At 39.6% G+C, this 124,263-nt stretch overlaps 7 protein-coding genes across 12 annotated transcripts; 2 read left to right on the top strand and 5 right to left on the bottom strand.

Moving 5' to 3' along the window:
- Positions 1-10,078: 10,078 nt before the first annotated feature.
- Positions 10,079-16,747, top strand: LOC306771867 (cerebellar degeneration-related protein 2-like; the record flags this gene model as incomplete). Its single annotated transcript, XM_079261189.1, has 6 exons — positions 10,079-10,160; positions 10,873-10,985; positions 13,064-13,212; positions 13,332-13,505; positions 15,786-16,005; positions 16,160-16,747. The coding sequence occupies 6 exons, from the start codon at positions 10,079-10,081 to the stop codon at positions 16,745-16,747; spliced, it is 1,326 nt and encodes a 441-aa protein (XP_079117315.1).
- A 2,561-nt stretch (positions 16,748-19,308) lies between these two features.
- polr3e (polymerase (RNA) III (DNA directed) polypeptide E) lies at positions 19,309-30,958 on the bottom strand. 2 transcript variants are annotated; one of them, XM_079261372.1, is made up of 21 exons: positions 30,840-30,958; positions 29,964-30,071; positions 28,781-28,831; positions 28,574-28,651; positions 28,359-28,474; positions 28,041-28,123; positions 27,677-27,784; positions 27,165-27,214; positions 26,953-27,072; positions 26,768-26,853; positions 25,224-25,268; positions 25,035-25,126; positions 24,685-24,805; positions 24,520-24,601; positions 24,356-24,415; positions 23,971-24,128; positions 23,782-23,843; positions 23,259-23,683; positions 21,700-21,777; positions 20,440-20,562; positions 19,309-20,366 (listed from the first exon to the last, which is right to left on the bottom strand). In XM_079261372.1, the coding sequence occupies exons 2-21, from the start codon at positions 30,000-30,002 to the stop codon at positions 20,310-20,312; spliced, it is 2,034 nt and encodes a 677-aa protein (XP_079117498.1). In that variant the 5' UTR covers positions 30,003-30,071; positions 30,840-30,958; the 3' UTR covers positions 19,309-20,309. The 2 variants fall into 2 exon arrangements, with proteins under 2 accessions (XP_079117498.1, XP_079117499.1); XM_079261373.1 differs by lacking the exon at positions 29,964-30,071 and having other exon boundaries at positions 30,840-30,925.
- A 1,107-nt stretch (positions 30,959-32,065) lies between these two features.
- Positions 32,066-44,802, bottom strand: eef2k (eukaryotic elongation factor 2 kinase). Of its 5 annotated transcripts, none has more exons than XM_079260741.1 (20): positions 44,567-44,802; positions 43,858-44,120; positions 43,187-43,246; positions 42,111-42,211; positions 39,837-39,897; positions 39,716-39,753; positions 38,728-38,899; positions 38,017-38,166; positions 37,805-37,937; positions 37,591-37,718; positions 37,296-37,509; positions 37,112-37,176; positions 35,601-35,678; positions 35,216-35,272; positions 34,943-35,008; positions 34,271-34,402; positions 33,619-33,807; positions 33,401-33,525; positions 33,066-33,244; positions 32,066-32,590 (listed from the first exon to the last, which is right to left on the bottom strand). In XM_079260741.1, the coding sequence occupies exons 2-20, from the start codon at positions 44,110-44,112 to the stop codon at positions 32,481-32,483; spliced, it is 2,313 nt and encodes a 770-aa protein (XP_079116867.1). In that variant the 5' UTR covers positions 44,113-44,120; positions 44,567-44,802; the 3' UTR covers positions 32,066-32,480. The 5 variants fall into 5 exon arrangements, with proteins under 5 accessions (XP_079116867.1, XP_079116868.1, XP_079116871.1 ...); XM_079260742.1 differs by having other exon boundaries at positions 43,858-44,117; XM_079260745.1 differs by lacking the exon at positions 34,943-35,008.
- A 1,890-nt stretch (positions 44,803-46,692) lies between these two features.
- Positions 46,693-50,752, bottom strand: tha1 (threonine aldolase 1). The gene is made up of 7 exons (XM_079260340.1): positions 50,402-50,752; positions 48,602-48,685; positions 48,426-48,514; positions 48,160-48,345; positions 47,462-47,599; positions 47,179-47,371; positions 46,693-47,112 (listed from the first exon to the last, which is right to left on the bottom strand). Exons 1-7 carry the CDS (start codon positions 50,709-50,711, stop codon positions 46,805-46,807), a joined length of 1,308 nt encoding a protein of 435 aa, XP_079116466.1. The 5' UTR covers positions 50,712-50,752; the 3' UTR covers positions 46,693-46,804.
- A 16,701-nt stretch (positions 50,753-67,453) lies between these two features.
- Positions 67,454-70,382, bottom strand: socs3b (suppressor of cytokine signaling 3b). The gene is made up of 3 exons (XM_079260515.1): positions 70,239-70,382; positions 69,197-69,545; positions 67,454-69,101 (listed from the first exon to the last, which is right to left on the bottom strand). Exons 2-3 carry the CDS (start codon positions 69,326-69,328, stop codon positions 68,562-68,564), a joined length of 672 nt encoding a protein of 223 aa, XP_079116641.1. The 5' UTR covers positions 69,329-69,545; positions 70,239-70,382; the 3' UTR covers positions 67,454-68,561.
- A 3,760-nt stretch (positions 70,383-74,142) lies between these two features.
- Positions 74,143-107,111, top strand: pgs1 (phosphatidylglycerophosphate synthase 1; the record flags this gene model as incomplete). Its single annotated transcript, XM_079261442.1, has 11 exons — positions 74,143-74,258; positions 81,766-81,976; positions 85,175-85,252; positions 93,948-94,047; positions 94,134-94,323; positions 95,560-95,738; positions 98,640-98,839; positions 98,968-99,259; positions 100,746-100,894; positions 100,987-101,117; positions 106,484-107,111. 10 exons carry the CDS (start codon positions 74,143-74,145, stop codon positions 101,104-101,106), a joined length of 1,635 nt encoding a protein of 544 aa, XP_079117568.1. The 3' UTR covers positions 101,107-101,117; positions 106,484-107,111.
- Positions 107,112-109,250: 2,139 nt separating this feature from the next.
- LOC306771602 (cytohesin-1-like) lies at positions 109,251-123,353 on the bottom strand. Its single transcript, XM_079260833.1, has 12 exons — positions 123,216-123,353; positions 118,511-118,593; positions 115,158-115,222; positions 114,711-114,777; positions 113,914-114,032; positions 113,335-113,528; positions 112,944-113,092; positions 111,633-111,744; positions 111,001-111,077; positions 110,825-110,896; positions 110,055-110,209; positions 109,251-109,977 (listed from the first exon to the last, which is right to left on the bottom strand). The coding sequence occupies exons 1-12, from the start codon at positions 123,241-123,243 to the stop codon at positions 109,899-109,901; spliced, it is 1,200 nt and encodes a 399-aa protein (XP_079116959.1). The 5' UTR covers positions 123,244-123,353; the 3' UTR covers positions 109,251-109,898.
- Between the last annotated feature and the right edge of the window lie 910 nt (positions 123,354-124,263).

Genomic DNA, 124,263 nt, shown 5'->3' with positions numbered 1-124,263 from the left:
TGTTGTAACATTTTGTCATACGAAGAGAAGATGAAGAAAATCAGCCACTGCGTTGGAAACACTTGACTGCTGTGGATGTGGACATGTGTGTCACATGGATGTTGGCATCAGACCCTTTGGATCCTGTGAGTTCTCCCTTGATGGATTATGCATGTTTTTATCCCACGTATGCATAACTGGATTAGAATCTGGAGAGTTTGGTGGCTGGATTAACACTTGTGTTCTGTTGTGTTCCTCAGGTTGTTTCTTAGTTCTTTTCATGGTTTGACAGGCTTTGTTGCCCTCATAATGTAGCCATGAGGATATGGGCTTGTGATAAATGGGTATCCATCCAAATGCGTTATTAGATTTAACCAAACAGTTTTGTAAATACATAAAAAGAAAATATAAATGAAAATATAAGTCTTTGGATTTTTCCACTGTTGTTACAAAAGTATTTAACGTTTCAGACATAAGAGGGCTGGGCAGAATTTTAGGACATTTTAGGACTAAAGATGGAAACGAATCAGCTATATTTTCCAGTTAAAATCGCTGTGTTTGCATTCAAAACACGGTTGAATATTTGCTTATTTTTGATGCAGCTCATCTCAGTATATCTGATAAAACACAATCTGCTTTGAGCACTCACTGAAAGCAGGAACTAGCAGTGAAGTGGAATAAACATAGCAAAGATCTGGCTGTTGGTGACACACATGAAGCCGTCTAAAAGATGTACATTTTAATCACTGCTGTTGACAAAATAGCCTAAAAGCGTTGTCTGAATATGCAGCATTTGAAGCTGATCCAGGAAGATGCATTTCACATCGGTCCACATAAAAAGAAGAGATAACTGACAGGATGTTTTATCTTCGTTCAGCAGTCTTCGCTGGGGAGAAGTGGTCAGCTCAGCTTTTTTTTCAGCTTTTCAGTGCCCTTTCTCATCCCTTTCCAAATGTAAAAAAGAAAATGCAAAATGTAGCTGGATGACGGTTGCTAGCCTGTAATTAATACTTAATTTGCGTGAAATTCTAATGTTTTTTTTTTCAACACTAGTGTTGTACGACACTGGTCTCTTTAGTGTTCTTACACCAAACTAAAATGACTAACATGCTGTCACAGAATATATTAGTAAAAAGTAAGCAACACTTACATCAGATAGCATTGTAAATTGCTAACAAGAAAGATTCATGCAAAGCTAATTCCACCTGATGCATTACACATGCTCAGTTTGTACACCAGGCCATATCATATTCTTGCCATCAGGCCGTCTTTTGTCCCTACACACCCTAAACTCTACTTTCACTATAACATTTCTATGCTTAAACTGTAAAATCAGACAAAAAAAATAACATTTTCCTCCATATCTAATCAACATAACAAAATACTAGACAAATTGGTCCACTGCAAGAAAGGAAAAACACATTTTGATCCAAGCATTGCCAAATAAAGTCTAAAGGTACTCTGTGTAAAGATTACTGATACCCAGTGGTAAAGAGGGGTATAGAAATGACTTCAGATGCCAAGCACACTGAATGGATGATGGTACTTATAAAAAGCTCAGAGTTCTCACTTCATACACAAAGATGTTTGTACATTCAGAGAGACAGTAATAAAATGGCGATATAAACATGGCAACTGCCTTGTGTTCAGACCCGCACGGAGTGGGAATAAATGCTTAATTCAAAGAGAATCAGAACAGAAGGTATTTTTGTAAAGTAATTACTAGCAGAAACATATTTTTTAATTGTATATTTAAAAAAACTCTCCAATTTGGCTTTGATTTGGTACATGCTGCCACTTTAATCTTGACAGGTAAGAATAGTTTTATTCAGAGGTAATTGGGAAGCATTCCCTGCAAGACTGTGCTCCTGTCGCACAGCATGATGCAGCTCCACATATCAGAAACTATGACAGTGCCAACAAAACATGCTTCCCCTCACGATAAACACAATGCAGATCGCAACCCAGTAGGTAATCCACTGAGGTAGCTACATGTCAACATGTAATCAACCCTGTCTGCAAAGTGGTGTCCAGGTGGAAGAGTGAAAAATATACTGTATGCATGACGTCCAGCCAAGAATCAGAATCAGAAGCAGACTTATTGTCTGGGAAAGGTTTCATAAACTAGAAGTTTTTCTTGGTGCAGGAACACGGAACATAAGATTTAGTAAAATAAATAAACAATAAGACTTTAAGATAGAAGAAAAATAATCTAACTGAGATTTTTCAAAAAAAGTCTTACTATAAAAACACAACATGCATATAACAGCAAGCAACAGTGTAAGATGGTAAATGTTCATATCTAGCAGCAGGTGGTGTGGAAGGAACCACATAGTGCAAATGGCAGAGGTTAAATGATGTCCATGAGTCCAAAACGGAGGTATTTAGGGCGAAGAAGCTAACACAACACCGTAATAAAAAAGTTATTGTTCTATTCTGGTATTTAACTCATGCTGTGAACGCAGAAAGAACTGTGTTGCCACACCATCACACCCTCCTCCTGCTCCTTTACAAAGATTCTTTGACTTCTCAAACAAAATGATGAGGAAACTCTGACGTGATTCATAAATTCCTTCTGCTGCTTGTAGAGATGGTACGTTTCACACGCCATTGTGGGCTGTTTTTATAAGAAAAATAAACTGATCGTATCAGTTGGAAAACTTGTTGAACAATGTTTCTGCCTTCTGTGAACAGGTACCACATTTCATGAAGATCAATCCCATTTTCTGTTGGTTAGCTCATTAAAACAGTGAAGCATCATTTCAGCTTATAGCTGCAAGGCTTTTCAGAAGCTTTTTGCTTCTTCCATCACACACACACACACACACACACACACACTGTCCATCACAGCGTCTGTCTGTTATTATCAGCCATGTCACTTTTCATCCACAGAACACAGAAAACTTCTCACCAGGAGACATCCGTCAGACAGGTTTTCATTTCAGCCTGTGAATGCAGCTGCCTGTCTTCCTCTCAGGCCACATTTTAGATCCCCATTGAAAACAGACTTGTTTATTTGTTTATTTATTTCTACTTCACAGGCAAACATATTCCTCAAACAGAACCAAGGGTCTGAGATTTCTGTTTCCGGCATGAAACCCTTAGTTCAGGGGTAAATTTGGATCCATGTGCTTCTGTTATCCTCCCCCAAAGCTGTGTGAGGAAGATTAGCTAAATTCATCGACTTCACAGAGTTTTGTTTTACCCATGAGCCCCGGGGTGGGAGATTACTTGTGAAATTAACTTTTTTTTAGTTTCCAGTGCTAATGAAGCCTTTGATGTTGCAGTTCAATGATAACACAAATCCAATTTCTCCTATCATCATAGCCATCTTTCTCTCCCGTGTCATCCATGACACTTTTTGCCTCCTTCTCGTATCACTTTTAATTTTCTGTCTATTGCATTCTTGATGTGTAAACAACATGGATGCACCTGTGCATTGCCAAAGCAATATCTACCGCGCACACACACACATATGGATTTACAGTACACAGTATGTGTGTTCGCTTGCTTGTGTCCATGGAGATGCACACCCAAATGTGATCCTGGATGAGAGTTGGCATCACTCTCTCTTTTTTTTTTTTTTTTGCCAACGTCTGGTTGTCACGGCAACGCAGCAGCTCCTCTCTGGGCGAGTAGATCTCCCATCCTTTGCTGTTTGTGTTCGTGTCCAGAACAAAAGGCAAGAAGAAAGAAAAGGGGGGGGGGGGGGGGGGGGGTAGTCATAGAAAAATAAAAGAGGAAGAATCTGAACAAATGAAAAATGGCTGCAAGCTTTTCTGCTCTCTGCTTTTCACCATCAGCTCCTGAAAAAGGAAAGAGATTCGTTTAAAACAAGCTCTTACACACACATACACACACACAGTCAAAATATGTATTGAGTGTGTGCTGAGATTCTGCCCAGAAGCACTTCCTAAAATCCCATTACACTCCCCCCTCCTACCTCCTCCCACAACACTTAGAGGACCCCATCCCCACAGCCAAGACAGTTGGTATGGAAACGGATCACTAAAGCTCCAAACTCTCTTTTAACGACTCATTTCATTCCTGCTGCACATTAATGTCGCCACTTCCAAGCTGCAGCAGCAAGAAACACTTTTACCAACCGAGATTGCTTCAGGGATTGTCTGTGGGGGGTGAGGGGTGAAAGAAGTGGCGAGCGCTGTAGTAATCACCGTGTTTGCCTGCACACTCGTCTGTAATATTTCAATTTCCTCACTCGGTTTATCTGACTCGAACCCCACCCCCAACCACCCCCCTTCTTGCAAATCCATTATTATGCTGCTTCTCTTCACTGCCACATCAAAAACATGAGTGGAAATCTTATGTCTCAAATCATTTTCTGCCAGGTGGGCTCCAGGAGCACATGGGGTCTGATTTTGTTGTTTTGACATTTCACACCCCATGAAATTCAAAATGGACCTGGAGCACGGCATCAATAAAGAAAAAAAAAAAAAAAAAAAAAAAAAGAGAACGCCATGAGGTGTAAGTGTAGATAGGAGAAGCACAAACAGTGTTGATTCTGCAAGAAAAGATCACAGGAATCCACTCGCTTAGAGTCCCTGCAGAGAGCTCCTGCTTCCTGCTCGGCCTTTTCTCTCATCTCGCTGACAACCACGAAACAGAGATGCAGAAATCAGAAGGATGGTGAGGGATGGGGAGAGAGGAAAGACGCTATGGGTGAGGCAGAAGAAGAAGGGACACAGTGAAGATGAAAGCTAAGAGTCTCTTTAAGGAAAGGCTTGATGTAAAACCTGGCTGAATAATGTGACCTCGGATAGAAGAGGTGTGAAGACCTCTGCAGCTTCACGGCATTTAGCACAATCCATGAAAAACTGTTCATACTTCGGTTCCTGGTTAGAGCTACACTAAATTTTATCCTCTGGACTTTTTTCATGTCTGGTAATGATAAATGACACGCATCACAAGGTTTATAGGTATATGTATTTAAAATGTCAAAAGGCATTAACATCTAGACATGTTTAAAGGGGTGCTATTATGGTATTTGGAGTTTTCTGAGCTTTCTACAGTGTTACAGCGTTGAATCCTCATCAGACATGTGAACGACACTGTTTTTTATCACCTAAACGCATGTTTGAGTTTGAGTTTGAGTCCCAGCACTCTCGCAGTTCGGTTTCCATGGCGACAAAAAACTTGTCATTTTAGAGAATTTTTTTCTACTTGGAAATCCTTGTGACGTCCCGGGGGATAAGGTTCGGTGATTGGTTACCTTCTACTGGTTAACAAGGGCATGTACAAATACATCCTGCTGCATTCGTTAGTGTGGGTTGCTGTTTTCCACTTTGTTTTCAGGGTCTGATTCAGGTTTCAACATGTAGGGCTGTATGCTATGTGTTAACATTGTTTTTTTTTGTTTTTTTTATTGAGTTCATATTAGCCTAATCCTTCTGTTTATGAGACGTTACAATGACGGCGAAAGCAGTTGCAGTGCGCGCTCCAGATGTAGTGTGGTGGCGGGAGGCGGGGCTTAATGCGGAAGAGTCTCGATCCACTCGTTTTGCCCGCAGGCTGATCTGACAGCCTACGGAGAGGGTCTGTCTGAAGTAAATAAAGCGATTTGTGACAATAACTCGATCAATCCCAGCCCTTCTGGGCTCAGAAATAAAAATAAATTAGCCTGAAATGCACATAATAGTTCCACTTAAAGGAAACTTATTTGTATAGTAACGCATTATTCATGGAAAGAGGGGGAAAGCTTATAAGTTTTATTTCTTCTCACTCTTTGAATTAGTATTTGTGTGCATTTCATTTATTATTTTATTTTTCTTTTATTATCATTATTATAATAATTATTATTGTTATTATAAATCATTAATACAATTTCTTCATATTCAAAATAAACTTTAAACTTTAACTTCAATTAGTATTTTACTGGGGCTGCATGGTGGCATAGTGGTTAGCACTGTGGCCTCATAGCAAGAAGGTTGCTGGTTTGATCCTCAGCTGGGCCAAGGCAGTGGCCTTTCTGTATGGAGAGTACATGTTCTCCCCATGTATGTGTGGGTTCTCTCAGGGTACTTCAGCTTCCTCCCACTGTCCAAAGACTTGCATGTTAGGTTAATTGGTTAGTCTAAATTGTTTTGTTTTTTTTTTGTTTCCATGCTCCAACTCACCTGCTCAAATTAATAAGTAGGTCAAAAAGAAGCTGCTGGATCCATTTGATTTGAATCAGCTGTGTTGGTAGAGGGGAAAACTAAGACCTGCTGGATATGAACCCTTGAGGACTCGAGTTTGGCCCAGAGTTATCCTGGACTACGCAGTAAGGATAATGAATTATTCGAATTTCATTGTGACCTCTGTGTGGAAAAGATCTATGACTACATGAACCTCGTGTTCCAAACAAAAATACACAAAATATCTCCAAACCTTTTCAAAGCTATAATTCTAGACAAAGTCTTGATGAAACATCATCACAGCTGAGTTCTGGCATTGCCTCACTTTTGGTGAACATGCTCTGGCCCAGTAAGAGGTGCCAGTTAAGATCTGTAGACCAGTTTAAACTAAAACAAATGAGCACTGACCAAATTCAGATCAAAAGCAGAGTACATGTATGTGAGTACGTGTGTTGTTATGTAAATTTGGACAAAATAAAATATAATATAATAAATACAACAATAAATATAATATATTGAAATAACTAAATATATAAATATAAATAAGATATATTTATTTATAAAATATTTATAAATAAATATAAAAAAATATATAATAATAAAATATTAAATATAGGACTGGCTCATTTCTATTACCCAGACTTGGACCAGTGTGTGTGGGTTCATATTGTGTTTATTTTTTGTTGTATAAAAAAAAAGCAACACGGTGAAGTATTATACTCAATATCGCTTTGTTCTCTGGGTACAGAGTAGAAATATTATTATTTTGATCTGAGATTCCCTCTTACAAGCTACATGAAGTGCTCTATCATCAGACTATAGCTGGTAGGAATGTAGTTTTGCATGAATAAAAGGAAAAGGTGGAATGATTGGAACTTATTACATCCATACCAAACACAGCTGATGAAACATTTGATTAAACCATTAAATAAAACTCATAGAGCCATCAAAGTCAGAGCATCATCCTTTGGGAACCACAAGACCTAATTTCATAGCAGGCAATCTGTTCCGTATTGCTGAAGTATTTCAGTCAGAGCAGACTGACATTCCCATCAATATAAACTCTGTGTAAATGTCGATAGAGACTAGAGATTTCAGGTTCCAGATGAGTAACCACTGGGTCCATCAGGCACACAGCAGCAATATGATGTCTTTGTAATTACGTCTTACAAGAACAGGCTGCTGCACAACATGTCTATATGAACAGAAATATGACTTAAAAGTTAAATCATTTTAATTTAGTGTTACAAGAGGGACAGATAAAGTTAAAGAGTCAAAGGAAGATGAAGAAGATGAAGAAGATGAATCATCGCTCATCCTCTGGCTCCACATCATGTTTCATTATCAAGAAAAAGAGGGAGAAAAAAACACCATAAAAAAATACATTTCATCGTCTGATCTGGAACTTAAATCTGTTTCTGCTAGAAGACGCTTCATTTTATGTAAACTGTGTATCAACTCTCTGTGGTAATGTTGTTAAAGTCTTGTAGTCTGATCAAATGAATAATTTACTCATGATCTCTGTATGTGCATCATGTTTTCTTTGTCTGATTTGAATGAAGTCTTTTATCACGGGTAAGTCCCTGAACAGAGGACTAAGTCCTAATAATGAACCTACACTGCCACCAACTGATAGAAAATATTACTTGCACATGAAAAAGCCAAACTTTCTGGGTTCAGAAAAGTATCAAGACCCAAGAAGTGTTTGTGGGTAGCAGATCTGCCCAAGTATGCTCATACTTTCTTCATTGCTGACAATACAGAAAGCCTGACACACAACAAATGAAAAAAGTCTAATTACAGTCCAGACTTTTTACCAACAGGAAAAATATGGAGCATCATGAGAAAAAAATCTGGCAACAAAAACCTTGAACTGTTGAGCTGCTAGAATCCTGCTTCATATGTTTCTATTCATTGTAAGCAACGGTCTGCAAAAACTGATGTCTTTACAGGCATTTACAGACAGTTGTTAAAATGGTTAACATTACTTTATGACAATTTATTTTTTACATGTGCTGTGGCTGACTAATTAAAAATGAGCTCATATTTTCCATGTAGTGGTAAAATGTCTACTTTCAACATAGAGTATTTATATCCTACTGGGAATGAAATGTAGTTTTATAAGATTAGCAAATAACTGAATTCTGTTTTTATTTCCATTTTTACACAAAGTCCGAACTTTTTGGTGAATTGAGGTTGTACATTTAACCCAAATTTTAAATGAACTATTTTTAAAATGACTATGTTTTGTTTTTTTTTTATTATTATTATTATTATTATTATTTATTCATATGTTTCTATTCATTGTAAGCACGACCAGCCGATTGAATCAACATTTACATTAATAACTAAAATTAATTGAATACTGTGTTTAATTGCCTAAAAGCGTGTGCTTTCCAGTGACGACCTGGCGTCGCTGCAGCGCCCCCGTGTGGTGACAATGACTTTGCGTGCCGCTGTTTCCAGGGAGGAGCAGACGCTGAGCTGCAGGTGTAGAGATGTGAAAACTGACAGCGAAGCAGGTCTGGACCGGAAATTGCTCGTCTATACTTTCAAAACAAATGTAGAATATGATGCAGATAACTAGATAAGTTAACTGTGCATTGAATGAATGAATAAAATAAATTAATAAATGAATAATATTTAAATAATGGTTACCCTTACCTGTCTTTTTGGATCACCATTTTGTACAGAATATGTGTCATACTTTCCATCATGTAGATCAGCTAATGCAACACAGCAGTTTCCACCATGGACTTGACTTGTTTTAGCAGCTTGTCCATGCAGTGTGTCCAGTTCCGGTCCTTTGTGGCCCAAATCCTGCAAGTTTTCTATGTATCCCAGCTTCAAAAGCCCCTGACTCAAACTAATCAGTCATTGTGCAGAGCTTGATTGGCTGTTGGATCCATATAACAGAAGCCAGGTGTTATGGGACATGGATACCTCACAAACCTGCAGGACAGTGGCCCTTGAGGATCGACTTTGGAGACCCCTGGTCCAGTCACTGGCTCTGATATTGTTGCTCAAACAGCATCAGGAAAGAAAAATACATTCTCATACACCATTACAGTCCAAGATACATATCTTCTTAATTAAATGTCAAACATTTAGTAGAAGTAGTAGTAGCTTAGTGTGATAGAAGTAGTTGTTGTACAAGTAGTAGTCATTAGTAGTACTTGTACTATCATTAATTAAATGGTAGATGGGTTTACTAAGTCCTAATCTAACTTTCAAATCAAATTCAATTTAAACTAAATTTGCAATCAAATTCTATTTAAAAAAAAAACCAGATGTATACATCTCTCTCTCTCTCTCTCTCTCTCTCTCTCTCTCTCTCTCTCTCTCTATATATATATATATATATATATATATATATATATATATATATATATATATATATATATATATATATATATATATATATAATTTACATATATTTCATCCCCGCCACCACCATACCGCAAAGGACAAATGCAACTGTTGCTGGACTGTTTTACAATAGTATGGCTGTAACAGTAATGTAACAGCTGTTAAATGTCTGCTGCTACAATTTTGTGAAAATAAGTTTATTATCCTGCAATTTATAGAAATCACGTGTCTGTTTCTTGACTTTTAATCTTCGCACTGTATATATTTCAGACTTATATTTTATTATATTTTAGAACGATCTAAATTAATGCATCAAAAGGCTAGTGTCTTTCTCTCCAGCTCGTTCTGTATCTCTTATTCTGAAAGTCCAAACCGGAAACGCGCCGTAAACGCAGCGCAGCGGAGTTTCATCAGCGGTCCGTGTGTCCGTCCGGTGATGAGCGCGGCACACCGGCACCGGCTGCAGCAGGCTGGAAGGAGACCAAAGCCAACTAGCTATTAAAATCTCTCCTTTCATTCTTTCTTTCTTTCTTTCTTTTCCCCTCGTTTAAAAATGGAAGAAGTTTTCCCTGAACGCGAGTGTTTGTAAGGTGAAGATGCTGACAGACATGATCGTGGAGGAGGAATTTGAGATCAAGGAGGAGGAACCGTGGTACGACAAGCAAGACCTTGAACATGGTACATTTCCTTTCTCTCTTTTGTTTCTCAAGCCTTAAACATAAATAATAAGGATTTTTAGCTTTTAATTTAATTGTCAACATGCAGCTATAGAGAGACTAATGTATTTTTAATATTTAATAAATCCCAGTTAAACACGTATTTATGACCCTGGAGCAAACCTGCATTTGTAGGATTTTCTTTCTTGTTGTCTGAACCTCTGTTATTTAGCTGTGTTTTGACCAGAACTACAAGTTAGAGAGGTTTGGATTGAAAGGTGAATGTTGGATGTGCATGAAAAAAAAAAAAAAAAAAAAAAAGAACGTGCAGGACACTCAGATATGCGGCAGGATAAATGAATAAGCTGTGTGTGAACGTGGCTTTGATCTATGCATTTATGGATGGTCAATATTTGTGTGTGTTTTAAAAAGAAAAAGAGAAAAAACTCTCCCTATGTTTCATGCTATCACATCAGTTTCCATCTTCTTTTTTTTTTTTAAAATACTCTAAAATAAAAGAAAACCCTCATGATGCAAGGTTAATTGTAAAGTAAGCCCATTTCTAAAGGTGGGGGAGGAGAAAAAAAGAAGACAAGAAGTGGGTTACTGGAATTCTGCCAACACAATCACAAAACCCTCACAAAGCTTCTTGTCAGGTCCCTTCACCTCCATCAGTGCTGCTTCCACTATGACTGCTGAAGCCCGTCTGGCTTACCGCTCCCTCTCTCTTGCAGACCTGCAGCTGGCAGCCGAGCTCGGAAAGACTCTTCTGGAGAGGAACAGGGAGCTGGAGCAGGGGCTGCAGCAGATGTATGCAAACAACCAGGAGAAGCTCCAGGAAATTGAGGTAATGTGAGGTTCCTGCTTCCATCATGGTGAAATGAGTCTGACATGGATGGAGATGGCACCATTGACAGTTTCATCCTCTGTCGCTTTTTATTTTGATTATTGAACTTCTGAGGGATCACTGTACCATGGTTTGACATCTCAAAAACAAGCAAGCAAACAAACAAAAGAAACTTAAAATTCTGTGTTTTAGGAAACAGAAGCTGCCTTTCCTTCCTGATGAAGGCTGTTTCCAGCACAGAAAGCTGCAGGCTCACACCCACATTTTTCACTTATTTGAAGTTCTAAAATAAAATGTCTTTTAAAAAAAAAAGCTGATAAATATCTGAACATAACACAGTAAATAAACAAAAATATTATTCTTGTAGAGGATGTTTTGTTTGTTTGGCAAGATGCCTTATTACTGATGTTGGAAGGGATGGAAAAATATCAGGTTTGTTGTAAAGAAAAATAAATAATTCAATCAGAACTAAAAGTTTGATTATGCAATTGGTACAAGTTGTTTTATTAGAAATAACGAGTTTTTGTTGTTGACCACGACTTTGGTGCTGCTTGCTTGTTGTGTCCAATTTCAGCGCTGTGAATCAGGATTTCAAGCACATCTCAGCTTGACTCTTATTTTTGAAAAACGGGTAAGTCTGCGGTGTCTGGGTCTAAATCCCTTCGTGCACATCCCTGCTGATTTGCAGAATTAATCTCTTAAGACTCAAACAGTGAGACGTGTTACTGCTGCCTGGAATAAAAGATGTCTAATAATAAATCAGCAACCCCTTTATAATCATTTGAAGCTCGGGAGTACCTCTGGACTGTTTATGCTGGCTGTTTTTCTGCAGTGTGAAGCTGAGCTGTTTGTCGTCAGAGAGAAGTTGACATTCAGTTTTTCTTGTTGGCATTTTTTTAGTCGACAGATAAGATGTCAAAAGTTACAGTTTATCTTATCCGTGTCCCGCTGATAAGATAATTTGTTCTCAGACGTTGGCACTTCAGTTATACCCTAAAGACGTAATATATTAATGTATTAACTCTGTTTTTAAAAAAAAAAAAAAAAAAAAAAGATCCCCGTTGTATTCATTGTGCAGGAAAAGCAGTAACATTTTGATAAATCAGAAAAGGGGGTTTTGTAGATAATTTCCACTTGGCACTAAGCATTTTTAAATCTCCAATTAACCACAGTAATGGAAGAATTATCATATTTATATACCTATATTTAAATTCATTCATAAATTATTTACATCCTTCTTTTTGTGTGTGTGGCTTTGTAATGATTTAGTCCTAGGTGTGTGTGTGTTTTCGTAAGACTGCAATGAAAGTCATTTTAGACAAAATGAGGAAAGTGTTGCTCAAGCAGAGTAACGTCTCTGTCTTCAGAGGGTCTGTTTCTCTATAAAACGTCACAGCTGAACAAGTGTTTGGTCCTAAAACACGTCATGATGCTTTAAACCTCACCAGTGCAGTCATGCTCTGGTCATGCAGTGGTCATGCTCTGCCCAGTGGCCTCGGGAACTGGAGTTTACTGAACCACAACAAATGCTCTGCAGCAGTTTTTGGTTTTTGGCGGCTGTGGGAGAGGATGTGCTCTCTCAGTTTACATGCCAGAACATGGACTTCATCTGGTTTGGATGCCTCCTGGACGCCTCCCAGTGGGGTGTTTCAGGCGTGTCGCTGCGGGGGTAAACCCCGGGGAAGACCCGGGACACGCTGGAGGGATTATTTCTCTCTGCGGGCCTGGGAATGCCTCGGGACCCCCCTCAGTTAATGTGGCCGGGGAGAGGGAAGCAGGACTGCTGCCACCGCCACCTGACCCCGGATAATATGGATGGACGCTCATCTTCATTTTGATGGATTAAGTAAATCCCTTCAGCAGATTGTTGACTAATTGTCTCCATCTATATCTAAGGTCAAAAGACCCCCTCCTCGCCTTTCCAGTTACAAATTACCAGAGGGTCCGCTCGGTCAACAGGAAACTAACTGACTGAAGTTTTTATTTCAGAGCTCAGAAGACGTCCATGTCACTTTTTACAGAGACGTCGTTCTTCTTGTCTCATGACACCCCCCCCCCCCCCCTCCTCTCTCTTTCAGTACCTGACCAAGCAGGTGGACCTCCTCCGGCAGGTCAATGACCAGCATGCTAAAGTGTACGAGCAGCTTGACGTGTCGGCCCGAGAACTTGAGCAGAGCAACCACAAACTGGTTCAGGACAACAGGACAGCCCAGCAGAAGATCCAGGGGTGAGAAGGGAAATGATGATCTGGAAAAATGACAATTTTCTTAGAAGTATTTCTGTCTAAAGTAAACATATCTTTTTTTTTTTTTTTTAATCTTTTATTAACATTGTTTTTCCGCGCAGGCTGACGGAAACGGTGGACCTGCTGCAGACGCAGGTGGAGGAGCTGCAGCATCAAGTGGAGGAGTTGAAGTTAAATCCATGTCGGCCTCAGAAGAAGCCTCCACACAGAGAGAAGTGGCCTCCGCGTGGCTGCCAGAGTACGTCATGCTTGCAGGAGCTGCAAAACACACTCTGGTGAGCATCTTTGATGTTGTTTGTCATTTATGACAGAAATGTGTCATCACATGTGGGGAATTTACACTTTCCATCTCATATCTTCTAAAAGTTACCTGCAGCATGTGTTGCATAGAAAAATGCTGCCTGTGTGGATCAGGAAGGGTTCAGTTCTTCTCAGATCCACTGAATTAGCTTTGCTTTGTGTTGCTGATAAAATACTCTAAGTTCCATTTATTTGTAATTTTCACACACAGTGAACAAAGTCCAGTACAGCCTCGTTGCAGAGATTAAACATCATTGCAGAAAGTAAACTGCCAAAAGCTAAAATATGTTTTCAGAGCTCGCAGTCGGTGTGTTAATTAATAACCCAACACCAGCATTTAACTCTGACATCTGCCGGGTTAATGTGGGACGTTACGGTTACAGTGGCAGGAAATGACTCGGGTTGTTCTGTTTTGAGAGGAAGGCAGTTTTGAAAGAGCTTTAAGATCCTATTCCTCAGCCTTATAATGTAATCTTAATTGTTCGGTCACAGATCCAGAAACTTTTTGTAAGTCTCAAAAAGGATCAGCAAATCCTCCTAACTTTAGCTAGTATGTGTGCTAATCCTCTTCCTGCTGCCCTCCTCACCGCAGTGAGCCCGTTTCCTGCTGCGGCCACTTCCTCTCCGGCCGTACTGGAAGGCTTCGTCTCAGTTTAGTCTGTGTGTGTCTGAGTAATTCTGTTCACCCCAAACATCCGGGTCAGATGTGTGGAAATCTCAGCGATAACGCCGTGATGGCGTCTGAGGCTAAAGTCCGGGCGCAGAGCGGTGGATATGGTTGGAAGGAAGGAGGTCGAAGTCTGTGCAGGAGGTCACAGACGTGTCTAACTCTCTGAAGCTCATTGATTTTAATCTTTATCAGCGGGGTCTGCTTTCCTGAGCCTCGTGCTGTTTTTGTTTTTCTTTTTTCGTTACAAGAGAGAAAGAAAGCATTTTTTTAAACTTCAAGAGATCTTTCCACGCAGTAAATTTAAAGTCGTTTTTCTTTTTAATTTATTCTTGGCATCACATTAAACATCCCAGTTGCTTTACTGGTGAACTTTGCTCGTAATCTTTGAGCCCTTGAGTCCTTCGTATGCATTTCCTGCTACCTTTCGCTTGATTCGCTCTCATTAAAAAGTGATTTCATGGATTAGGTTAGCGGCCGGTTGGATAATGGACAGGTAGATGAATCAAGATCCTGTTTGAGGAAGTGATGCAACATTACTGTGTTAATCTAAAAAAGAGATTTTTAATTGTTTTCTAGACTTAAAGATGACGATACACTATACAGTTTTGGATTGTAAGCAAAATTTTGGGCTGAAAAGTCACTTGTAAACTGTTTTCATAATTTTGACTCTTTTTTTTTTTTTTTTTTCAAACACATATAGAATACAAAACAAGGATGCACATTTGTGTAACATTATACATTCTTTGAGAAGGAGCAGAAGGAAGCCCAAGGCTTATTTAAATGCTCCTTATTTACAGTCTTGAATTTTCAGTTATATGGCTATATACACAGATTACATACTGAAAGTCATCAGCCAGATTGCAAAATATAAAGCAGCAAAATAAATCATGAATTTTCTTCTTTTTTATATTTATCCCAAAAAGATTCTTGTGCATTTTTTTAAACTGAATAATGTTTTTACATAATTTTAAACCATCCCTCAGTCCATTCCATAAAGTTACTCCATAAATGGAAACACATCTTTTTAGTTCAGTAACACCAACCTCCTTTTATAAAAACCAGTTTCTTCAGTTGTTAAATAAAGGAACTCGTGAAAAGTGGAGTCACAGACACAAAAGTTATAAATGTTTTCGTTTAGCATCATCAGATTGTGTAGTAGAGGCGTATTATGTGTACAACAGAAAGCTACAAGCTTCTCCTCCATGTTCTTGGTTACCATGGTTACCTGCTTTAGATGGTTCTGCTTATATAAAAAATGTTTATTTATTCATTCAGATGAGCAAAAATTGAAATCTGTCCATCTTGTTGTTACAAAACATGTATTTCCTGAAACTTGCAAAGTCGTTTTAATCCACAACGTTACAGAGTGGTTTGCCGAACCCGAACCAATCACAGAGCCTGAGGTCAGCCAGTCGCAGGGTTTTCAAGTTTTCTGTTGTCACGTCAGACCTCAGCTGTGCGGAGACATTTGTGTCCAGTTTGTAACAAAGCTGCTAGTTTATTTAGCTTTGTCTCTTGTTAAAGATGTTTTTATTTCATGGATTACTGCGAGGTCAGGTTTGAACGCTTTTGCATCTCTTTACAGCTACGACTGCGATCCTGATGAATGTTCGGACGACCTCGAGTCTTCTGCAGCAGCTTGGCACGAGGAGGAGCAGGCATCTCTTCAACAGTCCCTCCGTGCTCTCCAAACGCAGTTTGCTACTGAGCGTGCTCGAAGGGAGGAGGCGGAGCGAGAGGCGGAGCTACTGGCAGGAGAAAATGCAGAGCTGGAGCAACAGCTGGCAGCGATGGAGGGATGTCAGGTGTGGCTGACTTCTGTTTATTCCTTATTCAATGTTTATTTGACTTTATTATAGATTCTCATGAGAAATGGGCTTTCCCAAATCAAACAGATGTTTTTTTAAAAAAGATCTTTAATATCATTTAATTTCTAAATGATTATTCTGTGTCCATCAGGCCAGAGTGTCTGAGCTCGAACACGAGGTTGAAGAGCTTCGTCAGCTCTGGAAGTCAGAGTCCTCTTCCAGATCCATCAAGCCAGACGTCATCCACGGCCTGCTGCCACACTCGCTGCTCCTCAACCCGGAGGAAGAGAATGAAGGAGATTCTGCCACGGCTAAAAGCCCTGCGGTCCTAAAGCGCTGTGCCAGCGAACGCTTGATGAAAGCCACGCAGGCACCTCCCGACCACGAGTGCTCCTGCGTTCGCCGGGCCGAGGTCGTGAAATACCGCGGCATTTCCCTTCTCAACGAGGTCGACGCCCAGTACAGTGCCTTGCAGGTGAAGTACGAGGAGCTGCTGAAGCGCTGCCACCTCGGGCTCGAGGAGGAGGACGGGCAGAGCCACAAGTTGGTGCAGACCCCTTCGCCCACCGAGGCTCATCCTACTCTGACAGACACGGAGGACTTTGAAGATGACTTCCACCAGCCAGAATACAAGGAACTTTTCGTAGAAATCTTCTCCCGCATTCAGAAAACCAAAGAAGACCTGAGCGAGAACAGGGGGAGGCTTGCAGACGGCGAAGAAGCGCCTCCGTTTTATTAGTTTCTTCCTTCGTTATTTGCCCAGATATGGTGATCACCACACAAAGGGATGAGGGTGATGCAGGAGCAGCAGGGCTAAACACCGGCTCATGTCACAGATGTGGCTCTCTTTGCACAGAAACATCCGTGCCTAATGTCTCTACTGTACAATCACTCTACCTCACTTTACACAATGAACGCAACCAACTTCCAGTGGAAACCTTTCTGGGGAATAATCCATCTTCTCACAACCTGGCAGTAGTTTATTTTAAGGGTCCAATAGTTTTCTAGAAGGAGAATCACACGTTTATGGTCTTTTTTTTATTTTTTTATTATTATTTCTGATTATTTTGCATCTTTTTTAAGTTAATTTAAAGTAATCTTTGCTTTCACTTGGTAAATATGAGCCCAACTTTCTCTCTTCTAGCTTTATTCTCTCCTCCAGCTTCACCTCTTGCTATAAATGTCCGTTGCCACATAATGTGTGTGAGCAAGTTGTGTACACTGAGCTTCCCACTGAAAACAATGCTGCAAGAGGGAAACAAAGCAATAAAACAGCCTCCAGGCAGCCAAAAAAAAAAAAAAAAAAAAAAAAACAGATATGGGAGCCTGGGGTGATTGATGTGGCATCATTTCAGATTAAATGCAACTAATGATCTCTTTCAGGAAAATGTCTAGAAAATTAAGGGAAGCCTGTAAGATAAATTTCTGCCATTTATCTGCTGTTTGCATATAAATATGAAAGTATATTTCTTGCTGTTAGCTCTGCCTGCGCCTATAAGATCAGCCACTGTATGGTTGACCAAATGTAGTATGCAATGATGTGTTGGTGAAGAAGTTATCACAAGGTGCTTGGATATGTTAGAGATTTTTGTAACTTTTTAACATGTTATTATAAGAAATTACGTTTGATTATTGAATGGAAAGTTTAGCTGGCTGTGAATGTTGAACAAATTACCAGAAAATGAGGGGGGAAAAAAGGTCCAATTAAGGAACGTGTCAGTAGGAGCTTCTCTGCAGCAGTTGTTGCCTTTGTCACCCGTTGTCCTTTTTAAGCGTTAAGATTGTGCACAAGCTGTTTGTTTGTAACATCACATGGAGATACACTTTAAAAATGCAGCAGGTATTTTATTATTATTATTATTGCTGCTCGGACGCGCTAGAAATTTAACGCATGCATGCTCTTTAAATCACGTTGTATATCATAATAATCTGCACTCTGTAGGATGTTTTCACCTTTTGATGTTACTGCTCTGAGCCATAAAACGTAAAGCAAACCGACACTGGGGTTATATTTTGTGGTTTTGATAAGTAAACCATATTTTCAGTCATTTAAAAGTGACTGTCAGAATAAACAGAAATCAGCCTAAAAATGACTGAAAACTAAAGAATTTCTACTCTTACAGAGAAAGGGAGATATGATGAATAAATGTATAAAAGCAGCACAATGATCAGCAACACAGTGACACAATTTAGCAATAATGGAGAAATGAGAGATTTCCAAGAAACATTAGAACTTGTTTTCTTGGTCTCTCATTCTTAACAGGAGAATTAGAGGACTCAGAACTTCTTCTCTGCACGCTGCAAAAAGAAAAGAGGTTTTGTTTGCAGGAACATCATCCTCCTTCATAAAGTTGGCACTAGAATTAAAACAAAAGATCTTATGCTGGATTATTTCTCCTCCTTTAATACCGACTGGTGTTATATTATTTAATACTGGAAATTCAGATCAGTCCCCTTCACAATGAGGAATAACTTGTAAAGATCATGCTTCTGTGGAATGAGTGACAGCTGGGTCAAACCTCCCAAAAAAAAAAGTGCCAAAATCTCCTGCAATACTCTTGTTGGTTTTCACTTCTGTTTTGAGATTCAGGTGTGTATGGATCATAAATCCATAAGACTGAATCCGTAAGACTGATTGGAACTTATCAGATTTATCAGAATGAAATTCTGGAGCCAGTGATGATCCTGTATCTCCAGAAACTGGGACTCCATCCACCACAGAACCAGGATCATCACAGTACCTCTGGCTTGGAAAGACCTGCTGTAAGTCTGTATCTTAAGTTCTGGTGGAATGAGCCTGGATCTGTCCTGTAGTGACCAACACCACCATGCTTGACCACAGCTGATCTTCAGCTCCTTGTTGAGGAGCTAAATGTGACCAGCATTGAGGAGGGGGGAGTACCAAGCTGTTGTGGCTGCTGATGGATTTTCATGCAACCTGAATGTGTAAAATAAAATGTAAAAAGATCAATGTGTGACGTTTCTTCCTTATTGTCATCCAATCCAGCATCCTGGTCATAATCTAAGAATTAATCCAGCGACATAAAAAAGCCCTACATTATCCACATTTAGGTTTACTGAAGTCAGTTCAGCTCATTTCCTGACGCCCTCATCTCCATCTTTTCCTCCAGAGTTTCCTCTGTAATAACACCTCACACATGTTGACACTAGTGTTTATTGCGACATGATAAACCAAATAAATTACAGTTGTCATTTGATGATGTTGAACCTTAATTTAATTGGAAATGTCAAACATTTGATCCACATTTCTACCCTTGGAAATCAAAGCATCGTCTCAACAGGTGGGAGTTTGTCCTGAATGTCTTGTGAGGCAGAGGCACTTAAAATGAAAGCTCAAGACAGCAGCACATGGCAACGCATTGCTGTAACCATAGCAACCATAGCAACAGCAGCCTGCTCTTCATACACTGGTCTTGGGTTTAGTGATTTCTGAGCAGAATATGACAAGATTTTATTTCAAAATGCATCTTTATTAGTTATTTTCTAAATCAGTCACTCCAAGAAAAACCATTTGAAAACTTAGTCGACCAAAAACAAAAAAATCAAACTTCAACTTTTATTTATTCCACTCAGACCTAAATGTTGATATTAATTAGACTTGTACTCATTGAACACTGAACTGACTGCCAAAATAATTAAAAACCATTTTTACAAGTTTAGCATCCTGTTTCCCTTTTGTCTTAATGAATTCAACAAATCTGCCTTCATCTGCTTCACTTCTTCCTCAGAGTGGGAGAAATGCATTAACCTAAATCAGATTTAATAAAACTTTACTAAATAACAGGTGGAATTTTTCCTTTCAACCCATCAGGTCTGAAACAATGTTTTGGGTTTTTTTTAATTGACGAGATAATAAAGTAAAAGACGTTTTATGGCTGAATAAGAAGCAACGTGACAGCTCTTTGAGCCGTGGCTGCTTCCAGCTGTAAACACCATCCGTATCTGGTAAGAAAAATAATCCATCATGAGGTCAAAGATGCAAAAAAAGTTCTGATAAACCGTATATGTATCTCTTGCTCATTTCTTTAAATATTCAGTCTCCTCTCAGACGGTTCAGCAATGTCGGCGTTTCCGTCCTCGCCGTTAAAGTCTGAATCTTTTCTGCTGAAATAAGAAAAGCTTGCTGCTCTGAGCAGAACGAAGTGTCCACTTTGTCCTCCGTCTTTCAGAGCTTTGCTGGAAGCAGTGATCGGCTTCCCCCTCTTAACTGCCCGTCCACTGGAGACACAGGATGGGTTTTAATTGGCTAACGGTGGCCGCAGTGGGACAGGCTCTCAGGGTCAGGACTGTATCGTTCCTTTGAGGTACCACATCCCCGCATGGCTGCTGCAGCACTCCTGAAACAACAAACTGCAGGTTAGATCGGTGGGAAAAGCTAGAGAATAGTGTGATATTCACCCCCCCCCTCACATGAAGCAGTCGGTCAATGTCGGCTTTAGACGCCTCTCCGAGCTCCTGCGCCACCTTGCTTTGAATCATGCTCCTCCTGATGCGGTAGTTCTTTGTGAACAAGTCGTACAGCAGCCGACGGTGCTGCAGAAGCATACCATGTTGATTAGTGAGCTTTCATGAGGCACAACTGGGTAGCAGGATGAGTAAATTCCAAAAAATGTTGGACCAGTCAAATAAATAGTCTGTAGGGTTTTTGTCTATGTTGTTGTTTACCTTTACTCAGTGATTAAAAGCATCATTTGGAGGAATTTCACAGAAGTGTTGTCAATATTTGCAGTGGAAATTTCTCGATTTTAAGATTCATTCTGATGACGTGAAGAATTCTGCATCGACGCAGCGACGGGACATCATCGTATGAAGCTGGCTTTTACAGTAAATATCATCAAAACTTGGCGATTTTCTGGCCTCAGAGGAAAAATAAAGTTGGCCTCATCATCTTTTTTTTTTTTTTTTTTAATGGACATAAAATATCAAAGCAGCTAAAGAAATGTCCATCTCCAAAGTTATGCTTGCTTTAATGTGATGTATTAGAGAATAATGCAAGTTTCAATGCTGGCTCACTTCTGTTTTTTTTTTTTTTTATTTGGTCAAACATGGTGTTTAAAATCTACTATGGTAATTATGAACCAAGTTTGGCATTTTCTCATTTTTGACCAAATAACTACAACCTGAATGAACGCAGGGACCAACGAGATGATTTTATACATTCGGTCCTATGTTGGATGACTCAGACAGGAAGCTTTTTATATTAAAAACATAACAGCCAAATCTTTTAAAGCACCAAATACAGATATTTAGAGTGAATCTTATATTATATTAATGACAATTTAGCTATGTGGAGTCTTATTGTTTGAAAAAGCAACATATTAAGATGGAACAAAATTAATTTATTGACATGAAATAACAATGTTGCAGTTATTAAAAAAACGATTTTGCAAATAATCAGATTATGTATTTCGCTCTAGTCTAATCATTTAAATGGAATAAGAAAAAAAATTAAAGAAAGGGAAATCTTTTATGACAATTTTTATGAACACTGAATCCCAAACAGATGAATCCAAACATTCAGAGGGGAAACAGGGATTCAGAGCTCTCCTCTGGAGCTGAGCATCAAGCCTTGTTTACCATCAGTCTCTAGCTCATGTGAAACTCTGATTGCTGACATGAACCTGTGGTTTGTGATGCATTTTGCTAGCAAACATACAAACAGAGTTTTACCTTATCGAAGTCATCTCTGCTCTCCCACAAGCCAAACACCTTCTGTTCATCAGGGGCTGCTTTGCTCTGAGCAGGAAACTACAAGTTACAAGAAAACATGAAATATACATAAATATAAACCAGTAGGTTGCCAGTTCTTATTTCTAAACCTACTTTTGGTCTTAAAAGGGAACTCATAATTTTTTAAGATAAAGTTTTCGACTGTCCTGCGAGTGTTTCAAGAACAAAGTTCACCAAAACCTGGACTCCTGATCCATTTTCTGAACCAGTTACTCCACCATAGTGATGTTAAATATGCCAAGTCAAAACAAGAACAGTCTGGTTAGCCTGCCTGAGCACAGAAAACCAGGATTATCTCCCTAGACACAACCCACAGTCGCGACACTGATCTATAAACTGCCAGAGGGAAGGGTATCCGATTCAAGATTTCCCCACGTTTACAAACATATCCAACCTGTCTTAACCCCATCCCTGTGCAGGAAAGAGCTTTGCTTTTAAGGCTAATAATCTGTTGCGTAACAAAGATGGCATCGGGCCATTCCCTTCCACTAACAGTGAAATCCTTTACAATCGGATACAAACAGGATAAGACTCAAGACCGGACAGAATCGGCTCTAGCAGCTTAAAAAAGGGGAGCAGAGGATGTGACGCAGACCACGCCACTCCCTTCTCTTTGAGCAAGCACATCAGACTATGCAGACCAGTCTGCTTAAAGCTTACAAGCACCCAAGCCAAAACGCAGAGCAGACCGTACAACTACAAACAGACGGGGTATCAGGTGGCTCTTTGAATTTTAAGTGCAACAAGAGACGCAGGTTTGCTCTGCTCGAGTGCACCTACGTCTTTAAAAAGACCGTTAATGTCGTTATTCTGTAGAAGAAAGCTGATACAAGGTGAAATCGCCCTTTATTCCGCATCCACAGGCAGACTGAGATCAGAGCAGCAGCAGCTCTTATTCCAAGATAAAAAATACAATAATGCAAACACTTCAAAGCCTGATGAGCAGGGAGTTCTGCATGTTTGGCTCTGAGCTCAATTCAAAGTAGGCGTTTTAAATTAAGACAAAGGAAGGTAATTATGCAGCGCTGCAGCGGCCATACAAAGCTGAAAAAACACCAAATATAACCAATTAATTTAATCATTAATCCCTGAATCTGGTTAAGAGTGTTGCTGTTTGGGTTCAGTTTTTCTGCTGAGGTGCAGGACTGAAAGCTCAGAGGAGTGGATGTGGTTTTTACTCTGCTGGTTTGCTTCTTCCTGTTGCTTTGAATATGTGACATGTGACAAAGAAGGCTGTTTATTTCAACATCCTGCTGCAGGGTTAGGGTTAGTACCTTTTAATCTGCTGTAGGCTCATTTTTTCAATGAACTACCAGAAAGTTTTATGCATTTGACTCATCGATAACACATTAAAGCAGTTAAACCCCCTCATGAGTTACAGCATGTATCAAATATGGGTTTTTGGTAACAGGGAATTTCTTAAATAGAGGAGTTTTATATCCGTAAACCTGAAAGACTCTGGAGGTTTTAGGAGATTTTTTTTGCTCTTGAATACTCACAGGCACCATTATCTGTTTGCACTGGCAGAGCAGCACGGCGTCCTGCAGCATGTGGTCAGAGACTGAGTGGAGGATGTTTTGACCCACCGGCATGGACGCCAGGTGGAGGTTAAACAGCCTCTTTAGCTCGTTCAGCGTCAGCACAAAATGCTTCCGGAAAGTCTTTCTCACAAAGTCTTGCAGCTCCGGGGACGGCGTGTTGGCAGGGCTCCCTCCATTAGCGTGATCAAAGCAGGGGGAGGTGGCGCCGGCGTAACCGTTAACAGAACCGTTGGGAATGGCTCCGGAAGAGGTGTCCATCGGCTCCTCGTTCCCGTCACGTTCTGCGCGTCTGGCGTCCAGGTCCCTTTGCAAAGACGGCTGGTTTGCTTGAGCTCGTTCCTGAGCCATCTTCAGGCGCTGCTCCCCGCTGACATGGACAGGCTCTGGAAAGCGACACAACAGATGTCAGCTCGTGTAACAACCGTACCTACGGAGCATCAAATCGTCAAAAAAAAAAAAAAAAAAAAAAACTCCTTCTCACCCGGAACCGAGGAATTCTTTGGCACAAAGTCTTCTTTAGAGAAGTTAAACACCTTTTCCAACCTTCAGGACAAAAAACATGAAAGATTTTTCTTAATAAACAACAATAAAACCTTAAAAGAAAGAAAGGAATAAATATAAACATTAAACAGTGTCATAATTCCCCAGTGCGACTGTTTGTGGCACCTACTTGCTCTGGATACCAAGCCACAGCATTTGCTGCCTGTTGGCAACATCTGGGTGTTTCTTAATGAACTCTAGGTCCGTGGGCAACAGGAACTCCCAGCCCCGGTTTATCCGAGGTGCCGCCACATGCTCAAGGAACTCCTTCACATCCTCTGGCGGAAGCTAACAGACACGGAAAGAACAGTTAGCTACCTTTACCTGAGTCAACAGAACAAGTCAAGCCTGAAAGTGGGAGAAACAAGAGGAAGCAAAGGAGTCAAAGACATCATAAGCATTCAAAAAAAAAAGTGATAAAGAGAAAAACAACCATCCTTCCACATAATAAATACAGTGTAAGTTACTTTAAATGAGTAACCATTGCTAAGTCAGTGGTTAACTCGCATCCTTACTTTGATGATGGATGCGATCTCCTTTCTCATCACGGAGCGCTCCTGAGTGAATCTCCACATCTTAAAAAAAAAAAAAGAAAAGAAATAACTTAAGTGTGACTGCATATGAAACACAGATTTCATTCCACATCATTTAAAGTACACAAACAGAGGCAGCAGCTCACCACAAAGTCTCTGCCACGACAGAGCACTTCAGCGGGGACGCCGCTGTGAGCGCTGCACGTGTTCTTCGGATATAAAACGTCGCTGGACACGGAACAAAAAGCACAAGCGTTAGTTCAACTTAACTGCTCCAGGGCAGTTTGGGAGCCATGAACAGCTGGACTCACCTCTTTACAACCCAGTTTCCCTGAACCAGCAGCGCCACCTGCTGGATGCAGCGCAGCACTGAGGTCTGGTCGGTTCCAGAGGCGAGCAGACCCATCAGGTTAGCGAACGGCATCACCTTCACTGCAGGAAACAGGGATTGTGCAGGAAATAAGAAACAACTGAACAAAAAAGGGAAAGTTAAAACAAGCAGCACTTTGCAAAGCATTCAATGATCCAAACACGCTGCATGTCCATCTTTAGAAGATGCCTTGGTGCCCTCGTGTGCTGCAAACACAAACTGCAGGGTGATAATTCTTCCAAAGCCCTCTGACAGAAACATAATTAGTGTTTTCTACTTGTGTCAGCCTACCGTTCTTCATCAGGGTCTTGACTTGCTCTCCCAGTGGAAGAGTGCGGAGCTGAGCCATGGAGAGCACATTACTGGGACCAACAGGCTTTGCACTGCGATGCAAATGGATAGGAGGTTGAAGATGCATCTTAGTGTCTATAATTTTGTTTCAATCTACAAATATTTGTCATGGAAATGAGGGATGCTTACACTTTCTCCTCAGCAAGAGGGGGCATCAGCATCTCCAGGTACTCCCTGAGAAAAATGAGTAGAAATCTGAGGTAAGCGTGGTTTATTGGAGAAAGCGAGTTATTACGACTGAGAATACAATGAATACAAGTAGGAAATGTTGCTGTCTTTCCAAGTCTGGGAGCGTTGCCTGACGACATCAGCTTCAACTTGTTTTTTCTGTTTATTACTCAGGTCTAAATTAGACTTTGTGTGTTTGGCTTTGTAACTTAGATTTCATTACAGTCATGACAGCAGGTGCTCATCAAAATGGACATTTGGTTGAATATGTTCATGTTAAGGTCTTAGGACAAACAATGAATGTCTAGATCTCATTTTGGTGTTGTTAACCCAGAATAGCAATATCCACCCTCCTTCGGTGCAATTTTTACTGATATTAATTCTTATTTATTACACACTTTTTAGCTTATTCTGCTGTATAGATTCTCGTCTTTACAAATACCTTTTGTATACCGCTAGTTTAGTATAATTTTGTGTAACTTTTAATCTGCTGCTAAACTGTTGTCATTGTTCCTAAAACTTGACATAAAAGATCTAATCTACTCTAAAAGTTTGTTTTTGAGATTGATGCAGGAGATTTCTGTTAGATTCAGCAAAATAACTTTAATTACCTCAAATAATCACTGTTGAGTAAATATGTATGTATGTGTGCTTCTAGGAGCTGTCAAAAGCCATTTCCAAAAAGATTTTGTTCATGTGTGCACTGCTGCTGTTTTTTTGAATAACAATAATAAAACCTATCCCTTCAATAACACAGTTTCTTAAATGGGGGTACTTCATTGCAGCCAAGGGGTTAGGTGAAAATGTTTTTTTTTTTTAAATATACAAAAAAAAAAATTTTTTTTTTTGTATATTTATATTTACACATTTTTTGTATATTTTTTGTACATATCTTTAAAACATCCTCAAATAAAATAAATATATTATATAAATATTTCATATATTTCAATAAATGTAAGTGTACATTCATAAACTGAATTTACATTTAGATTTACATCATTTCATTCCCAAAATCCCACACTCCAGCGTGAATTGAACCCCACGAGCCAAATCATACCCACTGTCGCCTTGACAACGCAAACAATGGAGTCCTGGGTGAAGCGTAGTTGAGATGTGCAAAATTAAAGTTTAATAATGCATGATTAAAGTTTAATAAGCCAAACACATATGACACAGTGCTGTATTTCATGTTTTTTCTTAACCAAAAATACTTTGCAGTTGTTAGGGGTACTTGGCTGAAAAACCATTTTAAAAAGGGGTACAGTGTTGCAAAAAGGTTGAGAACTGCTGCAATAAAAGATCTATTAGTAATTGTGACCATCCGTAATGGTGGCAGCAGATGGTAAGTTGTCACCATTAATAAATGTTCAATTTTACACATCATTTATGATGATTGGCTGGAGACAAGTCAGGTGATCATTTATTCTAAAGATAAAAAACTTCATAAAATTATCTAAACTCCGAGTGAAGCTGAGTGGACTAAAACGCCTTTGGGTCATACTCACTTTGGAGTCTTGACCAGTTCTGTGTTTTCTGAGGGGTCCACTGACTGACAGAACAGGTACTGCCTTTCATGCTCCGAACGCATGTCCTGCATTTAGATCAAACATAAAATGTGTTACAACAACAGCACATGTTAAAAGAAAACCACCTGGTGTCATAACCAAGCATGCAGTCAGCCTCCCTGTACCTTAACGCCGTGGTACTGCAGGTGAATCCAGGGCTCCTCTGCCTGCTTCTTCTGGAGGAACTCGTACGACTGGATCCTCCTCTGTCGGGCCTGCTCCGACTCTGGACGAGCAAACCTAACCTGAAGGGAAACACGTGCAGGAGATATTTATAAATGTTATGTTTGTAGCGACAAGACGGACTTTTAATGCGTATATATACACCAGTCTTTACCGTAATGGCCTTGGCTTCCTCCTCAGCTTCATCTTGGGAAGAATCTCCACCTGAAATGTGTGACTCTCTTAAGATTTTTTTTCTTTTATACCATTTTAGTGAAGCAAACAGCACAAATAAAGCATGTAAAATGCAAAAAAGTAACTTATAAAGTACTTTTATGCCTTATTAATCAGTAGGTTTGTTCATTATTAGATTGAAGAAAAAAATAAACATCCTTCAGATCTTTAGTTTTCATTTCTCTAACGAATAATAAAAATAGTCATATATACATAATAATTGAAATAAACACCATAAGGGTTTAGAAAACTGCTAAAGAAAGATTTGAGCATATATGTGAGAAAATTATTAAAAGTCCATTTTCTTCCTCCTGACTAAACCACTAAAAACAGTTTTTAGAAACATTTTGGTTGTAATAACAGAAACTTAGTTTTTGTTTTACTGCTTATTTATTGAAAATAATAAACAGGAATCAACACCCACTGCCTCATGATAAAATGAGGAAGACTCACCTTCGTTGGCTGCCTCACGCTCTCTAGTTTTATTGTCAGCCTTGTCCAAGTACGAGAAACTGGGTCTCATCTGCAGGATTCCCGTTAGCGGGGTGATGTGAAGCTCTCCTGTTAACATTATTAATACAACGTAAAATTCAACTTTGCAATGTCTGACTGTGGATTTAATTCAATGCAATAAAGATAGTAGTTACATATCAGGTTGTACATATAAAGACAGTTAAACGACAGTTAAATGCTCAACTATGCAAAAAGGACTCTTGAACATGAGTGAACTTTGAGTTTACACCAGCAGGCCAGATAAAGATAGCGTGTGGCGCTGCAGAGGACTGAAAAGGCAGTTTGACCAGTTAATAGGTCAGACCTTTGCGAAACACAGCAGCTGCATATCTGGAGGTGTTTGTAGTGGCCTGAATGGAGGAGAAGGTTTGTTTGTCCATCATTTTTCTGAAGAGGAAAAATAAAAAGGATCGTCAATTAGATCAACAAACTAGCTAGGAAATCCTTCAGCTTTTTTTTTTTTTCTTTAAAAAAATCGCAGAAAATTTCAGATTTAACATTTCCCACAGTCTCTGATAATCATTGTTTTACGCATCTTGTTTTATTGATCTATGACCTTGAGTATCCAGAAAGGCGCCCACAAATAAAAAGTATTGTTTTTATAATTAACAGCAAAACATACACGGAGTAAGTGTTGGTTTCATCATAGGAGGTGCCGTCCACATTTAGAGCGATTTGCTCTCCTTTACTACGACAGTAATTTGGACTCATAGTGTTGATGGCCATTTCCAGCTCCACCTGCGTGATGAGGTGCAGAAAAAGGCAGTCAGATCATCAACAACAACTGTTTAATGTATAAATGAAATAGTGCTTCAAAACAGACGTAAGCATGTTTACCCTCTGCTGTTTAGGTTTGATCTTAGCTGCCAGATGGTTGACGTCATCATAGGTCATAGTGGAAGGTCGGACAGGGTACTACTCAGAAGAGAAAAGAATTAAATAAAAAGACATTTTTAATATTTATCATCCAATCCCCTCCTAATCCATGATAATACAGATAAACTGCTAACAGGACAGAACAGGCACAACAACACAAACACTCACCTGGAATAGATACAGCTTGTCTGCAAGGCTTTTAGCGAGGTACACATCAATCTACAAGAAACAAAAGAGACATTCCTCTGTGATTTAAAAAAAAAAAAAAGAAAAAAATTGTATAATAAGTAGGATCTTTTAAGCTGGGCAGCATCTCTGGCTAAATTCATTGGGGTTGTTTCAGATGGTTTTTAGGAAACTTCCCCTGGCGTATTGTACACTTCTGCTCTACATGTCCTGCAGGACTCATTCCTCTTGCTGAGGAGACCTTTTAAAAAAAAATTATTTAATTTGCCATACTTCAAACTTTTTTGGGGCAGGATCAATGTGATAACACTGCAAAAATGTTAGAATCCAAACAAATAGTGTTCATTACATCTGCGAAGTATCAGCCCTACAAATAACAACTATTAAGCCAGCTGATGCAAGGCTTCATAAACACCCTGAACTCCTCTCACGTTTTCCCCACCAACAAGGAGCAGCTGTGTTTTTCTTCCCTCGTGTTTTTCTAAAATTTCTCTACAACCTCATGCAATTGAAACATGCACTTTAACGCCTACATTTTATTGTAACAGTTTGCACTTCAACTTTTGTTGTCTTTACTTTATGCGTATTGTTGTGACTTGCCAATGGACAATAATACGCGTTTACATTTGTACTTTTGAATATTAATGTGCAATTGTACTTTTTTTTTTTTCTTTCCTTGCCAGTAACAAGTGGCACTGAAAGAGTTTGTACCATTACAATTTCACCAACATGTTTGATGGTGTGCAGTGTTCTTCAGCAGGTATGATTTTCCTTTCTTCCTCTAGAAATAATGAGCAAGATGCAAGACTTGCACGATGGTGGACCGGGACACCTTAATCCCTGTTTAGTTAAGCGTTTCAAAAACAGTGGATTGTTTTGATCTTTCAGCAAGATTTTCCCAGCAAGTTTGGGGACGTTACGCTTCCTGCCGTGCTGGACAGTTGACACAGGGAAATCACACTGGCCTTGTAACTTTTTCTTCCAACTGTGGGCGTGCAGATGGTATTGACAGAGATTTTACAGAAGACTGTAAATCTATCGGAAATATTATGACCAGTGGTGCCCAAAGTCTTGAGCTGTGGAGTGTGTCTAAAAACCTGTTGAGTTGTAAGCTACTACTACTCATATGATTTATTCTGTAGAGATTTGAAAGGCTTTCTCATACCTCCTCTATAATGGGATCGTCATCGTCACCACTGGCCATATTTATGTGATGAGACTGAAGAGCAAAAAAGTGTTACAGGAGAGGAGCAGTAGATCTCAAGGATCCAACCTGATAAGGAAACATATACTGAGTGACACAGATTTAAAAAGAGGCTACACCCAGGCCGGTGACAAAGTAAACACATAAAAGCTCATTGCTACATTAACACGGAAATATTGTGAATATCCTGGTTTAAAAACTTACTATAGTTCTGTCAAGCTATACTACCCTCACGAAAGTAAAGGGTATGCTAGAAATAAATTTTTTTTAAAAATTCAAACGACTATGTCGACTATCAGACCATGATCATGTTTTCTGTTAGATGATGCTTTCACTGAGACAGCCAGGTAACACATGATGCAACTTTAAGAAATCCATATTAAACAACAATGTATAATGCAAAAACCGTGTAATAAGCCTTATGACTGGCAGACACGTCAAACAGCGATTTAAGACGATTATTATACTTCACTGCAGAGTTTTTGGCTGAGTTAGCTTTATTAGCTAGCTAGCTTAAGCCACTTTATCTTCTAGTCTAGGCCCCCCCGCACTAAAATGAATAATTTAACACATACATATAATAATATTAACAACAACATAAGTTGAAACAAGATCAACTTTTCCATATCTTACCAACGTATAAGCCACGATCTCAGCTGTGGAGCTGCTACCCGGTTACAGCTAACCTTGTCAGACTACTGTAGCTTAGCATACAGTAGGTAGTTAGCTCGGTGTGCTAACATGACAAATGCTAGACTAAATAAAGTCCATCTCTGGGCCGGATTTATTATACCTAAAGGTAAACATCACCTAAACTATTAGAGAAAGAAATCTCACCTGCACACTTCACGAAGTTTTTACTACCTCATCCGTTTGAGGGCAGTCCAGAAGTGTGGGTCGCAAAGGAGCACTACTGAAGCAGCTGGAGTCAGCTACTGGAATAGAGGTACCATGTTGACTCTACTCCACACGTGGGGAGGAGCACGTGCCCATAATGAAATGCAAGTCCAAAAGGGAGATAAGACTTTAATATACGTCTACAACTTGCCAGTTTGATTAGCTTTTTGTATCCGTGAAAGGATGTTCATACAAATAGTCAAATTTTACGATATAAAAACATGTTGGCAGCGGTGGGATTCGAACCCACGCCCCCGAAGAGACTGGAGCCTTAATCCAGCGCCTTAGACCGCTCGGCCACGCTACCGTGTTGGTAGTTGTCTAGACGTACACCATATAGATAGGTGCCAACCGTTCTGTAGTTGTTTTTCCTGGTTTTGTATTTCTGTATTCTGATCCGCCGCGGACATTTAGGACATACTTTTTGTATTATAAATCTTAATTTAGTCTACACACACTCGTATATAGATTTAGAACTTGCTGAGTTTGTTTTTTAGTGATTTCTGTGCAATAAAACTATAAATCTATAGATCAATTTATAGATCTAGATGTAAGTATCAGCCATGTTTTTGTCCCATATTTGCATGACAAACTGGCAACAAGTCATTCAGGGAGTACCACCACTTATTTTGTTCCACTTAAAGCACTTATACGCTGTAAAAAATAGTCCTGGTGTGCAAAGGGATAGAATTTAAAACTGGATACCGGCCCACTTAAAGCAGTTATGTTAAATGTCGGAAAACTGTGCATACACAGGAGTAATGCACACTTGGAAACACATATATAATACCTTTTGACCTTTTTCAGATGTGCAACACCTTTGCTTCAGCCGTGGTCGGTGTTGTAACACTTTATAAATATTATGATGATCTGAAGATATGCAAAGGGCTTAATGGAAAAGTTAATGTAAGGGAACTTATTAAATGTTTGCAAGGCCTTTATATATATCAAGTCAGCTTATATAAGCAAATCCAGTGATATTTTTATAACATTTATAGATTTTATCAGAGGTGGAAATAAAGCACTATTGATGAGCTCTGAACTCCAACAATTTTAAAAGGACAAAAATCACAAATCAATTCATCTTTCACTGGTAGCATTATTGTCTTAATTACAGACAGTTTCATTAGAGGCAACAATCAAGAAGGAATGATGACCAATGAAAAGCAATGCAAACTTTATTTTACAATTTTATACTCCTTGTTTTTTTTTTAAATACAGAAATTCTTTCAACATAAGCATATTAACATTTGGGGTGAAAATAAGTCAATAATTTTCTTTGTTCCAACAGTCAATATTTTCTATTTCATATCACCATATTATTAGCTTAAATAAAAAAGCTAAAGGGAGACATGGATTTAAGGAGTCAGAATGATTAGCCTCACATACAGAGACAACAATGGGGAGAGAAAAGCCTGATCCTCGATGGTTCAGTGCACACACACAAACACACACACACACACACACACACACACACACACACACACAAACCCCCAACAGCAAAAATTCTGTAAACTGTAAAATTCTGTAAACTGTAATTATTCAGGCTGTATGCTGAATGCATAAAATACATATCTATAATTACTCGTCGATCAGCGCCCAGGCTTCTTCAGCTTTCATATAGTACTGGTTGGCCAGACGACCTTTCATGGCTGCCATGGCAGCTTCTGCAGCTTCTGTAAACAGATCACCTGCAGGGAGAGAAGCGCAAATTAATTTTATGTTATCTTAAGTCATTCACACATCTTATATTATTCAAGCAATAAATAAGCACTGCTCTAGCGAATAAAACAGTTTCCAACAAATGCAAGATTTACTCCTTTTTTCCATGGAGTTTGCTAAAAACTACATTTTTTATGGGGGGTTTAATACAATTTCTGCAAAGACTTCTTCTCTATTTAAGTCTAAAATTTAAGTAGTAAGGTAATGTTTCAATGGGCTTCGGACTTTAAGGGTTTTTGTTGTTTTTTTGTGGGATTCATTCACATTAGAACAGTTTCTAAGTGTATTTTCAGTAGACGATGACCATATTAATTACAGAACATATAAGTATCCATGTAAGTAAAATATACAGACTCCAGCTTTATCCTATAAATTCTATCAGTATTACTTGATGTTCTTCTATCATTTTAATTAGTATAGATTTTAGTGAGAGAGTATTCGAACCTGCTTTTTGTGGGTCTGCGGTGAGGTTGTGACCTCCCTCTTGGTACATCTCCGCCTCTCTGGCGAGCAGTAGGTAGCGAGGCTCGTCCTGCGTGCCGTCAAACTCTCCACCCTCATCATAGTCTGTCATGTTCAATGCACTGTCATACCAGTGAATTGCTTCCTCCCAGTCCTGCTTTCTGTGGAACAGAAACGTAAAAAAAGCCACAAATCTGAAGAAGTAGTTTACATTTTCAAAGAGCCACTAGGTGGCAGTATCGCACCACAGATGTAACAGGACTCTTCCTTCTGCGTAATGAAGCAGGTTTGTCTGCTTTACATGAATCTTGACTGACCTGTCAGCTGACAGATTGATTCCAGTATCAAATGCTCTGGCCACTATGATCATAGAGGATCTGTCACCAGCCTCTGCAGCCTGGAGCAGATACTTGAAACCTTTCATCTTGTTTCCTGCATTATCCTGCCAGAAGCAAATACATGTCAGAATGGACATATGCCAAACTCCAGTCAAATCAGCTGAACAATAAAAGACAATAGACTCAGTATGTTTTACCTCCAGCTCAACATCTGGCAGTATGTGATGAGGCAGCTGCATGCAGCACTGTCCCAAAGCTACGATGGCCTCCAGCTCTCCACACAGAGCTGCTCTCTCCAGATGGAACATGGCTGCATCTTGATCCCACTGCTCATCCTTCTCACAGAAACGACCTGCTTCATGGTAGCGGACCATGGCCAGGTGCACCTGGGCATAAGATCCAGACATGCACAACATGAAACAACTCAAACAGGGGCAAAAAAATGGCTGAGAAAATATGAAGTACTGATACTAAAGACTGTTGCAGATTAATTAGATTAGCAAGCCAAAAGTTCAGTTACATGATTGGGTATTAAACAATCACCTTAGAGGGACAGAGTCTCTCAGATGTAAGGAGGGATTCAGTCATAAATACTATTTTTTCTGTTTTTATTTAGTTAATTAAAAATGTATTTTAGAAAAAGCAAAATAGGATTTTTTTTTTCTTTTACCATCAGCTGCTCAGCCTTTTTCTAAACGTGTCTATTTCTTGCATCTCCGCAAACTCAAAAGCTCTGGATGCACATGCCTCAATAAATGTTGATCAAATTTAGAAAAAAAATATGCTGATGCACAAAGCGTGATATCTGCATAATCCTGATTTATGCTTGCAACAGTTATGTCCTTTTACCTTTCCGAGGATTGACTGGCCGATCTTCTTCTGCAGCAGTGAGTTGAGACGCTCCACCTCGGTGGCCACACAGGAAGGTCGATGGACATGAGCACGAGATGAATGGTAGAAGCTCCACTTCTCCTCTGTCAGCTGAGCAGAAACACTCATTGTTGGTGCAAGAAGACATGAGAAAATAAAAAGAGAAAACATCCCTACCTGCTTCCTGAAACAGAAGCAGGCAGTGAAGCAAGTGTAGTGTGTTCTCTGAAACAGAGAACACACTACACTCTCAGGGGTGTACCCATCCAGAAAACAGTTTTAATAGACATGTGACACAAGATCTGAGCAGAGAGCCGGAGGAGTATACCCCTGCTCACACAGTTACTGCAAAATGGCATGAAGCATGAGAAAAGGAAAACACACACACAGCTAATATGGCCAGACTCATTAGTAAAGATGGAAGAGTTGGTGAATTAGAGGTAGATGGTGTTTCAGTTCCAAAGATACTTTTTCATTTATCCACATACGTTTCTTTATTATTCTTGGACTGCATGTCTTAAATCAGATAGAAATAGCAAGAGAAAAAGTAATAGAAGCGGGAATACATCATCAGCAAAGATAAGCGCTTTGAAGCAGAAAGACTGCACAAAGCTGCACAGCTGGCTTGTAAGCTTCCATGCAAATAATCACCGCTTCGTTGTCGGGACTGTTTGAATTTAAGTTTGCAGAGACTCTTGGAGGAGCAACCACCTTCCTCTAGTGAGAGGAAACAAAGAGTTAAATTAAAAGAAAGGTGAGAGGTGCTGAGGCTTTCATTGTTAAATAAGAGATGAGAAGGTTAAGGAGAAAATGAAGAAAGATGACGATGAGGAAAACTAAAGTAAGGTTATTTGATTAGAGGGATGATGACTGTGATTGAGGGGATAATGGCATCTACACACAGCTGTTTTAATATTTGTTTACCCTTCTGACACTGTCCTCATCCGACTCAGAATAAGGCCTGTGGTAGCGATGATGGACCTATGTGATGATACAACACGCTTTATAATATAACATGATACATACAGTCAGTTAAATGTAAAGATGAGTGCTAACTGAAGAGTAAAAAACCAAGTCTAACATGTCAGTGTTAAGTAGCTGTTGGATATGTTGTTTTCTGAAATTAGAGAGACTATCTTTTGGGGTTTCTTCTGTACATTTCATTTGGACATTTTGTCCATGTCAGACGTGTAAATGCAGTTTAACAACATCTAAATGTTTCCGGAGACAAATTTTCTCTGCATATTTTGCAAATAGAGCCTGAAAGTTCTCAGACTGATCAATTTAAAGCTCCAAAAGAAGTCTTTACCCCATCTACGTGGTCATTTGGATCTCCTTCACTCCTCCTCTCACTGGGGTAGCCACTGTCTCCACCACTCTCTGATTCCTGCAGACAGAAAAAAAAAAAAAGACTTTTCAGTTTTAAGGTTTTGTTTTCATTTTTCAGACATGATATCTTTTGAATTCAGTCACTAGCTGAGCTGGTAAAACAGGGTTGTCCTAAGAACTCCTGCATGCTGATGTAATTGTGCTACCTGCAGTAGCTGTACACTGCTACTAGGGGGCAATGTAACCCTAACCTCTGCATATCAGCCAAAACACTCGACCACTCCCAGTTAACACGAATAAGACTCATCATCTTGCTGGACCATCTTCTGTTGGGAAACTTGAGTCCTGCTGATAATGTGGATTTTGCTTTAACGTCACATTCTCTTCTAAAAAAAGATTGAGCATGCCTCCCTCCTGGCAGCAACACACCCCAACAACACCAACCTCTGTCAAAATCTGGTCCGCTAAACTGCAAAAAAACATAACTAGCAACACCCAACGCAGTTTCTAAAGAAGGCATATCTGTAGTCCTCACTGGACCAAATAATTTTTAAAAAATCCAGCTATCAGACAGCAAAGAAGACCCCCTCAAGTCCCATAGTCGTACTGGTCAGTGTTTTAGCGCCAGGAGACCCCAACTCTCTCCTGTGTTTTCCAGCGGAACAGACAAAGGTCACAGCGCACAAAGAGATGCTTTTTGGTGGAAAAGTTGGTTTCATTGTTCAGGCTGTTGTTACTGACTGGTCTGCTTTCACAGTCTGCAGCAGTCACTAGCGGGGCTTATAAACACATGCATTGTTGCACTGAGTTCAGCTGTGGAGTGTGTGTTCATCCTTTCAACTCTACAGCTTTGGACCTACGCTTGGCGCCATCATTTAGGGACAAACAGCCGTTTGCTCGCTGGAATACTGCAAACAAACCAATATCTGTTGGCTCAGCATTTGCTGAATTCCCATAATCCTTGTCTAAATGTGGGAAAAGCTAAAGATACAAACAGCAATTGTAAACCTCATGAAACCAGTTTGAGTTGGTAAACACTTTTCACATGACACTTTTGACACAACCAAAAACAGAAACACACTCAGTGGTGTGGGAACATGCGCTAACAATTTTGGTTTATTCCAATTTTTACAATCTGTGGGAACTCGTTCTTTCCCTTTTTAATTCAACTTTATTTATATAGCATCAAATCACGGCAATGCCATCTCAAGACGCTTTACAGACAGGAAAAAGAAAACATAATGAAAGCCAATTCATAACAGCCTATATAAGGAAACCAACAGATTGAGTTGGAAGGTCCAACTCAATCTCCCATCCTGATTAAACACACCGGCGACAATGGGAAGGAAAAAACTTGTTTTCTGTGTGTGGTTGTGTCTCAGCAGGTTTTCTTGCACGGCGTATACTGATAAGTGTTTCGTCCTCTTCGTGTGCAGTTGCAGATCATGTTTCTGTGCTATTTACAGCCACTTTCACAAAATCATTCCTCACCTTGTGTTCAGCTGAGTTGTTATTGTTGAATCTGTCGTGCTCGTACATTCCAGTAAAAGACGAGCCTGCAAAAATGATGTAAAAAAAAAAGCACAAACCATTCACAACCAGCAGCTTCTCAGTATGGATGCTAGTGCTCAACGGACTGATCTTTATATCTGCTCCTGCTCTAAAATGAATGTACCTGAAGATGACCTGCCCAAAGATCCACCTGCCACTAGAGGAGAGCAGGGAAGGATGAGAGGGGAGCAGGGGATGGATTCAGCATCGCTCTCATCTGCAGAGGAGGTCTCAGACATGCGGGATAACAGTGGAGGCACCCGACTTGCAGAGAAAGTGCGAACGCGTGGAGAGCCGCAGAGCTCCTCGGACCCCCTCAGCACTGTCTGGGCACTTTTCTGAAGAAAACAAAAGGTAGATCGTTGATCAGAGGAAGCAGAATACACTTCAGATGAGAAGGGAGAAGGTATTAAAGTTACCAGTAGTTTGTTGGTACAGTCCAGCTGGGACATCTCTGGTGGGGCAAGGTCAAAAGGTGTGAGGCCCATGCTTTTGCAGATCTTGTTGCAGAGGTGGGAGTGGAAGAACAGAGCCATGCCTCGCACACCTGGAAAACAAGTGCTGTCAGAGCGGCGCCTCTTGAATAATTTCAGTTCTGAGTATGTAGCAGCTGTTTGTCTAATGAAAGGATACCTAAATTTCCATCTCCAAAGTCCGTCCCTTTCTCTGTATGGATCTGAGGGTCTGTGTAGAGATCACCGACTCCTTGGATGTCCACAACAATCAGCTGGTGGCCGGACCGCTCGAAGGTGAAGTGGCTAAAGGCCTGATGGATCAAAGAAGAAGATCGTATATCAGGCTGACGACTGAGCAGGAGTTCACACAAAAAGGTGACGTTTGATCACCTGTGGAGTGAGCCGGATGTTGTCGTCCCTCACAAAACCAGAGTTGGAGTTGTATTTGATGTACTTGCCCTCGATGTAATGCTCCAGATGGAAAAGAGGCTTGCCGGGTCTGTTTGTCATCTCCACCACACACATCTGCATGATGTCCACCTGAGGATTCAAACAGTTGTAAATATATAATCATTTACAGTAAAGACACTCAAATATCTTGTGGATTTCTTCTGTCTGTCCAGAGTTACGTGATTTTTTTCCCTCAACCCCCCCCCCCCCTATGATCCTAATGTATTTCTGTTCTTATCTGTTATAAGGCGGCGCCGGTAAAACTGGCTGCAGGGCCTAAGCAGCAGTTTGGCTCTGTAATTTTTTGTCATTATGTCACATGTCTGTATGTTAAACCTTGGACGATCTGGCTTGAAATTTGAATTTCTCCTCGGGGATGAATAAAGTATCTTTGATTTTGACGATTTGAAAACATGTCTAGAACAGCTTTGATTATTTCAAGCGATCAATCAGTTATTCAACTTGAGTTTCCCGTCTGGGATGAATAAAGTTGACCTAATCTAATCCAATCTAACTTGTTTATTATTATTATTACTGAAAAAAGGATTGTTCAGTGAAACCCTAAAACATGAAAAATGAAGACTATAAAACCGTCCATTCTGATGGGTCGTGTCCCAGCATTTTAGAGGACAGTGAATGCATCGTCTTCACCTGTTTCGGAGGTCTGTGGCGATTGTACTCCTCCCCCCAAAGTTTGGCCTCCATCTGCAGCCGAACATCTTCAAAGTAGACGTCTCTGTTCACCGTCTCCATGTAACGCTTGGCTACATAGTTGGACGCTGCCTTCCAGTTGCTGCTGTGTGAGAAATTTGACAGCTTCTTCCTGCAGGGAGAGGAAATAACAGCTGGCTTGTTGTAATAGTGGGCAGCGTTGAGATTAGAGTATTAGATTTGTGTACTGTATGTTGCTTTAATTGTCTCAGAGAGATTACGAAACACCTCTAAAGCTATGAGTCTTTAATGAAATACACAAGTGAAGCCAATATTAACTACAACACGAGAATGATCTGATGGGAACAAAGTGACCCCAGATGACAGATGACCCACATATATTACAATATGAGTGCAACAAGGAAAGCAATCCACAGTACTGCATTTCTTTTTTTAGGACTTGTATGTTCGGGTTCGTAGGGGCAGCGAGAGCTATTTTCATCCTCTGTAGTTTTTCCTTTTTTAAAGAGGAATTTTTCTTTGCGATGCTGCGGCTGGAAAATGAGACAGTGTAGATGGATTCCTTCCTGTTTTTCCATGTCCCACATTTGCTGGGAATTCAGCATTAACAGTTAAATCAATATTTCCCTAGTTTTTTTCCCCCATTCTGCATCATCACATTGACCCTAAAAAAAATCAGTAAAGCAGCGTTTACACCAAAAATATCTCATTTATTTTATCCAAATGGACATCTGTGAAACCAGAAAAAGAGTTAAAAGACATAAAACCCAAATATCATCATTACATATTGCTACACTGGCAATACTTCAAGCCTCTGTTGGTATCATCTGGAGCCAGAAATGTGAGGAATGTCTACCGGAGGTATTTTCACTTCTTTTTTTCACACTGAGAAATCATCAGTTAAATTTTGCAGACAATGAAGGCAACAAATGAAAAGTAGCAAATAAGACAAAGTTTTTAAACTTACGTCCTGAAGCACTCCCTCATGGCCCCTTTTCCAAACGGCTGAGGCAAAGCAGAAAGACAGCAAATCAATCAGACCTCAAATAAGACTAAAGACTTTTTTTGTTTTGTTTTAACGTTAATACCTGCGGACTCATCTTGATGTGTATCTGGTCTTGATTCCATCCTCCCGTGATGGCATTGTACCTGCGGTGATAAAGAATTATTGCTTATTTTTGTGAATATCGGTTTATCTATAAGACTTGACTGAACTTAAACAGATGGATAAATTGAGGGTCAGTTTCAATTTTTTAATCTTAAAAATGTTCAGTGAACATCCAAAAAACTGATCAGCCTGGAAGATACATTTTAATCACATACACTGCAAAAACTCAGCCTTAAAAACAAGAAAAAAATATACAAAAATTCGGAAAATGTTGCTTAGAATAAGATAAATTATCTGCCAACAGAACAAGAAAATTTGGCTTGTCAAGACTTCCCAAAACAAGTAAAAAAAACAAGAGGAACTCTCTGGCATAAAAACTAAGAATTATCTTACCTTTAAAAAAAAAAAAAAAAGCATATGTGTACTCAATTTAAGATTTTTAATCTAACTTAGATTTCAGTTTTTGCAGTGTAGGAAAGATGTATTTTTTGTGCTACAGTGCCAGAATTTCTACATAGTTTCTAATTTTTCTCATTTGAGCCAAAATACACTAATTTATAATCAAACCCTCGCTTCAGATAAAGTGCTTTGCACTTGATAGCACATAGTAGCATGCTAACACAAAACAAACCCTTTGACCCGGCTCTCCAGAAAAACGCATCCGTTCATTTATTTTTGTCGTTGCTTTGTTTTACACCTGTTACACAATAAATCACCTGTCACACCACGAGCCTGGTTTCCTTTCTTAGCTTACTGCTCCACCATGGTGGACATAAAAGGTAAAAACTCTCCCTTACTCAAGTCTCACACTGAAGCAGCACAAAGACTTTCCAGTTTTCATTCACGTCTGCCAAGAGACCGTTAGTCTACAGCTTGTTTTGCAGTCTGATCATATAAAGCACCTAGTTTTCTTCAGTGTGGAGGATGAAGGAAGAGTAAAACAAGGAGGTTCTCTGTTCTCTTTTGCCCCTTGTGAAGTTATTCTGACTGCACCTGTTTCATTAATGTTGCTGGTTGGAGCAATGGGGGGGTTAATGTTGTCAGTATGGTTATATAAATGCACATCAAGGTCAGTAAGTCTGTTAAGTTTGGCAGGGGTTGTGCGTCCTAAGTTAATAAATACTGCATGCACACAGTTGAAACTTTAGTGTCATCCAGAGCAAAGAGATCTTTTTCCATTCATGTGACCAAAGGAAAAAAAAAATCTCATATCTAATCTTCTGGCTGCTCTGTTGAAAAGCCTCTTCAGGCTGGGAACAGAGCGTACCATGACTTTCATACTACAGGGGGCAAAGAGGGGTGAGGTTACCACCAAGTAAAATTAGAAAATGAAAAAAAAAAAAGCACAGCAGGGCAAATCCCAGCTTCTGAAACTCCCTCCTCCCACTGCGAACCTCGAACAGTATGCAAGAGGAATTCATTTCCACGTCGCTCTCTGCCCACACCCACATATAAGTGCATACATGCAGTCTGTCTGCTCTTGCTGCCCTTCTTTGAAGAGTTTGTAAAAGGTGTGTACATTTATACTATGTGTGCCCAGAAATTAGTCATATCTGGGCGCACCCAAAAATATGATAACAAAATGAACCGGGTTATCGGTTCCTCATGCGGCCTGATGTTTGGCAACAGCAGAGAGGGAGTGAAATGAGGTGAAGCCCGCGCTTGTCTCTGTACTGACCGCTGTAAATGGGCAAACAAGCCATTGACCGCTCAAACACTCACCATATCAACTTTCTAAAGTGATAACACCTCCTTGTGTTTATAGATTACAGCATTCCCCACAAGTTCAAATGTCACTTTCTCATCAGGCAGACAATGTTACTGTTTACACTGCTTAAAAATAAAAAAGTCATTAGTCAATCTATCAAAAAACTATCAATATGGCATTTTAGCATGTAATGGGATATTCAATGGGATATTATTTAAAAGGTCTTAGGACCGTAACGACCTCGCTGTACCACTCCTATTCAAACATTTAAGCCTCTAATAGCAGGAAAAGAACTGATGTAATGATGAACCTTAAAAACAAATGCATTCCACCTGGGTGAGCTACTTCCAGAGTCACACCATTGTGCACTCACGCTTGTGCTGTGCATAATGAAACATTTGTGGAAGCAGAGCTTTTGTTAACAAGATGTGTTTTGCAAAAAAAAAAAAAAAAAAAAAACACGCAAAAAATGAAAAGGTCAAAGAGATGAGTGAAAACTGCTGAGTACAAGATTTATCTGTTTTTTTGACAGAAAATCGCTCGTACCTGTAACGAATGCAGGGCTCACTCGGGATTTCCTCCAAATGAAACTGTGCCCAGGGGTCAGGCATACTTCGGGCCTTCTCTATGGCACTTATCCATGCCGCCTGTCCCAAAAACAGAAGCTCTTTATTTTTTGTTGGCATTTCTTTTCAATAAAAAATGATTAAATAAATAAAAAAACCTTGTTTCCAAAAAGGAAGATGAGGAAGAAAGAGGGGAAGTCGTTCCATGCAACATTGTTTTATTTGCAGTGTCATATATTATATATATATTCACAAGAATCCTCAGGCACAAATCTATATGAAGAAATATTGGGTATATTTAAAAGCAGGTCAGAGATTACAGGATTATCTTGTTAATAAAAATAAAAGAAGCCAATTTTAGACTACGGTGATATGCAAGCTGTGCCCCATGACCATCTCTGTTTTTGTTTGGTTTTTTAAAAACAGAGTCGAATGACACTCGTAATCTAAATCTGTTAGTACGTGAGCTGATCCCTGAACCATCCTACACGATACAGCAACACGTCTCCCTCGTATTGCACTGCTAACCGTCCTGCACAAGTGTTTATATTTAGACTGACAGACATACATGAAGAGAAATATGAGGGGTCATGTTTTCAACTGAGTGAAGGTTACATCAGACCTCATTCACCCCACACGGAGGTCTGACGTGCTCTCCAGACCATAACAGCCTGCTGACGGGACTGGAGAATCAAATTAATGCAAAGCTTGGTTTGAAATTAACGCATCTTGCAGGATTTTTAATCTGACGACAAACTCTTCATGAAGTGTAACCTTGCAAAATATTAAGGTGTAATGCTCATTTCAAAAGAAAAGAAAAGATTATAGCAAAGCTTTGACAAGGGGTGGTATTCTGAAAGGAGGCGGCAACACAGGATTTGTATTAAGAATTTTTAAAAAAGCATCAATCAGATGTGAAGGGACACGATGTTCGGTCAAAACAGGGAAAGGACAGCAAATTACAGAGCAGGATCAGGAGGATGGAGGTATGGCTTGTCATTGGTAAAGAGACAGAGAGAGAGAGAGAAGCAATATGAAATCTGATCCACAACATACCCGTGCGTTCTCAGACAAAACACTGTACGAGCGAGGTTCTGCCTCTGTTTCTGTGTCATGCTATTCAGAAAGGTAAAGAAAAATGGATGGTTTCCATCAACAAACAGGTATTTTTTAACAGCATTATTTAAAAACCATTAACTGGCTGGGTACATTGAAACAACAACAACAACAACACCACCACACAAACACTCAATAGGCCATTCATCCCAACAATAGTAGGCTGGTGCACAGTCACTCTGATAAGCAGCAATCTGCACTGAAATGAGCCATTATCCAGCTCGATGCTGAGCTGAAGAGAGAGACTGTGAGCAGTGCGACGTGTGCACATACGTGTTTGTATGAATTGAAAACCACTCAGTGGCGCTTCCTGTTTCTGTTATAGAATAAATTTAAAAGAGGACTGTCCGGCCTCCACTGTAGTAAACAGATGCACATACAGTTGTGTGCAATAACACACATACATATATGCTTGTGTGCATGTGTGTGCAGGCATGCTCATCTCTCCTTTTAGGGCAGCGTTTAGCTGGCAAATTGCAGAACTCTGTGATTCTTATCTCGCATGAGTATGACAAAATACCTTTTACGTCACACTGTTACATTCTTCTGTTGATACTTGTTTCTATGCTGTACATCTGAAACCATCTTTTTGTTTGTGTTTCTGAGCTCACCCTGTATGTAAAGTTGGACTTAGGAAGAGAGTTCGACAGCTGTCGCTGGTAAACCAGGTTTTTCAGATAATGGCAGACTTCTTTAGCAGAATCATCCAGAATAGGTGAGATGAAGTTTTCTTCATCGTCGTCCTCATCATCACTGGCATTGGCATCACTGAGGGAGGAAGCCCGCTGTTTAACACCGCTGCGCTGGATGGAGGGTCTCTGGGCACTGCCCTCCTCCTCCATGCTGAACATCAGTTCATCTTCCATGATGTCTGCTGTTGTTTTGATCACAGTGGAGGAGAAGGTGAGAGTGGAGCGTAAGAGGACTCAGGTGCAGAAAAAAGCCACAGTGGAGTTTGCATATGACTGCTTTGTTAATACGTCTGCATCATGGCTGCACAACTCTGCATCATGGCTACTACCATATGGCTGGTGGTGAACATTAGCATACAAACGTATAAATAAAAACACTTAATGTCCTTAAGCTAATGTAATCACGAGTCTGTTCACGTGTAATTAAAGGTTTTTGACTCAGGAATAGTAGCCAACAGACCAAAGCAAACAATTCTCTATATTCCTGGTAGCACATTAATGTCCCACGTTGTGCTGCAGAGCAGGCATTAGCATTAAGGAATGCTGTTTCTAGCTTGCATAAAATAAAATGAAATAAAATAAAGTAAACACGTGTGGGGTTAGACGGACAAATAAATAAACAACCCACCTTATTACCGGATGCACATAGACTCTTTGAATCCCTGTATCTTGATAGACTGACAGTAGATTTAGCCACCTCGCTCCTCGTCCTTCTGTTAGAAGATAAACAAGTCTGATTGCATGAGCAGCCCTTAAAAACTCCTCCCAAGCCAGAGTGGGTTTTTCCTGATTCTCCACGGTGTCCTGAAGGTCCGGGGACGTGCCTGGCAGAAAGCTGCTGTACTTGTACAGTTGCGTTGACAGTCCACCACGGCGATGATGCTACTCTGCACGTATCACAACTCCACAACGCTCTGGCCACGCCCATGCGACTTGCTGCCTTCAGGAATGTCGGAAATGTGACACACGATTTCATGTAATATGCAATGAAAATAAGGTTATTTGTGACTTATTTTAAACGTTAGGCTGTTATAAACAAACACATGATAATACTTCTATTAATGCAAATACGACTATATATCTATTAGTCCTCAGACCACATATCAGTCAATAATAACGACATTTGAAAGTAGCGCTTAGCACACCATGTACCAGACCAAACGAATCATCAGCCTCGTGAAAGATTTGGCATGTCATCAGTAATTTTCCGCCTACTGCAGCATGCTAGCACATGTAAGTTATTTATTACATGGGCCACCCAAGGCAGTGTTTCCACTTCTTAAGTTGTTTATTTACGTTCTGCATGCACTTATCTGTGTGCTTAATGTACGAAGTTACGGGCACTTGTGGATTTTATATGGTTTTGTGCATTTACACGAAGCGAGAGCACGAGTTCTCACTTTTTAAGGAAATGAATGCAGTATCCAGCTTAATGCAGAACTAACCAAGAACAAATACTGTTGACCGCATCAACAAGATGTTACAAATCTAACTTGCAAAAACTGTTGGAAGGAAACAGGAAGGAATTTGTGTTAAAAAAAAGAAAAAAAGTGTAACGTCTAGAAGAAGCGTTTAACAGCTAGGGTTATTCATAAACGCTCATGTATGTGTTCAAGCCAGCAAACTTTATTTATAAAGTCAGCTTATCGAGTAAACGTTGACCGCCCTTAAACCACAAATCTTCAAGACATGAGGATTACCACAGCGTAGAGAGTAAAATATATGGATTTCCATTACTACTTCATGTGTCGCAATATGGTAGCGTGGCCGAGTGGTCTAAGGCGCTGGATTTAGGCTCCAGTCATTTCGATGGCGTGGGTTCGAATCCCACCGCTGCCATGTTTATTTTTCCTTTTCTAATTTCAGTTATTAAGCAGAAAAGGAGTAATCATAGCACGAAAACCGCAACAGGACTTCCAAATTTTTTAGCTTCAGGTTACAGGATATGAATGGAAATTGGTGCCCCCCTCTGGCTACATGATTGTTACAGCATCTAAAGACCTTACAACCGTTTACAATGACAAATAAGATAACTTAATGCAACACAATTGGAAACAATCTCCAATACGTGTGTGTTGTACAGGTGTGTGTCATTGTTTTCAGATTCTTTGTATTTGTTTCTTAGACAAGATATACACACAGCACACGGTTATCCTAAAACGATGCAAACCAGCAACCTCATGCCACCAAGAGCTCTGATCAGAATTTTCTATTGTTTCTGGTAGTGGGATGCTATCAGTCTTTGGGCAGAACACAAATATGTTTAGTTAGGTGGTCAGTAATATTCACATAAATGAAAGGATGCAGGTTTTCCTTAAAGAAAACTGCATTTTAAAACGATTTGAACTTACTATTGGAAACTTCTCATACAAAATTCTTAAAATGTTCAGTTATCGTTATTTCCAGATACCAAATAATTTAATCAATTTTCAGTTCAGAGGAGCTTTAAGTTTGATTCCTATTTCTGAAGGTTTTTTTGATCAGGGATTTGTATATTATGAATAAATGGTATTAATGAGCAAAGAACTGTATGTTTCTGATAGATCACCACTTCATTTATGGTTTTTCATACAACTTATTTTTTATTTTAAGATTTTTCTTAATCTAAATTAATTGTGGATGTGTCAAAGTGAGATTTATTAATTAAATTCTTTATTCAGAGTGTCAAAAGGTGAAACATCAAGAGGAGACGGTGAACACTCAGCTGAGTAAATAAGAATTTAATAAATGAACTTTATAAAGCAAACAGGTGAGCTTCCAAAGTGCCTTCAGTTGTATTTGTTCCACATATGTTGCACATAGGTATTTCCTGGAATTACCCCTTAAATATTCCAATATTCCCTGTTTCATCTATAACCATAATGTTTCACTGAGCCTTGTCTTTTTTTTGCAAGTGCTGAGAAGCCACAAATTGCATTTTTTGGATAGCCAACTGGGTGTCTTGAGCAGATATTCCAAGATGCCACACTGCCCTGACGGAGTTCCCAAAATGTGGGTACATGAGAACTTGAATCCCCTGGCCCAGAGCCGCCTCTTCCCCCTCACCAACCTCACCCATGCGGGCACAAAACTCATGGGGACCCAAAGTTGAATCCAGCATACAAAAACGCAGGATGTTTGTTTCCACGGCAGCCATCTCCACGGCAAACAGAGACGGCTTGCAGTCCAGTAGAGCTGGCAGAGAAGAATAAATGAGTACAAAAGGCATATAGTGGTGATACAGAAGTGTGAGCTACTCACCCAGAGCAAAGGTTTTTGCATTGCGGTGATCATCCACCAGTCTTCCTACCATGTCCTTTAAGGAAAGCTTTCCAGCTGCAGCAATGACACCAACCTGCCTCATCCCTCCACCCAGAGCCTTACGGCACCGAACTGCTCTGGATATGAAGTCTTTGGGTCCAGCAAGCATGGTACCCAAAGGTGCTCCCAAACCCTGATGCACAAAAAAAATAAATAAACTAAAAAGGTTTGAAGTCGCAGGTCTTCATCTTGGCTTTGGTAAAATCGCGCCCTTCACACCCACCTTGGAAAGGCAGACACTGACTGTGTGTGTGTGCTGCAGTATGGTAGATGGAGGCACCTCCTGGGCCACTGCAGCGTTCATAACCCTGGCGCCATCCATGTGAACTGACAAACCATATCGATCTGCTAAAGCACGAACCTTAGAGATGCAAACAAACCGTAAAACCTATGCAACAAGTTTGATCCTGTTTTCTCTTTAATTGGGGAAGCATTGCAGCTCCTTTATTTCCTTTATTTATTTAAGTTTGAATCAGCATGAGTTAAAAAGTGCCACCAGCTAAAAGCACTGAAGAACAAATCTATATCAGTTTATCTAAATGGATAGAGTAAACTTGTTAGCACTGAAGTAAATATGCAAATGAGATGTTACAAGTCACATAACAAATAAATGACCAAATAAAATGTTTGCTTTAATTAAGCCACTGAAGACAAATAGAAAAGTCACACCCCTATGTCAAATAAGCTGTTGAAAGCTTTATAACTATTGCACTACCAACAGAATGAATCCTGATTATTAATTGTAATGGACTGAAGATTATAAATTGAATATTTTGCATTAACAAGAAAAAACAGCTGGATTGCATTCACGTGTTTTGAAAATATTCAAATAAGCTGGAAATTTAAGTAAAGAAGAGCCCATAATTAAAATAAAAAAATTGTCCACTGTTGCACAAGAGAAGCAGCCACAATAAGACACACCTCCTGCAGGAAAGACAAAGGCAGCACGCGCCCTCCCTGTATGTTGTGTGTGTTCTCCACACAGATGAGCCGTGAGCGAGGGTAATGTGGGTCTGGGTATCCATGTCGTATCTTTGACTCCAGTTGATCCAAGTCAAACGTACCATCAGGAAGGGTGGTCACTGTAGTGGCGTGAACACCAGCCAGCTGTGTCAACACAGTAAGTATACACTGAAGTTTACCAAGGATGAAATGTACCATAGATGACGTCGCTCCAGCACACTCACCTGTGCACTACCTCCTTGCTCGTAGATGTGCAAGTGGGACAGATCACCCACAATCATCTCGTCACCCCGCTCCCTGCAGTGTACCATTACTGGATAATGAAATGCAGGCACATTAACAACCACCCTGGCATCATAAAAATTGACTGAGATCCATGCAATAAAAAAACACAGCTTACCTGCAATGAGATTACTCATTGTTCCAGAAGGGACAAACAAGGCAGCCTCCATCCCAAACATATCAGCTGCAAGTTTCTGTAACTCTGTCAAAATAAGACAAATACTATAATGGTAAGCTAGCGTTCACAAAAAGATGCATAATAGCAGACAGAGATTAATTATACACTGGAAATTATCATGCGGGCCACATATAACACACAGGTCATCGGCTAGGCCTTACTTAGGTTTTGGTATTTGTTGTATGGGCAGAATGAAGCCGATGTGTCCAAAGCCAGCTCTGAAATAGCTTATAGCATGAATTTTGAGAATCACACAAGGCACATCCAGATTTGGGACATGTTGGGGGGATTTGTAGTTGTGCTTTGGTAGCTGCACTAATTCTGAGTCTAATTAAACAGCAAATGTGAACTGTGCTTGGGGGGAAAAAGATCTTTGCTATCTGTTATGATAATGTGGTAAGGTACCCGTGTTAAATGAAGGTCAGAAGATAAAAGAATCTGTGTTTAATTATTAAACCAACAAAAAGCTTGTTGTCATACTAAATTAAACACAAAAAGTAAAGGCATTTTAGTGTGGTTAATTGTTTCTTTGTTGCAACAATGCTTACTTGCAATAAATCTTAAACTGTTAGAAAGCCTGTTTATTAACATTATAAAGGGTTCCATGTTTTTAGGAAAAATGTTTCTGTGGGATAAGCAGCAAAGTTGACAATGTGTATTCCTCTCATAAAAAACTGAATCCTCTCTGCAAATGCCAAACAGTTTAATCTGCTATTGACTGTCTATCAGGTCTGACTGTTAGGCACATTTTTTTGCTGCAGTTGAAACGTGCACAGAAACCTGGGCATGAGGAGCAACATTATATTCAGCAATGAGTCCAGATTCCTTCTTTAGATGTATCGTAGGGTCAAAATGTTTAGAAAACCCGAGAGAAATGTTCTCTGTCCTTGTGTGTGTGTGTGTGGAAAGAGCTTGCATCTTTGTTGTTTTTAAATGTCTTGTTATCCACTGTTTGTTTTAATCCTTATGACTTTATTTTATCTTGTGAATAACTTTGTGTTGCCTGTGGCATGAAAAGTGCTCAAGAAATAAAGTTTGATTTGATTTGATTTGAATAAATGAGACCAAACAAAAGTCAGTCGCAGAATAAGCTGTTTGGCATTGGCTGAGGTATTTTGGTGTACCCCGCTTAGGCCAATGCCTTATCCTAACATATCTAAAAGGAAAATGAACACTCTGTTCATATGATTTGATGTTACTGAATTCCAATTACAACTGATATAGTGTGCATATCTAATTGGAAACAAATTAATAAACCAGACACTCCATAAAATAATGTTATACAATGGTTTGATGTGAATGAGTAAGAATCAGACGACTATAATGTAACTTTATCCTATTAAAGAACTAGTACCAATGAGCTTCCCACTGAAGAGAAGGTCCCGCAAAAGCGCTTTTCCAACATAAAATATGTGACTCAGAGCGCTTTACAGTTTAAAATCAGACATGAAGTAAACACACAGACAGACACATTATATAAAAAGATACCTCCAACCCCCCTTTTTAGATATATCTAAATGAGAGAGGCAAGTGCAGACGGACCAGTCGTTATTTACTGTGATGGACAGGAGATCTGTCCAGGTGCACCTGCCTCTCACCTGGTGAGTGCTGGGATATGCTCCAGCTTTCCCTCGACCCTTATTACAGTAAGTGGTACTGCAAATTATTGAATGAATGAATGAATATTGTTTTTGAAAGGGAAAACACTTTTTTCCACTTTAATCACTTCGGCTCTTGTACCGTTAACCGTTGGGTCCTCCCCCATCACGTCATCCCCGACCTCGGCCTCTGCCATGGCCTGGCGCATCTCAGGTCCGGGCTTGGTCACTGTGTCGCTGCGCAGGTCCACCACCCGGACGTGGGACGCCCCGCCCGGCCCGGGGTACCTGGGTTTGCCGGTGTTGTAGTAACCCCGCGCGGAGCTCCGTCCCAGGACGGCGACCGCTTCCACATCTCGCATATAAAACTGTTTGCTTGAAGAAACAAAACGTTGCTTCGGGATTTTAGATAAAATTCTGCAAGAAAATGTTTTCAAAGACATAATGTTCATTTGCTTATCATCCTTATCTCGGATGGTTTTAGTCTTGAACTTTGGATCGTCGGACCTGAACTCGATAATTATTGACTGACTGTAAGGGAAGTTAATGGATTACCTATCGACACACTGACATGCGCAGAACAGAGTTGAGCTCAAGGTGGCGCTAATATCCCAACAAAGCTCATTATTTTACACCAGAACTACAGCAAAAAGACTTATTGCTGTTCATGTGTGCAGGTTTTTCGTAAAAACAGTTAACACTTTAATCACAGGGTTATAACCACATTCTTAATCTAGTCCACAGAAATATAATTTCCACATTCATTTGAAAATAAAAGCTGTGCAGCCTGCTAACATGTCCTGACAGACTTGTGATTGTGTTTATATTTTTGTAATAAATTCTTTTTTGGAAAGATATTGCTGATACAAATATAAAAGCTAGACTGTGCATGTCTTTAGTCACCTCTCATTTTGCAGCACCGAACCCTGTCAGCAGGGATGTGTCTAGGATTTTCAGTTGTAAGTGGTGAAACTATGATGGCAATGAGTAAAAAGCAAGGTTGAAGATCAGTTATTGGAATGATATTCTGTTTCTGTAATGCTATTTTAGACTCAAAGCTGTGTGGGACATGTGGGAAGTTACCATGAGCTCATGCTCCTGATAAGTTCTTCTGGATAAAATGTTTAAACAGAACAGCCTTGTGTCTAATTCCACTTCCTATTAGATATCACACAGGCTTGTTCAATTATCCATCTTCTATACCGAGTTTATCCTATTTGTGGTCACTCACATTCACTTCTAGAGTCAACATAAAATCACCAATTTTATCTGTGCAGGTTTTTTGTTTGGTTTTTTTTTGGGGGGGGGGGGGGGGGGGGGTTTGTTGTTGTTTTTCTTGGACAGTCATAGGAAGCCATCCATACATGAGGAGAACACTCAGTCCACATAAAAAGGCCCCAGCCGAGATAACCTTCTTTTTGTGTTGTACTTTACCACTGAGCAGCCTGTTACAGGTCTGCAGAGTAATTCAAACAGGACATCATCTTACTCTGTAGTTTTAATTTGATATAGTATACAGTAGTATAACCCAAAGACAGCATTTAAAGCACGCAATAAAATCTGACAAGAGAGAAATGTAGGAATAAGACCACACTCTTTATTTACTTCTTATAAATTCCAAACTTATCTAACTATCTTCACCTTCATTATTGCCACAGAAACAGATAAAATGCTCTGTTCTGTAAACTAAAAACTACCTTGTAAGCTGCTGTTCAGTGTCATCTGGCTTTGTTACCTGAATAAACTTCCCTAGTGGAAGGAGTTACTTTGGATCTGTTTGGTTTCTCCTCTGTGCCATTTCAGTGCAGCTGAACATCAAATTAGCTATTTGCATTGCTTGAATTTAATAAGAGATTTTGACATTTTTGAGAATCAGTCTGCCAGTTAAATCCTTCAGACTCACCTCTTCAGTAAATGTCTTTCTTTTCTGTCCCTGTCCTGTTTCAGTTTGTATAGAATTGTATTTTGTAAATTGTAATTGCATGATTGAATAAAATTAGAAATTGTATAAATCGTAAATTTGTATAAAGGTTACAAAAGTGACAGTGTTAATCATTGATAGTGGGGTTTTGTTTTTTTTTTTAATGTATAATAGCAGCTGGAGAACGTAGTATATATATTATATATTCCTAAGTTCCTAAGTGGACAGTTTTATTTCACTTTTGTGAAATAAAACTGTCCACTTAGGAAGAAACATTGATTGACAATCAATTTCACATGCTGTTGTGCAAATGGAATAGACAACAGGTGGAAATTATAGGCAATTGGCAAGACACACCCAATAAAGGAGTGGTTCTACAGGTGGTGACCGCAGACCACCTCTCAGTTCCGATGCTCTCTGGCTGATGGTTTGGTCACTTTTGTATGCCGGCGGGGCTTTTACTCTAGTGGGAGCATGAGACGGAGTCTACAACCCACACAAGTAGCTCAGGTAGTGCAGCTCATCCAGGATGGTACATCAATGAGAGCTGTGACAAGAAGGTTTGCTGTTTCTGTCAGCGTAGTGTCCAGAGCATGGAGGCACTACCAGGAGACAGGCCAGTACATCAGGAGACGTGGAGGAGGCCGTGGGAGGGCAATAACCCAGTAGCAGGACCGCTACCTCCTTCTATGTGCAAGGAGGAACACGAGGAGCACTGCCAGAGCCCTGCAAAATGAGCTCCAGCACGCCACGAATGTTCATGTGTCTGCTCAAACAATCAGATACAGACTCCATGAGGGTGGTATGGGGGCCCGACGTCCACAGGTCGGGGTTTTGCTGGACGTTTGGCATTGGCCAGAGAGAACACCAAGATTGGCAAATTCGCCACTGGCGCTCTGAGCTCTTCACAGATGAAAGCACATGTGGCAGATGTGACAGAGTCTAGAGACGCCGTGGAGAACATTCTGCTGCCTGCAACATCCGCCAGCATGACCGGTTTGGCAGTGTGTCAGTAATGGTGTGGGGTGGGCCACACAGCCCTCCACACACAGCAGAGGCAGATGGCTGCCTGTCCTGAGCCGGGTTCTGCCGGAGGTTTCCTTCCTGTTAAAAGGGAGTTTTTTTCCTTCCCACTGTTGCCAGTGTGCTTGCTCAGGATGGGAGATTGAGTTGGACTCAACTCAATCTGTTGGTTTCCTTATATAGGCTATTATGAATTGGCCTTCATTATGTTTTCCCCTCTGTCTGTAAAGCGTCTTGAGATGGCATTGCCGTGATTTGACGCTATATAAATAAAGTTGAATTGAATTGAATTGAATTGAATGTGCTCACCAGAGGTAGCCTGACTGCCATTAGGTACCGAGATGAGATCCTCAGACCCCTTGTGAGAAGAAAATGCTAGACCTCATGTGGGTGGAGTGTGTCAGCAGTTCCTGCAACACGAAGGCATTGATGTTGTGGACTGGCCCGCCTGTTCCCCAGACCAGATTACATTTGAGCACATCTGGGACATCATGTCTCGCTCCATCCACCAACGCCAAGTTGCACCACAGACTGTCCAGGAGTTGGCGGATGCTTTAGTCCAGGTCTGGGAGGAGATCCTCAGGAGAACATCCGCCGCCTCATCAGGAGCATGCCCAGGCATTGTAGGGAGGTCGTACAGGCACGCAGAGGCCACACACACTACTGAGCCTCATTTTGACTTGTTTAAGGGACATTACATCAAAGTTGGATCAGGCTGTAGTGTGTTTTTCCACTTTCATTTTGAGTATAACTCCAAATCTAGACCTCCATGGGTTGATACATTTGATTTTCATTGTTAATTTTTGTGTGACTTTGTTGTCAGCACATTTAACTATGGAAAGAACAAAGTATTTAATGAAAATATTTCATTTATTCAGATCTACGTGTTACTTTAGTGTTTCCTTATTTTTTTGAGCAGTGTGTATATATGTGGGTGTGTATGTATATGTGTGTATATATATATATATATATATATATATATATATATATATGTATGTATATGTGTGTGTATATATATATATATATATATATATATATATATATATATATATATATATGTGTGTATATATATGTATATATATATATATATATATGTGTGTAAATATATATATATATATATATATATATATACGTATATGTACGTATATGTACGTATATGTGTGTGTGTGTGTGTGTATATATATATGTGTGTGTATGTATATATATATATATATATATATATAGATATATAGATATATATATATAGATATATGATATATTTGAATTACCTTGTTTTTAGAAAAATGCAAAAAAATTTGATAACATCATGTTTCTTTTCTGACATGCAGCTAGTTGGAGCGTATCAATATATTACAGCTTCTTATGTAAAATGCTCAGGCTTCCTTATGACTGTGGTGGAGTTAAATTGCACAAAATAAAACTTTATTAAGCTCAACTTAGTGTTACGGTGTTGTACTTCCATGTTACAGAACCCCCATCATGAGTAAATCTGAAAAATACTCTAACATTACTGGTACAGGGAACTTTTAAACCAGGAAGTGCTGACATTGGATTTAAAGGCTTAAGTGACAAGGACTAAAGTCAAGTAAAACACTAGTACAGCGCAGGCATGTTGATGTCTTATGAACATTCAGTTAGATATAATTTGTCTAAAAAAGCTTTTTTAAATATCTGCAAATAAGAAATTTTATAAACGCATGACCCATGGTCGTACACAGGCGGCTGAGATGAGTTTCCTCCGCAGGGTGGCCGGGCTCTCCCTTAGAGATAGGGTGAGGAGCTTGGTCATCCGGGAGGGGCTCAGAGTAGAGCCACTGCTTCTCCGCATTGAGAGGAGACAGTTCAGGTGGCTCGGGCATCTGGTCAGGATGCCTCCTGGACACCTCCCTGGTGAGGTGTTCCAGGCACATCGCTCTGGGAGGAGACCCCGAGGAAGACCCAGGACACGCTGGAGGGATTATATCTCTCGGCTGGCCTGGGAATGCCTTGGGGTCCCCCCCACAGAGTTGGCAAATGTGGCTGGGGAGAGGAAAGTTTGGGCTTCCCTGCTTAGGCTGCTGCCCCACGACTCGACCCCAGATAAGCGGTAGAAGATGGATGGATGGATGGATGGATGGATTGATATAAATGCACAAATGAAGTTCACTTCAAAACATTTATTATCCACATCAGAAAAAAATTACAATGAACTATCTTCATCATAAAAATCTATAAAGATTTAATGATCCACTTCCAGCAGATGTAAGGAGAACTCTTTTTCTTATTTGACTACATGGAAAAACAACCTTCCTAACAGAACTTCAGACAGGAAAGCAGACTCGTCTTGTCGCCCAAACCCAAACCATGAACACAGATTTAGGACATATATTACTCCTGTAAAACATCTGTAATCAGAACACTACTGATATTTTTATGAAGTACAGAGAATGCACCTATTTGAGATATTTCAGACTTTCTGGGAAAAAGGTTATTAGAGAATGTTATTGGATTGTGCATTTTTCATATTCTCCCTAAACGGTTTCTGCAACCTGGAAAGAAAAGAAAACTTATATTCCTGCCAGCAAGCCAAACATAATAATTCTAAAAGGGGATTACAGGGATTGCTTTATGTATGTTTATTTATTTTTGCATAAAAATCATGAAACATTTATGCTTGGATCAAGAGACTTTTTATGCTAAATGGTCCGGAGGTCAGTGTTAAATGGTTGAAAAGAAAAACATTCTTCTGAAATATTAAGTACAAGGACTGGAATGAACACGAGTGAAAAATTAACCAATGTTCAAGGAAAATGTTGAAACAGCTTCATAAAGCTTGAAACACTGTTGCCCAAGATCACTTTAAAAATTTACAGGAACGTTTCTCTGCTTGGAAGCAAAACATAAAGAAATAAGGGGCGGATCTAGACTTTTCACAACACTGTATATAGAGCAAAACTTTCGATCATCTTGGAAAAAGCTGAAGCAGAAACTGAGCATTGAAGACTTCAGAAAACAACATTTATTTACAGATTATTCTACATTATATTTAAATGTTATTGGTGGATGTGTTTATGTTCAGATCACTCTTTTGTATTTGAAGCTCCTCACAAAAAAATAACAGAAGAAAACAGGAACAATCTTCACATGTGTTTTCACTTTAAACTTGATGCCACACCTATTTACAACTTTTTCTCTTTCTCCATACTCATCTCCAGTCACAACATGCCATGTCTGAGGTAGAATATACTCTAATTTTGAAAACAAACTAATACAACGCTCCCACTATGGGCTGCATAATTCTGTTACTGTGAAAGAGGCATGTGTGTGCATGCATGTACATAAATGTCTTTGCATCTGTGCGTGTCTGTCTGTTCCCATGTAGTTTGAGTGATGTGTTTACTGCCTGCTGTAGTTACCATACTCTGAAATAACTATGACACATTGAGATTCTCCGGGGGTCACAGGCCTACTTTTGGTGAGATCTTTATTACCATGCCTATCTGTGAAGTTGATCCTGACTGACAAACATCCCATTTTTATTTGATCTACAGGAGATGAAGGCCCCCGTCATGGCGAAGAGAAACTAGACCAAAACTCTACCATGCTTTTGTGTTTTACTATCTCGGCATCGTGTGTAAACAGGGCCAAAGTGGTGGTATGAAGCAACTTTCTCTTTTTTTCTGGGAAATAACACTCCTGCTTTTCATTTTACTTGGATTAAGTCAATATTTGAAGGTGCAGGTTTGTGGGAATTTCACCATAATAACAAACAAAAAGCAGAAGGGGGCAGGGGGATAGTTCTTACCACTCTCCTCTCACTTTGACTTTCTTCCTTCTCTGCCACACAAAATGCATCATCACAAGTAGACCTCCCCACATTTCCCACTCAGCGGTACCATATTAAACGACTTGATAGGGACCCAAAAAAAGATGTATAAACTGTATGAGAAAATCATTAAACCTTCATTAAAAATAATAAATACTTCTTTCAAATGTTGTAATAAAATATAGCAGTAATATAAACTGATAAACCATTTATATTAAAATAACCTAGTTAGACATATGCACTGTGATCTAACCTTTATAGGGCACTCAATGAAATACCTTCAAATTAGAAATTTTCATCTAAAATTGTCCTTCTGGTATGAACCAAGACCTTCATTCTGTTGTTACATTAACAACAACAAAAAAGTTTCATGCTGAATATGAAAGGAAAAAAAGTGATCAAAAATAGTCTCTTGCCCCGTAAAAGGGTTAAACACAGCCTTAGATCTTTATTATTCCCATGAAAAGCTTTTTTTTTTTTTATCAGCTTGAAGCAACTGAAGCAAAAACAAAAATCTAAATTTGCGATCAAGTGGTGGGATCTTTGCCCTTGTCTTTCATAGGGCCCCTAAATTCCTGGCGGCGCCCCTGTTCCCACTCTCATGCGCACTCTTGTTGCCTTAGCTTATTTCCATCACTAGATAAAGGTCCCAGAGTGTTATCACGCCTGCCCCCCCCTACTGTAGTTAAAGCCTGTGTTTGGCAGTAACAGCGCCGGGTTTTATGATCCATAACAAGTCGTCATTAAAAGTCATTAGCAAACATCAGCATTGTAAATTGGCCGCAGTCGGTCTCATGAGCCCCACAAGAGCTGCGAACAGGGAGAGATAAAAGATGCATCAGTAAGCAAGGCAAAGCGATGGATTACTGTGATAAGATGAGAAAAGGGAGACAGACGTCCCGAGCTGGAGTTCTTACGGGATCGCTGATGGCAGAACACACACACACACACACACACACACACACTATGCAGCCTCACATTCATTCTGTCTGCGTGTGCGCTCCGTGGCTTTGCTTGTGTCTTGTTTCTCTCAGATGCCTTCCAGCATTCCTGGCCTGCTCACGGAGGAGAGAAGGGTGTTTTGGAGAAAATATTGAATTAGAGAGAAAAAAAGAGGCAGAGAGGGAGAAATGAAAGAGAGGGAGAAATATTGACTCCTTCTGGGAAGGAGCGAGACGGCAACGCCTTTCCAATAACCATAAACCCACTGGGCTGAAAATAGACGAGCCGAATGAATAAACGAATGTGTTCATCCCACATGAGCTCTTCCCTTTCACGAACGGAGCAGAATGGAGGTGACCCCCCCCCCCCCCCCCCCTCCTTCTTTCCTTCTCCTTTCCCCTCCCATTCCTTCTCTCTCTCTCTCTCTCTCTCTCTCTCTCTCTTCCTTCACGGAGGCCATTATTTCTCCACCATGACGAGATACATTAACCGGAACAAAACAGGTGTTTATGGGAAGCCCTCCCTCCAGTGAGCTTTTTCATGCACTCACAAACTTCTCATGCAGTGTAAAGGTGTCGACATCAGTCCCTGAGAAACAAGAGGAACATCTGTTTCACATTCCACCTTATCTTCCCCCCCTTTGAACACCATGTCATGAGCCATGTGGATATTCTTTACACCAATGGTATGGCTATTTTTGCAAGTGGCTACACTTATGGCAGTGCACCCTCCAGCCTCTTAACCTACTGTATGTGCTTTACTCAATGACTTAAACCCTCAAATGTTAACCTTCAAACCTGCTGGACATGTGTGCATCATGCATCATAAAGACATAGCATAGCCAGTATCTGTCTTTAACTATGACCTTACCCTAACATTTTAAGTCAGTTTAAATCATTTCTAAAAATAAAAAACTATTTAAATGCAGTATGCACTGTATGGGCTGATGAGTGTGTTGTAAAACTTAAAATCACATCTTCAAATGACCGGCATTGATCTGATGGTCTTCTGGAAAAGAAAGCTCTGTGGCGTGGCTTCTGGGATTTTCAACCTTTTACACACAGGAACATTTATGAGTTCAGGCACTGATGTTATGTGATAAGGTCTGACTGGCAGTCCCACCCCCTGCACCCCACCACCTAAAAAAAAAAGTGTCAGATGGCTTGAGGTCAGAGCTCTGTGCAAGCCGGTTTGAGTTCTCTCACAAAAAAACTCCTTCCTTTTTGGATTTCACCTTACATGCGGGAACTGTGGTGTGGAAACTGTTGCTTAAACTGCTAAGACAAAGATGCGAGCACAATACAGTCTGGAATATTATTATATGCTGAGGCAATATAATTGTCATTGAGAAGGCCTAAGGGACCCAGCTCAAACAATGAACATGGGTATCTACGTACTTTTGGATATTTTGTTTACTTTTGGTTGTAGTTGGTATGTTTTAAAATGCCTGCTGTCTCCACCTACTTTTCTACTGGGGATAATTTAATGTAATTGTGGTTGAAAAAGGACATTTGTAAAGCTACAACTGCATCACTTGTTTCCACAGACCTTGCTATGAACAGTTTTCATTGGAACTAGCTTCTTGGGCCCAAATAGTTCAGAAAAAAAGGCCCTGATAGAGAACACAAAGGCATGTAGTAACCAGAAAGCAGGTCTGGAAAGACACAAACATGATCAGTGCAGAAAATAAGTGATCCTTAATGAGTTTAAAGAATGATTTATTATTTATATTATTTATTATTTATTTATGTGCTTAGGGAAGAAGTACTCTTTATGCATCGTGGCAAAGATAGCTGCAGTGTGATGATAGCTGCTTAACCAGACCATCAGGATCGGCTGCCGTAGTAATCAGCTGCAACCACTATCGTCGACAAGCACTCATTCATCTCATCCTTCATTCATCGGCTCGCCGACTTCACCTCTCAGTCAGTCATTTCTCATTTTGTTCATTCAGCTGTAACTATAGACCCCAACCAGCCTGTATAATTTCACTTCCGAGAACCATCACATCGTTTTTTTTTTCTACACCCCCCCCCATCTGCAACATTCATTTACCAGACCTTCAGTTCACCCCTCACAGCAATGCTGTCACCCTCTTGACCCCCTTCTCACATCTTCTCCTGTTCTTCACCCTCCTTTCCCACACCGCCTGCTTCTTTCTCTCTCCACTCTCCATCTTTCGCTGGGAAGTCATGTGACTTCTCTGAAGCTGAGCCCTATAAACCAGCAGTACTTGGGGGGCTCAATGTGTACACGCCTCTCTGATTGGAAGTGTGTGTGTGCCTCGTGCACACACATACACACACACACACTGCAGATCTCCTCTGTTCCTCTTTCAGAAACAAAGGTGATCCTGCACGTTTAAAAAAAAGCAAAGATAGAAGAGGGGGAGTTATGAGCGAGTGTGCCTACATGCATATTTGTGCAAGTGAGCATGCATTAACTCCTTTTGCAATGAGAGAGACATTCAAATTCAGGAATGGCTACTGGCCTTTAATGAGAGGGCTTTTCTTTCCTGAGCTATTTGTTTCATGTCAGTAGAGAGAGTGTTTGGTGGGGGGAAGCATGTTTAATCCAACCGGATCTTCTCTGAAATAAAACAGAAGAGCTGCTGGACAGATATTACTCACATCTCCAGTTTGGTTTGAAGGTTTCAGTTTGGTTTTATTTGCAGTCGAACCTTCAGTGTACTTAGACTGTAACTGTAGCTTCAGGAAGAGAAAGAGGGAATTAATGATTTTATCCACTGTTGCAACCACAGCGTAAAATGCTGATAACGAAATGTCAAACTCAGTGGAGTCTCTTTGATATCTTTTGACTCTTTACGGCGTAACCTGCCACAGTTATTGTCAGGGTTTCCATTACCAGTAACTCAGGAATCTCAGAAAACTAATCGCTTACAAAAATGTCTTGGCACAGGTTTCGTACAGATGCACACTTCGCTTAGAGAGAAAATTCCAATCATTCTTGTCATCTCAGTTTTCTTCGAGAGCATAAGCTTTGACATATGTGTGAAGTATCACAACAAATGGAGTTTAATGCACTGTAAGCCACTAATTTTCCAATATGCGATACCTTATATGCATTTCTTTCAAGTTAAGATTAAAAAGAATAGTGTGTACTTATGCAGTAATTCTTGAGTTCCTCAAAACATATAGGCCTACGTGCCCACAGATCACTTTAGGCAGTAAAGATTTAGTTGGCTAGGGTGCGATATCTAGATGTAATCCTTCAACTCATCTGAATATCAGGTTTTAGTGTTTTTGTTCTCACGTAAACAATGTCAAAGGCATTATACTGATGCTTTTTAGTTACTGACAGTTGCAATGAACAGCAGATAGAGAGACTCAACATAACATAATCACAGAATAAAACTAACACATGCACACTCGACTGTTTCTCATTGTTTTCTTCAGTAGGACCTGCTGAAGTGTTTCTCCATTACACACTTCTAAATTACTCTTTGTTCAGACAGAAAAGTGAAAAAAAAAATTGCCCTGACAACCAGATAAAGTCAATCTAAGTTGGTGGCGACCAGGTGGAGGGATACTGTAGAGCAGCAGGGGTGAGACAAATGAGGGATGGTCATTGGGAGGTTACAAATGATAACATTTCTCTGCAACAAGTTTGTCACATCTTCAGTCATCTCCTTTCTTGTTTTAGTCTCTCATTCCACTTTCATTGTACTGGGATTTGTCAATGGGGACGATGGAGACGTGGAGATGCAGACCCAATCGCAGACATGCAGAGTAGGTCCTGAGAAGCTTGTTTTAATGAAGAAACCAAGGCAGGCAACAACAACACAATGAACCAGCAACTCAAAACTGCAACTGAGGGGTATAATTCAGAATGTAATTGAATTATATTCAATAATAATTATTGCACCAAGATGTTGCATATCTTCTATAAGTCTATTCTAGAGAGGTTCTTACTGGCTCATCTCAACAAGCAAGTAAACACCTTTCAGGACCCATTACAGTTTGCATATTGTAATGGACTTGGGGTTGAAGATGCCATCATATACCTGCTCCAGAGAGCACACTCTCATCTGGACCATTCAGGCAGCACTCTGAGGGTCATGTTCTTTGATTTCTCAAGTGCTTTTAATACCATTCAGCCTGCTTTGTTATGTGAGAAGCTCCATAAAGTCCAGGTGGATACCTCCACAACCACCTGGATCTATGACTACCTCACAAACAGACCACAGTTTGCGAGACTGAAAGGTTGTGTGTCTTAGATGGAGGTCAGCAGCACTGGTGCACCACAAGGAACTGTTCTCTCGTCATTCCTCTTCACACTGTACACCTCAGACTTCCAGTACAACTCTGAGTCCTGTCATCCGCAGAAATACTCTGATGACTCTGCAGTTGTGGGGTGTATCAGTGATGGACAAGAAGCAGAGTACAGAGAACTGGTCAGTCAGTTTGTTAAATGGTGCGGTGAAAATCATCTCATATTAAATAGCAGCAAAACAAAAGAGATGATTGTTGACTTCAGGAGGAACAAGAATAAACAAAGCACTGTTTCCATCCTGGGAGAGGAGGTGGAGGTGGTGGAGGAATACAAGTATCTTGGAGTTCAGCTGGACAACAAACTGGACTGGAAATGCAACACTGACTACATCTACAAGAAAGGTCAGAGCAGACTGTACTTCTTAAGGAAGCTGAGATGGTTTAACGTCTGCACCAAGATGTTGCATATCTTCTATAAGTCTGTTGTAGAGAGTGCAATCAGCTTTGCAGCATCTGCTGGGGTAGTAGCATCAGAACCAGAGACTTGAAGAGAATCAACAAACTGATCAAGAAAGCTGCTTCTGTGCTTGGAGTAACTCTGGAGCCGCTGGAGCTGATTGTCCAAAGAAGAATGCTGCACAAGCTGATGAAGATGATGGAGGATTCTTCACACCCTCTCCACAACACAGTGATGAAACAACAAAGTGTGTTCAGTGAGAGGCTTCTTCAGGTCCGATGTGAGACTGAAAGATACAGAAGATCATTCCTGCCTGCAGCCATCAGCCTCCGGAACAAGACCTCCTCTAATTAATTATTATTATTATATACTACAATACTGAATTTCCCTTTGGGGATTAATAAAGTATTTTTCATTTCATTTCATTTCATAAATACAGAGAACACAACTAACAGAGAAAACACATGAAACTACCACACCATAAACATAACTGGTCTTTCTTTCTTTCATCAGCATGGAAACAGCAGCTCTACATTTGTTATTTCACACAAAAAAACTGAATACATCTTAATATTTTGCTCAAGTAAGTTTGAACTGTTACCCTAAATAAATTGTGCAATCGAGCAAACAAGGAACTCACAATCCTCTAATTTCCAGCCAGGGAAAGAAAAAAAAATCAAAGAAAATGTCACAATAAGTCGGATTTCCTGTTGGTAACTGAGAGGATATTTCTCAATTTAAACTTCTGCATTTTAGCCTGTGTTGCCCTCATACAGGCAGTTTCTACAGTAAACAAAAACATTTCTTTTTTTTCTTAATCCGATAAACCATTGGGAAAAAGTACCTTTTGTGGATTTTTAGCTCATCTGACAGGTGGGAGCAAAGGAATCTGGCAACATGGAGTCGGCTATATTTCCTGATTTCAAACATTTAAATGCAACATGCTGTTAAATAGATATCTGAGTCGAAGAGCCCCACATTCACCACAATTTTAATGTGCGTGCTGTAATGCTTGAGCTGCTCGAGTTAAAAAACAAAATGCAGTCCTGCAGTCCAGCTACAGGGACACTGAGTGACACCTGAGAGTGTTGGTGGGTTTGGTCTCAATCCACCCTGTTACTGTAAGCCATTTGGCATCTGAGCTTCTCTGCTGCTACGCTTGCGCAGCTGTAAGCAGAGAGCGAAGAAACCTTCCAGTTAAAACAATGCATCTGTGCCTATGACAACACGCCTCGCAGCTGCCTTTCACAAACTGCTTTTTTTTTTCTTTTCAGTTCATCCTGGTGAGGTTTAGATTCTGGTCCAGCCAGAATGAGACCCACCCATGAACTGGGCTGTCCAGGTGTTATGGGAAAACCATTTCACTGATGAGTTGTGTTAAACTGTTAGTCACAATGAGTTTTGAACTTCACAGAAAGTGTGTGTGTGTGGGGTAGGTGAGTAGTCAGCTTAGAAGAATATTGTGGTTTGACTCTTTGTGTGTGTGTGTGTGTGTGTGTGTATACATGTGTCACAATGAGCTGGTCGATACAAGTCAAGACTGCGCCTGTTTTTACAGGCTTGGACACACACACACACACACACACATAATCATACATGCACACATGGTATTTGAGTGTGTTTTCCTGTCAGTATGCTTCCCATATGGTTTTTATTGATCCGTGTCCCTGTTATACCCCTTCTGCTGCCTCGCTCTCTCTGTCTGTGTCTGTGTGTGCACTGATGGTGAAGGAATGATGGAATGCTGCAGGATAAATCTCTGGTTTCCTGGAAGCTGGTCTGGCTTTATCAGAAGCGGCTGTGACAATACTTGAGCTGATGGGCCAACCGAACGTCTTTCCTATAAGCACCGATCAGGCTGCAAAGCAGTGTTCCTGGAAGAAATAATCAGCAAACTGGAGGTCCTTCCTGGAAGGGCTGCTGAAGACTGCCAGTTGCAGGGTATTTTCAAAACCTCTTAATATTGTTTCCACCTTCAAGGACTGACATGGTTGACATTGGCAGGAACTCAGAAATGCACTAACACACACACAAGAATCTGTTGATAACACTTGGATTTTAATGAAGCAGCAAGAACATTATTAGTTCAACAGTTTTCCCGTCGCTCAACTCCCTCTTTTGTTTCCTCGTGTCATTAAAACACTTGAAAACTTTGAGGGCTGTGAATGTTTTGATTGTTAAAGTGGGGGGAAAAGGAAAAAAAAAAATTAAAGAAATTAAAACCGAGCTCAGTTGTTTGAGAGCCGGGTGTTGTGCTTGGCTGGGGACTCTGTTGACAACTGTTGAGCTGGACGCTGCGAGCCATAAACTGAAAATATGAATCATAGCGGAAAGATTTTCTGGGAGTGTGTGCGAGGTTCGCAAGAGGAGCGAAGGATACAGGCAAAATATTCCAGTCCTACTCACCAGGCAACTATGGGGAACATAAAATGAGTCACAGTGAGCTGAGCTGGCTTATTTAGACAATGTGTTTGTGTGTTAAACTGGATAATTCTGGTTGGAGTTTGGGAAGACGGCTCACTCATTTGTTTGTCTTTTGCCCTACGTCATTTCTGTCAAGTGCCCTCCTCAGTTTTCCTCTCAGATACAAACAGTGTCCAAAACACACACACACACGCACACACACGGTGAGGCCTGAAAGGATTCTAATTACCTGAACCAAGGTACGCTGCAAAAGCAGCGTCTCAGCTGACTCATTATCAGACATGTGTATGTGATAGTTTTCCGTCAGCAACTCGGTTTCACTTCACATTTTCAGATTTTTTTTTTCTCCACTTGAAGTCGATGCTCTGTGTGCATAATTTCAGAGAACAGCTCTCATCAGAGCTCCCTTGACTAACACACATGAACACACACTCATACTCACACGCTAACACCAGGGAAGCCGTAAAAACTCAACTCAATTAAAGTGCCTCTTTCCTGGAAGCCAGCTTCAGACAGAGCACAAGGTATGCAGGGAATGGGAACCGTCTGTGTGTGTGTGTGTGTGTATCTATGTGTGTGGAAGGGAAGGGGAGGGTAAAGAAACACAGAAACTCACCTCCATCTTAATTTTACCAGCAACAATCTTGCTTGACCAACCACACACACTCTGCACTGGCTGCACACTTAAACCACAGGCTGTAATAAATCTCCTCCACGTGGACGCTTTCACCTATCTGACCTCTCACACACACACACACACACACACACACACACACTCCCCAGAGGACACTATCCTCTCTCAGCCCTTCAGGCAGGATGTATAAAACCCCGCTGCATTCCTTTCCAGTTAGGTCCAACCCAAAGTGAGCTTTCTACACAGTAACTGCTGTGTCAAAAGCTGGGAGCATGCATGTGATGGAGTTAACCAACTCTGCACTTCTGGGAATCCCTTTGTTACACTGTGTTATGCACATCAGCTGTACCCACTCCTCCCTTTCCCATACGTCCTCTGATGCTTATGGAATTTACTCACAATGCTCCACTAAAGAAAATGAGAAGCGAGAACTGCAGTAATTTTACATGACAAGGTACATCCGCCTCACGCTGCTGCTTGTGGAGCGTACGAAGAGCTTTCAAAGCCTTGCCGACTGGATAAACACTGCTTTGTTTAACTAGGAAATCCCATTTGATGGTAAATAATCTTGTTGTGAAGCCAGGGATTGCTGGAATACAGACTGCTTTATGATACATTACAGTAAGTTAGAGGCGGTTCGGTCAATATTGACTCAGAGGGAGAAAAGAGAAGTAATAGAGGAGGCAAGGAAAACATACAGCAAAGTAACACACATGGCAAGTGCATTGGCTTTTGTAAAAATAGTGCTCTTTAATATAAATTATTGAAATATTTTAGAAATATAAATATGTGCAACGTTCCTTTTCATTTATTTTGTAATGCTTTGTCATTGCAGATATTACAGCTTGTATTTTGCCAGACTAGTGGCCAGCCTTTTGCAAGAGAGTCTTTATAAAAGACAAATGATTCACATACACGTGGTCCACCGCTGTAGCACATGTAAGAACTTGGTGTTGATGTGTGTACAAGACCCAGATCTGACCCATAAAAAATGTGTCATGTTATGCTGTAATTCAGCACCCTTGTCTCAAGTGGCCAGAAGTTCACAAAACCTTTATGATGACAAAAAGCAACCAATCACATATGGAGCACAGGTGAGGGGCAAAATGAAGGGGAAAAAAACCCAAAACAAACAAACAAACAAAAAAAAACCACACAATATGGGTCCAATCAGAGTCTTGTCATTTTGTTTTTACAAAAGGCAATTTTAAAGTATCACTTAAGGGAAGACTGTTTCCTTGACTTTCAGAGAGACAAACCCAACTGTTCCCTCCTGAGACGAGATGAAAGGCTAATGAGGCAAAAATATAATAATAATAATAATAATAATAATAATAATTAGAGGAACAAAATGTTTACCTAACAGCTTATTCCCCCCTTTATGAATGGTGTAAGAAAAGCAGGTGAGAAATAGCACAGACACTCAAACACACAATCCCATTCTAGCAGAAAAGAAAAAAAAAAAAGTCGACAATGTTAATCTAGGAAGGCCTAAAAACAGAGTTAAGACTAAGCCAAGTCTCTCTTTATCACACTGGCTGCTATATTTACAGGAGCAGTGTCCCACTGAACTCTATCATCAATCACATCACTGTTTTTGTTAAGCTCTATACCAGTATGTCTCCTCCCTCTTCTCCCTTACCCAACCCACCACCACTGTTCTGTCTCCTCTTCAATTTCCCTTTCCTAATCCCATTTCCCGCTCTTCTGTCTCCTTGTTTCAGACCCTTTTCTCACCCTCAGCCACCTCCATCCTATCTTTGAGCTTCACCATCTCTCATCTTCACCCTCTCAAGTGAAGGTTACAGTGTCACAGACATTTTTTCCATCTAATCTAGATTTAAAAAAAAAAAAAAAAAAAAAAAAAAGTGTTCTGCTGCCTTGTTTGGTCCCATGACAAAGCTTTTGTGTCATGTAACAAGCTTTTGTCTCGGCAACGGCAGTCTGTTCTCTTTCACTGTCAAAGTCGACGAGCATCCCGAAAAAAAAAAAAAAAAAAAAAAAGAAAGCCAGGGTAACAAAACAAGAAACAAACAGGAAAAGAAGAAAATGCTTTTGTCATGTCTTTTTTTTTTTTTTTTTTAAATTTTTTTTTATCCCACGCAAACAAAACCTTCATGTGGGCTTGTACCTGCATGTGTGTGTGCGTGTGTGGTGCTAGCGTGCAGGGCCTACCCACTCCCCTCTATGTGGCAACACTTGCGGGAAACAGCAATGGAAATATGTGTACAACCACAACACACAAATACACACACACACTCAGACAAACAAACACAGTGTGCTGGGACCCCTCGTTTGGACTTAGCCTTTTCTCTGCAACTCCTTCATTCACTCCCTCTCAGCCTCTCTGCTCTTGGCCATCTGTCTCTCTCCTCGCCAATCCAAAGTGTGGTAAATGTCATGCTGACAGAGGAGGTTTCTTCTTAAGCACATTAAACCCACCAAGAACGCCGGTGGTGTATTGATCAGGCATTCCCTGTCATAGTGTACATTAATCAATTGGGTTAATCTTCTACGAGGCATTGCTCTGCGTCTGCATCAGTCATAGGAAACATTGGCCTGTGACCTCTGGCTTTATCTGCCACTCACGTTAGTGGTCAGTTCTCTCCAAGGCGGGATGGACGAGGTAATCGTTGGGTTACCCAAATCACGCTCTTCATCCAAGACTCTAGGTAGACGGCGTTCATCAGTGATCGGTAATCAGCTGATTCAGGCCTGTATGGTAAACTGACCTCGCATTAGTATCTAAGGCTCAGTTTGGTCAGTCTCTGGTGGCACAAGCATTCTTGTATGCTCCGAGAACTGGTCTGTGCGGCCCTCCGGGCATCTGGTCCATGTAGCGGAACCTCTCCAGTTCCTGTCAGTCAAATAGGAGCATCATAATCCTCCAGGAAGTCTCTAAGTGTGCGCGGGAGCTGCTCAGTTTGCTCCGATGCACCAAGGCCTCTGTTGTTCAGCGTCCGCCGGCACATGTGCTGCAAGGATGACAGGGAAGTTAAGAGGGGTCGTCGCAGCTCCAGTGGGATTTTCTCCCCATCGGTGTGGATTAGATAAACATTGCGCCCCTTCAATTTTGTCTCTCCTGGATTGCCCCCACTTCCAGCGTCTGTCCCCTTCCCCATGTAATGTGCTACCAGTTTAAGCACACAGTCAAACTGTGGAAGCTCTTGGGTGTTTTGAGCATCTGGCTGCAGGAAGAAGCCAACTCCCTCGCTGTGGATGCGTAGGTTCTTTGTTCCTCGAGCTGTTTGCACAGACAAGGTGAAGAAGTGGTGGTGGTCTGAGGAGTCGCGGATTAGGAAAGTGCCAGGCGGTTCAGAACGCAGCAAGGTGCTCGCCTCCCGACCGCCGACAGCCCCCCAGTAAAAGCCGCTTTCCTGGAGCTTATGCAGAGCACGCATCACCTGAAACATAAAAACAGACTGTGCTTAGCATGTGCTATCACACACGTATCATCAATAATAATAAAAACGGAAACTAGGAAAGTGGTTCGACTAACCTGCTGGTAGTGTTCATGTGAGCGGAAGGGCTTGTAGTGATGCGGGCTAAAGTTTGGCCCCTGAACCCTGCCCTCCGAAGGGGACGCACCGCTCATGGCGAGGAGGTGGTTCTGTCCACTGAAGGTTACCATGGCTCCATGGCCCCCTGCCTCGGCCTGCTGGTCGAGAAGCAGGGGGCCAAGGACAGGAGCTTGGAGGCGAGCAGGCAGAAGGGAGTTTTGTCCAGAGGGGGAACTGACAGAAGGGGAAAGGAGTGAGGGTGGCGGCGTCACACACCGGGTCCAGGGCCCCGGGGCAGAGGAGTCTGATGCATCCAGAGAGGGGCTGGGAGAGAGCACCCAAACACAGCTGCAGAAAGATGGAGCACTGATGAGCCATCTTCATCTATTTGTAGACTAATAACATGCAAACATGGAAACTTACTCTCCTTTATAAGCCGTGACATAAACAAATGACCACTTTGCAACACTTGAGCTCTCCGTTAGCTCTCAGAAAATGCCGTGACTGTGACAAATGCATGAAACGGGACTGGGCCGTGAGCATGCAGGTTATATTTAGTTTGAATGAAGCCTCCACTGCTGCTGCACGTACAGACAGACAGCAACTGGATCCTGATTGCTTTCAATTGTCTTCGATCGCCGCACCACAACAAGGGATTTCTGAATCGGGGTCACTGTGAAAAAGCTCGGCATGCAACCCTCCCCTCCCTTCCTCCCCCCCTTTTTCCCCCCTCCTTTTACAATATAATGCTTTATCTCTGCTCCGTTCTCCGGTTTCCACTATGACTGTAAAGGTGTCCCGTGTGGTCTGCGGGGAATTTAGGTCTACTTCACGGGACGGTAGCGCACAGAAAGACGGCGAGGCGCCATAACCGAATAACTGGGTCCACTACCCCATAATACAATACAAGACAGCTAAATATGCACACTTCCTGGCCTGCATGTAGCGACTGCTACTAAATCAGTACATAAACGTGCAAATGTGTGAATATTCAAACTGTCTTTTTAACTGAATGACGGAGATGTGCTTAAAACAACTTACCTTGCGGATATGTTCAGCCCCGCACCGCAGCCGCTCGTCGCCGAAGAGAAATATATGCAAACTACCCGAAAGTAGTGCTAGCTGAATTATTAACTCAGGCATTAAAATCCAAAAAAAAAAGAAAAAACCCAAAAATATCCACAAAGTATGTGGGGGTTTCTTGTCGGAGCGGAGGAATGTGGCAGCGGTGATGCCTGTCGGAGAGATTCCGTGTGTATGTGTGTGTGGAGGAGGGTTACTGGAGGTTGTTTCATGAGTAAAGCCGATGTTCGTAAGGCTCCGCCTCCTCCGTTCAGAGGTTCTTCCAGTAAACACACGCACGCTCGCGCCTGGCCGCTCACACGCACACAAAAAGAACAGGCGTGCGTGCTCGCGCTCCACGCTTGGCAGATTGCCAATAAATAATCAGCGTGACCTTTGCTGGGCTGTTTCCTGGTACTAGTGGGTTCCCTTCTCGACAAGGTGAAGAAGTTAAATGCTCCACATATGGCCCAATAAAAAAAAAAAAAAAAAAAAAAAAAAATCATATTTATATGTATTTATGTTAAGCAGAATTTCAAGAAATTTGATGCATATGTTCTGTACTTTGCAGACAAACAAAACACTGAAGCTCTCAATTAAGAAAAAAAACTTTATATTCTCATTTTATTAGAGAATAAAAACTTCACAAGTTGCCTTAAAACACTCAGTTATGCAGAGGAAATATACATATCAGTGACTACAGTTAATTTATAACTGTAGTCACTACTTATGTTGAGCAGAATTTAAATAATGACAATGCATATCTACTCTGCAGACAAGCAACAAAACACTATAAAGCACTCATTTAAGAAAAATCAGCTTTATATTCTACTTTGATTAGAGAATAAAACTTCACAAGTTGACTTAAAACACTGTTATGCAGAGGAAATATACATAACATTGACTACAGTTAATTTATAACTGTAGTCACTATTTATTTTGAGCAGAATTTAAATAAATTTGATGCATATGTTATCTACTCTGCAGTCAAACAACAAAACACGATAAAGCACTCAAATAAAAATAAAAAAACAGCCTTATATTCTCATTTGATTAGAATAAAACTTCACAAGTTGCCTTAAAACACTCAGTTATGCAGAGGAAATATACATAACAGTGTCTACAGTTAATTTATGCATGAATTTTAATAGCTGTCAAATAACATAAAATTAATTTTATACGCTTAACAATCAAAGAACTATATTTCAGTAAATACTACTCCAATATTTGCTTGGCTGATGTTTTATATAAAGTTTTTTATGTAATATTTCTTCAGAGTGTTTCATTTTGTCATCTCTACAAAGCTTGAACCATTTCTCCAAACAGAAAATGTGCTTTCTGATATTACTCAATCAAAGTCACCACTTATTGCACTTCATTTGTACAACTCGTCATCACAGCATGGTAGATGATCAACATCTGACCTATTAGTTTACAGTGGAGCAAATGTGTAAAAATATCGTCTCTCAGGCTGTCATGTCATATTAGGAAGCATCTGATTTACTGTGAGTACTATTAAGCAACAGTTATGTTAGAATTCTGAGTATGACGTGACATAATATTTTAGAAGAAAGAGAATATCTTTTAAATAAATGCAAAATATATTCCTTATATCCTTATCTTAAATTTTAGCAATGCCAAATTTTGCCATTTGATTGCATGCATTATACAAATATTTTGTCCAACTATCCAAATAATGCATTACACATAATTACACACAATACCCTGAATGATGTCCAAGCTTCACAAAAAAGGCTTTAATGACCCGTTTTATTATAATAACTTTGCAAGTACAAATAAACTTGGAAACTTTGGTGCAGCTCTGGGATGTTGCAGGGCAAAGGCAGCTCCATACTGTATATCATGAATATCAGTGTGCCATTAGGACGACTCAGAAATGCAGAGTTTTAAGTTTGAGAAATATATTGTCAATTTTGAGCACAAGTTTTTTTTTTGTTTTGTTTTGTTTTTTTTTTGTTTTACAAACATTCTGACTGTCTTATGAAGCAAGAGCTGACAGATGATGCTCTCGGCTGGTACACAAAGTTGTGAAGTGCAGTTCAGTGTTTCTAATCTGAATATTCTATGGACACATCTTTTCCCAGTGGATGGATGGAAGAGATGTCATTGATAAAAAAAAAAAAAATTGGCTTTGAAATTTCAACACTGATCAATGTATGGAAAATCAAGTTTTAAAAAATTGTTTATTTATTTATTTGTATGTTTGTTTATTTATTCTGTACTTCAAAACTACTTTTTTCTTTTACTGCGTTATTAAAATAATGAGTAATCAAAATAAATTCAAATAAATTAAATTAAAATAATGAGTAATTAAGAGCATTCGTACCAGCACAAAATTCTTGTGCTGGTAATTCTTGTGCCAGCACAAAATTCTTGTGCTGGTAAGAAACTCACTTGCCGTAAGGAACAATCATGTGTAACAAAAAAACCCACAGATGACAAGTTTCACTGATGGCTAAGATCATTGTTACTTGACAAGTCACATGAACCACAGAAGTCAAACATGTGGTACCAGTAAGAGAGCTGATGCTTACTTGGAGGACTCATCTGTACATTCTTTTAAACACAAAAATATTACAAACACTTCCAAAACAAACACTGAATACAAAGGCATCAATGATCCGTTGTTATTTTCTACACTGTTTCCAAGATTCAAGTTTTCACTCATGACTGCCCTTTGATATATTCTCTGAGACAATGATCCCACTCTGCATCCGATTTGGGCAGGAATGTGGATTCATCCTTCCAGAAGACCTGTTGCCACAGATTTTCAGCCTTATGTAATTTGGAAAATCAGCCTTTTCTCCCCATTTTCTTTAGTTGAGGCTGATTTTTGAGACAGTCTCTCATGGAAACCATTTCGGTTTACTCTTCAGTGAGCAGATTTGACTAAAGGTCGGGATGAACCTCTCATCACCTTGTTACATCTTTGCAGGATTAGTTTGTTTTTTTGTTTTTTTTCTGAAGAACGTCACTTTCAGATTCTGTTAATCTGCTGTAGGTTGTTTTAGTGCACCACTTCTTTTGTGTTTTTGTGTCTAATATCCTGATAACTTTTTGAGGACACGCTGCAGATTACGCTGAGAAATGCCAATTCTTCTGCTAATAGATATTTGAGTATCTCATTCTTGGTCCATAACACTGTTTCCTTCAAGAAAAACTGTGTTATATGTTGATTTTTTTGTGAATGCTGTTTAAAAAAATGGAGACACATTTTGTGCAACAGATTGTAAAAAACTGTGATTTAACCAAAGAGGCCAGGCACCCTCAGTCTATTATGTTGATCACCTTTAGTTATTATGTTTAAACACAACATTGGTTTATCCTTTAAGTGAGCTGACTTTTCACATTCCTGAATAATCCACTGATTTTAAATAGCTTAAAACAAACAAACAAAAACATAATATTTCTGAAAATGATTTGAAATTAGTTAAAAAGGAACCAACCAAATAAAAAGTAAGGGAAATCTACAGAAAACATAGAAATTTATTGCTCAGGACCACTTTTAAAGATTCCAAAAAAAGTCTGACCATTTGGATTCAAAATATAAAGAAAATGATTGTGGCTCTAAACTTTTGCCTAATATTCAATTCAGTAAAACTTTATTTATATAACATCAAATCACAACAATGCCATCTCAAGACGCTTTACAGACAGAAAAAGCATAATGAAAGCCATAATAGCTTTTATGAGGAAACCAACAGATTGAACAGGATTGTTGTCTATTCTAATGCTTCACTGTGAACATGTATGCCCAGCTCTTTATTTAGTTATTTATTCATTTAATGTCAGACACGCTCTCGGAAATTGTGTCTTCAGCTAAGTGTCAATAAAGTTTTTCAAATGGGCTGTCGCTGTAGCAATGGCGGCTCCCTTGTCCTGGAGGGGGCTGATGCAGTCTGTATACTCACCGGCTATTGCCGGGGTTTTTACACGGATATCTGACCGGCTTTTCCGTGTAAGAGACAGAAGAAGAGGGTAAGAGACGCTGCACATGAGCTCCAACACAGACACATATATATTGCGTTAAATTCGGGTCAACACAGTCCTGCCTTTTAGCATTTTCTGCTAATGTTGCTTCCATTTTCGGACATGCACATTTTTATTCCCTTATTTTATATCTACGACAAATACTTTTCATTTGGAGACACTAATGTGCGACTTATTTAGCGTTAAATGAAGTCATGGTTTTGCATTTTCCCTCTGGACGTGCTGAACAATGGATAACCTTCAGGGAAAGTTTTGTAACATCATGTTCTTGTTATGAAGTTTAGGTTGAAACCTAACTCCACTCATCCATCATCTGACAGGAGAAGATTTTTCTGCTAGTCAATGCTTACACTGAGATCACCTCTACAATAAACCATCTGTTTGGATGTATTCAGATCATCAGGTTGTGGTTACATAGGGACCAGGGCTGTGACGATACGCTTTTGTCGCGATTCAATTCCGATTTTTTTTTTGGGTGCCGATTCGATTAAAATTGCGATTTTCAAAATTCTTTGATATTGATCATTTTTGTAGATTAAAAACATTTTTTTAAATAAAACTTCTTTTTGCTAGTCATTTTTCTTGATTTTAATGAGGAGAAAACAACACAGTAGCTAGACCATCATTCTGCTGCTATAATACCCAAGAAGACAAGTATAAAGATCAATAAAACAATAAAAATGACAAAAAAAAAAAAAAATTATAGTGAATTCCCTTTATTTAATTGAAAAAAAAAGATTTTAAAATTGTGAAACAAAAAATTCCGACTTTCAATTTTCGATTTGATTTTCCCACCCCTAATAGGGACACACCTGTTTTCTGACAGATGTTATTTTTTCTTTCTTTCTCCACAGCAGACAATAGAACCGTTCACTGCTGACATTTTTTGCTGTCATAGCAGGAAAGCTGCTGTTAGAGTTAATGAAAAGAAAACAATTGTGGTTTATTCAGTTGGGCAGTTTTCGGTAACAGTACTGTGACAGCTAGGTCATGACTATCAGGAAGGAAAGTTGACTTGGGCCAGCCATACCGCTTGTGGCTTTTCCTGCTGTGATGAATCAGAAGTTCTTGTTGGAGAGAAAGAGGACTACATTCAGTCTAAGCCAGCTCTGATCCTCCAGAGCTACAATCCTACAAGTTTTTCATGTGTCCCTGTTCCAGCACATCTGATTGTCCAGAACTTCTTTGGCTGTTAAATCTGTCTACTGGAAGCCAGGTGTGTTGGAACAGGGATACATAGAAAATCTGCAGGACAGCGGGCCTCGAGGACCAACTTTGGCACCCCTGATCTAAGCAAAAACCTATAAAATTTAAATCTAAACATTAACTGTGGTGCTTTGTGACAGGGTAACATCTCTTTCACAACCTCCAGCTTGTTTTACATAGTTTTTAAGAAGTGGGGTTACTCTGGAATAGTTAAACATTTAAAAAAGTCATTATGTCTTGTCTTAAACACTTTCTTGACCTTGGTGGAACACTTCAGAGAGATTACAATTGCTCCAAATATGTATCAGTTTGATAGCCCTTTGTGTCTCTACTGTGTTTTGTCTTACATGTTGATTAATCATAAATATCCAAGGAAAATTTTCTCTTCATTTGCCAAGACTGTAAATTAAATTGGATATAATTAAAGAAAAGCAAAAGGCACACAACCAAAACACATTGTTTCCATGTTCTAAATGGCTCTTCGTGTTCATTGTTCTTTCATCACTTTTATTTGCATAACCGCATTTAGTATAACTGCATGAAAATGGAGTCGCTTTGAGTGTTGCATATGTCAGGAATTGTGGGACAAAATATCAGTTTATTGCTAAAAGAGATAATAAAGCACAACTCTGGATAAAAAGTCTTTAATTCAGTCTTATCGTCATGGCCGTTTGGATATGTCCAGATAACTTTGGCTTAGTTCTAGTTGACCTGCAGTGTAGATAGCTAAACATTGCGTAGAAGAAGATTGTCACACAAATCACCCACAGTGTTTACATTGATTGAAATGATAAAATTGTCATTTTCCTTGCATGTGATAAGAAGAAGGTTCCTCTTATCACTTGGTGAGAGAAATCACCTACAATAATCAAAGCAACAGCCATGAGTGCATTCTCTTTAGATATTTGGCCCAGTACAAGGACTTTCTTTTCTTAAGTCTTTTAGTCCAGTAAAGGATGATTTGATGCCAGGGTGGGGAACTCTGGTCTTCGAGGGCCAGAATCCTGCAGATTTTCCATGTATCCCTGGTCCATTACACCTGATTCAAATCAAATGGATCCAACAGCCTAGCAAGATCTGCACATTGACTCATTAATTTGACTCTGGTGTTTTGAAACAGGAAGACATAGCAAACTGTCAGGACAAGCGCAAAGTTTCCCCACCCCTGGTCTGATGTATCCCTAAAGCTTGTTACATCCTCCACGAGAAGCGAGAACTTTTTTCTTGTTCTCGAGGCTCTGAGAAGAAAATGACATCATTTTGTTCTTGCGGACGCGTTTGAAGACAGTTCTCGACACATCGAACTGGCAGAGCTTTTTTCTTGCGGGGCTCCGAGAAGTAATGTGTGATTGGTCGGCATTTGAGGTGGGCGTCGTTAACATGGAAAAAGCATGAAGCAGAGTTGCTGCTTCCGCTTTTGTTGTTGCAGGTAAAACGGATTGTTTTTATAAAACAGCTGATTGAGGTGGTGAGAAAGTACGAACATTTCTACATGTGGCATTAAAACACTCGGACCCAGCCGCGTGCACGCCCCGCCCTGCCGCGTGCACAACCCGCCCTGCTGCGGACGAAGTTGCCCGTTAAATATGAAACTAGAAAAGCACTCTGAGAGCGGAAACCTCTGCAAAGCAGCATGTTAAAGAATCCTTTTAAACAATTCCTGGATCTAGATGGTGATCCAAATCACTACCAAAATATAATCCGTTCTTCATTTTCACATTTCCAACAACTCTTGAAATTTTTATAAAAATCCGTCCGTAACCTTTTGAGTTATCTTGAACACAAAGATGCCGGGAACAACATAACCTGGAAGAGGTAACAACCGGATTCATTGCACATAAAAGCAGACATTGCCCCCAACAGTGATCCCTCCCTGCTGCAGACGTGCTTCTTGTGAAGTATGTATGGACCTGATGGAAAAAGAATTTTTTTCTTCTTGCAGCCTCGAGAGCAAGGACTCAGTTCTTGCTTCTTGTGGAGTATGTATCAAGCTTAGAGAATTGAATAATGCCCTGTTGTCTCGGTTGATTCCCAACATTTTGTAATGAATGTAACCTGGATGATTGAGAAGTTGGATCATATTGCTTGCTGTCATTTTTCTTACCAGGTTTCTCGTAGTTTGCCAACACAGTCGGCCGCTGAATTATTTCAAATACTAAAGTGACTGAAACCGTTTTGGATTTGGAAGAAATGCAGACTCTCTGGCGCGTTTTGCCAAGTTAACTTCCTTGATGAAGCCTCTGTTTCCAGAAAGGAAGCTGTTTGGGTATAAAGACATGTTTGAGCCTGATGTAAAATCTGGTATTGACATTTTTTTCTCTAGACTTTCTCATGGTGGAACTGTTCTGTATTACTTCCTTTGACAATGAACCCTTTATACAAGAATTCAAAAACTGCAAAAAAAAAAAACCTTCTTATTAATAAAAATATCACAATATTGTGCAGGATATGTGGTCAAAATGACGCCCCCCCAACCCCTTTTTTTGTTTTTTCAGATCAGTTGTAGTTTTACAGTGTTTTCTGACAACAGATTAGCGGAGGACATTCTGTGCATGTTAGAACATTATATTGTAATATACTCACATCCACAAAGAAGTGGGTTTTCCTCTCTGGTTTGGAGTGGAAGACCTTGACTCAAACAAACTCAGACATTGTTGGGGTAAACAGGAGCTCTGATTGAGAGTGAAGGTTTTCAGCTTTTGGGCTCAGTTGGTACAAATCCTGAGTGCCAGGTAACGAGCGGTTGGTGGCAGCTTTTCTAGAAGATCATAAATAGTTCAAGTTACTTCATACTTAAAGTGAATGATAAGCAGTCCCATAAAGATGGTTTTTTTTTTTTTTTTTTTTTTTTAAACATTAGCGATTCTTTTGCTGGGGTAGAGCCGTTTGTATTGTGACCTGACGGTCGGCAGTTCGAGTCTTGCTCCCCTACGCTGCTGCAGTCCTGCGGGGGGATTGTTCTCTGAGGGCTGGTCCCATGCCCGGGTTGCATCAGGAAAGGCATCTAGCGTAAAACGTGCCAATTCACCCTATAGACAATTCGCTGTGGCGACCCCTTCATAGAGACAAGCCGAAACGGAAACAGGAACTTATACTTTTGCTTATGTGTATTTGACACTTGTCTTATTGGGATATATACTTTGTTTGTATGGTAAAGCTCTATATTCATGATGTTACAACTAGATTGTAGTCGCTGTCTGTGGAGACCTAAATTTGAATATTTAAAACTAGAAAAGATAAAAGCAGCTCTTCCTGGTATGTTTTAACGAATCTACTGTTGAGCTGTTGCAAAGAATGAGGATGTAAGTGCTTTCAGAATGTAAGGACTCGGTCCAAGTTCCCACTTGACAAGTTTTTCAATTCTAAGTTAGAGGATGTCATTAGATCACATGCTTCATATCAGGAGGGATGTGCTGCAGGCACATACCAGAGTTTACAGCTCCTCTATTCATCAGTTCAACAAGCTAAAGCCCTGCATTGTTGATGGTTGCCCATGACTCTGAAAGGAGGTTAACTCTTTCTCTATTAAAGTCATCAAAAACAAATTAAATAACTATTTAGGGAAAATCTACAATTACCTTTACATGGTACTAATTAGATGCCTTCCCATCTACGTGTGCTGTTCTGAAGCATTTTTTTTCTTTAATGTAATTTTCATATCATATATAGATTTTTATGTTGTTTTAGTTTTAGGTATGATCTGAAATTGTGGCGCTTTATTGGTTTCAGCTTACAGAGACCTTTCCAGACTTTTAAATCAGATGCCTTGTAATACACAACTTCCTCAATGAGCTAGATACACCCTTTTATATTTTTTTGTGAGTTGTGCTGCTGTAACAAAAAAATAATATTAATTACATAATTTACTGTGAGCAAAGCAGTTATCTTTCATACAGCGATTTTTCCACGTTTATGACTGGCCTGTAATCACTACAGGGTAATTCCTTTCTCTTAGTTTACTGAAGAGCTTCCTGTATTTCCTCTGTGTGGTTTTTAGCTGGAAGCAATATGCAGGAATCCTTCAGCGTGAGTTCTGACGATCAGTCGGTGGGGTTCACAACCATGTCTGAGGTCAACATCTGGATATAATGTGGTTCCTTTGCCAGACCATTTTGGGAGTTGTGTGGGAGGGATAAAAAAAAAAGTGAAGCTTGTTTCGACCCAACTGTCATGTGGCAAAGAAAGCCTTAATTTGATCAGTTTTATGGATAAATGTATGAGGGCATAATTAAAAATGATTTGGTCCATACTTTGTTACTATATCAAGTAAATACAGCATCAAACAAACAAGAACATGTGACATGCTGGACTGTAACATGGTTTAACAAAACAGATGCAGGAGCAGTGTTTGGAAAATTAAAGTTGTATGTACCTAACTTTAATAATTATAATAATAACCAGATCATTGTTTATTTTATCTTTTATAGCAGGTGTTTTACTTTTTCACATGGCGGTTAACTCACTGCTTATGCACTGAGTTGTTTGACTGAGTATAGTTAAAGAATCCTTAGTATATTCACAAAAAAAGGCAGTTAGCTGTTAACTAGAGCTTCAGTTAATGACTCTCTTTTACAAGATTTTTGTTGCACACATGATGTTACCTTAACAGTCTTTTCCCTCCTGCTTTAACTTATAGAATCAGTGTTGTGGCTTGTTGGTGAGAGAACTGATTCTGATTGGCTGTTCATATTAGTGAATGAGTACACAGAAGGGATGTGTCGGTGATGGCAGAAGGGAAATGATGACCTTAAAGCAGCACTACTGAACTCTGACAGTTTTGCCTGATTTGCAACCCCCTAACAGATGCTATTTCTTTATCCATACTGCATCCTGTCTCTTCTCTGAGCTCTAGCCAGCCAGTAAAAGCCAGTCTGATGTTGACTCTTCTCCTATCTTTTCCACACCTTCTGTCAATCTTTTCTTTGCTTTTCCTTATAATGCTCTATGATGATGCATGTTCAAAATGGCCAGTGTGTTTACGTCTAGTTGCTGGTGTGTGACACGGTTCTGTTGAACATAACACAACTGTCACATGATGCTCCAGGCTTGCAAACAGAGTTGTAAAGTGTTGTTTCTCAGCATTGGAATGCTGCAGGGCAAAGACGGCTGTAAAATTCTGCATAACGAATGTCAGTGTGTCACCAGGACAAGTCAGAAACACACTACAACACACTAAACTACTACACTACGGGGATCTTTTCAATGGTGAATTTATTTAGTGTAATTAGCTTTTAATTTTGCCAGTTTGAAAAAATAAAATCCTGATGAAGAGAGAGCACACTGTTTTTTAATTTATTATTGAATTGATTATTTGTTTTGTGCAGCACTTCAAGCTGAAAAATCTATCTGATAGCCTCTAATGTTGTCGTTTGGGTCCGAAACTAACTCTCAACAAACTACGAAATGTCATTTAAAATTCATTTTGGGTTGTACACATAAAAACCTAGTGGTCAGTATAGAAGGAGGTGATAAATAAGGCAAATCATTTTGGTTATTTATCCTGGCAGTATTATTGCTGTATATCCCATTAATAATATTCTATGATGTATCTCATCCATTTCCTGTAGGATACATCACGCAGTGTCCTTTATGAGCAACAGATTTCCTAAAAAAAATTGATGCTCAATGAGGAGCGAAATTTAAACAAAGTGACACGAAGAAGAAAAAATTGAAATATTGGAGGATGTAAAAAGTGGAACTGGTTACAACAGAAGGCAGAGGATTGTTTAAAGGCATTTTAAGCATTTAGTGATGTTGGAAAAAATGTACTAAGATAAAGTTTGAAGTTGATCAAATGTATTAAGTGAAAAAGTGACTTGGTTCTTTGTTAGTAAGTAGCATTAAAAACACATCGATGCAATATATCTGTCTCATTTTTCCAGGGAAGAAAGTTGGCTAGATGAGACTTTTAAAGGTTTATTTAGAGCCCAAAGCTTCTGTCACACTTCTGCGTTCAGTTGGAGGGGTTAATGACTGAAGTTCAATGAAAGTTCAACTATAATTTGGTTTGAAGGATCAAATCCACTTGATAGTGGCGTTTTTGGCCCTTCACCATAGTTTAAAAAAAAAAACCCTGTACAAGTTTCTCATCTTGGCATCCCTTCACTGGTTCACTTGTTCCCTTACCAATTTGACCTTGCTATTCATTGCTGACACACACCTGAATGTGTCATAACCCTTTTGTCCATCAGATATGTCAAATGTTGTTCAAATGTGTTGAAAAAAGTTTCATAAGTGATGTAGCGGTATCAGCTGGATCAAGATAAAAATCCCTGTGCGTCTCCTGCAGGTCTTCTGTGTTGTTGCTGGCTCCTCTTCTTGCTGAGATGGATCCAGCTCCACGGCGCATCTCCAAGCCCACCGGATCAGCTGGAGCTCAAGGCACAGATGGTCTCTGCACCCACTTCCGATGGATGGCGGAACACGTACCTGCCTTTCGTGTGCCTGGCGCCCACATCCACATCCTGACCTCACCTGATCAGTTCTACCAGGCCATGAAGGTCCGTGCCACTGATGTGCCCTTTGTTCAGATGTTCTGGGAAAAAATGTTTCACCTGCTCCAAGGAATGAGATTATTAGGAGTTATATACTTTTTTTTATCTGTGAAAATAATCCTGAAAGAATATATTCTTTATTAAAAACAGAGGCTACCTGACAGTAGGGTGGCACGACTGACGTTATTTAAGTTTTTTTTCCCACACACACCTGACATCACCACATTGGAATTTAGGTTGGTTTTTTCCCCACTCAAGGTATTCTCCCAATTCAAGATAAAAACCAGAAAGCTGTCATAGATGTTTTTTTTTTTTTTTTTTTTTTAAACCTTACAGCCATTTGAACCGTTTTTAGGGGTAAAAAAAAAAAAAAACTGAATACGTACAAAAAAAATTTCTCTTAAGAAGAATTTCTGTGTTTGATACAGACTTTCATTCAATCACATCATCGCTTTATCACACAGTTTTAATATTTTTAATGATTGGAATTTATATGAAAGGCTGGCATAAGAAACTTTACAACGAACAAAATATTTCAACACCAACCAGACATCAACAGATTGGGGGGCAACCAATATGATTGCAGTGGAATCACTGTAATATGTTCTATTATAGGGTGGGACTTAGTTGCATCAAGTGGTAAATTATTCCAACACACATCTTGTGGGAGGGGGTTGGAGTACCCACCAGAGTACCTGCATGTTGGTGCTTGTGAGGCCACCATGCATGTGTAGAATTACCTTTTGAAGTTATTCTGTGTATTTGCACGTCAGATGGATCACAAGGATCTTTGATAAAACATCGATACTGTGTTTAAAACACATGATTGTGATGTAAGGGCTTGACACTTCCTCATGACGGTAAGAGGTGGCAACGACATTTAAATAGCACAATCTTGTCATATTTACAGGACAAAAGCTCCATTCTTTAACTTTCTGTCATTGTCAAGGTCTTGTCACAGCAATTGTTGCGCCTTAAGTAAGGGGAATTCATGTGGACCTAACAGGTTTGAAAACAAACAAAACCAGACATTGTCTAATGTCAGCGCCTTAGAATGGTCCTCTGCAAGGGATTTGATGATGTCAAGGTTATTTTTGTAAGGTGTTACATATTTCATGGATCCCAGTTCAGACATTTTATGAAAGATTGTGTGTTATCATTTACTTTCACTGTTATGTTTTTTTTTTTTTTATGAAGTTTTGTCCGTGATGACAGACAGTACATTAAATATATCACTTTTCCACACAAGTAGCAAACATTCACTTGGTCTAGCTTCTCAGATGTGACCATTTATTTGGTCTTGCAAGCAATATATTTAGCCTTAGGCAGACGGTAACAACTTGAAATAAACAGTGATGGAAATTTATTTACATTTTTCTGCATGACTACACACCAAGAAGTTGTTTTACAATTACTGTATTGACTCTATGAACTCAGAACTGTTGTATGACATTAATTTGTCCACCTCAGGAATGTAAAAAATAGTATTATATCTTGAAATGGTTTTAGCTTGATCTGAAACTTCTACTTTTTACATACCCAAATATTTCAAAGTATAATTTTAATAAATTTTTTTATATGGTCATCTTTTGAATTTGCAACCACAATTTATTAAAAAAAAAAAAAAAAAAAAAAAAAAAAAAAAAAAGGCAAAAATTGTCACGCATTGTAAAATAAAAAGTATTTTCATTAATTTCAACAATAGACAACCAATAAAAAGTTGTAACAGGGATGTTACTGTTTCATGGTTTTCACGACGTCGGCACATTTTAATTTTGATCTTTGAACAGGGATATGTTTACCTGAGTGTCACATTCCTTCTTCTTTTTTAACAGCTGTCTCTAAATACTGTTGCAGTTTAGGAAAGGACTTTTGTCCTACTCCTGACTGATGCAGGATTGTAGCCGTTCAACAGTCCTGGGCCTTGCTGAAAATGAGTCAAATGTTTTCTAGACCAGAGAAAATAGCAGCATTTTTTTTTTAATGTGTTGACACATCACTTCTTCTTTGCATGATACAGCTTTAACCTGCATTTGTGGATTTGGCAGGGATTAATGGAAGTGTTCCTGAGTTCATGCGTTGATTTTAAGTGGAGGATCATCCCTGTTTTTAATGCAGAGCAACCTAAGAACCTGAAGATGGCCTTGTCCCTGCGCACGTAGATTCCTTCAGATTCTTTGAATCTTTTGATATTATACGCTGCATAGGGTGGATTCTTGGGGAAGGGGAAGGCATTTTACACCTTGTGCTTCTCTAAAATGTTCTTTTTACTTGTCAGATTAGTGACCTGTTGTCAGTTAACCAAATTAAGTGTGAAATACCTGTCCTGTTGTGTTTGATTGGCACCATTTGCATTTCTACCCTCTTGTTGCTCTGCCATGTTCACTATTTAGTTAAGTGTGTAAATCTGCTTTTTTCTGTGACAGGTGACAGGCTCTGAAGTTTTTAGTGTGTTTAGTGAAATTGGGTAATTTCTCAGGCAACACCTGATAATCTCTCAGCACACTAGTGTGCCACAGCACAGTGGTTGAAAAACACTGCATAATACTATAAATTTTACTTAAGGTTCAAAAAACCATTTTTTTCTGTTTTTATCTTTTGTTTTTACCCTTTTTTTTCTAAATGTCCTTGGCAGTCGTTCATTTATCACCAGACAGCGATAAATCTAGACGTAATCCTTGACCTCAGTTTTTATGGTTAAATCAAACATGTTCAGTCTAGATTTTTCCAGGAAAGGCGGATTGAAAATTAAGCAACACACACAAAAAAAAAAAAATTAAGCAACTTTTTCACCTTGTGAAATAGAAAAAAATATGCACAGTTTTGTCTGATCCTGCCCTGAAAACTACTTTATTCCATTCTGGCATAAATAGTCTTCATTTAGTTAAAAATTCAGCAATGGCCTTAACTACTATTTTGCTTTTTCCAACCAACCTAAATCATGTTATCTATCCTTGAAAACAGAAACATGCTTAATTACTTTTTAATGTCTACATGTTGTAGATTAACTTACAACACTGATTTGTGTATGGCCTTTGTGGAGGATTCCTGTTGACGTACTAAATCTACTTTGTGCTCTTAGTCTATAAAAAGAATTTCCCAGTAATATCAATTCATTTGGTTACACATTTCCTTCTAAATTCCTTTCATCACATAGTCACTCACTATTGTACTTCTTTGTTTGTGTTTTTTTTTTCCTCACAGGCACACATAAAGATGGCACAGAGGCGAGTTGTGATGGCCTCGCTGTATCTGGGAACAGGTCAGCTGGAACAGGAGCTGGTGAGACAAGTAGTGTTTCTTACAACTTCTGAGAAGTGACTTAGTTCAGGGCAGGTGAGAACTATTGTCATGACAGCATGGTCGCGTGCCAACTAACTGGGCAGAGATCCCAGAAAATATGATTCACAGTTCTCTTCAAGAGCGACCGCTGTGTGGATTGTTCAGAATGAAAGCAAATTCCCGGCCAAACTACAAGGAATGACCCCAAAATTCAAGGGTTTATTGGTATAAAGGGACCAGTGCTGGCTTGCTTTTCTTCATGCTTGGAAAGTCTAGCATAACAACCCAAAACCAAAGCAAACCACAGTCTGGGTCGACGCTTATATTCAGCTGTTTTTCGTGTTTTTTTTTGTTTTTTTTTAAACAAACTGGAATGAGCAGCAGGGAGGGTAAAAAACAGAGAAAGGCACACGCAGTCCAACATGCTTGATTACAGCTAAAAGCACTGAAATCAGCCACTAAACTCTGTAACCTCAGCAAATGATGGATTATGAGTCGGTAACGTGCAGTGAGGCTTTGTGACTTTTGCTTGTCAAACCTGGGAAATGCTCGAAAATGGCTAATTTTCAATAAATTCAGATCAATCCAGTGCTAAAAGCATTTCAGTCTGGTCTGGTTGAAACTTAAGAATGCAAACAGCAGGTGCGATTTCGGAGTAAAACCCGGATACAAAAGCACTACCCATTTCCCAGGCTCAACAAAACCATGGCTGGACTCATGCTGACGGTCACACCTGAACAGTGTATTTGCTCAAGCTGTAATGCAAGCAATGAGAATAATCTGATCATTGAAAGAAAGGCACATTTGTCTTCTGTACAACAAATAACAAAGGTTGTTCTCTGTGCCTGTGGAGTAGTAGTTATTCTTTTGCAGTTGCACAAGGATGTGTGCATACAGGCAAAGTAATGCACACACAGGTTTCCAAGCAATACTCTGGTCCCCAGGTGGCTTTAATGTGCAAGGAAATTAAGTGAAATGGATGTAAATTGTTAGGTTCCAGCACATTGTAATGTAATCCAACTTGTCCTTTTTATTCCTATAAATCATAATTCAGTACATACATGCTAAATATAGACTTAAGAGGATATCTTTTTTGCATGCCTGTACTCGGTGTGTGAGTTTGAAATCAAAACACACACTGAAATTTATTGGCTTTCTTTTCAAGTTTAGATTAACTAAGATAGCTTGGAGAAAGGACTGAATCAAAAAAATGGAAAAAAAATCCAGGACCAGGCGCTCAAAGTGGATCGAATAAAAAGCCTTTATTAAAAATGGGCAAGAGTCATAAAAATACACCAACGTGCTTATGCCTTCCTCAGGGTGTATATGATGGCTAACTAAGATAGCTGCTTATCAGGATGATATGGCTCAAAATGTGTTGTATCTAATGCATCTACATAGCAGAAGCTTCAGGGTATAAAGAGAGACTTTGGTATTCTGGCTGACTAACGATGGAGACAAATTTCAAAAAGTTGCTCCTACTTTTTTATTTTTTTTATTTTTTGCACCAGTGTTTTTATTTCACCCAAATTTTAAAGCCCCAGTCTGTGAGAATGACTCCTTTCTAGTGGTGAGCTAATTGAATGCAGATAATGGAGAGGTGCTCCCTGGCGCCTCAATTGGTAAGCACCTTATTACCACTATGAAACCACAGAAAGTCGCAAATGTGAAGATGTCAACATTTTGGGCGAGTTGGAGTGTCCCGCATTGATTTGGTATGAAGCTACCTCTAATGGCTAATGTGTGAAATCGTGTTACTAGAGGGAGGGCATCAGCCCCTACTCCTCTTGACAAATCCGCTGAAATAAAATATGACACATAGGGAAAACTCTGAAAATGCTGCTGAACAAAGCGTAGGGTCGCCTGCTGGCCTGAAACTGTCGCAACGGAGCTTTTCCACTGCAGGGTAACTAACAAATTAGCATCTCTGCTGTTTTCTATGATAAGTAACAGCAAATTATCCGACTCAAACAGGAGGGTAAAGTACTTGCTGGACTACCTGCCCCGTTTCTAGCATAATGCCGCTGTTTGATGAAATTAATTAATTCCAACATCTCCATCTGGTAAATGTTACACAGATGTTACGCCGTTTTCTCCCAGTTATTATTATCTTAAGCTTTTCTTGCCTTTTTTCCCCCCTCCCTCTTGGGGGGGGGGGGGGGGGGGGGGGGGGCCAAGAGTATGAACGGCCCTCTATTTCAATGGAAAACAGTAAATTCAATGATCCACTGTCGCCTTTGCTTTCCCTGCCCCCCCTTTCTCCCCCAGCCCTCCCTTGATCATAATTATATTATCAAGTATAAATAACATTTTCAGACCATTATAACCCAACTTTTGTGGTTTTATTGGTCTCAAGTTGTTTCGTTTGCTTGATACAGACCAATAACTTGACTCTTCTGAAACATCTTTTACACAACCACATGATGCGTTTTTCAGCTGTTTGTTGAGCGTGGACTGTACATAAAAATGAATAGCACAACGCCAGTTATCAAAAGCAAAACAAAAATGAGGAAGTCAGCTCCTTCACCCTCCTGTCTCGAGATATTTTCATTTCTCTGATTGGTCAATCTTCGTCGCCTCTCACCTGCATCATTTTGCCTGAAATTTCTGAAGCCATGTTCAGGGCATCTTGAAGCATTTCCCCCATTTTAACTTGTACCTTGAGGAGAGAGAAGGCCCCTCAGAGGAGCTAATCGTGATGATGCACATGTGTTTTCAGCATTTGGGACGTCAGTCTTTTTCGCTTCCTTTGTTCTCACATTTTATTCTGTTCTAAAGAAGGAACAAATTGGGAAATGAAAAATTATGGTTGAACTTCTGTGGAAACCCATCTGCTGCTGTTTAAAACACTTTCATGTGCACGCAACAGCTGTCTCTCGTCTCACTACAGATTAACTCATCTTGAGCAATAGTTTTATTAATAATTTTGCAAGATAGAACTTGCCTAGATCTCTCAAAATAATTTATTTTAGAGCATCTATAATAATCTAAAACAATGAATCACACGGTTAAAGGAAAAGATTGACCCCTGTCTCGGTTACTGTTTTATCCAGGAGCAGCTGTCATTTGTGACTTGCAAATTTTCTTTATAGCGTCAGATAAACTCTGTGACAAACTGATAAATACAGCAATAGACAGTGAACATGAAAGCAGAAATAATGTTTTGATTTATTTTAACGAACAGGAATGAGTTTATGATCTGTGTTGCAGCCAGACACTAAAGAAGCAATCGAGATGTTAAGATTTGATTGTCTTATTGGTAGGATAGCTCTAAAACAGAAAGGTAGGATAAAACGTAGATTAAGAACTGTGTGTGTGTGGACTTTGTCATATGGACGCAACAAAACCTCAGAAGCAGGAGCAGGAAGTGTTTTTGGCTCAGATGTCTGCTGGAAAGGAGAGCCGTTTTACTGGCATGTAAACAGCCACTTTGGGGATGTCTAGTTATGAATGTACATGGCCATCACATGCACAATTTAGCAGAAATGACAGTTTTTTTTTTTTTTTTTAATATTAGAGGGAATCCAAATAGCAGGTTTGCTGATGATAACGGCTGAAGCGGGCCTGGAGGTGACCTCTGTCAAGCAGCTGTTTCCCCCTTCTGCAGTGCGTCATGCTTTTTCCATGCTCTGAAAACACACTGTTTAAAAAATGGTGTGTGCTGCCAGTTAATCTATAATCATCAATCTACTCCTTTGTCTTGCAACTCCATCTCAGAACAAATAAGGATCAAGTTGTTGTGATGTTCCACGTTGTGCAGAGAGAGAGACATGAGGACATATATGGACAAGTTGAATTTTTTGTGTCAGTTACATAAGATGCAATAAACTGCGAGTTTTCTGAATAATTAAGAGTGAGATATGAAAACACAATTTCAGACAACAGGAAACCATTTTCTACTCAACTGCTGCTGCTTTGCAGGCCTGATGTAAACTATATTTAGACTAATGAATTATTTAAAGTATCTTAAACTATCATCTTATTCATTTTTAAAATGGCTTGTCCGCTAGTTATATGTTTTTGGGCCTAAAGTTGCTTGTTGAGCTTGACTAGCAGTCCAGAATTAAAGGGGTGCTATTATGGTATTTGGAGTTTTCTGAGCTTTCTACTGTGTTACAGCGTTGAATCCTCATCAGACATGTGAACGGCGCTATTTTATCACCTTAACGCATGTTTGAGTTTGAGTTTGAGTTCCAGCACTCTCTCCTTCGGTTTCCATGGCGACGAAAAACGTTTTAGAGAGTTTTTTCTACTTCAAAATCCTTGTGACGTCCCGGGGGATAAGGTTCGGTGATTGGTTACCTTCTACTGGTTAACAAGGACATGTACAAATACATCAGGCGGGTGGAAAACGGGGGATAAAGTTATTTCCAACGATGGCTGGTGAGTTTACCAAAGAGAGACATCCTGCTGCATTCGTTGCTGTGGGTTGCTGTTTTCCACTTTGTTTTCAGGGTCTGATTCAGGTTCCAACATGTAGGGCTGTATGCTGTGTGTTGACATTGTATTTTGTTTTTTTATTGAGTTCATTTTTATTGAGCCTCAGACAAAGGACTTGTGTCCGTACTTATCTTGCTTGATCTTAGTGCTGCATTTGATACAGTCGATCATAACATTCTGTTACAAAGACTAGAACAGGTGATTGGAATTACAGGTACAGCGTTAAGCTGGTTTAAATCATATTTATCTGATAGACTTCAGTTCGTTCATGTAAATGACAAGTCCTCCTCCCAAACTACAGTAAGTCATGGAGTTCCTCAAGGTTCTGTACTTGGACCAATACTCTTCACGCTATATATGCTCCCTTTAGGCAAAATTATTAGACAGCATGGAATAAACTTTCATTGTTATGCAGATGATACTCAACTATACTTATCCTTTAAACCAGATGAAACAAATCAGCCCAATAGGCTACAAAATTGTCTCATAGACATAAAGACTTGGATGTCTAGAAATTTTCTCCTCTTAAACTCAGATAAGACTGAAGTAATTCTCGTTGGATCTGAAAAACTCAGAGCTAAATTTTCCGGTTTTGTAATGAACCTGGATGGCATTACTTTAGCTTCCAGTGCTACAGTGAGAAACCTTGGAGTAATATTTGACCCTGACCTGTCCTTTGATCCACATATTAAGCAGGTTACTAAAACAGCCTTCTTTCATTTACGTAATATAGCCAAAATTAGGGACATTCTGTCTCGGAGTGATGCAGAAAAACTGGTTCACGCTTATGTTACTTCGAGACTAGATTACTGTAACTCTCTATTACTGGGCTGTCCTAAATATGCCCTGAAAAGCCTTCAGCTGATCCAGAATTCTGCAGCCAGAGTCCTGACCAGAACCAGCATGAGAGATCATATTTCTCCAGTTTTAGCCTCTCTTCATTGGCTGCCTGTTGAATCTAGAATAGAATTTAAAATCCTTCTCCTTACATATAAAGCCCTCCACAACCAGGCACCACTATATATCAAAGACCTCATTGTTCCTTATATACCAAGCAGAGTACTTCGTTTGCAGACTGCAGGCTTACTTGTGGTTCCTAGAGTCTCAAAGAGCCGAGCAGGAGGCAGAGCCTTTGGTTATCAGGCCCCTCTCTTATGGAATAAGCTCCCAGTTAGTGTTAGGGAAGCAGACACCCTCCCCACCTTTAAGACTAGGCTGAAGACTTATCTTTTTGATAAGTCCTATAGCTAGGGATGGTTAGCATCCCTTAGTTAGTCTGCTATAGGTTTAGACTGCTGAGGGACATTTCCTGATACACTGAGCTTCTTTCTTTTTCTCTTTATTTCTTTCTTTTACCCCCCCCCCCCCCCCCCCCCCCCCCCCCCCCCCCAATAACAGTGTTGCATCATTAACATGTATGTCTCCTGTCTCAGCAGGTCTCCCTGGCCGGGAGTAGCAGTTCCTGTTGTCTGTTGTCTTTCTGTCCTCTTCCCCCCACACAGCAGAGGCAGATGGCTGCCTGTCCTGAGCCGGGTTCTGCCGGAGGTTTCCTTCCTGTTAAAAGGGAGTTTTTTCCTTCCCACTGGTGCCAGTATGCTTTCTCAGGATGGGAGATTGAGTTGGACTCAACTCAATCTGTTGGTTTCCTTATATAGGCTATTATGAATTGGCCTTCATTATGTTTACCCCTCTGTCTGTAAAGCGTCTTGAGATGGCATTGCCGTGATTTGACGCTATATAAATAGAGTTGAATTGAATTGAATTCATATTAGCCCAATCCTTCTGTTTATGAGATGTTACAATGACGGTGAAAGCAGGTGCGGTGCGCGCTCCCGACGTAGCGCGGTGGTGGGAGGCGGGGCTTAATGCGGAAGAGTCTCGATCCACTCGTTTTGCCCACAGGCTGATCTGACAGCCTACAGAAAGGGTCGGTCTGAAGTAAATAAAGCGATTTGTGACAATAACTCGATCAATCCCAGCCCTTCTGGGCTCAGAAATAAAAAATAAATTAGCCTGAAATGCACATAATAGTTCCACTTTAAGCAATATTTACCATAAAGTCATATGAAATGGGGAAAAAAGCAGCAAACACACAAAGATTTGAAGTTGAGACTTAAAACTAATGTCTTAATGATTCATTTTGGCTGTAAAAGATGACAATTTTGTGAAAGGTGTGTCCATATTTTCACCACCCCTTGTGGAGTTACAGAAGCTATAAAAACATTGCGTTTGTAGAATGAGCGTGGAGTTATGTATGCGAGTTTCACCAAATCTTCTAAACCAATGTGAAACTATTTCTTCTGCAGTTGACCCTCGTTCTGGTGTTCATTGTTTTGGATAATATGAGTCTTGAGAACTAGACATGGCAGTCCATGCATTTAACAAACCGGAGCTTCAGTATGATGTAGAAGAATCAGATGCGGTCATAACAGCCTGCCACCACCTCGACATGGTGGTCACCACCCTGGTCACACACTGCTGCGGCATAGTTACCTTTCTTCAGCCAGGATTTGGCACAAATCAGCCAATGGGAATGCGTTGGCCACAACTACATTCAGACTGTAAACAATAGGGCTGAGATGATATGCTTTTGTCCTGATTCGATTCAGATTTTTTTGGGTGCCAATTCAAATTACCATTCTCAAAATTCTTTGATATTGTTGATTTTTTTTAGATTTTAAAAACAAACAAAAAAATGTACAAATTCTTAAATTCTTAATGGACTATTTATTTGTATTTGAAAATAAAAAAATAAAAAAAAATTGTTAAGCAAAAAATCCCAATATTCGATTTTTCGATTCCCACCCCTAGTAAACAAGCCATTGTATCTTCTTTACTTCCTAATTCTGGAGGGAGTCCCTGATAAAACTCGCTCTGCAGAGGTTTATTGCAGGAAAGCGCTACATAAGTACAAGTCTATTTACTAAAGTCTCATTTTGACATCTTTCTCCATTGACATGGCCTCCAATAAAGACAATTCTTGTTTTTCAGTATAAAAGAGAGGTTGCTGTGTTTACTACATCTTCTCCACAGTTTGTTCCTACAGTCAGCAATGTGTACAGGTTCCAGAGTAGATGTTTGCCTAAACCTGGATAAACAGACCTGATGGTGAAGGACAGTAATGGCTGTCCACCTAGCAGGGCCATTTTGAGGGTGCCGATTGACTGTGAGAAGTCTTTTCTAGATTGTCTGAGTAGAAAGCCATTTTCCATATCGTTTTGCAAACCTCAAATGCAAATGTGTGACAGACTGTTGGTAATATAAAAAGAAAAATGTAGTCCTTACTCAGGTATAAGTAAGCCTCTGTTGTCTCACCTGCAGCTTGTTTAAAATGTCGCTGTTTAACTCATAACAGGGTCACGTAAACATGATGGTGTAACACCGGGCTTCTTCACTGGCTCTCAGTCTGTTTAGAGTGAATTTTTAAATTTTGTTTGCTTTTAAGCATTTAAATGGGCTAACCCCTTCTTACCTTTCCCAATTTTTAACACTGCTTACCTTCTCCTGAGCTCTAAGATGTATTGATCAGATGCTTCTGGATATCTCTGGGTCCAGGTTAAAAACAGTAATGAGACAGAACCTTTACTGACATCGGTGCCAACTGTGGAACTGTCTTCCCCTCCACATAAGGACCTCACAAACAGTGGACATTTTTTAAAAATTATTTAAAACTAGTTTTTATTCTTTGGCTTATGACTCATATTTAGTTTGTTTACATTTAGGCGTATTTGTTGTTTTCCTTTTGTTTTAAAATTGTACAACACTTTCTTGTTTCTAATGTACTTAATAAGCATAACTTTACTATTGTTTCATCCCACACATATATTTCCCTGAGAAACTTGACACTATTAAAAAGAGAAATAAAAAAAAAACCTTCTATTGGGATAAGATTTATTTCCAAGGAGCATCATTATCAAATAGACTTTATCAACTAAACACATTTTTTTTTTTACTTTGTGTGATATGTGTATTTATTTTAAACGGCATTTATTTTTATGAAAGTGCATTTCTATTTGCATTTTACGATCACACTACATGTTGTCATGTGGTATGAGCCTAAAGCCACATTTAAAAAATAACATGTTTGCAGGTGTTAATTTACAAGCTTGTCAGCTTACCAGACTTGTGTGTCCTCCTTTACGAAAAGGAAGCAGCTCCAGGTTACATTACTGTCTAAGCCTTTTGTATTGTTTTATTTGCATGCGCATGATAAATTACTGCAGAAATCTTTTAATTGTATGTGTTTTTGTTTAAGGTGGATTGTATGGAGGAAGCTCTCCAACGCTCTAAGGAGAACAGCCTCTCTCCTGAACTAAAAGTCTCCATATTGCTGGACTACACACGTGGATCACGAGGTTGCTGGAGTTTTCCGCAACATCTCTTTACAGTCATTTGCCACTTGTCTCACACGCTCATTTTCTGTGCTGTGTTCGACATGCAGGGCAGATTAACTCGAGGACCATGCTGCTGCCTCTGTTGCAGCGCTTCACATCTCAGATGCGAGTGTCTCTGTACCACACACCGGACCTGAGGGGCCTGTTGCGGCTTCTTGTCCCGCAGCGCTTCAACGAGACCATCGGCGTCCAGCACATTAAAGTCTACCTGTTTGACGACAGCATTATCATCAGTGGGTGTGTTGAGTTCAGACCCCTAATCCTTAGTAAACTTTGTCACATTTGACAGAAAAATGAAGATCAGCATCAGTGGGCACAGAGCCAGTTTTGGTTCCACTCCATTTCAGTGATGACACGTAAACTTATATGCTTGGAGAAGTTTTAAAAGAAAAGTTTCTCTTTGATACCAGACCAGGAAGTTCACCTTAAAAGTTTGTAATTATGTCTTCCTGACTTCCTTATTTGTAGTGGTGGCAATTCACCCCCTCTTCTCTCTTGCATACTTAGACTCTTGTTTAACAGTTCTAATCAACAGACCATTGTCACAAACAGATTGTCACCATAACCACCATTTACGGTTGACCTATAAAGAACAACAGGAAGATGTTGGGTGTGCTCACCAAAACTTGACTTCAGACGTCAGAGTAGGATTTTTGGTCCATTTTCATTCCACATACATGCAGTTTTATCTTGCCCAAAAAACAAGTTACACAAGCTTGCATCAGAAGGTCTCATAGGTTGTACAATTTTGAAGGGTGATTAATTATAAGATGCATTTGTGTCAAAATGACACTTTCTGGTTTGTCTGCATTATCACCTGGTTTGCACCCTTTAAAGCAATGCTGAAGTGTTACTCATCTAGTTCAGGGCAATTCAACTCAGTCCCACGAGGGCCAAAGCCCTACATTGCATCCCTGCTTGAACACACCCGACTCAAATGAAATAGATCCAACAGCCAATGAAGTTCTGCAAAACCACTCATTAATTTGAGTCAGGTGTGTTGTTACAGAGATATGTGAAAAACCTGCTGGGCTGGGGCCCTCGTGGGACTGAGATGAACAGCCCTGACCTAGTTCTTAACTCAGGGACTGCCATCTTTTTAACAGAATTTTCCCTGAATGAGTTCTGAATTCAGTCCTAGAGTATTTTCAGGGGCACATTTCTAAATGCAAAATTAAAGATGAAAGCATTTCCAAGATACATTTTAATCCTAACAGGCAATTCTGTAACAGGAGTCATTTAAATTCCCTCAAAGTTAATCAACAGTGCACATTTAGCTGGCACATTTTCTGGGTCATACCTGAGATAAATGCTGGAGCAGGTTTCTGTTTTTTACATAACCTGAATGCTTAGATGTAGATCTATATTTTTACGAGGGAGGGAAGATGTACAAGTAAAAAAAAAAACAAAACAAACAAAACATAAAAATCTCCTCATCTCAAGAGGTTTTTCATCCTCCTCTCCTTCTTTCAGGGCCAACCTGAGCGACGCGTACTTTACCAATAGACAAGATCGCTACGTGCTGCTGGAGAACTGCAGGGAGGTGGCAGATTTCTTCTCTGACCTGGTGGCAGCTGTGGGGGATGTTTCTATGCAGCTTCAGCCCGATGACTCAATCACCATGCTGGAGGGCATGGTGCACCCGTACAAAGGTAGAAACCAATCATGACTGCATGCACACAGATTCAGGTTAATATTGAAGCCTCTTCTGACAATGTGTGAAACGTTAAACTTGGTTACGACCTGGTGTTGGGCACCAGCAGCCAAGGGGTTTGGTAATAGAGCATGAAAACTTTGGACATGTGAACAAATGCTGCTTAGAGAGACAAGCTCTCTGAGATAGCAGTGAGCAGGATCAGACTGGGAGAGCTCTAGTGGTTTGTGAGCCTTGCAGCCAGATCTGAATTTGTCAGGATTTGGCCACACACACACACACACACACACACACACACACACACACACACACTCATAATGTGTGTCCGTAACTGAAGCTCTGTGTGCCAGGATGTTAGTTTGAGAGATGAATGACATCATGTCTGCAGGCCTGGGCTGCAGAAACGAACACCAGGAATAGAGATGTGATGTCACAGTGTTTCTGGAAGAAGATATATGGTGGAAACACACACACACACACACACACACACACACACACACACACACACACACACACACACACACACAGCCTGTACTTGGCCTTGTTCATAAAGCAGATGTCTGTAGAGTGTAGTGAACAAATCCTAACATTTTTACAACTGTGTTGCTGGCCAGGAAAAACAAACGACATCCGTGCTGATGGAAGGTCACTAACACAATGTCTTACAGCCATCTACCCCCCCCCCCCCCCCCCCCCCCAAAAATACCCAAGACCATGTTTGTACACACACACACACACACACACACAAAAATATATATATATATATATATATATATATATATAATCTCCCTAAAACATAGATCACACACCTAACAGTGGGTGTATTTAACCTTATAAAGTAAATAACCAATTTAATTAACATTCAGTATGTTTGCATGAGCTTAAATAGTCTCGATCTAGACCAGGGGTGTCAAACTCCAGTCCTCGGGGGCCGGTATCCTGCAGGTTTTTGTTGTTTCTCTCTACCAACACAGCTGATTCAAATCAAATGGATCCAGCAGCTTCTTGTCAACTTATTGGTGAATTTTGATCAGGTGTGTTGAAGCTTGGAGACAACAAAAACCTGCAGGATACCGGCCCTCGAGGACTGGAGTTTGACATCTGTGATCTAGACAGTCTGATTAAAACTGGACTTTTAAAGTCGAACTGAAATCAGTTTGCACCTTCACTTATATGGTTAATTGGAATAAAACTGAAAGAGACACACTGAATATGTTCCACAGGTACTTGAAATGACTGGATAAGCAAATATACAGTGGGATACATTTGAAAAAAAAACAAAAACAAACATGTACAGTAGTCCAATTAAATGATCTTATATGTTTAACTGCATGTAAACCTCCTGATTATGTTCTACCTGACTGTCTCTCCTTATGCTGTAGGATTAACCAACATCATTTTAATTCAGCCATTTTTAAAATGAGTTTTCTTGCTTATCAGGATTTCTGGGGTGTTTAGAATAATCTGTTTACAAGGTTTCATGCATTAATTGAGAGAGCTCAGATCAGTTTCTACACTTTTATGCCACTATTATTGCACAAACCTGCAAGAAATGTAAAAATATGGGAATATGTAATGATGAACACCTAATATTGATTGCCAAAAAGTGCTGAAACATGAAAAAAGTTAGGTGTTTGATTTTCAGGCTTTGTTAAAACAAAAACTAAAAAAAAAAATCCACGTCTACAGCAAGTGACAAGAATGCAAAAAGTAGAAGTTTGAAAGGAAACTGTCTCTATGAAACAGTCAAATTTATAAAACAGCGGAAAACAATGTGAAAAACATGATGTTTCGCTTGGTTTCACCCAGCTGTTTTTACACTGATGATTATGCAAAATAACAACAACCATGGATTATATTAAAACTGAAACTTGGACACACCCAAACAGCTGAGCATTCTGCAAGTTAAACTATTAACTGGCACACAATGCACACACCATTAGCAGTCATATGACCGCATTACAGATACCAGCATCTGCTGTAAATAGTTCGGATGCCACTGGGTTTATTTCTGGATACAAAAATGGTGATGGACCAGACAAGATGCTCAGGGATGAAGCCACATTGTTGGTTATGATACTTTGTCGTTTTTAAAGAGATTAAAGTGGATTTTACATCATCTGCGTGAGAATTTTTTGTTGTTATTAATGTCTTGAATAAATAATCAAACTTTTATATTGAATATGTGCTACCCTGGTCTTACTCTTCTTAATATCAGCATATCAGTTTAAATTATAAGGCTGACCTGTGCATCAAATTTAATTTATCTATTTAAAGTTGTTTAACTATATGATGCACAAACATGAATTTAATCCTTACGTTTTTATATACTGAAATGTCTGTTTGTTGGCTGCAACACGGTTGCTCCCTTGATTGTTGAAGTTTTTGCCTTCCATCCATCCAGTAAGGATGACAAAAAAAAATCTGCTTTTATAAGTAAGGTAACCATAGCAATGCTGTGAGCACTGAGCCAAATCATTGGCTACTTTTCAGTATTTGAAAGTGTCAAGAGGTCAACTTTAACTGTCATTATTTTCAGACCATTAACTGCCTTTTCACACGCTCCAGTATCCTGTCGGCTCCAAGTCTGCGCTGTTTCCATCACTTTTCAGAACATAACATGGACTCATTTCCTGTAGACTCACCAGAACCATAACTACTACTTTCTGAGCTACCACTCTTACCCCAACCTTACCCTAAACATGACATTACTGTGATGTTTTCACTCTAAAACGGAGTGATTTACGTTCAGAAAGGGAGTCTACTCCTTAAAACATGAGTCATAAGCACAAACAGAAAGCACAGAACACTGTGACCCAGAGATCAGTCTGACCCATCTCCCACTCTGCCTCTTCTGTGTGTCCCACTCACTCACACCCTGTGTTTCTGTGACAAACAGGCAACCGGCAGGACTTCTCAGCAGTGGCGAGGAAGCGGATCATGGAGGTGGTGAACACAGCCCACATGAGGCAGAAGCTGCAGCACCGTTTGGAGGACTCTGAAGACGAGGGGCTGAGTGAGGGGGAAGAGGACACCTGGGTGTTTCCTCTGGTGCAGATGAAACCTTTGGGCATCCAGGTGGATGAGCAGGTCACACAGGTGAGACCGGCTCTGGCTGGTTGCAAATGCAGTCAAGCAGTCATTCTCTGAATAAAACAATTCACACAATCTGATTAAGAGAAATGTTACTAAAAATTGTTTCTTTTTCTTGCCCCCCTCCCCTCCAGCGCCTGTTGACAGATGCCGGGCCAGAATCCACCATCTATCTGACATCAGGTTACTTCAACCTGACCCGGGCCTACATGCGACTGGTGCTCGGGGCCGGAGCCAGCTACCGCATCCTCACCGCCTCTCCTGAGGTGAATGGGTTCTTTGGGGCCAAAGGTGTCGCTGGAGCGATCCCTGCAGCTTACATTCACATCGCCAGGCAGTTTTACAACCAAGTGTGCCGACTGGGCCAGCAAGAGAGAGTCCATCTGCACGAGTACCACAGGTCGCAGTGGACGTTTCATGCTAAAGGTTAGCAAACGGCTCATCTTTCTACTGAAGATTCAAGTAGCAGTCCCAGTCTTCCTCTTTTTAAGGACTGGGTGGGTTGACAGCTTGTATAGATCAGAAACTGTAGATATCAGGCTTTCTTTTATGCTTAAGTGCTTTTCTTATTTCTTAATTTGGTTATTGCTGAATTACATAATGATGTAGTAGGAGAGTGAACAGAAGGAAAAAGGAAGGAGTAAAATAAAGTAAAAGCAGACAGCAAAACATGTACAGTCTAAACCCAAAAAGAAACACCAGACGTCCAGCTGCCTACAGACAACAACCCACAGCGTCTGGAGGAAACCAAAGCAGAGAATCATCAGGAGCACTTGTAGGAAAACAAACAGGAAAAAATATCAATGACATGAGTTTAAAGTGTATGAAAGTATTTTTTTTTAGAAATTCGACCTACAAGATAACACTATAACCCTGTAAGCATGTGTGTTAGTGAATGTGTGTGTGAGTGCAAACTATAAGGAATGAGTTGTTTAATGATGAGCATTGTCATGTAAATGCAACTGCACCTCCTCCAAGGATCAGATGCAGGCAAAGAGGACCTCGGACAACAAGTAGCAAACACAGAGCACGAAAGCCAAAGCCAGGCAGCTCATTATCCCAACGACCAGGCATCACCCAGAAGATGGTAGAGGAAGACCCCAGACAGAACTCCCACAGCCATGGAGCAGGGGAAGACAACCTGCCAATCATCAATAAATCAATAAAAATTGATATATTCTTACATCCCTGATACAAATATGGATTCTCCTCATAGACAGGACGATCTCTACAGGCAGGCTGTCCTTCTTTCTGTTTGCACTTGTGTTTTTTTCACGCTTCAGACCTTAACGGCATCTTTTACGGAAAACTCAAGGCTGACCTCTGTCTCCGGACTCTAAGCAGTTTCCTCTCTTTTATTTCTAATTGTTCCCTGAGAAAACGCCAGAACAAAAGTTACATTTAATGCTGACTGAGTAATCGAGACCTTCACCTTGTTTTTTTGTCATATATTTTTTCTTTTTTGCCGGCAGTAAAATCAACATTCATATTGGGTGTATGTGTCCTCAACTAAACAAAACTGGTCACATATTTTATATCATTTTAATGTTCACATAAACTTAATAAGTGAGTTGATTAATGTAAATAATCACATGCATGTAATTAATGCTGGCTATGCAGATGAAGGTGTGGAAAAAAATAAAACAAGTAACCCTCGCTTTTCTCCTGCTATTCCTCTTGTGGTCACGGTGGTATGTAGCGTGAGAGATGAAGGCATGTACACTCATTCTGTTTTGGCCTCAGGACAAGGATGCACACTCACTCTCATATTTTAGGGTTTTGGATCAACGCTGGGGATTTCTGCATGTGCTTTCTTTTAGTTGTGGTTTTTTAGGGCCGACGGGGATCTCTGCTGGAAACAGCGCTCCGAAGCATTACCTCCTCACTGACTCGGCTTTTCCTCCCTTCACAGGTCTGTGGTATTACCTCCAGGGGCAGAACCGGCCTTGCCTCACTCTAATTGGCTCCCCTAATTTCGGTTACCGCTCTGTTCACCGCGACTTGGAGGCCCAAATCGCCATAGTAACGGAGAACGAAGAGCTGCAGTGCCAGCTGCAGGAGGTCAGATCCTTATTACCTTAAACCACAACCAGGAGTGGTGATGCATGCCTGTAACACGTGACATAATGCGCACCTGTGTTTTAACCCTGCAGGAGCAGGAGATGCTGTACCAGCGCTCCACAGAAGTCTCCAGCTCCACGTTTGAGCGGCCAGACCGTCACGTCAAGCTGTGGGTGAAACTCGTCACTCCTCTCATCAAGAACTTCTTTTGAGAGCCCAACAGGTGCAGAAACACACTTCTTGCACAATGTCAGTCTGTCATTTTCTGAAACACTTAGTCTAATTAAGGGTCGCAGGGAAGCCGGAGCCTATCCCGGCAATCACTGGGCGAGAGGCAGGGTACACCCTGGACAGGTCGCCAGTCCATCGGTCGCCAGTTTTTCTTTGTTATTTTTTGTTTTTTTTAAGCACGAAAAGTGCTATAGAAGTAAAGCTTGATTTGGTTTGATCGTAGGGCCACACAAAGAGACAATTAATCATTCACGCTCTCACTCACTCCTAGGGACAATTTAGAGTAACCAATTAAACTAACATGCATGTTTTATTATCTTTCACTAAGGCCTCCTTGGATTAACACAGAGCTGCTTTTTAGACCAATCAGGTGAAATTGGATAATATCTCAGGGCACACCTGATGAGCTCTCATAGCACACTAGTGTGCCACGGCACAGTGGTTGAAAGACACTGCTGTATTGTAAGGTTTATAACCACTTTACTACACCTCTTTTATTTTAGTGGTGAAAAGGCATTCAATGTAGTTTTAAAACACAATCAGCAAGACTCTAAAACTGCATTAAAAAAAATCCACAGCACTCTGAATGCAAAAGGGTTTTTTCAGGTAAGTCACGCTAAAAAAAGGCTTAATATTGTTTAGTCAGTTATTACACGATGCCAGTACTAAGTTGCACAAATAGCCTTCTCGTAACGTTGAACTGACTCATCTATAAAGACAATAATAGAACAAGATTCAACTTGACAAGATGAATTATCTGTCTATTTTTGCACTTGAAGTCTTTTGCTGCTTCTATCAACTTTGTGGCAAAAAGCTTAAAAAAATTCACACAAGCAACTGATATGCAATAAATAACAAGCTGATTGAGACGGAAAAAGAGGAAAAAGAAAGCAAACATTGGACTTGAATTCTAAGTCCCAAAATGTAATGAACGCTACACACACAGCGCAGTTTTACAGCTGCAGTGAAGGAGAAAAGCAAAGTCCACATAAGTGTCAGGTGGCTTGAGCTGTTAAATCCAGTGGAAAGCTATAGTTATTTTATCTCAATACAGAAGTAAACACTTCAAACATAAAAGCTTTGGGAAGCTTTAATTGGAAGGCTTCTCAGGTCTACCTAACTAGCACCAGGTTGGGCCTCTTTTACTCTCAGAGCTCCATTAACTCTTGGTGTCATAGATTTCACAAGGTGTTAGAAATATTCCTCAGAGATTTTGCTCCATATCGACATGAAAGCGTCACACAGTTGCTGCAGATTTGTTGTTTCACCACATTTCAAAGCTGCTCCGTTAGATTGGGATCTGGAGATGTGGAAGCCACTGGAGTACAATGAGCTCATTGTCATGTTCAAGTAATCAGTTGGAGATGATTTCAGATTTGTTACATAATCCTGCTGGAAGTAGCCATCAGAAGATACATACGCCCTAGTCATAAACATTTGCCTTTCATTTTTATCTCCAACCAGTTTTATCCATTCTCCTCTGACATAAACAAGGCAGCTGCTGCTCACTGGATATTTTCTATTTGTAAGACCATTCTCTGTAAATTATGAAGATGATTTTCCATAAAAATCTCAGTTCCCTGTTCTGATCAAGTCTTGATCATGTCTACATGCCTAAATGTATTGATTTGCTGCCATGTGACTGACTGATATAACTTGTGTTAGTTATATCAGTTTATATGCAATTATCTGAGTATTAAAATAGTGAGAAAACATTCATTAAGTTAAATAAATGTCTGTCACATCGATTATAAATGAGTCACAGTAAACCAGAATTTGCTTTCAAAGCTTTTTTATTTCTGCATCATTTACATTGTTTTTCTTTTTTTTTTTTTTCTTTTTTTTTTTTTTCTTTTTTTTTTTTTAAATTTTTTATTTTTTTTGTCCTGCAGACAAAATGCAGCCCGCAACATTTTGTGCAGACTCATACACTCACATACACACACAGTTAAACAGGCTGTGGCTTCTTTGAAATGTCTGTAGTCATTGTGGTGAGTCCCAAATCGCAGGTTCCGTCCTTGTCTTCCCAGCAGCCCCTAATCACCACAGCGAGAGCAGGGCCGGTGTGTCGGCTGATTCACTGCCGCCAAGAAGTGAGTCAGTGTGGCGTTATGGTGATGATTTGACACTGTGGTCTGTGTTACCATAAATTCAGTCAGGAGGTGAAATCAGAGAGTTCAGAAACCTCCTAACAGAGTAAAGAGAGAGAGAGAGATTCTGTGAAAGTTTGAAATGCTCACAGTGGAGGTGTGTGTGGGAAGAAACTAAAGGATGAGTTCAATTCATATTTTGGAGCTGCAGCCAAAAAGAAAAGTCAGCTGAGGAGCGAGAGAAAGGCGCTCAGTTTCTGAGAACAGGAAGTGTCACAGGCTGGATGTTGACCGTAAATGGGTGGTGTCTTATCATTACCTGAACACATAATAGACAGAGAGAGAGAGAGAGAGAGAGAAAAACACTTTAGTAATCTGCTGCCAAAAGGAAATAGTTAAAAATAGATCATCTCTTCTCCCTGAGGCATTATTAAGAAACAAGCTCACAGTTGAGCTCTAAACGATAATGGAAATATTTTGGCCTATTGTTTTTATAATGGTTAAAAAAAACCCTGGTAAATCTTCATGTTATTTGCTCAGTGACACGCAGTCGCAGGGGTTGGTCTGCCAGAAACATCAGTGACCTCAGGCTGAGGGTTGACTTGAACTCTTGTAAGACATTTAAAGAAAAGAAACGGCTTGTCGAAAGCCTGTCAGCTGCAAATACAAAGGAAGAATGATGACAAAGTTATAAAATTCAATTCTTGTGTATTTAATCATGTTCATCAGATCCATTAAGTATTCACCAGTCAGATTTAGGCGGTAAAACCTGCCGATACAAGCGATCCAGCAGCATGTAGGTTAGCCTTTTATCTCCTGTTTCTTATGACACAGAAAGAAGTTGCAGAGCTACTTTAGAGTATAACCCGACCACTGAATTCCCTCGTGTTGCTGCAGACATTTCAAAGTGCAAGCCTTTAGATACATTGTTTTAAAACAAGAAATGTATTAAAACACACAAATGAGGCATCGTCTTGCTTGTTGAGTTACTTCAACAAATTGTCTTTGTATCCACAACTTAAACATTAAAAAAAATTATGTAAACACGGTACTTTTTTTTTTAAAGGTCCTTTTGCAGCTTTTATTGTTTTACAGCCTGATTATGAACACCTCTTGATGAGGCGCAGTGCATAAAAACAGTTACGACTTTACAGTCTACTGCAGGGTTTATTGTGAATTTTTCTTTCTCAGATGGTTATTGTTGTGGATTGGTGTTAGATTAATTTAATGCACTAAGATGTTTATTATTCTAATATCTGTTACAAGGTTAATTTTTTTATTTGTACAGAAATGTTTATTTTCACATATTTGTGATGAAATTAAAACTGCAACTAACATTTTTGTCTCTACCAGACTATATTAACTCATAGTTGTGAAATATTTAAAGTTTTCCTCTAATTCAGAATGTCTGAGAGAACTTTTTACTCTGAGATCTATTTTTATATTTCATGAAAGTGTTCAAATTTAGATTTTCTTATTATTAGTTTTTCATAACATTTATAGACAATAGAAATAAAGATTGGAATAAATGAAAATTCAGTTAAATGGGAAATTAATAGTAAATATAAATAGTAAACAAATAAATTAATAAAAGTAAATTAGTAAAAGTAAATTAATAGTAAATAAAAAATGTAAATAATAGCAAACACAATAAATAAAAATAATTGAGCAAATTAGATGAAAAGAAAAAATCTTTTAAAAATGGTTTATGGTGCATTGTGGCAATAGATGTAAAGGGGTTCAAATAAAAGGATTTTTTTTTAAATATTAAATTTAAATTGGATAATTAAATATATGCAGGTTAAGTAAAGTATTTGATCAAAATCCTTTTACTTAAGTTATATTTTAACAACATGCAATCAAAACTTCTGCAGATATGCACAGATGAAGGAGCATTCATACACGAGGACAAAAACAAAAACAGTAATTAATATTAAATACCTTCCTCTTTATTCACAGACATGCATAAAAGGTCAGAGAGTTTCCTGCTCATACCCTGAAGGAAACACCAACTTTTCTCCAGTTTGTTTTCCAGGATGTAAACTAAGTAAAATGGAAGTAAAATTGCACATCTAGACAAGACAAGCAAGGGTCAGGGTGCAGCACCCCCTCCTCGGTGACACCAAACAGAACGGTCAGACGGTTCGGCTGCAGTCTAACTTTTAATATCAGAGATAAAGTGGAAAAAATGTTCGCCCAAACATAAAACCAGTGCTCATGCATGACTACTGGTTTTATGTTTGGGCGAACATTTTTTCCAGCTTGTTGGTTTAAGGAGGAAAATGTCTAATAACACTTATTTTAGGATTAGACAGGCGTGGCATTTTGCTCCTTGTGTGTGTGTGTGTTGTTTATATATTCAGCAGCTGTTTAAGGCTTTCTTTTGTTTGCTCCTATCTGCTTTCATCTAGCATTGTGATCCGTGTGCTTCACTTCCAGCACATTTTTATTTTCTTTTTTTTTTTTTAATTTTTATTTTCCCTGACAGGAAAAAAACAAGACACGACCCTCCAACAAAAGCTTTGCCGGTTAACTGGATGAAAAGATCTTATCGGGAGCCCAGTTCTTCCATTGTTAGAGATGGGATGAAAACAGGTTGGAGCTTCTCCAGAATCAGCAGGATTAGAGAAAAAAAAATGCAACATCTGATGTCCTCAGTCTGTTTTTAAAACATTTGTGCTCGTTTGTGAGGAAGTAGTCACCCTCTAGTGGCCAAAATCCGGCATTGCACTATAATGAAGAGGCTCCAGATGACATTATCCCTGATGTTTACCGGCTTGTCAGTGCCTGTGGTGCAGCTGCAGCAGCTAATTTTCCTCAGCAAATATTTAACTTGAAGTTATTAACATTTATTACATGTTTCTGTTTGCATGACTTATTAGACTTTGCAGGATTTATCTATTTTGAGTGCGTCACCTTGTCTAATTGAAAATAAGTGTTCAGTTATCTTAACAAAGTAGTTGGTTTCTTTACTCAAATCCAACTCAAAAAGCACAGTTCTACAGAAATGTTATTTATTAAACTTAATTTGTCCCACAGAAAATAAAACCTTTTGTAAGGGGAATTGTGAGTTTTTGTTTTAGTGCAACAAACTGATAGTTTCCTGACATTTCTTTTTTCTGAAATGAATGTGAAATATTTTTGAGACTGAAAATTCTTCGAAGTGCACGTAGCATTCGTTCTGCCAGTTTTCAGCCTTCACATCTGATAACAAACTGATTCCATCAGATTGTGGCGACTAAGAACATTTTTCTTCGTTTGTCTGCAGGCGGTCTTATCTGACTCTGAGTTGAAGGTTTTGGTTAAGACGCTTTGGCCAATTCAACAATCATCAGCATGCTGAGAGTTGACGTCTTCAGCATCACCTGATCGATAAGAAGCGGGTTGCGACTGTCAAACACACACACACACACACACACACACACACACACACACACACACACACACACACACACACACAGGCTGTATGTAAATCCTCTTTATTTACGCTGGTTGTCATTATATTTTGATCTAATCAGCTGACATCATCACACTGTGAATTTTTTTAGTTCTGTAGTGGTACTAACTGGAAACATTTCAAGCAAAAATAAAAACACACGCCTCCGTAAATACTGGTGTTGCATGCATGAAAACTAAACAGACTTGATAGTTGAAAGTCTCATCTGTAATGAAAGCTATGATGGTAAACGGACGGGTGTGGTGTAGCTTCAGTCCCTGGAGGAGCCTTAATAACAGCTCTCATGGTGTGTTTACAGCTCTGCTTACGCAAACCTGTACAGTTACGTGTTATTATGTTTGTAAATTAAAGGAAAATGTGGCGAGTTTTTATAATGGCTTTAAATGTTTTGTCATTTTTGTCTGCTGAAAGAGTTTTTCATTTGACATTTTACACCAAAAGATGCAGTTTGAGGCTGTGATCAGTGTTTTTGTCAATGTGGCGGGTGTGATCAGTGAATTATCAGCCTGTTTGCTTGACCATAAGCTTTAACTTCTTTCAGATTTTTGTTTTGGTGTTCAGACCTATAAAAAAAAGAGTTTAGTTGAGTTTCACAAACATCAAAGACTCCATCCATTGCAATATATGAAATTTGTGGATACACATTCTGCAACAGCAAATAAACTACATTTTCATCTTAAATTATATCAGTGTAAACTACATTATTTATGCATCATGCTTTCTGTGAAATCAACTCAGATTGTAAGACTGCCATTAATACCATGAAATGTTTCCTGGATATTTTTTCATGGTGTCACACAGTTGTAGCCTTTTCGCTGTAGCCTCGTTCAGTTTAAAGTCTTGAAGGAGAGCAAAAAAGGGGAGCTAATTTATTTCAGCGCAGTAAGTAGTTTGTTTGTAAAACTAAATAAAGTTTCCATTACTTTGTTGAATTAGGGCAAAATGGCCCCCAAGATCATCTCAATTAAACCGGTGGCGTGCTAAGACATCAACCCCCCACCCAAAAACTGCCTTTAAAATGAATGAATGGTAGTAATCATTGTTTCTATGCTGACTTGTTTCTAAGGCTTTAAATTGGACTAAAATTTGTCTCTCCCAGTGATCAGTTGGTGAAATTATGCGTGATTATGCAAGTCCATAGAAACTCTTGAAAAACTTTATTTTGTCACGTTTGATGGTTGATGGGTTGGTTTTGCTTCAATCAAGCAACATTAACATTTTTATTTTCCTAAACAAGCATGCTAAATGTGCTACAAACTGCTAGTTGAAGGGGGTAAAAAAGGGCATCTGAAGTTTTCCATTAACTTAATTCTAAGACAGAATATTTTTTACAACCATTAATGAGCTGGTGACTTCCAGATTCTATCCTGTAAACTCACAAAACTCACAAGAGGGCTCACTCGGATTCTTTTTCTGTCTTGAACTGTGTGGAAGAGCCATTGAGGTCATGTTTCGGTTCACTTGTGTGCTGTGCAGTCCTGTAATTACGTCAGTCTAACTTTCTGGGAAAAATGTTGCCCACCCTGATCCGTATCAGGATTTGAAATGATGTCTTGTTTCCTTCCTTTTTCAAGATCTCAAACTTCCTGGGATCTTCTGAAGATGGGGGGAGATATGTTCGAAGAGTACTGGTTGTTCAGGGGCAGTAGATGTAACTTATCAACATGACCCATTTCAGAACTGGTTAAATGTGCAGCCAATATTATATACTGGTTTGTCCCCATTAGGAAATGTGACTTGGACTTCACATTTAGACTCTAAGTATAGTTTAAACCAATGGTGGGCAACTCCTCAAGGTCCTCGGGGGCCAGAGTCCTGCAAGTGTTAGATGTGTTGCATCAGGAAAAAGGACTCAAATTAATGACTATTTAGCAGCTTAGTGCAGTTTGATGTCAAGCGCTTCACAATCTGCTAAGTGTGATGTGTGTTTCACCAGCAACTCCGAACACTTGCAGGACTCCAGCCCTCGAGGACCTGGAGCTGCCCACTCCTAGTTTAAAATAAAATGTTTGTAAAAAGAACAAGTAAAAGGATAAGTGGTTATAGCTAAATACATGCTCAACATTAACCTGATAAACCTGCAAAACTCAAACATTTAACCTGAAGTTACCTCTTTAACCACATCAAACACAGCACCGACCCGAGGACTGTGTTGGAGCGGAAAAATGTGAGATTAAACTAACCTGGTGAGATATTTCTTTTGCAGCTCTTCCATGTTCCGTTTGTTACAACATACACATTGACTAGAAATTGGATCCCTCCGCTTGTCGACAGGTGTTGAAACACAAGATGAGCAGATAAACAGGAACACAGGAAAATGTTGAAAGCAAAATGAAGTTTACATTAGATGGTCATCAGTTGCTAAACAGCATGACTGAATGCTTTTTTTTAACAAAGCTTCATTAGGACTAGATAAACACTTGACAGATTTATGTTGCTTTTAAGCTGTTTTCATTTGTAACCTAGAAGGAAGACCTCTTCCAAGAAAAACAGTCACTCAGTCTCGTTGTGCAATTTCAAGCCAAGATATTCTTTAATGAACAAAGAATTCAGAAATGTATAGAATAGTCCACTCCATAGTGCAAACTTGGTTTGCAAACTTTTAATCAGACACACAAAAATAAATTACAAGAAATCTGGATAAATAAATAATGAGCCATTTCTGTGCTACCTTCATTTTAACCAGTGCGTTGACAAGACCAACAGCAGTTAGAAGACAGGCTTTAAACAGCTAAACACCGCAGACAGTGTCAGAGGGTGAGCTAGATGTTTCCGTTCATGGCTTCATCAGGTGTTTAGCTGTACAGGTAAGACCGATCAGTGTTTTACAACAATGTGTCGTTTTTAATCTGTAAGTATCCGATACTTTGTGGTTAAATTTACAGCATTTCTCTCCTGGAGGAATGTTTTGTGGAGCCAAACCAGACCAAATCGTGCATGTGAAAAGGTTCTTGTTTTAACAGTCTTTGCAACAGATTAAAAGAAGTGGGATTCCAATCCAGAGGACACATCATCAGTTCTCCAGAGACACTGATGTTTGAGGTCTAACACTGGTTTAATCTGCACTTCTCAGAGGTCAATGGGGGCTTGCCAGTGCTGAAAGTACATCTGTTCAAAAGGTACAAAAAAGGAGCCCCTGTAAGAGCTGAATCTTTTAAAGCAGGTCCAAATGTCACTGTAGCTTCAGTCAGGTCCATTTCCAGCGGGACTGTGTTGGTTTTATCCTCTACAGCCCCTTCAGGGTGGAGACCTTCTTCTTTCGAGCAGCTAACATTTCATAGAACGGGTCTTTGCTAATAGCAGCCCTGCAGGAGGAGGTAAGTGAATGACGATAAGTCTTCAGCAGTGTGTTCACATGCAGAAGGAAGTAAAAGTGACTCACTTGATGCTTTTGATCCATTCATCCTTCTCATCGGCAGTCGGAGCAGAGATTCTGTAAAACGTGTGGTTTCCTTCGACAACACGGCCGTCTGCCTCCGTCTTACAGGCTTTAATCACCTGATCTTTGTGGTTGGGGATGAAGAGCTCAAAGCAGTTCTGGGAGAGATTGTTTATAAAAAAAAAAAAAAACCAAAAAAAAAAAAACCAACAAGCTGAGTCCGGAGATTCATGTCTTTGAGAAAAGACTAAAACAAATGAGGTGTTTTAGTTGACTCATTGGCTGCCAGGCTTGTTGTAGCAGAGAGCCTCGTGTGTTTTGGAGCATTTTGGCTCATTTGTCAGGACTGCAGAATGTGGGGGAGCGATCTGACCAATTGGTGCATCGGGGTGTCCTCGGGGTGAGACCTTGTTGGATGCATGTTTGAGGGGCGCATTTTGACACATGCCCAAATTGGCTTTCCATATACAGAAACCGCAAAATACATGAAAAGATGTCTCAGCAGCCAATGAGTTAAAAGAAAACAAACCACATCATGTGTTGGTTAGAAAATTAGCAAGATTTAAACTTAACGGGCATTAAATAAAATAACTTAACATCTTACTGCAGCTTGTATAACCTCTTAAACAGCACAACTTCTACCAAAAATAAATACTAAAACCTCTTGAAATCATTTCAGCTAAAATCTTTACTGTTTTGGCTTTTTTCTTTATTTTAAGACATTTTCTTTTCTTACTTGTGGGAAGAAAAAAAAAAAAGGACCAGAAATTTACCGGTTTCTTGGAGTCTTCAACTTCTCTGATACTCAGGTTTTCCAGAGGAATGATTCCCCTGGGTTCCTTATCCTTGTAAACAGAGAGAGAATAAATTATAGTCCAAGAGCAGCAAGAAGCATTTCTACCATCATTGGTTGGTATTTAGCATAAACACAGCCAAACAAAGTACTCACAGTGGTGTATTCAAAGTAGTACAGGCAGTTATCTGTGAGGATAAACCAGCGTCTCTTCCAGGTTTTCACTCGTCCACCTGAGGACAGATCACAGGTAAGCTGCGACCTCAAACACAGAACACTGGACTTGATTTTGAGAGCAACACTGACGCACACTGACAACACAAATCAGCAGGTTAATTAAAGCCTAATGGCTGCAGAAGCTGAGGTTAAAACTTGGACCAGCAGTGAGAAGCGGACGTGAAACTAGCATCAGGAGACAGCAGCTTACAGCAAAGGGTAATAAAACACATCAATCATCTTAGTTTATTCTGACTGTAGCTGTGATGCCAAGGTGAATGCACTCAACCAGTGGGAGTAAAGAGGTGCAGGGGAGGCAAAACAGTGCATTAAAGCTGGGCAGTTTCAAGAATACATACCTCCTGGAGTCAAAACCATGAAACACAAACAGGAAAAATGTCAATGAGAATATTATCAAAACAAAGTTTCTCAAAATTCTCAACTTTGTAATTATCTTGTTAGTGTTTTTACACATATTGTCCACTAGGGGGCCTACTTGTTTACAGTAATTTAATGATCTAAACCAGAAAAGGGCCGATCCAAACTGAGCTGAGCAATTTTAGTCCACATACCGAGCTTTAACAGCCAGCCTTCTCTGTCGGGGTTGAAGAAGGTGTGTGTGAGGTCGTTCCCATCATCCTCCGGGATTTTAAAGGGTTCGTTCTTGATGCTGTCGTACAGATTCTGCAAAGGGTGAGGTACAGACCATGAAGGGTTTCAGATAGTTTTTGTTTCCTAAAATCAAAGTTTGTTGGTTTGATACACAACCAGAACCGTGAGATTAAATTTTCACATAAACATTCACGGCTCTCTTTAGAGTACACTCACCAGCTGTGAACACAGCTGCAGCTGTTCCCAAGCTGGCATTTAATTGCATTAATGTTTAATTTAGTTCTGCAGCTCAATGTATGAACTTGTACAACAAGCGCCGCACATGCAGTCACTGCATGTAGCCATTATACAATAAGGTGTAACAGCTTTAACCATAACAACCAAAAGTATATTGTTGCCATGGCTACAGCTTGTGTGCCAATCAGCCTCAGCAGCTGTCATTTTTCCCTTGAAATGAAACGACACTGTAGCCACAGCTGGAGGTGCACTCCGTGTTGTGACAGCTCACAACACAGCTCGGCCTTTCTGCAAGGGCGAGGGAAACTAAATTTACATGACCATGAAGTGAGTTTCCCACCATGTCCTTCATCTTTAGTTACGTCTTCAAGTGATTTCTCATTTCATAACATTTTTCCACTTTTATGTTTACCTCTGACTTGTTACAAACAGAATAATTAATCTGTTTTACGTTTACATCGTTTCAGATCAAATGATCGTTACTCAAGTGTATAGTAGTCTAATATCTCAGCTAACTGTGAGCATTGCCTTCTTGGGAATAATTTTTTTTCCTCCATTGTGTCCACTGTCACATTTCAGTGACGTGAAATGGAAACAAAAGAGGGAATTTTCTCTAAAAGCTAAACTTTCAGTTTTATGACATAATTGACTCTGAAGTAAGACTGTGGTTTTTGTCTCAAATCTGCCACACAAGCTGAAAAGATTTCTTTCTAACAAGAAAAGGAATAAAAACAGACGGGGGGGGGGGGGGGGGGGGGGGGGGGGAGTTATGAGAGATTTGACTAAAAACAGTGACAGAGGTATGATTCAAGGACATGAATTTACATGTACATTTCCCCTAAAAGCGAGCATCATGAGGGCTGTTTGCTCTTTAAACAAGACATAATAGTCAAGTGAATGTGATGACAAATTAGTCTAAGATTCGACTGAAAAAGTTTAGTACCCTCTTATTGTGCCTGTGCATGGGTAAAGCATCGCAGAGAGAGATGGGCCGTTTGTGTCAGAAGTGTCTCAGAAAAATTAGCTTTACTTACTCTGAGCAGGTCCTCAGGCAGGTCTCCTCCATCATTGATCCCCCTGTTCATCGCAGTGAATCTCTGAACTGAAGGTTTGTCCTTTACATTCGGGTTGTGTAGACTTGTGTTCAACATGATCACAGCGAACGACAACACGTAGCATGTATCTGAAAACGGAGAGAAGTCTTTCAAACCTGGTATTTCACATAAAAATAAGTTTTTATTTAATTAAAGAGGATTAAAATGGTTAATGGTTGAGAGGTTGTGCATCTGAAAAGACCAATGTGCAATAAATACAAATAAAAACTGGTGTTTTATTGCTTTCCTTACAGTGAAGCACATGACTGGAGTACATCCCATATAAATAAATGATTTCCTTTTTTTTTTTTGCATAAACACGCTTAAATACCCGTGCTCTGAAACACTCCACGGTTGCAGTGACAGTATCGCTGGGCAAACGCCTCCATCATGCGGTCGATCTTCTGAGCCTCGCCAGGCAGCCTGAAGCTCCATAGAAACTGCCGGAGAGCCTGGACGAGGTTCAGGTCTGTAAACTCGTGTAACTCCAGGAAGGCGTGGAGAACTTTGATGTTAAAGTCATCCCTACACAACACACACAAAAAACAAGCCCACACACCCACACATACACAGGAGGAGAAAACTAACATTACTACTGATGGAAACCTTTTAACAGTGGACGACACCAGATAGTAGCTGGAAAATACTTTTGAAGTTGCGGAGAGCTACCATCCTACCGGTTTTAGTGTTTCCCTGCTGCAACACACCTGACTCAAATCAACATGCAGAACATGACAAGTCGTTGGAGAACCTTCTCATTTGAATCAATTGTGTTGTATCTTGAAAACACTAAAACCTGCAGGACTTGTGTTGGAGACCCCTGGTGTAGACTAATGGTCCCTTGTTTTCACATGGGAAAATGGGACATTTGTGTTTTTAGCTGGAAAGGAACACCATCAACATTACTTGCCTCTCTCCAAGGTAGTCACCGATGGCTGTCTTATTGAGCCCCTCTCCTTTGTAGAGAAACTGGGCAATATCTTCACTGGTGTTTTTCAGCAGTGAGCTGTCAATCAAGAAGCGAATCCCCTGGAGAGAAAAATGAGAAGTGAAATCTAGTCAGAACGTTACACGGTCTGAAGACAAAAAAATGAGTATCAAGAAAATTGTAAATACTTGTTCATTTTGTTCGGCCATAAAACTACAGTTAATTAAAACACTAATAATAAACTATTGTCATTTATGTTCTCTGGTTGCAGCTTTTATTTTGCAAAAAAGGATGTTTTTATGTTCAGTATTATTAGATAAAAATGTTTTAGATTGTAAATTCAGACAAAAATCCAACACTGTTACTTTAAATGGTGTCGCCTTCGCTTTCAGTACTACTGTGAGAAGCCTTGGAGTCATTTTTTAAGCAAGATTTCCTTTATTGCACAAAACACACACACCAACCCACACCCCTACTTACAGACATCACATTGTAAAAACAATAAAGATTATGTCAAAAAGTAATGCAGAAAATAATCCCATGTTTTTGTTTCCAAAATTTCTTATTTGGAAATTCAAATTATTCTTAAAGATATTTTGACTTTATCTTCTCAGCTACAACTAAATGTGAAATATAATTTAAAACGGTCTTTTAATGACAGAGCTCAATATCTATAAGACCTAACAGTACATTTATATTCATGTTATTGGACTAAATAGGTAAATCCCAGTGAACAAAAATGCTACTTGTATGTTTTTTAAAATGAGAAAAGCTTTTACCTTTGTAGGGTCCATGTTGAACTTCTTTCGGCCCATGGCCATTTGTTTATTCCTCTGCATACTTTTCCTAAACGCACATACATACACCATCAGCATTTCAATAATCAATAATTCTGTCTGTCTAATTGTTTCTTGATAATATCACCCATAATTTTCTGTGGATTGTCCCAATTTTCTCTGTTTTATGTTAGTTTAATAAACCACAGAGTTCTGCTTCTTTGGCTGCAGACCTGAAACCTTTGGTCCACTCAGAAGAGCAGCATGAGTGGGCCTGGTTTTAACCTGGTTTCATTAGTCTCAGTTTCAATATATATTATATAAAACAGTGATTTTAATCCCACAAGGCAGCTGCAAATTTATTTTGATGTCCTGTTTAGATATACAAAAGCCAAGCAGTGTTATTACCTAAACACAATGAACAGTCATGGTAGTTGTGAGACACTTTACCTCTCTTCTGTGAGGCCCAGGTTTTCAATCTCATTGGTCACTTCTGCTATCTCACCCTTTAGCCTCTGAGAGCAGACAGAGAGGAGCAGGATAAGAAACAAGGAAAAATGGATCATTGGTTTAAGCTCCCGAACGTCGAAGCGATAAGGGAACAAACAGACTCACATACCATATATCTGACTCTTTACGCAACCCTCCAGAGAGGCTTTGATCTCATTGTCACGATAAATTACTTTAAATGATCCATTTCACATAAATCTCACAAATGACACTTTCTGCTGGAGTGATGACCCAATAAAATCCCTACGAGTTTGGACGTCATTCATGCAATCTTCCTCTCAGCAGGAGTTTTGTACAATAGCTTCCCGTTGCAGGGAATCCTCTCAGGGATCTGCAGCACCTGTTTGGGGTCTGAACTCATCACCCCCTACCCCGTTTCCTTCTCTCCCCTCCCATGTGCTGACCCAGATTAATCAGTCTACAACCCCCGTTTGGTCGTCACACATGGAGAGACAGGAATATACGGGATCAAAGACTTAGCAAAGCTGCTTGGGAGAAGCAGGGGTTATAAGAGGGACGAGAAACAGATGTAAAAACACTGAGCCAGCAGAAAATAATTGAAGCAGATTGTTAAAGAAGAGAAACAGAAGTAAAGAAGGTTGCTGTCTCTGGTCGGATCAGATAAAACCTTCGGTGAGTGAATCTATTTGAAAACAAGACTACAACCCCTTCACCTTAAGTTAATATCATTCTTCCATGTGCGTTTCCATGGTTACACTCATAAACGAACCATGTACTCCATCTCAATTACTGGAATATTTCACGGTTCATTACCCATCAGTCGCTGAGGGCAAGACAGGGCGGGGCTTACAACAGAAAACGCCACATAAGTCGACTTCAGTTACAAACTCCATCCATCAGTTTACACAGCGTCTGCCCGGAGGCGTGTTTTTTTCCCACTTCTTTGTGTGGGCTGTGGATTCCCACTTCAAAAGCTTTTTTAATTTAATCTAAACCCTGTTCTGCATCACCTTGTCAAATAATATTTTTATACATTTAAATTTTATTTGGCACAATATTTTACGTTTTGCTGTTTAAAATGATAAAATCAGCTAAACAGATCAAAGATTGTTCCTTATTATAGTCTTATTTGTTTTATTAGTCACATATTAAAATCAGATAATATACAACAAATGTATTTAATACAAACATAATAATAATGATAATAATGCATTTTATTTAAAAGCACCTTTCAAGTCACTCAAGGACACTGTACAATAACAACAGGCATTAAAACAATAAGAGACAATAAAAAACAACAGAACTGTGGGACATATCATTGTATAGTGACTGAAAGGCACAGGCTGAAGCATAATGCATTTATTTAAGCCTGTCCTATTTAATAAATTTAGCTACTCAGAAAATAAGTTCTCTGTTCCTATAGCACATAGAACCAGTTCAGCATCATGTTTCAGTTCAGCATCAAATTTCAATGTTTTTCTCTTTATACATTATCCAATGAAGTTTCTATCAAGAGTTTTCAAATACTTTGTTTAAACTAATTTAATAACTAGTTAAATTATTGCATACAGCAGTTGATCAAAATCCAGACTGATAAATATCAAAACTGCTCTTTAACAATTGCTTTATAAAGCCAGAATCGCTTTATATAGTTGCCATTAGTTTTTTTTTTTTTTTTAAATTAAGCTTTTCCTTTTTGCCAATATGTCAGAATACAACTCACTTCTTGTTAATTAAGCACATAATTACCTTTAATCAAGAAAAATACCAAACCCTGAAAATTGACACACCGACTCATGAACATTCAGATGATTTTCACAGCGAAAAAGCAGAAATAAACTTCAGTTCTCACAATCAAATAGTGGAAGGTGAGCATAGTTTATTTTATTTCTTGCGACTTCTATTTGGTATTTATGTTAGTACTATGATAACATGGCTAGCTCCATCCCCATCATGCAGACAAATGTATAATAAGCCGACAAAGCCTGTCCTGCTAATTATTATAATAGTTGTACAGAAACAGCAGGAGGTTAACTTGTCCCTCAGGGCAAAAGACGCCACAAACACATATGCATGAAGTGTCCACCCCCAAACAATGAGAATCATTTGTTTTGAAAGTGTACAGTAATTGTGGTCGTACCCGTAAACCCTCTTACACTGCAAGCCTATAAACACACCTCTTCTGGCACATTGGTCTAGACGTGGAGGTGCACACTGACTCAAGGGCACAGAGAGAAAACAATTACAATTTGGTGTTCGAACAAAGAATAAAAACATAAAGCCACAGAAAACAACATTTTTGCAACATGTCAGTTTCTAGTTTGAGGTGCATGAAATGAATCCAGACCACAAACTCTTTGTTTCATGAGGCAGATACATTCTCTGCCTTTGTGAGCAAGCTTAAAGTTTCATTTTTAATAAAGCTCCCATAAGACTTGTGAATGATTTCTTCATTGTGCTATAATGCAGGGCCTCCCATGACGTACTTAAGCTCCTCGACTCATGCCTGTAATCAGCTTTGCATTTTTCCCTCCTGGAGTATGTGCTTTATGTCGTGCAACTTCTCCTTGCTCCTCAGTGCAGGTATTTTTAGCTGCCCATTTCTGATCTGTTATTACTGTACTAAAGGATCCAGTGCTGTTTATTGCTCCCATGTCTGCCCATAAGCCTTTCATAACACACACACACACACACACACACACACACACACACACACACACACACACACACACACACACACACACACACACACACACACACACACACACACACACACACACACACACACACACACACACACACACACACACAGACACACACACAGACAAACAGCAGCCCTCTGTCAGCTTGTTTTAGGTTGAGGTTTTTGCCTGTTGAAACTGGATCTTTTTTTTTTTTCCCCCCCTTCAAATCTATGAGTTTTTTCTTCATACTGTAAGATTTTAAACACTGCATCATAGCACTGACATATATCAATGTTATAATTTGGGGCGATATGAATGAAAATTGTCTATATTTACATATTAAACCTGTCATACATTGGGCTTTAAATATTAGCAGCTGAAGAAAACAGGTATGGCTCCTTCAAAGCTCAGGCTCCAATTTCAAAATAAGCCATCTGTTCATTTCTACACCTTGTTCAGGTTGACTGACATTTTGATAACTGAGATTCAGGAAAGATATTCAAGCTAAAAATAAAATGTTTGTTTGTGTTGCACACAGAGTGTTGGGCTGCAGATGAACTCGGCAGGGATTTGGCTCAGTATTTAAGAAAACAGATGAATGAAATAAACGTGGAGGTGTCAACCAGTATTTTCTGAGTGTGTCCTTACTTTTATGTCCTGCAGAAGCTCTTGCTTTCTGCGGCGGATGCTCTCCAGCTCCTGTCGTTCCTCTGGACTGAGGTCATCAGGCACTGAGGGCAAACAAAAACACTCAAATATCAAGATCAAATATTCTCTGTTCCTACATATGGTAGCAGTACTGTATACGTGTACACACACACACACACACACACACACACACACACACACGGATCTGGGTCACTATGGCAACACCATCTTTGATCCATGAGAATACACCACCACTGCCAAAGAACAGTTTTATACAAATGTACACACACACACACATATAATCTAAAAATGTTGACTTTTAGCAAGAATAGAATTGTTTTTTAAATGACAGAAATAACTAGAATAAATATCAATTTACACTAGACAACAACCTGACCCTGCCTGCTTCTTCCTCTCAGGCAGTTTTGACCCCAAATGACTGAAAAAGGCAAATGAAACTGAGATAAAAAAAATATCTCAGCAAACTTTTATCAAGCTCCTTTTGTTCAAATCAATCATGTTTAACTTGTTTATGTTTCCCATATAAATGTTTGGGGTCATACTGAATTTTAGCAGGTCTGTCTGATTTCCTGTTAGCAAAGTTAGACAAATGGAAAACCGTAGGTGTTGGAAAATAAAATAAGAAAAAAACTACAAACTGACTGAAAAGAAAGTGGCTGTTACCACATAGCCTACTGTATTTCCTTTACAATGTACAGAAGTCCACAGTAATGGAAGCAGTTTAACAAGACAGGATGCCCATCTTTGACTAAACTGTGACAAATATATTGTACATAAATATAAATCAATATTCATACAATACAAGGTGTTGTTACATTCATGGTTTCAAGATGATAAATCCTAATATCTACAGTTATCAGTGCAGTTGAGGGTCTACTGAATGTACTGCCATTAAGTATCATTCATTCATTCATTCAATTCTCAATATAATTAATTCAAAAACAATAAAACAGAAACAGCAAGTTTACAAGCTTAACAGCAACAATGTTCCAGTATCTGTCCAGCTAAAATAACCATGTTGTCTTCTTCCCTTCAACTGAAGCACAAGACCACAACCTCAAACTACACGAGCAAGTGTGTACTCTGATAGAACAGAAGTTCATGCACCCAAAGACACTTGATATCTGCAAACCCATGATAAGGAGGCTAATGCAGATCTGTCAGGGACTGACAGAACCATTGTTTTTCTCAGGAAAACTTAAGTTGGACAGAAAAACATGAATGCAAGTAATGGAAATAAGGTATTTGTGGTGTTAGTAGCAGATCTACATATTCAATATCTTGTAATTCTCACAGATTTTCAGTTTTACCACTGCAGTGACATCAAACACTGCATTTCTACTTCTGGACACCACATCATCTTGGTCTGTTTTTATGAAGCATACAAACTGCTAGAACGTAGAAAAAAATGGATATAATGGGCCAAATTAGTGCTGAGTAACAAGCAGTCACAAAGGGTGATTCAAGCCGTCCTGCTGCTGTTCGTCAGCCTCATTAGAAGAGTCCTGCTGAGAGATTCAAATAAAGTTCATTTTACTTTGCTTTGACCATGTCAGTGAGAACTCAAGTGAGAACAAAGAGACCAGACCTTATCAAAACTTTAAGGTCATTTAGTTTTTTCTTATCTCTATTTCACCCTCACATAACATATTTAGTAAAAACACATTCATTTACCAAACAAATGATATTAATATTTCTAACCCCTCAAGTCTTTTTTTAAGCCATAAAGTGCCTTGTAAAAGCAACATTTAAAACAAAGTGGCTAACAACATAAAGAATGTCAGCAATGGTTTGACTGTAAAGTTTATCGAAGAAACTTAGGTGTTGTTTTTTTTTTTTAGGTCCTTAATGGATCAGTTCCACATTGGATTACCAGTAATACAAACACCATAATCCTCTCATTTAGGTCCTTTTCCCAAAAGTCCTCCCATTCTGCTTTTATCGCTTAAAAAAGGCAAAAGGTTGCCTCTACTGCCATCCTTGGTCTCCCAAAACACATCAAATCCTGTCAAATCCGTCCACAAAATACAATGTTTAGCAAACTTTAAATGACCACTACCTTGTATAATATGCATATTGAAAATGCGCGCACACACACACACACACACACACACACACACACACACACACACACACACACACACACACACACACACACACACACACACACACACACACACACACACACACACACACACACACACACACACACACACACACACACACACACGTAACGATTCATCACAAGGGAAATGTTTAAGTAGGTTGGCACTCTTATTACAAACCTGAGGACAAGAATATTGTGCCATTGTGAGATGTCCTGTTAATAAGTTACGCAACACATTGCATTCTCTAAAAGATTCACTGGTATACAGAGGAAATTTAAAAACCAGCCCAAAAAAACATGAATCAATCTGCATTTACCGTATGTTCCATTTAGATTTCCTGCCTTGATGGGTTTTGCACAGGAAGACGTGACGACTCACACATTCACATTTCTGCAAAAAGCCCCAATATACAGCTGTTACAATGACGCATAACACACCTACATATCTGTGTCACAATCTTGACGTTCATACCAGAGAAGATGTCTAAGTGGTTTCACCACCGCTGTTAAAGTCCAGAAGAACCAATGCAGCCCGAAAATATTCAGTCAAGGTTAAGAGTCTGACTGTAGTTGGGGTTATATCGCCAAATTTTATAGAAAAAAAATTGCAGTTTCTTTGCAGTCCAGTTTTGCGTGTCACAAAGTGTAGTAATGACGCAGACTTTCTCCGAGTTTGTCAACCCCGTCCCAATCCTGTGGTCCTCAAGTCCAGCCCCCCTGCTTTGCTAATCCTTAGATACCCATTCCAGCAAAAGGGGGCAAGAGGGGAAAAGGGGGAGGAGGGAAGCCCGCCTGCAGCTAAATGAGGACAAACGTTTTCTAACTGTGTGTGTGTGAGGGGAAACCTTTAAAGTCTCATCTCAGTGCCTTTTCCTTCTGTCCATCTTAACTCCTCCCTGGTCCCTCCCTCCCCCCCATGAGCTGAACATCCCACACAGACTCCCCCTTGCATGTACAGCAGTGTCCGAGAGAGATAGATGGGTCTTACAGTTTTGCATGCATCTTTGAAGTAATTTATAATAAAGAAATGACAAAGCTGCAGACACTGCGGGCTTCTGCGGGCTCATCACGCGTTTACTCACAGAAAGGAACATGACCCAAGGCCCAAGGCAAGCTAGTTTGTTTATGACATGAAAAATATCTGTACTTTCCAATGGAGCCCTTTACAGTCAGTCACTGTTTACAAGGCAATAATTGTCCAATTCTAATGTTCACAAGGCAATAATTGTACATTTCAGAGTTCCCTGGCCTCAGGATAAGCAGCTGAGCAGATTGAAATAATCCTGCTTTCTTACTGATTATGTTTATACTGAGCTTTAAGGTGCAAAAATCCAATAATTAAGGAGACAAAAACATATTAAAAGCAACAAAGTATACCATGGTTTAAAGCCAGACACAGGAAATAAAAACATCTAAATGTGACAGGAAGAGAAAGTGAAGAGGTTCCTTTTAACCTCCCCGCAGGTTTTTTTTTGTTGTTGTTTGTTGTCTGGAACAAACTAATTAAATTCAGGAGATAGAAATTATGTCACAGTCAAAATTATCTTAAAGAGACACAGAATTACCATCAAGAAAAGCAGGATGACCACCATCAAATCATTTTTTTGCTACAAATCTGAGAAGTCACTTCACTGAAAATGATGGGGAATTTGTTTGATGCTCAGTTTTAAACAAAGTGAGCCCAAAACAAAGATGATGTGTCATCTGGCTTTAGAAACTATTAAATTAATGTAAACAGATACTTGGTTAAAATAAATAAATCTGAATAGAGTGAGACTCTGGTGACACAGTAAAAGAAGGAGGTGCAAAATAGTAAAGCCAATGTGGAAGTGATAATGAAATACATACCTTTTTAAAAAAAAAAAAAAAATACAAGTTTATATAAGGAAGTTCAAATTTAAATGATTATCAGCTGACATCAGGTCATACATGATAATGGTAAGAGGCTGAATTACACAATTACACATTTTTCATTGTGTTTACTCAATTTGACCATTTTGTAATGGTACAAAGGGATACAGTAGAATACATCCTGTAAGAGTGGCTCAAACTGAGACAGGAAACACCAGTGCAGCTGTGAAGACCTAAAGTCCAAATTAAGTTCACTTTGTCTCCTCTCCACAACTTCCTACAGTCAGTCTCACTCAGGCAACAAGTTGAGAAACACCACAGAACTTGTAGTCAAGTCAAATAAGCCTTTTCAGGTCAATTCCGTCCTTTCCAACTAATAATAAGGGGCATTGATTGCATTTTTAGACACATGAACAGCGACACAATAAGTACAGACCCCCGTGAGGTCTGGCCTTAATCCAGATAATAATAATAGATCCCTTGTACCAGTTCATAAAGACTGCCAAAGAGCATGAACACACCAGCTAGATAAGACTTGTTGCTTTTCTTTTCAGTATATGAAATACCAAAACATACTAAACCAGATAATCAGGACATAACAACGAGCTCCATTAGCCTCATCTCGCTCAAACTATTGTCTTCAATAAAGTTAGGCTAGTTTCAACCAGCTAACCTGGTTAGCCCCGCGGTTAGCGCTGCATAAATAATGCGTGTCAGCAAACTCACCAACTCCGTCTTCCGACTTCAGAACCATTACGGTGCGGTTTCTCAGGGATTCCTCAGGAGGAAAAACTAATATAGTCACTTTTGAGTAAGTTTGCAAGATGAAAGGCGCGCGTCTTTTATTACTAAGTTGCAGCTCAACCAGAGGTTAATGTCAACTGATTGAAGAGAGACAGCCGGTGTTTGGCGAGATGGAGGAGGCGTGGCTTCAAGCCCTGTCAACCAATCACAGAGCCGCACCCAAACTTTACGCATATCTTCTCATCTGTGTACGTAGATAGATAGATAGATAGATAGATAGATAGAGAGACAGACAGATAGACAGATAGATAGCTAGATAAAACACAATACACACACACACACATATATATATATATATATATATATATATATATATATATATATATATACACACACATATATATATATATATATATATATATATATATATATATATATATATATATATATATATATATATATACATACATACATACATACAGTTTTTTTTTTTTTTTTTTGCTATTTAAGATATCAAAATTTTGATATGTCTTTGAGAGAAAATGTAAAAATTATTATAGCAAAGTATATGCACAGTATATTTGTGCTTACTTTCTGTCTGTACATACTTCCAAAACAGCCTGTTAGTTTGTGCTGCTGTACAACTTTAACAGGCCATTTGAGTGTACAGAAAGGCAAAAGACTTAGCAACATGTTATAACTTTCTCCACCATAAAACAGGAAAAGGATGTAGGATTGGGTAAGATATACCTTGAAAAAATAAATTAAAAGAACAGCTCTCATCTGGGCTTGTTTAATCACTATGGGTGTGAAAGTTGAGGAAGCAGGCCCACTATCAGAGGTGGACGGCTTGTGTGCAAGTGAAAAAAGGAAGGGAGAGGAGAGGGTGTAGCGAAGGACAGAGGAAAAAGAGGGCAAAGGATTGCAGCTGTGCGATTGAATCAGGGCTTTATTCAGAGTTTGGACACACCAAAAACAGGATATGTTGAGGCGGGGTGAGGAAGAGCTGCATCAGTTGAACAGTTTAAAG

Source organism: Telmatherina bonti, assembly GCF_933228915.1.
Source record: "Telmatherina bonti genome assembly, chromosome: 21".
NCBI classification, from domain to species: domain Eukaryota; kingdom Metazoa; phylum Chordata; class Actinopteri; order Atheriniformes; family Telmatherinidae; genus Telmatherina; species Telmatherina bonti.
Note: the sequence above shows the minus strand (reverse complement) of the source record. Positions and strands in the feature narration are given on the sequence as shown.

Bases quoted from the DNA above. Each gene is read 5' to 3' on its own strand.
- LOC306771602 (XM_079260833.1), bottom strand. From the start codon at position 123,243: ATGGTTCTGAAGTCGGAAGACGGAGTTG. The intron at 114,033-114,710 runs GTAAAAGCTTTT...TTTTCTCTCCAG, and splicing joins TCAACATGGACCCTACAAAG to GGGATTCGCTTCTTGATTGA. The intron at 110,210-110,824 runs GTAAATTTCTGG...AATCTCTCCCAG, and splicing joins TTGAAGACTCCAAGAAACCG to AACTGCTTTGAGCTCTTCAT.
- eef2k (XM_079260741.1), bottom strand. From the start codon at position 44,112: ATGGAAGATGAACTGATGTTCAGCATGGAGGAGGAGGGCAGTGCCCAG. The intron at 39,754-39,836 runs GTATTAACGTTA...GCTTTGCCTCAG, and splicing joins ACATCAAGATGAGTCCGCAG to CCGTTTGGAAAAGGGGCCAT. The intron at 37,938-38,016 runs GTGATCAAACGT...TTGATCCATCAG, and splicing joins ACATCCGGCTCACTCCACAG to GCCTTTAGCCACTTCACCTT.
- polr3e (XM_079261372.1), bottom strand. From the start codon at position 30,002: ATGGCCAGTGGTGACGATGACGATCCCATTATAGAGGAG. The intron at 27,785-28,040 runs GTCTGACCTATT...TAATGTTAACAG, and splicing joins AGCTGCTGTGTTTCGCAAAG to GAGAGCTTCACATCACCCCG. The intron at 24,602-24,684 runs GTGAGTCCAGCT...TTCCGTGTCCAG, and splicing joins GGAAACTGGGTTGTAAAGAG to CGACGTTTTATATCCGAAGA.
- socs3b (XM_079260515.1), bottom strand. From the start codon at position 69,328: ATGGTAACCTTCAGTGGACAGAACCACCTCCTCGCCATGAGCGGTGCG. The intron at 69,102-69,196 runs GTTAGTCGAACC...TTTATGTTTCAG, and splicing joins CACATGAACACTACCAGCAG to GTGATGCGTGCTCTGCATAA.
- tha1 (XM_079260340.1), bottom strand. From the start codon at position 50,711: ATGAACATTATGTCTTTGAAAACATTTTCTTGCAGAATTTTATCTAAA. The intron at 48,346-48,425 runs GTGAGTGTGCTG...GTGTTGACACAG, and splicing joins AGCAAGGAGGTAGTGCACAG to CTGGCTGGTGTTCACGCCAC. The intron at 47,372-47,461 runs GTGGGTGTGAAG...TTTGTGCATCAG, and splicing joins TCAGTGTCTGCCTTTCCAAG to GGTTTGGGAGCACCTTTGGG.